The following is a 144,179-nucleotide window of genomic DNA, read 5'->3' on the forward strand; positions in this document are numbered from 1 at the left end:
TTGCTGTCTTTTGGGATATTGTGTGACACATTGCAAAGCCTCAGCTCAGCAACAATGGGCTTGCACACTGAAGGGGAAATAAGTTGTCTGCGTTTCGCGAGGTCTGCAAGAAAAGATGGTGTTCAAACAGGAAAATCTGTGAAACTAAGGTGGCCAATGTCTGAGGATGAGCGGTGGGAAGCTTCCCTTTCCCCATTTCCTTATTGACATTCATGTGGATGATGCCTTCTCATGTAGGCTCACAGGGACGAGGTAACCGAATTGGAACCTGCTCCCATTCCAAGACATTTTTCTTCCATATATGGCAAGTGGCAAGTGGAGCATGTAGCTTTTCCGATATAAAGTAGTTCTCCAGTCCTGATTTTTAGGTGGTCATGGACAGACCCTTCTCTTTCTACGTGGGGTCTGCTCTGTTTACTTTGCAGGGGATACTGGGTCGATGCTGTTGACTGAGGAACCAGTGCTATTGATGTTGCTTTATGCAAAGTGGGACTACCACTAGCGTGTGTGTGTTTTCAGACCATTTTTGGAAAAGACAGTACAGTGGTGCACCGGAGTGCTTGCTACCTGTGCACAGTCCTTGCACTAGACAATTGCACAGGTTTGTCAATATCTGTACCCTCGTCTTCTGTCTACTGGTTTCCCACGTCATCTGTTGTATCATCAAAGTAGAGGTGTCTGAGTCTCGATCTTGCATCAGAGGATGGAGCATACATCAGAGGTGGGGAATTTTCAGCAATCACCCATTCTTTCTCTTCTCTGGAGTTCTGTCTTTGTGTTGAGATGATATCAAATCTTCTCCTTCTTGCACTCGGCTAGCAGCGGATCACCTTCTTCCTCCGCACCATCAGCTCCATCCTCTGATCCCTGATGCATGTGAAAAAGCACTACATGCACAACTGCATTTCTTCCCAATGCACTGGATTCTTTTAAGACAGGTAGCCCTGTTCTTTGCAGAGAGGAGATCTGCGGGTGCTGATTGACTGGCATGACAAGCGCAGGTATAAAACTCCAAAGAGATATATCCCCCCCCCCAATGATCACCCCTTGTCCTACATCATTTGGGCACCGCAGTAGATTTGGACATGTTAATTTAATTCACCACTTCCCTTCAGAAAATGCATGTGAGGTCATCAGAGTTTTGGCCTTCTCTGAGCCGTACTAAATGGATGTGAGAGTCTTAGTGCTTTAATCTTCTCCAAAACCTAGAAGATACATTTAGGGTTCTCAGTATCTTTGGCCTTATCCTACACCTAGTAAATGCACATGGGACTGTCAATGCTTTCACCATATCCTATGTCTAGAAATTGCATATGTGGTTCTTAGTGCTTTGACCTTCTTCTCTGCGTACTAAGTGCACGTGGGGTTCTAAGTGCTTTGGCCTTCTAGAGCAACTAAATGCACATCGAGTTCTCAGTGAAGCAGCCCTCTCCTCCACCTACAGAATGCACATGGGGTTTCAGTACTTTGGCCTTCTTCTCTGCCAACAAAATGCACACAGGTTTTTCAGTGATTTGGTCTGCTTCTCTACCGCCTAAAAGCACATGAGTTTTTCAGTGCTTCAGCATTCTTTTCCACCTACAAAATGTACATGGGGTTCTCATGTGTTTTGGCCTTCTCTTCTGCCTACTAAATTCAGACGTCGGTGTCAGTAATTTGGCCTTCTCCTCAACCTACTAAAAGCATGGGCGGTTCTCAGTGCTTTGGCCTACGCCTCCACCTACTAAATGTACAAGTAGTTCTCAGTGCTTTGGCCTTTTCTACTGTGTAGAAAATGCATATTGGGTTCTCATAGCATTGGCCTTCTCCTACACATACAAAATGTGTCTGGGTTCTAGGCGCTTTGGTCTTTATCTCCGCCTTCTAAAATGCACATGAGATTGAAGGTGTTTTGACCTTTTCCTAAGCTTATTAAATGCACTTGGGATTTTAGTGAGTGTTTTGCCCTTCTCCTCTGCCTATTAACTGCATGTGGGGTTGTCAATGCTTAGGACTTCTTCACCTACTAAATGCATGTGGGGTTTCCAGTGCTTTGGCCTTCTTATATGTCTAATAAATTCACCTGGGGTCTCAGTGCTTGAGACTTCTCATCTGCTAGTAAATGCATGTGGAGTTCTGTGCTTTGGCCATCCCCTAAGCTTAGTAAATGTGCATGGGGTTCTCAGTGCTTTGACCTTCTCCTCCACCTACTAAATTAATGTTGAGTTCTCAGTGCTTTGCCCTTCTCCAATTCCAAGAATTGCATATGGGTTCTCAAGGTTTTGCTTTTTCTTGTGCTTAGTAAATGCGTGTGGTGCTCGCATAACAGTCTTTGTTCCTCAATGAACAGTACATACATAAGTTACACCACGCAGCCAATGCAGTAGTGCAAATAGCCATTTTCTCATGCCAGGAAGACTAAACCGGTGGTCGTGTTGTTTATTTAAATAATTGTAGCCTCCCCACAATTCGCACTTAGGTTAATCGATTTCAGGGAGTTCTGCAATTGGTGCAATGGAATTGTAGAGGTCTGGATGGCTTTTGGCAGATGGATGTTCACATTATGTTGCTGTTGGGAGCAGCGGTGAGGCAAGCAGACGGATTCTTGTGTGTAGCATCTGTGGCAGTGATTCAGGTCATGGTCCACCTGCCAGCAGAGGGACTTTCTGTCCAAGATGATTATCATGTGTCTTCCCATTTCGTGTTATGAAGTTGTTTCCTGTCCATCCTGCTCTGTGGCTCACCAGGGAAACTGTTGAGTCAAGATCCTGACGGCAACGGGTCTCCTTCAACAGACACAAACTGTGCCTGCCAAAAGGTCCTTTTTCTGATAGGGAATATGTCCATAGAGTGGCTGATATCTCCCAGCCCAGTAATCAAGAACAGTGTGACCCTGAAGACTTGTGGGTGGAGTTACAGGAGGGAAGTATCCACTGAACACTTTAGGGTTCCTTTTCTACGCCTCGCACATGTCATGCTCAAGGCAGCTAATGTTTGCCTTTGTGTGCTAACAGGCCCCACTGTGCAATTTTCATAATTTGTAATGCAAAGTACAAAAAGTACGAGTAAATTGCAGCAAAATAGGCTCTACACATGCCTTTTGCAAAACACAGTGCAATTCGAGTAAATTCTGCCTGCCATTTACACATAGCATGCAGCGTTTACAATGGATTCCAATTGAGTCTGCCTGCTTTTTCCTGCTTTAAAAACAAGTGGATTCCAAATGAATCCATAGCATGTATGCCAGTATGAAAATATAATGCTGGCGTACATGCTTGCGTACTTGTATGGCACAGAGGAATGCGGAGATTGAATCGTAAATTACAATCATGGCCCCTCTCCGCCATACAAATCAATGAAGATATGGCGAATTTGTGAAATGCATGCATACAATTTGTATGAATGCATTTCACGCTGTACCGCCAGGAGCATGAAGCCTCGCCTGGTGTTGAAAGCCAGAGACAAAGTCCTTGACAGCTGTGGTGCCACAGCTCCTATCGCCATGAGGGTTTGAAGTTTGTCTAGCACAAATTCAGAGGTCTCCAAGAAAGTCCTATTACAGGGGGTCATTACAACCCATGCGCTAATTGCGCCAACTTTACCACCATGGTGTAAACTATGTTTACACCATGGTGGATGGCGGATTTACCGCCCCATTCCAAGGTGAGTGGGGCAGTAAATCCCCATTTCCCATTTTCCCTTCCCCATTCCCATTTTTGCCCCATAGGGCATAATGGGAGTGGGGAAGGCGCTAATTACGCCACCGTAAATTACGGTGGCGTAATTAGCATCATGGCAGGTTAACGCCATGGATTTTAACGGCTGCTAAAAGCAGCCGTTAAAATCAGAATGGGCGTTAAGGGTTAACGACGGCGTTAACCCTTAACGCCTGGGTCGTAATGAGGCCCACAGAGACTTCTGAATCCTCAAGGTACTGCCTCAAGGTGCTCATTCCAATTACATTCAAGTTAGGACCAAGAGTTTGCAGCAACCCAATCCTTGCGAACGATAATAATTATGCAGGGCAATATCATGTTGTTGCATTTTGCATGGAAATTCTAAGTTATTCACCTTAAGCATCTAGCATGCATGTCGATCCAGAAGGGAGAAAAATATGGGCCCTGAGAGAAAGAGTGAGAAATACAGAGACAGAAATGGTCATACTAGAAAATGGCCACTTCTGTATGGATGGCCCCTTTATACATTCAGGCTTTGAAAAATGAAGATTCCAAGAGCTTTTCCTCTCCAAAATATTGCAGTAAAGTAATATTTTAAGCAAGGGGTAGAGAAATGTGGTATGGGCGGAAGGGTATAAAATGTAATAGGTGAAGCAAAGTCAAATCAAATATCAAAAGAAGACACCAGTGGGGTATTCCACAATACGTAGGTGAAGGGAGCATGCCCCAGACAGTAGAAATCCTACTACTTGCTTCACAGAAAATTGTTATACCTGACCCATTATGGCCCAGAGAGATTCGATTTCAAAGCGTTCTGCCAAATCTATTGGATTCATCCTGTTCTTTCGCTTATCTATGGATGCCCATATCAAACAACTGGAAAAACTGCCCAACTACCATCTCATCCAGTTGAAGAAAGCCAAATTCTTACTGACACCTAATGACGTCTGATCCATCATACAAGCGTTAGCTGTATGCTGTATTTATTTTGCCAATGCCATTTTAGCTGGTCTGTCAACACCCAGTGTGGTTCCTCTGTAGGCGGTCTTACCCTTTGCTTTGTGTCTAACCACATAGACGATAACATTTGACCACATCTCCCTGAATCACGAAGATCTTTATTGGAGAACTTGGAACATGGACTACATTTCCAAATCACAGTGCATCCCGATAAAGCTCTGTTTGCCGCAGATTAAATCTAGCAAATGAGCTTCACTTTTCAGGGGATTAAGGAGCCCCAGAAATTAATCTTTGCATAATTTCACACACATGTAGCTTCAAATCAATCATTCGAGGGTGCTGCAGCAACTGTCAGAACCACAGAGAGATCCTTATGGATGCAATGGAATCCCGTGCTACACTCAAAATAAACCAAGATGGCGGCTTTTTTGTTCCGTTTTTTGAGTTCAAATGCATCAGTCTAGTTTTTTCCAAGATGGTGGCCACCACCTACCCGAATCTATTTAGTGCCTTCAGAACTTCGGGTATTTGCGTCGCTACTTTGCTCCCTTGTGTGCTATTTCGCTACGCTCTCTGAACTACCTCTTTTACCCTTCCAACCTTTGCCTTCTCTGTATTATTTACTTCTTACCTCCTCGCAGTCCAGCCACTCTGAGCTTACCTTGCCTTCCTTCTCCTTCCACAGCTGTTAGCCGGTGCCTTCCAGTTCCTGTCCGGCTTTCTCCCTTCCTTGTTGCTGCCTTCAGCCGCTTCAGAATTCTACTCACGGAAGGATTTCCATCTTACCTTCAGCTTCGTGTATACAGTCTTTGGATACAGCCGCGGCATCTCTATGACGGGTTTTCTTCCCCTGAGGGTTTCCCGTGGATGCCGCCCTCTGGTCACTGAGAGCCCAATCATTGGTCTCTTTCGTGACTTGGGGGAGACACACCTATTTCTTCGAACGAAATTCAGCAACCTCAACCTCGTGTGAAGCTACGTGAGTAAAACTTCAAGATACTATCTGTTAGTGTGATAGCAACATTTTGGAACAACCTATCAAAATATACTCCTACCTTTTCCCCTATTCCAACTCTCACATTCTGACCCCTGTGTATCTCCAGTGCCACTACTCTATCTCTTCTACTATCTTTCCTGTAGATACTTAATTTATCACCTGAACTATCTCTTCTTTTTGGTTGCAGATGGAACATGTTGATATTTCTGGGTCTTCTCTGCTGCAGAAAACATATTATTACACAAGAAATTGTGCAACTTTAAGCAATCAGCCAGTGCTTTAGAGTCATATATATATATAATTCTCTCAGAATGTCTGAGCATTGGGATCTGAGCATGTGCACAAACATGCTTATCCTCAGATTCAGCTAAAATGCTGCCTGTTGAAAGTTAACTTTGACTCTTGCTCAGGGCCAGATATTATGGCACTTTGAATCAGTATATTTGGTTCAATGTTATTAACATTTTAATGATAGGGTGAGTGCTGTGAAAAATTAAATGAGCTTGATGCCTACTGTGTACTATGTACTTAATAATTCAAGAAAACAGCCCTTTTATTAGAGACATATTTGCCAAATAAAAAGATGTTTGTCTTTTTTATGTCCCTAAAATTCTTGTTAATTTTATGCAAAGCAGACTGGAACCCTCAATGGTGCCATTTGTTCCCTTGCCATTTATTTCAAAAGAGTACAATGGAAGTGTACTAGATTGTCTTTCTTAGAATGATTATCTTCAATCAGAAAATGTGTATGGTTATTCTGAGGTTTCATAATATTCTCTACTCAGAAATCCAATTGTAACGTTCTTCTTATGACTACAAAATATTGTTAAAGATATCATTAGAAATAAACATTGTATCATTTGAATAAGAGCCAGTTTACAAGGTAATTCAAGTTAAATTATTTCATTTTTATAGCTACGTTTGTCAAAAAACAGAACACCACTCTTTCTCAAGATCACCGCCTTTTCCTTTCTGGTCACAGCTTTTCAGCAAAGGCTGGGGGAGCTCTAAGAAATGTGCACCCGACTTTGCAATTCTCCCCCATATAGAAAGAGACAGCAGCAGCAAAGAGTAAGATGAAGAGGGGCTGATCCATGGAATTCTTTGCGCCGAAAACAGGGATTTGTGTGCCATTCTGCCCGCAAATCCCTGTTTAACAAATGGGGATTTGCGGACAGAATGGCGCACAAATCCCTGTTTTCGGCACAAATAATTCCATGAATCAGCCCCAGAGAGAGAGAGAGAAAGAGGTCTGGAGAAAGCGCTGAGAGAAGTAAGAAAAAGAGTGAGCTATATCAGCATCAGATACGCCAGGTCCAGCTATATATATAATGCAGCGGCAGCGACCTAGCCGAGTCGAGGGGATTACAAAATTGGTCTGTCATAATAAAACCCATGTTATCTAACACATCTCGGTAGCCTTTTCGGGTAAGCAGTTTGCAAGACAGAGCAACCTGTTAAGACATGGTGTGGGGTTTCTACTATGGTGTTGCAAAGCCTGCAGATTCTTTTGTCAACGGGTAGGTTCAACCTACTTCCCATGTACTGCAAAGTCAGGAGAATATTGAGGCAAAGGTAATTTATAACCCTCCTTATTTCCCATCGCACAACTTAGTAAGATAAGAGCAAGGAGTTCTAAGTGAGAGGTTGTGTTAAATGTACTTGCTGTAACCTTTTCTTTCCTCTGCAAGTTATTTACGGTCTAGACGTTATCCCAATATAGTGACCTTTTTATTAAGATCACCCCCCAGCTTTAGGTAGTGACTGCATTTGATTCTCATTATCGAGAATATTATCAAAATGGCAGACAACAGTTTCCCTTAAAGCACTAAGAAAGCCATTCATGTAAGAGGCCTAAAACGTGTTGCCAATAGTCCAATTAAGGTATGATCTTCAGGAGAACAAGCTGGTTGTATAACCTACACTGTTGGATTAACCAACGATATCTAATCGAATGAACACCTAACCCACCTCTACAGGGACTGATTAAGGAACCCCTAAGATAGAGCACAAAAACGTTCCTTGCGCCTGTTCTAACCAATCCACATATCGCTCTGGCAATCATTCTAGGCCATTCAATAATCCAGGTGCTTTGCTGGAATAATACATGGTCAACATTCCTTTGATATTGTTACCACCCTTAGAGGCAATACATATCTGAATTACAACCCAATTTTTCAAATTTTTTGAGAAAATATGGTCTTCATAAAATGATTTAGCAGGGGAAGATTGTATAGGGGACCTACGTGCACATAACTGTCGACGATTTTCAAAATATGCTGATCCAAAGTCCACACAAATTGACCTTGCTTGGTACGTTTATTGCCCTGAATCAAAAGTTTTGTTTTGGTTTTATTTATTTATGGTAAATTGGTTCAGCGTTGAACATGTGGATGGAGCAGTAATAGAACGTTGAAGACCTACAGGGATCCAATACATTAAAACAGTGTCATCTGCGTAAAGTAGACATGGCACTAATTCTTTTCCTGTACAAGGAGGAAAGTTACGCACCAATCCAAAGGAACTGTCAATGTCTGAAATATAGAGATTGAAAAGCAGGGGTGCCAAAGCACACTGTTTCAATCCCTGATTGGTTTCAACCTGCTGAGAAAGAACTCCCTTAGAACTGTCAATTTAGTGTCTGTATGGAGAGCCTGGATAAAAAGCCATATCAAACAGGGTCCAAGCCCCAGGTTCTGAGCGTGTGCCATAGCAGAGGACGCGAAACTGAATCAAAGGCTTTAGAAAAAGCTATAAAGTTTAACTATATTTGCCCATTAGGTTGCTCAGTAATCTCCTCAGCAAGATAGCGTAGAGCAGAAAGATTATTAATTGTGCTAAAACCCTTCCTAAAACCAGTCTGCCACATATTAAGGATGTGTTTTCCAGCAGCCTACTGTGAAAGTTGCTTCAAAAGCAATGATGTAAATATTTCAGAACTAGAATCAAGCATGCCAAGAAGCCTATAGTTAGAGGGTTCCTATCTACCACTTCTCTTAAAACCAGAACCAATATGGATTCCCTCCAATTATTAGGTATCAAGCCACTTGGAATAATACAATGAAATAGTTATCTTAATCCGGACGCCCAGAATTCAGTGTTTGCCTTCAGGACAACATTGGCCATGAAATCAAGGCCGGGGGCCCTGAAAGACTTTAATTTCAGAATCAAAGTAATGATGTCATCAGTATCCCAGTTACATATAGAGCCTGCATGGTGAGTGTTAGTGGAGGGATTCATTTTCTGCAAAGAATTATACCAGCATAGTACGCAGAGACGTTCGTCTCCAAGCCACTAACATTAGAAGAATGTTGCCTGTAATATGTCCAACATTTCCTGGTGTCATACGTCTTTAAAAGTCCAAAAATGAACTTCCAAAGGCCATTGTGCTTGTCATGACTGTGCCATCTCAATCAATTTGTATACGTGGTGCTTAGGACAGCAAGAGATTTGACCGGTTATTCCAGAAACAGCATTTTCAGCAACAAAATGGCCGCCACCACACAGACCAGCATAAAGAAACATGGACATTACATAACGTAACAATCAGCAAAGGACTGACATGTTTCCGCTCAGAGACGAGGTCTTGTAACCAGCTAGGCACGCAAGTCCCAGCAATTAGCACGCAATAATTGCTTTAGAAAAAGATGCCACAATATCTTTCAAGACTCAAGCTATGCTTTCTACATCCAGACAGAAAGGGAGTCATCCCTCAATTGAATTGGGTACTCCTGGGAAGGAGACTAAGGGCCTGATTCACGGAGCATTTTGTAATGGGATTGCATCATTATAAAATGGAATACATAAACACAGAATTAAACATGTGAATTAGGCCATAAGAGAGTGCAAAAATCTATAGATGATCTGTTTGATGATGCTCTGGAGTTGAAACCCCTACTTCAGACAATCGGGCAAATACAGTCAACTTTACAAGGTCTGCAAGGTGGAGTCCAGAATCAAGGGCTTACGACCCCCATCATAGCCCAATATTGACCATACTAGCTAGGGCTGATGGCAGTTGTAGTGCAACATATTTGGAGATCCAAAGCTTGCAGACCCTAGGGGAAAAGCTGCATGCTGGGATGGCACTGTTCTCAGGATACAGTTTCTATCCAACGGCTTGCAAACCAGGGGAAACTAGCCATACATTCCTGTTAATTCTTGGCATTTCGACTGTGATCACAAACAGCACTTCTAAAGAGTTGTTATTGTTTTACACATGTGTTTTTGATGCAGTTGAGACCAACTCCCCTGAAAAGAGGGGGACCGAGAGCCCTAACACTACTGCTGGTTGTTAATCCATTTTCGATGATTGCTGGCCTGTTTTGTTTCTGGGTTATGAGCAGCGGGGTTGCTATGGAAATAGCCCAGTTGCACAGTGCAAGCATACATTTTGGGCTGAATGCAGATACCATTTTAATTCACATGAGGCGCTGCAAGGCTCAGAAGTGATGCTTAAATGAATTGGAGACTTTTCAACAATGAAAATGATTCCTGGAAGGCGCAAAGCTACCCTGGCAACTGGTCATCTCGGGTACATCAAAAGGGAACTCTAGCAGGCATGTCATAGTGGCCAACATTTTAATTAATCCTAGAAATGTAGGTATAGAATATCTTGGCGCAGCTGCTGGTAGACCGTAGATTGCAAGGGTGTGTGTCAATTCCAAAAAGGAAAACTTGATGTTGTTTCTATTAAAGTAACTCACCACATTATGCTGTTCCCTTAATGCAATTCAGAAATGAGTTACTGAGAACCCCTGATTTATTCCTGGTGGTTAAGGAGGACATTTGAGTAACTTCTTTGTGGGTCAAATTGTCCCCTTCAGTTATAAGTCAAGGGCTCATCAGAGTTGCTCATATAACTTATTTGTGAATTTGATCTGCGGTGTTTAACACTGATTTAGAGAATCAGTGCCTTTGTGCGTCACGACAAAAATCAGTGCATTTTGATGCACTTTGTGGTGGTGGGCTTTAAACATACATGTAGATGCTTTTTGGATGTAGCGTCAGCTAGTATCCTCATTTTACACTGTCAAAATATGCACTCAGGGGTTTGATGTCCACTGATGTCACATCACCATGTGCACACCCCCTCACTTTTCCCAATCGTTGCGGTACTGGGCCTGATTTACAAATCACATTGAATAGCGCTGTGTGGATCAAGCATATTATGTTTCTAGATTTTCTGCAATGCAAGTTCAAATTTGCTTGTGACATTACACTTCTCCTGGAGAACAATATGTTACTTAAAATTAGACCATCATTAAAAAAAAAGCAGTGATTTAGGGAGCCGACAAAGGTGAAAAAAAACACTTGTTACAGTGATTTGCTTGAAAGAAAACATGTAAGTGTACTTTTTTTTTCATTTAGTGGTTTCCTGCTTACCCCTTGTTGAGTAGTTGCATTTCCATTGTGTGGACCAAATTATCTGGGCTACCTTGCATGGAGTGCGCATACCATAGATCGCGTCACATCGGTTGCGTCTCAACGCGACGCTTCAAATTATCTGGGCAACCTTGCATGGACTACGTATACCGTAGATCGAGTCACATCGGTTGCGTCTCAAGGCGGCGCTTCAAATTATCTGGGCAACCTTGCATGGACTACGTATACCGTAGATCGCGTCACATCGGTTGCGTCTCAACGCGGCGCTTCAAATTATCTGGGCAACCTTGCATGGACTACGTATACCGTAGATCGCGTCACATCGGTTGCGTCTCAACGCGGCGCTTCAAATTATCTGGGCAACCTTGCATGGACTACGTATACCGTAGATCGCGTCACATCAGTTGTGTCTCAACGCGGCTCCAGGCACTTCTGCAAGCATGTTAGAGCCTGTTCCAAAGCATGGCGATGGTATGCAAATCTCATCTCTCGGGGGAGGAAATGCTTCTCTTTAATTTACTTTCTATGGTAATGTAGTGCCAGGGATATGGAAATGTATTTCTTGAGTAGAAAGCGCTTTACCTCGTGCTAGTATTTTACGTTTCCCTCATGCTATTATTTTACGTTGAAAAGATGCTTGAATTATTAATTTGAATGCCATTGTAATGTATGTTACCATGAATATTATTATTATTTTGCATTTGTCTCTAATTGCCAAAATACCGCAGGCACCGCATTATACATACAAGGCAACGAAGGTCTCCTGACCCAGCGTAATCCATGCTTGATCTATTGCTAGCCACTAAATGGATTTTTCTGCACAATACCAATGTTTTAAATCATATGAACACTGCATGCTGAGGCATTTGACACAGAGACTGGTTTACTTTGATTTACATATATATTTGGCATTTTCTATTCTCTTTATTCCTTCCCTTCTTTCAATTTTCCTTTCCCACATCTTTTCTTTCTTTCTATCCTTATTTTGCCAATTCTTAACCATTTGTGACAGATTGAAGAAAACATATTTATTTCCTTATTTCTGCATTTTAATCTAATTATTGTGGCATGAAAGGTCCCGGGAGCCGAAATGGCAAAATAAATTACACGACTCGAAAGCAGCTTGTTCAAAGGCCTGATTCACTAAATCGTTTTTCAAAGGGCAACCACAATTGAAAAGCACTTTATTCCCTCTGTGAATCAGGTAGGTCCAGTTATTTCATGTCTGCTCGATAAATATCTGCAGTAAAATAAGCATAAGTCTGCGCCTGGTGACACCGCTTCACGGTGCTGGGTATTTATGTTGCTGTGATCTGCCTTTTTACGAACAGATTGGGATATTGATCCTCATTACAGGTCGGGTGGTCCGGAAATAACAGTGGCGGTAAACCCGCCTCCACTGTTTATTCCAGACCGCCCGATCCCGAGTCCTGCAGGCGGGAGATGGCGTTCCCGCCAGGTCTGACCTGGCGGGTTTTCCACCGCCCGCCTGCAGGCGGACGAGGAAACACCGGCACCATCACGAGATGGTGCCGGTGTTTCCATGATCCCCATTCCCATAGGACTCAATGGGAATGGGGATTTACACCATTCCGCTTCCGGAATTCTCGGGACACCCGGGTTGTAATGCCCCGGTAATTCCGGTAATCACGGAGGCGGAATGGTAATACGAGTCCGGCGGTAACCAGCCGTTTTTACCGCCTCGGTTACCGCCGGACTCATAATGAGGCCCATTGTCTTCAGAAAAGATAGCTGTTGGGAATGACACTTTTCTTATTTTACGTGGAGCTCAGCAACAGACACTGAGTGGCTGATTCTGAACTTGTTATAACAAATGTGTGGAAATACGACATTCTCCCCTCCAGTTTCCAGCACCATCATTCCGTGGTGGGTGGAAATATTGGAGGGGAGATGTCGTGCTTTCCATCAGCAAAAGCTACTAAAAACACACGTTGTGGCGGAAACATGTGCTCATTGACATTGGGAGCATTTCTTGATAGACTGCCACTTTTCTAGTTCAAGAAAGTTTTCTAAAACTTTCCATAAACTAGAAAAGTGGTTTTGCAGTTTAAGAAATGCATTGTTTGTAAAGGGAAAAAGTGTGCAGTGTAGTTTAACGACACCCCACAGGTACCGTATTTGTGCTTCTTTTTTTTTTTCGTGATCAAGCAGTGCTGCTGGGATGGGAATCCCCTCCATGTGGCTGGCCTGCTAAAGTGGGCAGTCGGGTAGTACTCGCCCCACCTGGCAAGATACATATTCTTCCATTGTGGCCCCACCCTCATCGGCTAGATAACTGAGGACAGACCAGTTTTCCTCATTTGTGGCATCAAAAAGGCACAGTTTATTTTACACATTTCACACTATCACTCAAAACCAAACAGTATAAACCTCAATACATTATTACAATTCTCAGAGGATCGGCAGCACCTCTCTGTTGGCACCTTCCTTGGCACTCCCCTTTTCACCTTTCTCGGTTCATTCATTCATTTACAGTCATCTCTCTTTTACTTACCCATTCCTTTCCAGCACACTTAGGGCACCAATCCCCGAACCTCCCAGAACCTCTCTACCTGGTTGAAACACATTGGCCGGCGCAGCTGATGGGCTGCAGGGAGTGCCGTTTCTTTTCCACCAGCCCAAGCTGGAAGCTGACGACCACGGGGGTGGGGGTGCACCTCCTCTTTATACCGTGCTGCCTCCTCGCCGTGTTAGACTACCGGGGGGCCAGTGACCTGTGGTCCTTTTAAACCTCCCTCAGGAGGTTGGTTTAGGCACTGCTCGATAGCCTGAGTTACCGTCTGCCACAAAAAACAGAATCATTAGATAACCTGCAAAGAAAATTACATGTTTTAACGCTAAACCTGCGGCAGGGGGAGCCGCCAAGCAAAAAGGCTGTTCCCCCTGCCCAGGTACCATATATAGGGCCATATTGTAGGGCCCCACTTCCCTTTCCTGCCTGTGCCTCACTACTAAGGCAGCAGGTGGGGCGGGGGTGAGGGGCTTGGCCCCTCCGCCCTGTTATGCCTTGGCACTTCCTGCCCCTTTGGGGTAGCGCCATGTGCATTCCTCATGGTTGCTAGGGCGTTTGTTAAGCCGTAAATCGGCCTCATGCAGAAGCGAAGGCTTTCATGTCCCTGCACCAATCTTTCCCTGTCAGAATATGGTTCATGCAAGAAAGCAAGGTGTTGTTCTGGCTTGGAACAACACATTTCTATTTTTACATGGACCTCTGAATCAGGCCCTGGGAGCATGCTAATTGAAGGGTCCTCACATGGCATTCTCGTCAATGCCCAGCTGAATGCACGATTCCGAGACTTGGAATTTACAGGGCCATGAAGAAATAATGGCATTCTCGCGTGCATTGATCCGGCCGCTGGGATATTGGAGATCGATCGCAGCAGCAAGGCAGGCCATGGATTCCTTGCCGGAAAGTATCTGCGCCATTTTGACATTTCTATCATTAGGCGCCTACGGAGTTTGCTTGAACAGAGCTTCAGCATGAATTCCCCAAGAAAAGCAACATATAGTTAAGTATTTTTTTAAGTTGTCCCTTCGCAAAAGTTTGCTTGTTTATTTGTCCATTTTTGCGCCGCATCTTCTTGTCAGTTGTTCATTTTATTTTTGGGACTAAATAAGCTTAAAAAATTCTCAATTGTTTATTGCATGGCTTTGTGAGTGTCCGAAAAGTGCATTGCAAGAAAGAGATTCAAAATGTCATTCTGCCATGTGCCGCAGAGCAATTTGCTGTTTTGAGGGGGGAAGCTGCCATCAGGGCTCCAGGTTTTATATTGAACACGGTTAAAAGGCATCTCTTTATACGTGCAAGGGATAACATACCAGGAGCTCAATCTGTATACATATTTTTTAAAGTCTTTCACAAATAGCCTTATAATAATAATAACATTCCTTATTTTCAGGATACCCGTACAAAACTCACTTGAATACAGTGAATGTAAATGGCAGCGACTTATATTGTCAATGGTTATTGAGAAAACCTTGTGGGTATAAGTCTTTTGAGAAATGGTGTTGGAAACTCCTGCTTTAGTCCCTATGTTTTGCTCTTTATCACCTTGATACAAAACAAACAGCATTGGACTTTGTGTTGGGTAAGAAGAGCACTGGGATCGCTAATGTACAAGCTATGAGGCAAATAATGTGAAAAGTAGGATGAGCAGGTGAAGCATTCCAGACAATGAGATCAAAGGCAATCCATTATGGCAAAGCTTATTTTAACCATGTTGATTAAGATTTTCAGGACACATGAGCTTCGCTAACTACACATTGGGCCTCATTACGAAGTTGGAGGTAGCCATGCCCTTAATAAGGGCATGGCTACCCCCAAACTCGGGTCCGGCTCTGGGTCCCGCGAAAGGGGAATTGGAGAGCCCGCTAGTTTCCCTTTTGCAGGACCCGGTGCCGGTACGTCCCCATTCCCATTTGAGCCCCCATAGGGCTCAATGGGAAGGTAGAAGATGGTAGCAGCAGTACCGTTCATGACGGTACGGTTGCTACCATCCTGTTCTGCTCACGGGTTTCGCCCTGCACGCCTGGTCTGAGCATGCGTGCAGAGCGGCACCCGCAAGCAGAACTCAAAATGTGGCGGCATGGTAACAACGGTGCCGGTAGCACTACCGTGCCATTGTTGCCTTACTGCCACAGATGTAGTGATGCCCATTGTATTTACTTACCCTCCCCCCTCTCCCTTCTTCTGTCTAATGTGCCTCGTTTTGTTTGGTACACGTCTCGCCTTCTGGAGCACACGGTTTCACTCTAGTAACACTAGCGATAACTTCCAACAGATCTGAAGTGCATGAGAGTGCAGGGTCTGTTTTTAGTGTGCAATCACAATAGGTGAAATGGATATCACTGAACAGTAATGATTAACTTATTTTAATAATATAGTATAAGATGGTGAACACATATCTGTACTGTTTTACTGATATTCCTGTTTGACATGCTATTGGATGTTCACTACTAGAAGGAAAGGGGGGTGGAATTCATCAGTGATGTGTAGCTTTGTTTAAGTCACCTTGTGTTGGGTGGATCTGCTCCGACGTGGGCTTGAAGCCTACTGGGCCTTCAGACCCACATCTTAGTGATGACGCCCAATGAGGCTGACACTTGTCTGGGGTTGCTTGTAGTCTTGTTATCTTGTGCAGAAGGGATGTGACTGTGACCAAGAAATTCAAGCTGGACTGCCCATTTTGATTTGGGATTAAGCCCAATCTTCAAATGGTCTTTCCCAATGCTGTAAAGGCTTGACAGGCTGAAGAACGATGGTCTGGAGGGTTGCCACTAGCCACTAGCAGAGGTTAAGATTACTTCAAAACCTTCTAGCCATCACCTCTTGTGTTTTGCTTAAGTCAACCCACGTGGGACGGGTATGCCCAGACATGGGTTCCAAGCTTGTTGGGCCTAGAGACCCAAGTTACACCTCACTGATGATGCCCAATGCGGTGGAAACATGTCTGGGGAAGCTTGTGATTTTGTGCAGAAGGGATGTCAACAAGTAGTTTGGGCGATTTTCTGGAAGGATGCCCAGAGGAATGCCAGAGGCTAATTACAAACCTTCCAGCCATCACCTCTTTTGTTTTCATATTTGTTTTTTTGGCAAAACACAGATTGAGCTCCAGATGAGACCTACCTTCTGCATGTAAACCACCTGCTCTGACCTGTATGCTGAACCCTACACTGGTGTTCTGTGCCGCAACATCCCCCTGACAATTCACTGAGGGCCCAGCTTCAGAGACAGCCCAAACGACACCAGAGGTTGGGGAGTGAGACCAAATGTCTGATCGCAAGGTGGGTCTAGGCGAGACCCTTGCTCTAGCGCCTGATTCCCCGCACCATTCACATCAGGAATTTAGAGCAGTCCAGAAACGTAGCTACGCTGCAGCCAGGGTTCATAAGGAGGCAACCATAGAAGGGCAAGCTCTGTCCCTCCCAACAGAAGTAGTGGAACGTCAAAGCAACCTCCAGAGCGGGCGCTTTTCACTAAGAATAATGGCATCTGGAGATTAGTTTCCCCACACACTGGAAGGAGTGTCACATCAGAAGTGTGACCCGGGTGTAAACTGCTCCCTTAAGGATAAGAGGTGTTAAGGACGGGGAAGTTGTAACTCCCTATCAAATGCAGGAATTCCATAAGAATGGAGAGACAGGGCATGATGAGCAAAACCTAGAACATGAACATAAGCCCTGGAACAATGGGAGCCAGACCTTGATCAAATCAACAATCTGTAGGGAGAACTGTTGTTCTCCCGGGAGTAATGGAGGACTTCCTGATGCAATGGGAAGTCCCTTGGCCATGGAGAAGTCCCTTCATTTAGTAAAATGGCAGCCCTGGCATACTTGGGTATCGCCTCTGACATATTCTACCGGCCTAGCACATTTGAGCATCACAACTGGTCTATTAATTAGCCATACCCTCTTGATTTAAAAACTGTGGCGGGCTATCACATTTAGAAGTAACATGCAGTTACTATTAGCCCAATGGGATATATCAGCAAAAGCAGATAGACTTTCGCAAGACCATGTCAGGGTCACACTCGGAATAATTGTAAATAGCACTCATGTATATTGTCAGTATCCAGCCTCATAATGGCAGCAGACTATCATATCATGGCAGCCCATATGATCATATGATAGGTAATTTATAACGTGCTTAATACCCAGAGGTTTCTAAGCCTGGACCTGCGGTTCGAACCTGAGTTGCTCCATGTCGTCTTGCTTCCAAGGCGAGCACATTGCCCCTGAGCTATCCTCCCGAGCCCAGCTGATGATATTATACTTTCTGGCACAACAAATAATTGATGGGCATGACATACCCTAGCAGCTTTTACAAACGAGAACAGGATTTTGTTGGTCATTTTTTTCTAACTCACAATGGACTTCATTACAAGTTTGCTGGTCCGGTAACTACGGTACTGGCAAGCTTGCCGGTACCGTAGTTACCTGACCAGCAATCTACAAGTTCTGCTCGTGGGTTGGACCTGGCGGGCGTACCAGCACCCGCGAGCAGACGCTGCCGGTAGCACCGGCACCATTCCAAATGGTGCTGGTGCTACCGGCCTCCCCATTCCCATTGAGCCCTATCCGGAATGGGAATGGGGAGTAAACGTTTCCGGCCCTTGGCAATGGTAAAATACAGGGTTCGCCAGGGTTGTAAAGGCCCTGTATTTCCCCATTGCCAGGGGCCGGAACAATTTGCAGGTTCGGCGGCGGCCTGCCGGTTTTACCATACAGGATGGGCTGACTCACTCGCTGCAACCTCTCTGTCCGATATGGAGGTGATGTGAAGCATTTTCTTTTTACATCTGGCCATCCACTGCTGCTATGATGGGTTCATGGAGATTCACACTTCCAGGATGGCATCCAAGGCGGGTGTATTATACATCTAAACAGTAAGTCAGCAATGGGTTAAGTCCAAAAAGAGTAACAAATATGTTCCTGACCTAAATAAAAAACTTTAATGGAGCCACCGCTGCCAGCTCCGGTTCAGGGAAGGCTCAGCGGGGAGATGGCAGCTCCCATTCAGAGAGGTCTGCGGTTCAATTTTCTTACTCGCTGCAACCTCTCTGTCCGATATGGAGGTGATGTGAAGCATTTTCTTTTTACATCTGGCCATCCACTGCTGCTATGATGGGTTCATGGAGATTCACACTTCCAGGATGGCATCCAAGGCGGGTGTATTATACATCTAAACAGTAAGTCAGCAATGGGTTAAGTCCAAAAAGAGTAACAAATATGTTCCTGACCTAAATAAAAAACTTTAATGGAGCCACCGCTGCCAGCTCCGGTTCAGGGAAGGCTCAGCGGGGAGATGGCAGCTCCCATTCAGAGAGGTCTGCAGTTCAATTTATGAAATTGGCTTGAAAAGTGCAGCTTCGCTGACAGCTTTCACGCAGGCTTCTCAACTCCCAAATCATGAGCGCTGTGAATGAAAATAATCTCTGCAGAACACAACACAGACACCTGCCAAGTTTCATTTTACTGGAGTCTCCGGCAAGTCGAGGTCATTTGTCTGCTCTCTCGGTTCCTAGCAGCCTTCAGCAAGACCCTGCCTCTCAGCTCTGCTCCCAGAATCGGCCCCGGGTGTGACATTTTGGAAAGATTACTATGGCTTGGCGCTGGGTTAGGTTGTGTCAGCTGGATTGTCCTGGCCTAGAGAGGCAGCTGCCACGATGCTTGCTGTATGTTGATATTTGCAATACATGTTTGAAGAACCAAAACACAAAAAATGGGGGGACAACTCAGATTTGGTCATGCATGCAATATTTAAATCAAAATGCACCTGCTCAGGGTCTGTTCGATACCAAATCCTGAAACTTGAAATTGTTAACGAATATAGATAAGCGCCCTAATTATGTATCAGTTTTAAATATCTATACAGTGATAAATCAATCAAGTACCGGAGCACTGACATGTTGGAATCGATGATACCAGGAATATCAGCCAGTATAAAACAAGCATCGACATAGCCAATAGTTCTGCTCTGGCATATAGGTACTGCATAAGTATTGTGACCTAGAACAAGTACATTAGAGTCGATTATGGATGTGCGTGGAGGCTTTGCTAGGTGGTGCAACTCAGAATTGTGTATCTCCTCTGAAATACACCCAATGAGTGTATCTGAGTGTGTGTGTCTGTGTAGAGAAGGAGTCAAGTACCCTCACCAAAAGCTCTGCCCCCATGTTGCCTATATGTTGGTAGCCGGAAATGTCAACGCATGCAGTACCAGTAAGAATGCCTGTACCGCAAAGAATTATTGAAACTAGGTATCCACTGAGAAAACCTTGTATGCATTCACGAAGGTATGATGGCCTTCTGTGCAAAGTCCCGGAAGAAGTGTGAGAATGAGTGAGGAAGAAGACTGGTGAAGTCATGCGGAGCAGAGCTGACGCACCCAGAAAAGATGCACGAGGCAAAAGAACATAAACATTCTATAAGATCTGAAGAGGAGATGCCAACGACGAACAACATTTCTGGCTAGAAATGAAGATGCTCATACTACAGAAATGCTGAGAATATGCAAAATCAGTTTACACTTGTACAGATGCAGTAACGCAAGTAGACAAAGTGATCTTAAGGCTGGCTACGTATTGAATAGTTTGTGGCAATGCGCCAATGTATATACATAGGAATGTATAGAATCTGGATGTTGCATGATGCACTTTAGCAAGGCTTGAAACCCTGTGATTGGAAAGGGTTTTCAGTGTGGCACAGTTGGAAAATAACTGATGGCGGAGGAGAAATACAAGAAAGGCTTGGCTGGCCCAGCACCAAGATGTCGAGGCCACCATGAGCCCGGTTGTCCATCCAGTAGTTACATGAACGTGGGAAAGAAACAAACTTCTGTTTGAGGTGGAATGGAAAAGCACTGATGGTATCAAGAGTTCATCATTTAATATTATTAAATGCAGCAAAGAGCTTGAAAACTTGGTCTCTAGTCACATGGTCAGATCAAAATAGATATTGGGTCAAGCTACACCGAAAACAAGAACATACTCCCTTTTATTCTCAGGCACAGAGAGCTTCTGCAAGGCCAGGTTCAAATCCTTAATTGACTGGCAGACTGCAAGAGTGATGATAGATGTTGGGTTAATTGGGAGGGGAGGCATGATCACGCCGACCCTCACTGCACCTGGAGTGGTAGCCTGCGTGCTGCTAGCGTGTGGAATTTTCCAGAAGGGCATAAGGGTGCCAAACCAATTGTAGAGGTCCACGTATCAAAGAGCCCTATAGTTTGTGTAATCAATAAAGTCCTGAGTATCAGTATGACAAGGAAGTTGACTTGCACTTGGGATGGTCTTAGTTGCCCACCTGACTGCAGAGACCCAATCACTTTCCCCGTCAGTATGGAACATACATTTAGATGTTCCTTGTACTATCACATTCCTAAGTAGGTTTTAGTAGTAGTATGACATCACTAATGATGAGTTTTGACTATAAAGGTTGTGTTTTCTATAACATGTGTTGAGAGAAATCTAGCGAACGTCCGTTGATGTCCGTTGTAACTCCCTGTTTTAGATAATTGCAAATAAAACAGCACCAGGTTTTGCCAACTTCCTGAGTCAGTTTGATTATTGATGTTTGAGTAAATATCTGCATCCCCATCCATCTCTAAGTATTGCTACCTCGTCTTAAAGGGCCCTAGGTCTGTGGGTTCACATGGTAGCAGAGCATGGTTCAAGATCCGTCGACCCAGTAGGCTTTTAGGGTCTCAGAAATGTCGGATGTCCTCAGCCAGTTAGCTGGAGTACTGCAAGCCTGCCTGTGGATAGCGGCCAACAAGATCTTGCAAGACAAACGAAGCAGGTGGGACATGTCAGCTGAGTAGACCGAAGGGTAAGGTGGTAACAGAGGGTTGGTTGGGTATTTGAGTTAATGACGAAGAGCGTCAAGTGAAGATATATTGGCGAGGAGTGATCCATAAGATAAGCCCAGAATCATATGTCCAGGGACGTCTAGAAGTAGTTGTTTTAAAGTCCAAGTTGATATATATAAAGGCTACAAACAGATAGATCTGTTCAAGAAAACAATTCACACTCCGATCGGTAGCCACGAGAAGCGTTGGCAGAAATATATGTGGGGCCGGCCAGTCTGTCTGTTCGTATAATATATTTGTTGTACGTGTTAAAGGAATGATGAAATGTCGAAGAGCGACACCTAATAGATTGTGGTAAAAGGCTGAGAGTAGATTATTTATTTAGTTGATAAAGATATTGACTGAACAGGTAAACTGAAGTAAAGAGAGACATAAAGGTTTGGAGCTGCGACCATTGGTGAATGCTCATATTGTATTATTTTTCTGAAAAATATCTCTGTGTAAAATAATGGTAAGTATTGACAATCGATTACGACTAGTCATGATGGAAGATGTTACTCCAGTCATGCACCTGTGCAAACAGCTGGCAAAACACGCACCCAAGTTTAAACAGTATAGTGCAGAATGGGTTAAAGGCAGAGCAGATAAAATGTTCATGTCATGGCCACGAGGGGATCATTGTCAAAAGCAATTTGGCAACACATGACCACATACCTGCACGCTGTGTACACGCAAAAGAAGTTAGAAAAAAGGTTAGCTAGCCTAGAGCTTTGGGAAAAGTACCAGGAGGAACGGGAAGACCCGCCTCCTGAAGACTGGATGTTTAATCATTGTAAAGAGGGAGGTGCTGAGCCTTTTGATCTCCCTACCGTGCCTGAAATAAGTGGCTATAGAACAAAAGATGAAGGACTGTTTCCATTAAGGGAGCTTAAAGCAGCGGCAGGATACAGTAACCCAATGCATGGGCCACCTCCGTATAGTAGTGACGAGAGTCCAGAAAAAACTCCAGAAAGCGATGTGATCTCTAAAGTCTTCCGGGCCAAAGAGAGGAGTGAACGACCAAGTATGACTCTAGATATAGAACGAGAAATAAAGAGATGGAAGATAGGAAAGGATAAAGCTAACAGGATAGCGCTCATACATAACAAATGGATGGGCGGTCAAATATTGCTCAAGCTTGATGGCAAGAGCATCAAGGAAGTACGGCAAGGGGAAGATCCAGATGAGCAAGATAGAAAAAGACAGGGAACAAGAGAAATGATTGAAAGAGGATGAGGCTAAACGAAAGAGTAGACAAAGACGAGAACAAATGTAACAGGAAGAGCAGTTAAGAAAGGAAGTAAGAACGGAAGAGCAAAGAAAATATGACAATATGCAAAGGGCAATTGAAGAATGAGACAGGCCAGAAAAAAAAAGAGAAGAAGAGGAGGAACAGAAATTAAGAGATAAAAGAATACAAAGATGAAGCGATGACGAGATGTATAGGGTAAATGAAAGAAGGGAAGCGAAAAGACAGGAAAAGGAAAGGATTAGGGAGGAAGCAAAGAAACAAAGAGAATGTGATGAGGAAATGGAACGAAAGAGAAGGCAGAGGGCACTCAATCGCATTGAGAAAGAGCTAATGGAACCAAATCCAGTAGTGGCATGGGAGGACATGGAGGCGTTCCTCCCATCACAAGAACCTATGCCAGGACACTCTCAAACAAATCTAGAGGAGGATTTTGAGATGGGAAACATTGGAGACAGAATCAAAAAGGCTTATCAAGAGATGAGGGCAAAAGGTGAATCTAGAAATAAAGGAAAAGACGATTGATCTGAAAGTGTCCAGTCATGAGGCAGAGAGGTGGGGCCTGTTTAGCCTCGAGCATAGAGCCTTGTCTTTTGACAGGCTGACTCTAAACAGAGACGAGAAAGAGGACTGTCATACTAGTTGGGGGACAGGATAGAAGACAGGGAAACCTTCTGTGGGGAGGAGGGAGCTGGTGCATGTGGTCCCAAGGGATGTTTTCAGACAGGAAGTGAGATGGTCAAATTTGGAACTGCCTAAAGAAACGGCCTCCAGAGTCCATGGCACAACCAGAGAGAACGAAAAGGCGACCTCTTGGTGGGGGGAATCGCCACCATATGTGAGCAGGCTGAGGTCATTACCAGGAAGAAAGTGATCAGGAACCATTGTCCCTGCTATGAACAGGCAGACAATGAAAGATATTTGTGATTTTGGGATTTCACAGTTTCCCTTGTTAGAAAAGGGAAGGGTTAGACCACAGTATATCCCATGGCCCTAGGTGGATAAGGATAACCTAAGATGCGTGCTTCGAGTACTGGGAAATGGATCGAAGAATTAGAAAAAATGACAGGAGGAAACACTTTAGTTATAGGGGGCATTTAGGGTCTTCTAGCAGCTATCCTTGGGGAGAGAGCTGACAACATTTGGATGAGAGCAGGATACGCAAGTGTCACAGCACAGAACACAGCGCATGATGGGGCGCCATTTAATAATTGTAGAGTGGCAGTCTGGAAAGCGTTTAGAGTACAATATCCTGATACGTCAGATATGGGCGCTGTAAAGGCACGTAAGATCCAGGAAGGCGAGGATCTGCTTGCTTACATTCCGAATGTTCAAGAGCAGTGGTCTTTGGAAACCCGAGAGTCGTGGGGGAAATCGATACCTGAATGTTATCATATTTTGTGTCAGGGATTTCCAGATCAGGTACAAAGACAGCTCAAGAAGCTGGTGGGTATGGAGGCAAAGCCATGGCCAGAAATACAGCTGACCATTGCGTATCATTGCTGATTGTTACAGGAGACAAATCAAAAGAGAGAAGATGTTAGGGAGATTGGGGAAGCTACGTTAGTACAAAAGAAGCTGTCAAAGTATGCTATAGAACGGGTGATACTGACTAGTGGAGAAGGGGCAGGATCAGAGCAGACAACAGGTATGCCACATGCAAATAACCAACAGCCGCCAGATCAAGGCGGGAATGGATTTATGCCGAGAGGCAGGTGAGGCTTCCGCAGAAGAGCAGGCTTTCAGAATAACCGAGGTGGTTTTCAGAACATGCAGAATGATAATCAAGGCATGCAAGGAGGGCAGGATAGGAGACCCCCTCCTGTATGTTGGACATGTGGAATGGCAGGGCACATCGTGTGAACATGTGGGAGCCAAGGGTATGTGCAGAATGGGAAAATTTCAAGAGGGGGGGACAGCTTATCCACCAGCATATAGCCCACAAAGTAGGGACAGATTCGCCCAAGATCAGACTGTGTATCAAGCACAAGTGCAGCAAATACAACATGCTTTGCTACCACAGCAAGCACCATTGAAACCGCCATAAGGGCAGTCACAGCATGCGCCCATGCAAATACAACAGAGCGCAAACACAGCACAGCTATTGACTCCAAGAATAGGGGATGTCACTGTCGTGGGAGGGAATCTTTTTACAGGTACGGGAATAAGTCTATACCCACAATAGGACAGCTCACAGGGTGTCTTGATGTGTTCAGTACTATTAGTGATGCCCAATCCTCAAGGGCAACCGAGGGTTGACGTTAGCATAGGAGACAAATCTTTTTCTTTTTTTTTAGACACAGGGGCAACTCGCTCATGTATATGAGAGGTAACATTTTTGTTATCAGGAAATGCCACGAAGGCTCAGGGATTCTATGGAGTTACAAGTAGAGTTCCTTTAATTGAGAAATTGTCAGTCTCTGTAGGAGAATATGATATGTCTGTCCTATTGTTGTATTCAAGGCAGACACCAGTTAATATACTGATCCGAGATTTGATGACGAAGTTAAACATGACGATTTCTTTTACTGATGAAGGCATAGTGTGTTCAATGCCAGGAATACGTGTGGGCAAATTTATCATGGCATTTACTGGGCAAATAGCTCTGCGAGAAATGCCGTTAGAGCCCGAAGTCTTTAATTATAGATTACGCATTTTGTTAACGTAGCTACCCGGTATAATGGGCAAGATTATGAGAATACCTGATGAATTTCTGTTCAGGCCACAGATACCCATGGACGAAGAGGGGAGACAGGTTTTTCCCTTGGAATTGCAGGAAGCCATAGTGTGAGGAGAATTGGGATAGAGGCAGGCCATGGAGAACAGTGATTGCTATTGGGGAAGGATGTAAATTGACTGACGTCACTGATGAGGATATGTTTAAAGAAGACCCGTCAGATGATGAAGTAGTGTTCGCGATGAGCATTACATATTGGATAAGGACAGAAACACGAGAGGTTCCACAGAAAATGATGATAGTGAGGAAGTGTCCTGCATTTTTTGACGAAGATATGGAAAAAGTGACGATTTCTTTATGGACTACGGGCCCCTATGATGTAGGCCTGTTAAAAGGAGTGGGAGAAGTTAAGATTAAACTGAAGCCTGGAGCAATTTTACCTCGAGCAAGGCAGTATCCTCTCCCCCCTACTTTTTCTGTGCACTTACTCTATCAGAATTGTCCCTGACCTAGTATGATAGTAACAAATGTTTGTCTCCTCCCCCTTTACTTGTTATCCCCACTCCCCCTCCAGCACTATCTGAAATGTCGTCAGGCCTAGTACGACATTTCAGATAGTTTTGTTCCTCTCCCCCCTCTCTCCTCCACTCTCCCTCACCTTGTGCATTTCTAAGGCTGTACCAGAAATGTCATCAGGCCTAGTACGGTAGTTACCTGTCTGTTGCCATTTCCTTCCTATCTGTGTCTTAGCGCTTGAAATGTCGCTACGCCGAGTGCGATAGTTAATTTCACATTCTTGTTGTTCATGGGCTGTAAGAATGTTTTGTATTTTCCCTTGTTCTCTCCCTTGTCATGAAGCGCTTTGAAACACATTGTGTATAAGTGCTATATAAATAAACGATCATACCATATCATGTCTCGAGAGGCAGACAAGGGCATTTTCAAGACTATGGGGGTCATTTCGAGTTTGGAGGCAGCCATGGTGCTATTATCACCATGGCTGCCTCCAAACTGGGGTCCGGGTCCGGGTAGTCGGAATGGGGATTTACCGGGACATTCTGACTTATACGGACCCGGTAAGTCCCCATTCCGAACACCATTCCCCATTCCCATTTGAGCCCGCATAGGGCTCAATGGGAATGGGGAAGGAGCTAATAACGGGCCCACAAATAGCGGGCCTGTTATTAACTCCAATGTCTCTTAATGGGTCCCGCTAAGGGCGGCTGGTTGAACCAGCCGTTCCTGATGGGACTCGCTAAGGGACTTCAGAATGTGGTGGTAGGGGGTTAACGGCACCGGAATCCTTACCGGTGCCATTAACCCCCTACCGCCATACTCGTAATGACCCCCTATATCAGCCATGATCGATCAAGGCATCTTAGTGATATCAGAGTCACCATGTAATACCGCAGTGTACCCTATCAAAAAATCAAATGGGGGTTGTGGCGTTTAATTCAAGATATGAGGCTGATTAACCAGATTGTAGGGGCAGAATTTCCTCTGGTTCCTAATCCTTCACGCCTTGAAACACTTGTATATAGTAGCATTATAAATGTCACATCATATCATATCATACTATGTAGTATCCCGGTTGAGGAGCGATGTTTCAGAGTGATTGACTTGAAACATGCATTTTTCTCAATCCTGTTGCATAAAGATTCCCAAGATCTTACATCATTTAGGTTTCATCACACTAAGATGAAAAGTACACGTTTGCCCCAAGGGTATTGTGAGTCACCATTGATTTTCAATAGGGTCCTGCAGATGGACCTAAGCAATATTTATTTGCCAAGTGTTGTGCTGCAACAAGTAGATGATATTTTGGTCTGTAGCACATCAGAAGAAGAGTGCAGACGAGACTCAATTCAGCTAATGATTATCCTAGCAGAAAAAGGATATAAAGTGGACAAAGAGAAATTGTAGTACTGCCAAGAAGAGGTGTTGTACATAGGTCAGTTAATCTCACATTAAGGAAAGAAAGTTACACCTGAAAGAGCTGAGGCGATTTTGAAAACATCAAAACTGCACACGATAAAGCAAATGCAACAGTTTTCAGGACTGTGTAATTATAGGAGAGCAAGGGTATTTGATTATAGTTTATACATGAGACCATGGTTGCAGGCCCTGAAAAAGGCACAGGGGAATCAGGAAAAAATGTAATGGACTGAGGAAATGGAGGAGGGGTTTGATGAATTAAAAAAGGCAATATGCACAGCTCAAGTTTGAGGAATTCCCAATTATTCTGAGGAGTTCTTTTTATTCTCGCACACGAATGGGACAGTAATGACAGCAGTACTCACGCAGAGAACTACAACGGGGTACAAACCTGTTAGGCAGAATTATATGCAGCACCCTTTGGGAACACCACACACAACAAGTGACAGTACAAATTCACCTTTGGTACAAGCCTGTACTACACTGTTAAAGGGGTAGCAGTAGCGGAGCAGCCAGACTTATCTCAAGAGTAAGTGAGCAGTATCAGATAGTTACACAAAGAACAGCAATTACTATGATTCAGGCAAACACTGACTCAAGGTTTTCAAGTAAAAGAATATACATTTATTTCACTCTTCAGTTGTATAACATTACACCATTATAAGCAGTTTAAAAATCACACTCTCAATACACCACACCACTTCCCTTAAATTCCAGAAAAGTTAAGCTCACAAAATGAAGTGGGAGCAAAATGGCACTCCAGCAATTTAAAAGGGAGGGAAAGGCAAAGTTAATAGAAATTGAACCACACCAACAGGTAAGTACTCAGGGCAATAGAACAAGAGGAACTACAGTGATAGAATCAGGTAGAAAAGGCTTAGGGCCAAAGTCAATAGGACAAAAGTCTTTTGCTCAAGATCACACAGTTCAGGGTAGTTTGCGGTAATGTTCGTGCCACGGATTTCGGACGAGGTTGGGTGGTAGAAAAGTTAGTTAAAAAAGAAGAGAAGGACAAGCCCTCGGATTGGAGAAAGATTTCACACACTTTCCCCGCGGCTGAACGAAACAAGCAACCGGGTATGCACAGTACCTTAAAACGGAGACGAAGCTGTAGCTGAGGCAGACGTTCTTGGTAGTTCCTGCAGGCTCATAGTTCCTGAAGCGACTGTCGGACTAACACGAAGTAGGAAGACTGGAGGGTCCTGCAATACCCAGGGAAGAAACCAGCAGCAGAGCAAAGCAACAAATAAAAAGTGCGCTACTTAAAACCCAAGCAGGGTCGGATCTTCCTGGCTATCTGGCCCACAGTAGCTCTGTACAGCAAGTTCGACCAGAGGAGGGGCCCTGGCTTGCAGTTTGAGCAAATTGATTGGTCCCACCAGTGCAAGGGAAGACGTTTCCTAGAGGATCTTCTCTGCCGGCGGATTCTGATGATTCGGACCTGCAGCAGGGCTTCACCGGGTGGTTCATTCATTGAAGGGGTCCTCTTCTGTCAGCTCCTCATTGGTTCTTGTGTTCCAGTGGCGACTTTGCCTTTCCAGTCCCAGAGACCTGCTTTTTATGCAGTTTTGCCCCATTCATACAGCCTGGCTGTCTATCACACAGCAGGGTGGCTGTCCTGGCGAGGCCAGTCCCCTTAGCCAATCAGACAAGAGTGCGACTTGGGTTACCAAGAGAACCCATGGCAGGGTTCGGAAGACCCCTCCCTCACATCCTGCCTACCCAGACTTTCAGGCGCCTTAAGGAGGGCTTCAGTGAAGAAGCCCGCGAAAAGACAGTGAACAAAGGAATCAACCCCAGTTTGGCGTGCAGAGAAGAACATGAGAAAGATTTTAACAAGACGAAACGGCGACTAAACCCAGCCGGAGCTGAAATAAATGTATTTGGTTAAGCAGGTTTATGTTTGAGGCTAATATAATAGCCTAAAACAATAGCATGGTTATATAAGAAAATCGCAGTAGAAAAGTTAGGGTAGTTACCACTGCCACCAGCCAAGTCTTAATGTAAAGGGAGCGAAAAACTTCCGGAAAAGACACAGACAAAAAGGGATATAATTTAACCCTTTCCAATACTCCATGTAAAATGGGGTGTACTGGGTCTGTAGTTTAAAGAGACTACATAAAGTTAATCACAACTTTACATGTTTCTGGGAGACACTAGTCAGTCCCAGAAAAATGGAGTCAGAGGGAAGTCTAAAAGACAACCCTGTGTTACTGCACTGAAGGTGCTGTGTACCAAACACATAAATGGTGCTCATAGAGTAGGTGAGGCTCCAGAGCTCAAGATCACACAAATGGTAAAAACACACACGGCAAAACACATGTAAGAGTGGGAAAAAGACTCACACTCTTACCAGGTGAAAAAAAAAAATCCTAGAAATCCAGCAAAGCTGCTGAGGGACTCATTATGTAAGGGAAATTAGCCATTTATGAGAATTCTCCCTGACAAAACCCTTAGCATATTACAGTGGAATTTTGGTCCCAGTAATGAGGGGTCACTTCCCTTGTGAACAATCATTGGCTGCATCTGCATTCGCTATTGAGAAGTCTGCCAGCATAGTGATTTGGTGTTCCATGACATTATTTGTTGAGCATGCTTTATTTATTTGCTGTCTTGGAGAAACTCAAGGGTACACTGACATCTCAAAGAGCTTCTGCTTCCGTGGTGGTTATATCGAATCCAGTGATTAAAATAGTTAGGTGTAAAATGGTGAACCCTCCCACGTTTGTAGCTGAACCACTGGCAGAGGATGAACAAGTGCACGGTTGCTCAAATTATGAAGAATGTTATGGCGAGATCCCGAGAGTAAAGGAAAATGCTCTAATAGCTAGGGAGATTCTTTTTATTGATGATTCCTCAAGGATCGATCAAACTGTTGGAGAAAGGCATTCAGACTCAGCTGTGGTAACACACAGAGCTAATGGGGAATTTGAGGTAGTAGCAAGTAAAAGACTACCGCCTCATTTTTCAGCACAAGTTGCAGAATTGGTGGTGCTTATTGTTGCGCTTGAGAATCATGCAGACCAAGAAGTAACAGTGTACAGTGACTCCACCTATGTGACGTCAACCGTACACAGGGTTAGCATGTTGGAAAAGGACGGGTTACCTCCGAGCGGGATGGCACTCCAGTGCAACACGCCACCTTATTGGATAGGCTTATTAAAGCACTACAACTTCCAGTAGCCATCAAAATTGTTAGGTGTGCAGCGCACACTAAGAGAACAGACTTTATTTTACATGGAAACCAAGCCGCAGAACGATGAGGCCAAACAAGTGTATTTTTCTGATATTTTTAATTTTGATATGCCTGATGTGAAAGAGAAAATGGTTGTGATGATGGTTGTGAATGAAAGCCTTAATCACTTATCACAAGCACAGTTAATGAAATTTCAAGGTGGAGCTCCACAGGAAGAGAAAGAACTGTGGACGAGGAGGGGGTGTTCTTTATCCCCTTCCGATGCATTGTGGTGACAAGACAGCACTGGTAAACCAGTGATGACTGTAGCCTTATTAAGGGTGACACTAGAACAGCTACACTAGCCTGTGCATTTCACTAGGGAAAGCCTTGCAGGAACCATTGCAAAGGATTGGTTCGTACCGAACCTGTTAGAACATGTTGCTTTTTATGTAGTAAATTGCATTATATGTGAAAGGTTTACTGCTGGGCACATGCTGTGAACAGTCAGAAGTGTAATTCCTTGACCAAATGGTCCTTTTCAGCATTTACATATTGATTATGTTGACATGCTGCAAATCTGTAATGGATATAGGTATATGATAGTGGTAGTGTGCCCCTCCTCAAGGTGAATTGAGGCTGGTCGAGGCACACACCCTGATGACACTTGCGCTGTGAAGTTCTTAGTCTGAGGCATATTTCCTAGATGGGGAGTATGTGAGGTGCTGAGGCCAGATAGTGGCACCCATTTTGTGAATGAAGTATTTGAGCAAACTAGTTTGTTGCTTGGCATTAAACACAAGTTTTCTTCTGCTTATCAGCGCAAGTGAACAGATTATTTGAGAGACTCAACGGTCTGTTCGAAGAGTGAATAGCTAAGTTGAAATTAACACTGAAAAAGGGGTGCCTGCACTTCTTGCACCTTGCATTATATGCATTGAGAAATCAGCCCAGCTCTAACCACCACCTCACACCCAACAGGTTAGTCACAGGGAGGTGAATGCGAATGCCTCTAACTCCTCTGTCGAGGACTAGGAGTGATGCCCAGAAAACTGCAGAATTGTTAGGAGAGGAGCTGCATGCGTACTTAACATGTATGACGGCCAGTATCTCTGTCATTTCAGATCAAGTCAAGCGGATGGGTGTCGGTCTCAGAACACAGATGAAGACCATACAGCAAACGGATCTAAAGAACTATGTTTACAAAAAAGATTTGCTGGAGATAAGGCTTTAATCAGAAATTTCACACGAAAGTGGCAGGAGCCCCGTTACAGCAGCCACATTACTCTATCAGCAGTCAAGGTCCTGGGGAGAAGAGCTTGGATACACCAAGGAGATCTGAAAGTCTATGCTGGCGCGGCAGACATACCCCCAATCCATTCGGATGCAAGTCAAGGAGAACAATTTCAGCATGTGCAGACTCGATTGATGACGAGGAAGAAGGATGTAAGACTGGCCAGTAGACAGATGAAAGTGTGCATTTGGAACGTGGCCCCCCTGAGACACACTTTGAAGCTGCTAAGCAAGAAGTGAAAAAGCTATTGTTCTTGAGCCACTGGAGTTTGCTGACATTGGACTGTGTAGTGCAGAAGTAAAACAAAACAGCCAGATTTTGACTTTTCGACGTCTGGCAGAGGGAGCAGTGCCCCGATTCATTTCTCACTGAGTTTATTTTTGGAAGTGCCTTTGGTACTAACAGATGTTGATATACACAGACTACTTCTTGCTGTCTTCATATTTTTACTCAGAGCTTACTCAGCTCATGTTGGGAGGAGCACTGACATACCTGCTTTTGTCCAGGATACTAAGAATGGCCCGACTATTAGACGTTTATTGACAGCAATTATAATGCAGATATGACTATTGCTTGAACATCTTTCCGATACACAGATTGTCCTGTCTAACGATGATGCCCAAAAACTACTTGCTATGATCTTTTACTATTTGCTTCAAGTTTATCCTTATCTTGTTTGGTGAGACACCAACATTTTTGTGTTTATGAGAGATCCTATAAACCGTCCAGCAATCAGCTAGTTACTTGTGGACATTCGACAACTACTGGAGCATTTGACGAGTTTGCCTGAATAAAACAAGTTTTTTCTTCCTTACATGTAGTTACAGGCAAACATGTGGTCCATAGAGCATACTGCAGGTCCAGAAAGTAAGCAGTCAACGACGTGTGGAAAGACGCCGATGGTGGAGCCTCATGTATTGGTGCATAATATATGCCTGTTTTACATTTATCATTGTTTTTTTGATTCTGCTAATCCACACTGTGTATTTCATTGGTCCCAGGAAAGCAGTGGTTCCTCTGATCCTTCCCACTCCAGTCACTTTGGCAGAACTAGTCATTGTGAGAAAATCAAGGCCTTATGATTGTCTCTACTCCAGTAGCTCATGTGGAGGCACCTGGTTCTGTGGCAATTGCCCCTAGAAATCTGTATGCAGGAAGGACTCTTCTAGATATTCTTACTGAGCGCCTGATACAGATTCTTAGAGAGAGAGAGAAAGAAAGAGACCTAATAGCAGTACAATGGAGAATGATTATGAATTGAATCATTATTTAGACAGTACAGTACATTTGGGGAACAACATGTAGTACCAGAACATGAAAGCGGTAGGAAAGAGAACTTCTGAGGAGGATTGCTATGTATGTGCACTCCTGCCTTATGCTATGGGAAAGTCTAAAATATTCATAGCTATTGAAATAGTTGTTCAGATGGCTCATTGCCTTACTCACCTTGCACTTTGCCATACAAGAGGTCAATTCCATGGTCGAACGGCATCCTTGATATGGGTGACAGAATAGACAGGACCAGATGAAGATGATTATGTGCAAGAAATAAAGACAAGTGCGAGAGCACACACCAGAAATCATGTGATAAGATATGAACAGCCTGGTATGAAGGGAGGAGGAATCAGACGAGAAGTAAACAGAAGACTCAACTGTCAAGGGAAGACTGAAGAAGAAATTTGAAGCTGCAATGAAAGAGGCTAGATGCAGATCTGGGGTACAGTGCTTTCTCCAGATGGATGGGAAGAAGGTGTAGTCAGGGCAGAGCTGTGGCAGTAACTGGTCATCGCAAACCAGTCATCGAACAAGTAGAAAATGAATCCAAACCTCTGTGGCTGAGGCTTGCAAAACTTCTAACGTGGGTCAAAGACAAAGTTGGTCCATTGCAGATAGTGCCTCTAGCTAGTGCAGAGCTATATTTCAGAAACAATGACAGGAGAAAAGTTGGAGAGAATCAAAAGTGCGAACAAATCTTTGATGTACCAGGAATGAAGGACGGGACAGTAGTGATAATGGGTCACTATAGGGCCTGTGGATCCAGAGCTTACATGAAGCTGCCCAGAGATTGGAGAGAACTATGTTCTAAAGTGATTGTTCATGTTCCAGCGTTGGTGATTCCTAAAAGTGACTTGAACATTGGTGACTTTCCAAAAGCAGATGCTCACCTGAGGAAGAAGAGATCTGTTGTGCTCTTGAATCAAATGAAGAGAGAGAACTATTTTTCAGCCAAATCGATAGAAGCTATTGATGCCATTCCATATGAACACAGATAGTTTAGTCAGACTTCATCAATATTCACGACAACCTTCATGCCCAGGATCCAGCTGATGACGAATGCCAAATGGTTACAGATTACCAGATTGGAACTTCTGCAGATAATCATCACCCCCATAAAGGGATTCAATGCTATCAAGGAGGAGCTGAGAGCCATAAGACTGATGACACTTCAGAACAGATATGTCCTGGACATGATCACAGCTATGGATGGAGGAGTTTGTGCCAAAATTGTAGAATCATGTTGCACGTTCATACCTTCTCACGATGAAGAGAATGGCACCTTGACAGAGGCCATAACAATGCTGACAAACCTACATGTTAAAATGGAAGACATAGTGGAAGACATTGGTGATGACATCTGGTTTGGATCAATCTTCTCATGGGTTCCACAATGGATGGTCAATATTTTCAAACTCCTGGGAGCCTTGTTGGTGAGGATCATGTTTGGATTTTGTGTGATCAGGATAATAATCACACAATGCAAGAAGACTGCAAAGAAAGCAGTAGGAATTAAGATTGTGATTAATGTCAAAACAGGATTTGAACCTAAAGAGCTGACAGATGAAGAAATAAAAGACTACGTCAAGGCCAGCATCCATGCACCTGAGGGAACAAGGTTCCTGTATCCAAAGAACCATAAGAAGTATGGGGTAGATGGATATACTGCAGTCCCAATGGACAATGCATGCTTATGACCTGGAGTGTTGTGCATGTGAAATTAGCAGGATGCCTGAAAGGAGTGATAAAGAGATGGGCCCCAAAGAAGCATTTCTTCAGACGAGGATATCTTGATATGAAGACTGATGAGAGAGTGGTCGATGAATCACCCAAAGGGGGGAGTGTAGAGAAGGAGTCAAGTACCCCCACCAAAAGCTCTGCCCCCATGTTGCCTATATGTTGGGATTCGGAAATTGTGACACATGCAGTATCAGTGAGAATGCCTGTACCGCAAAGAATTCTTGAAACAATGTATCCACTGAAAAAAACGTATATGCATTCACGAAGATATGATGGCCTTCTGGAACGAGTCCTGGAAGAAGTGTGAGAATGAATGAGAAAGAAAACTGTTGATGTTATGTTGAGCAGAGCTGACACACCCAAAAGAAATTCACACAGCAAAAGAACATAAACATTCTATAAGATCTGACGAGGAGATGCCAAGGATGAGCAACATTTCGAGCTTGAAATGAAGATGCTCATGCCACAGAAATGCTGAAGAAAATGCAAAATCAGTTTACACTTGTACAGATGCAGTAACGCAAGTAGACAAAGTAATCTTAAGGCTGGCTACGTATTGAATAGTTTGTGGCAATGCGCCAATGTATATACATAGGAATGTGGTAGCCTGTGTGCTGCTAGCGTGTGGAATATTCCAGAAGGGTACAAGGGTGCCAAACCAATTTTAGAGGGTCTCGTATCAAGGAGCCCTATAGTTTGTGTAACCAAATAAAAGTGTTGAGTATCAGTATGACACGGAAGATGACTTGCACTTGGGATGGGCTTAGTTGCCCTCCTGACAGTAGAGACCCAATCACTTCCCCTGTCAGTATGGAACGTATACTTAGATGTTTGTTGTAAGCCTCTCACATCCCCAAGTAGGGTTTGTAGTTTGCCACGTAGTGTGACATTGCTAAAGACGAGTTTTGACTATAAAAGTTGTGTTTTTTATAACGTTTTGAGATAAATCGAGCGAACATCTGTTGATGTCCGTTGTAACTCCCTGTTTTAGATAATTGCAAAAAAACAACACCAAGTTTTGCCAACTTCTGAGTCGGTTTGATTATTGATGTTTGAGTAAATTTTGCATCCCCATCCATCTCTATGTATTGATTCCTCATTTTAAAGGGCCCTAGGTCTATGAGTTCATCTGCATGAATGAATGTCTCATTCAGCCACAATATACCTAAACGTGCTGCCAAAATTCCGTCTTCGGGCGGTGTAGCGGAGGGGGATCTGCACCCTCTCTCTACGGACGCCTTCCCACTCCAAGTCCCAGTTATAGTCCTACGTTTGGCATTTAAGGAAATGGACGTAAGGCCCTTTATGGATATTGACACTGATGCTAAGTCTTGTTCTTACATGTTGCGGCACCCACACACATGGGGCCTCATTACGAGTTGGGCGCAAAGGGATACCGGCACCGGTAAGGACACCGTTGCCGGTAATCATTTTGCACCCTATTCCGAGTTCCCTTAGTGGGTCCCTTCCAGGCATTAAGGACGGGACTCGTTAAGGGACTTAAGAGCTAATAACGGTACCGCAATTTGCAGTAACGTTATTAGCGCCTTCCCATTGAGCCCTATGGGGGCTCAAATGGGAATGGGGAATGGCTTTTTCAATGGGGACTTACCGGTCCCGCAAAGGTCAGAATAAACCGGTAAGTCCCCATTGAACGAGGGCGGACTCGGTACCGGTATTGGAGGTAGGCATGGCGCTAATAGCGCCATGATTACCTCCAAACTCGGAATGAGGCCCATGCCTTTGAAAACCATCCAAGTTTCTGGTACCATGGCTGACTCGAAAATGCAGAATAAGAAAATGACGACCTTCTTTTTGCCTAGCGCTGATGAGGTGGTGCCTACAGCGAAATGCCTGGAGACGCAATTGTCCGCCTCACATTCTTGCCTGGGTTCCAAGATGATTGGAGAAATATCCAATTGTATCATGTTGTACAAATCAAGGAATGCAGCCCCGGGCATGACTATCTTTACCATAGCAAGGGAGGAAGTGGTCATTAATGAGCTATCATTGAATGTGACAGATTGGACGGCTATTCCTCCTGACAGAATAGATAGCATCAATGGCTTGATAGATATCCACAACTATAATAAGGATTTGATAATAATAATAATAATAATAATAATGATGAGTAAGAGCCTATTGTGCACACCGTTCCAACTGGTTCTTAATTCAACGCTTTCTGAGGATTGGGAGTCTCCCCTAGAGCTACGTCTAAGTCTATAAGCAATTCCCCTATCATGGGTATCGACCCACAAGAGATAGACTCCTGCATGACTCGTTGGTACGCCTCCTAACTGATGTGAGGGCGGAGTGTGTCACGATTAAAGAAACGATTGCTTCACACACTGGAACATTGCACTCTATCAAGACTGTCTGTGACCGTATTCTAATGTTGCTACTATTATATCTGAAACCATTCATGAGAATTCCAATTTGGGTCCAAACATTACAAAGAATGATCATGTGTTAAATTGTGAAGCCCAGGCCCACCCCTACTACATACATAATATCGATGGGCCATTAGAACAAGCGGAACAGGCGGTCATAATAACTTCTGACGCTGAAGAGTGCACCACTCAAGACATCCTGCTTGCATCAAACAAGACTAATCACACAAAAAAGAATAAAGGGAACAGAGGCTTATTGCTGCTACAATCGCAAGAAAGGGAAAAAAGATTAAAGGAATAGAAAACAGATCAGTGGAGGACTTACGCATCAATGGGGTTCTACTCCCATTCGGATTACAAACGAAATAGGGCTGTATGATGTGATAAGCCATAAATCTAATGTTAAAAATACTAAGCATAATTCAAACGTGTCCCCGCATACTACTGATTGGAACAGGGGTGGGGCTCAGCGGGGGCCGAACGAAAGACACAGTGATATCCGAATCTATTTCCCCAAACCTGGGCAGCACAAGACATCTAACCATGTGAGGAAGGAGAAGTCTAGAAAGCTGTCAAGTAATTCTGAATACTTGCAAGACATTGGGCCTCATTACGAGGTAGGAAGTAGCCATGGTGCTACTAGCACCATGGCTACGCCCTTATCGTATTCCGGGTCCGGCTTCTCGGAATAGGGACATACCGGGCCATTCCAACCATGGAGGACCCGGTAAGTCCCCATTCTGAGAACCATTCCCCATTCGCATTCATGCCCCCATAGGGCTCAATGGGAATGGGGATGGAGTTAATAACGGGCCCTCTAATAGCGGGCCGTTATTAGCTCCCTGGTCCCTTAGCGGCTCCCGCTAAGGGTGCCTGGTAAACCAGGCACCCATAGCAGGACCCACTAAGGGACCTCGTATTGCGGCAGTAAGGGGTTAACAGCAATGGCACCCTTACCGTTGCTGTTAACCCCTTACCGCCGACCTCGTAATGAGGCCCATTGAAGTCCTGGTCTGGTCAGAACCGTTAATTATCAAGGAAAGAGCCATGCGTAATACATGTACGACTAGCATTGATGGAAATAATGTACTTCATCCACACACAGATATTATAATGCGTGATAATAAAAGCACATCAGGAACAAAACACTCTCGCGCTCTAAAGATCTAAAGCATGCCTTGCCTATGTAGCCATTTTTACCTCAGCCATTAACGGATCTTCGAGCTACTATGGAAAATCATACCGCTAAGATGTCTTTCAAATGAGGATATTAAACGTGTAGATATGTTAGAATGTGAAAGATTTGCAACTTCATTTGTATACTTAAACCACACACGAGGCAATGGCTTTAACCAAATCCTATGAGACTGAATTAGGGCGCTTAAGGTATAGTTGTGCTGTCATTCATTCACTCCATGCAGCTTAGACCATCTGGCACAGGACCCATGTCACATCCTTGTGGACCATCAAACACTTTGGACTCTAGGTTTAGTGGGGATCGGAATGCAGAGCAAGCAAGAAACAGTTGCAGTAATAACAGAAGCATTAGAATGGATGAGAGCCCGGGCAACTGGCAGATAAAACCATCCGCAACAGCGAATGCTAAACTACCAGTAAACTTTACTATTCACGCATTCAAAGATGGGAAGAGATTGGTGCGCACCATGGGACAGGATGAGGATATGCCAGATGGTAAGGTGAATGATTGGGACTGGCCCCCACAGGTGCCGCAGGCCAGTATCATGCAACGCCTCCAATAGTTTTACAAGGTTTCTATCGTGGAATGCGAGCAGGGAATTCCCATTTTTTTTTTTACTTAGAAGGGCTAATTGCAAACACATCCAAGTTCGGCATCGCTGCGCTACAGGAAACATGGCTCACTTTTATATTTGAAATTGCAGCTAAACACACTATTCAAAATATTCAAGTAAAAAGACCAAAATGTAGGCCTAGAAGGGATTTAATGATCAGGGTCAAGGCCATACATCATGTCACGAACGTAGCGTGTCTATCTCAAAACCTTTTAGCGGGTATAATCAGGCCACTAATCAATTGCGGGCAAGTGTGTACCTTCCGATTATTAATATATATGATTTACTAAATATGCTTATACAAATTAAGAACATTATAAAGCCTCACTATTCGTATACCGGCTATAGTGATATGCAGAGATTGTAATGTGAAAATTCCAAAAGACATTGGCATCATTACATTTGCCAGTATTCCAACTGTAAATCCACAGGAATACCGGCAAAGAGAATTTGTGTTACTGGCACTTGGTCTGCCAGAATTACCGGCAGATTCCAAGTGCCGATAAGGGTGGTAAATTCCCATTCCATGGAGGGTGTTTCTGCAGTTACTGGAGGTAAATACATAACCCCTACCGGCAAAGTTGTAGTTGGCTGGTCTGGTAAAAGTGCTGGTAAACGTTATTACCGGCACTTTTACCACATACCGGCCAACTTGTAACGAGGCCCAATATTTGCACAGACGTTACTAATTGGAGTCGGTTATGCAAACGAGTAACAAAAAGGGACTAATTTGGGCAATATTCTTATATCCCCTTTATATCCCCTTAGTCTCCACTATGCTAAATGGAAATTACCAGTGTTCAGGCAGTGACTCCTGGACATGGTGATATTGCACAGACATGAGAGTGGCCATTTTCCGTTTGTCGCTATGCAACTGGTGGAGGAGAATGAATTATTGATGCCCTTGAAGGGGCAGATGCGTGTAAATAATGCTGGAAATTGTCTTAGATGGACCCCTAACAATCTTGATAAGGCAAACTCTTTCATTAATAGCATAACGGGTGGCCCTAATCTTTTAATGATTTTGGCAACTGGAGTGTTACACCCAAGGAGGTTGATCTGTCACCTATTAGGCAATTTGAATCATTCCTTGTTGAGGTTGTCTCCCACATTAAAGCTAGTAATAAGAGCACCCATATCGGGGTCAGCGGTATGAATGCAACTCACCTGCACCATAACTACAAAGAGATAAGTCCCAGGAAAAACAAGCATTGACAATGCCAACAGTTTGGGCTTCTGTGGGCATCTAATAGAGGAGCCGGCAAAATGCTGTATACTTTATACACATGGGGGGTCATTACGACCCCGGCGCTAAGTGGTTAACAGCGCCGTAAAAGGATGCAGCGCCGTTAACCACTTAGCGCCTAATTACGAGGTCCCTTTGCGGGACCCGACCTAAACGGCTGGTGTAGACCAGCCGTTAAAGTAGGGACCCACAAAGGGACCTTGGTGCTAATTACGGTACCGCAATTTGCGGTACCGTAATTGGCGCCTTCCCCATTCCCATTATGCCCTATGGGGCAAAAATGGGAATGGGGAAGGGCCATGGGGAAATGGGGAAATACCGCCCCACTATCCTTGGAATGGGGCGGTATTTCCCCATTTCACCATGGCGGACACGTTACGATACCGGCACCAACCGTGGTGCTAATAGCTCCATGGTTTAGCGCCAGTATCGTAATGAGGGCCATGGTCAATCAATGGGTGGGCAAATACCCAAACACCTACAGCTCTGTGTCATCTCCATGATACGGTACTCACACAAGCCGAAGAGATTCAACAAAATTCAACAAAGCGGAAGCGCCCGCAACTTCAATTAATCAGTTCTGGGCTCTGCTTGGCTGCAAGATAAGTGAGCAACCAAAAGAGTGTTTGCCGCTGTGCCTGAAAGAACAACATAGGTTTCAGCTGTGCGCTACTAAAACTAAAAAAAATACCATGAAATTTGATTATCCGAATTCTGGTCAATCACAGATGGATGAAATCCTGATTCCACCTCAATGGGATTCAAACATGGGACATATAGATTTCATTCTGTGCTCAGTCCGCAGAATTCGCTCAACCCAGCTATCTAGCCTAGTTAGCAAAGCCAACATTTTTCCCTCGCCTCTAACCTGCCTCTGTCCCTCAATTCCTCTGCCTCCACTCTAGCACTTCACCCATCATGGCTACATCCTAAGCGCATCTAGCCGTACTGCCTACCTGCACTTAAAAATGTCCAATGTTGGTTGTCCTTAATCTTTATATGTCCACTTATCGGGGTGCAGCCTTGGAGCAGCAGCAAAGGTGCATACATAGTGTAAGGCATGCCTGTCCTGGTGTTAATTGGGTTGGACATGAGCCTAAAATGCTGGCAAGCATCCAGATTGGCCAGGGCTGCCTGCTGACTGGAACAAAAGCTACCCTGAGATCCTGAGTGTTCTCCTGCCAAGGAGAAAACAAGATGCGTGTAACTCTTGCTTTTAGAGTGTGCCTTCCAGGCAAGCGCTACACCAGACACCACTTCTGCACAACAAGCCAATAAGATTGGGGGAATGGAGAGGCAATGGGAGATGCAAAGGTTAATGCAGGTAACTGGCATAAAGCCTATCTTCATCACAGAATGGCCAAGTAACCACCTTTGGTTGACCAGGAAACACTTTTTGGGAGCTGAGCCTGGCATTCTTTTCTACTGTCCTGTGGAGGGTATTGGAGGAGAGTTTAAATCACCTGTGTCTTTAGGTGTAGACAAAACAAGAGTTCAATCGCATGTCTTCGTCGGGTTTTCAGAGTCATCTGGGGGTGAAGGTGACACACCTTGCTCACCGGGTGGCGAGAGAAAGATGAACATTTAAGCTCTATTATGTTTCAATCAAGGAGGTGACTAATCAATCATACACAAAATCAAGCATAATTTGCAAACATGAGCCGGGGGCTGACGTGTCCTACCTGCAATACTCACCAGCTCAGCTGCACCTTGCATCTCTGTTATGTCGTCCATGTGCTTCAGAACAGGTGAAAAGCCGCCCTAGCTGTCATACTCGCTTGCTGAGAGAAGGGGAGCTGAGAAAAAGGGAGCCAACCAGCAAGGTCAAAATTGCCCTAAACCAACAGAAATGCTTGCTTACGATTTCTCAAGCAAGTGGAATGTTTAAATGATAGTTCCGAAGCAGTAAGAAGGCACTTCTACAAGCAGTTAATTTATTCTGGAAGCATTGACACTGATTTTCCCATCGATTTGTTTTCAAATCAGGCCCATTATGTTTACTAACAGATAGCATTGACGCACAGTTTTGTTTTGGTGTGTCTTTATAACTTGATTGAAAAGCTGCATAACGCATAGAAGATTTTTTTCAGGCTGAAATAATTTTGCATTCATTCATATACTTGTATTCTTTTGTTCCAGATATGGAAAACAAAGCTACTGTCATACTATTTCTGGTTCACATATGTATTTATATATTTGTCAGTTCAGTTTACAATGTGATTTGTGTACAAAATCCCGAGAACACACAGTGGACAGTGCTCAAAATCCATGAACACTGTCTTCCATGTGTTCACTGGATTTTGCTTGACTTTGGGTTTCTTGTTTCCCGCTGGAGGCATGCGCCACGTTGCTGGCAGCAAGGAGCTAGAGATCTGAAGTGGGCGCAAAATCATGTGAACACATAGATAACATTGATCACGTGAGCACTGTCCTCTGTGTGTTTGTGAGATTTTGCTTCACTTTGGATTTCTAGCTTCCCACTGTCAGCAACGCGGTGCATGCCCGCAGCAGGGAACTAGAAATCCTGAATGAGAGAAAAATCCCACAAACACACAGTGCTCACATCGGAGAGGATCTCAGGGATACCCTGAGATCCTCCTGGACATGAGCACTGTGGAGTTTCCTGTCTTATTGCAAGTTTCTTATTTGAACACCTTGCAGTTGGTTTTAAAGCGGCAGGGAAGGAAAACAACGGAAGGGGAATGCATCGAAGGACAAAAATATAGGTTGGATGAGCCAGACAATTTATGTGTAAAGCGCAGCACAACAAGTCGGATTGCGAGACCATCTGGGGCAAGCATCCGTCTCCATGACCCTTTTAAGCTAACAGAGGCAATCATTCAGCCAGTAAGGGTTTTAGCACAACATGACATGTATCACAACATTGCTGGTTTTGTGTTGCAAGACATTGATACTTATTAAAACTGATTTAAAAAGGATGAGCAACAGCCATAGCTAAATAAAAAAAAACAAGGACATGAAAAGCAGAATGACAGAAATAATTACTTCTGTCAAAGGTACTGTAAATTAGTTTAGCTATTTGAAAAAAGATTATACTCACATGATTCAATGTATCATTTTATTTGGAAGATGCATGGTATTTTTCCCATTCAAAGATGGCCGATAGGTTCGGCTTGTTTCCAGAGAGCTTCCTTAGAGAAAGTCATCCAAGATGGCTGCCTCCATGGAAGAGCTCAAAGAGCTCAAAGAGTTCCGAGATGGGCAGGGAATGGAAAGGATTAAATATTCTAACAACTGTGTATCCCTCCTCAAATGTCATCTCAGTTGGAAAAACATTACAGACCCTCGTTCAAAGGCTATATTTGAAGCTCTTATTTTAAAGCTCTTATTTTAATTACAATAGTTTTGGTGTACAGGTAGCGCTTTTAGCGCCACCTAATAGCCCAAACTAAAAACTTAGATGAGAGTTGCGTGTACTTAGGTTTTCCCTGGGGGCACCCGCAGAGTATGTGAAATCAGTTAGACTCATTTGTGTGGAGTACCAGAGGTGGATTAGATCTTACTTACAGTTAAAAGAACGCAAACAATGACATGCTCTGGTAGTTTGTGCACCAAACAGAAATGACGGGTCATTCTGGAGTATAGTTAATGGCTCTCAGTCCTGATCTAATAAGGTTTTCACAGTTTCAAAAGAGGACTGGGAGAGGTATATTACTAAATCTCTGAACAAGGCTACATGCTTTTTTGTATTGATAATGTGTTACAGTCAAATATATGACTTTTCACATATACACAAAAGAAGAAAGATAAAAAAACATTGAAAAAGGCCAGGGGTCGAAGTGAGCGGGAGCGGTTGGGAGCAGTGCTCCTCTACTTTTATTTTTTAAGTTTTACTGTTCCTATACTTTTACTTTCAAAAGAGGCAGTTCTGGGATGATTTAGTTCTACAATTAAAGTGTAGGAAGAAGTTGAAACTTGCACTTCAGTGCACTGCACTGAACATTCCCTTAAACAGCAGGTGTGTTTGTTTGGCGGTTTGGACTGCACGTGGGAGGGGGCGTGGCGATGGGGTGTGTAGAAAGCAGGGAGGGTCATGGGATGGGGGCAGACCAGCAGGGAACATAGTTCCACCACTTATTTGTTTACACTTCAACCACTGAAAAAGTCATACATTAAATACAGTGCATTTACCTAACCAATCCTCCGGTCAGCAACACAAACAATTCAACAATCTCAAAAACGTCCATGTAATCACGGCCTCTACACGTCTGCATGGCGTTATACACACAGTTGGCAAGATGCCCTGAATATTATAAAAATGATCAATACCTCAAGAGCGCTGGGCCTTGGTGGTCTGTGCAATTTGCTGCTCAAAAATAAATCCTTCTATGTGGGCCTGTATCCTGCATGATTTGTTTGGTTCTATAAATAGATCTAGCAAATTGCCAAACACTTCGAGGTGGAGCATAATTGGTCCCATCTATAAAAAGGGCTCCCACTCTGAGCCTGGGAACTATTGTATCCTTGCCATGCTTGAGGCCGCTGCGACAATCCTCGCTCGTATTTTGCTATGAGAACTCCAAACATGGATCGCGCAAAATTATATTCCACCAGTCAATCGGACAGGATTTCACAAAGGCACCTGTAACATGGATAATGTGAGGTCTTCAAACTACCATTGTACAGCAAGGATGGGAAATAAGGAACCAAACAACCTTGGTTGCATTTATAGACTTCAGTGCCGCGTTTGACACCATCATCAGAGAGCGTCTCTGGAAGAAATTCACATTGATGTAATTTATGATATCAGGATGAGCTTGGAGGTGACTGCATTACATGAGACATTCATTTTTTTTATTTCTCATTAATTGATTTAAAATAAAATCTAATGTAATGTTTCAATTATGATAGATGTTTGTATTTATTCCGTTTTTATGTGTGAGGTTATTTTTTTGTATGTAATGTATTAAAAGTCATTTTTGACTGACTAAAAGAAATACATTTAAAATAAAGAAATGTACCTAATTATTCTAGGTTTCTTGTTAATGTGATCCACGCAAGCGCTACCCAGAGAAATGTCTCTGAGCATGGTTTCTGTTACAAGGCTACATGGAGCGACCTTTAAAGCAACTCCCGATTATTATCATGATGTAGACAGTGTGAAGAAAAAAAGAACTTGCTGCAGGTTCATCATCCAAACTGTGATTTAAAATGTTGAAGCCTCTATTGGTGAGTAGGGGGCTCTTGTTTTTTTCAATGTTTTTTTCTCGAAAATGTTAAACGATAAAAGTAATTGAAATGTTTACTTTTTAAGTTTTAGGGGGATCCCACCCAACCCCCTCTCTCCTATTGTTTTGTACCTATTCCCAACCCCCTTACCCCTCATATGCCCGCCCCCATATATTTTTGAATGAGTATTTTTGTAAAAACATTTTGAACAAAAGCCCATCGAAAAAATGACCATCGATTTAACAACGTTGTACCCTTGATCATAACAGACCTCTCGAGATTAAAATATATCATCAAGGGAAGTATACTCGGGTTTTATTTTTCATTGTTGAAATAATATTACATTTCATATTGTTCCCTGTTAGATGGTTGGAAATATTTTTAAAGCCTACAAATCCTAAAGAAGCATTTCAAAATGGACATAGAAATGAAAATAAATTTGAACGTGAAATGACAGGAGATTCATCTTTTAGCGTTTTATAATAAAGTTGCAACAAGAAGAAGGTGGAAAATACTTGCTTTGCCTGATAACTCCACCAAAATGTGAAGATTGGATTTGTGTTGAAATGTTTGTTGATAAAAACATATACTTTGCGTATCTCGAGGGTCTAACTGTGTGAAGCAAAACCAACTTTTGTTCCCAACATTGACCTATTCCATGTCCATTTTAGGTACCAAAGAACTGCAATAATTCGTTCTCTCTAGTGAATCCATATTATATGGCTTTAAGTTGGTTTATCCAAATAGGTGTTCTTCTTGTTGGTTTTAAAATTCTGTGACTTCTTCTTTAACAGTCTTTGATTTAGTCAATACAGTGCGTCCCATTGTTGGTATCTTTTGTACGTTCTGTCACCCAGTATACTTAGAGGCTATTTTCTATCACTGTGCATCAATGCTCGTTGATATCGTAAATCCTCAATGTTTTAGCACAATGGGGAGACGGGCATCTTAGAAACGTCGGGGCTATAAAAACTGTACCCATGTTCTTTCATATAAAAGGAGACCAGTGCCAGATGATTTGATTCAATGAAGACCTCCAGTAAACAATGTGTCAATGTGATGGAGGGATCTAGTATGAGAATTGGCAGGAGATGAGTCATGGATTTCTTTAGAGTGGACCAGCAATAGAGAATTCCAGAATTCACTTGCAGGCAGCATTGTGACAATGGTTGTGGCATCATTGCAGCTCCAGAGTAATGTGGCCAGGCCGTAAATGGAGTTGGGTGTCACACTTAAAAATAGCAATCTCTATAGATATATCTGACGACTGTTACTGGTTTCCTGAGCTGTATTCTCTCCATCTACCAAGACTTACCAGCTGCAGTGTGTCTGATTTGAGTGCCATCCCACTCAACATTTGGACATGCTGCATACATGAGGATGGTCTCAAGTTGTATAAGATATCAATCTATTCAACATAAAATACATGGATCTTGTGAAAAAAAACAAAGCCTAAAGTACATGCCTGCCAGGTTTAGAGCATGGGCAGGTCAGGCATGTGTGATTGCATGTAAGAAGGGCCTCTGATTTGGATTACTCTGTGGGTAAATCATAGGGTCTTGAATGTTAGGTGAGGTGTAATAAGGTACCGGTGATCCTGTTTCGGGACCTGAGTGGCATTGTCATAAGGTTTCATGGTGAAAATGTGCATGGCAACCCTTCCTAGAAAAATGTAAGCAAGGCTGAGTAAGAATGAGGGAGGCCAACATAAAAGGAACTAGTTTGGTCCATGCAAGAAAGGGTGAAGAGTGGGAGATACATTTTTTTTTAATAAAGTATTTTTTATTGTTATTATTGTATTATAACAATCACAAAGAACAAAAACAAATCAACATAAGGACTATCATGGTCATTCTTGATCAACAAAGGCAATACACATATCAGCAGTTGTCAAAAGTCTTCCTTAGTATATATATTAGCGTGTAGTACATAGTACCCGAGTAGAAACACGTAATGAACTGTCGTGACAAGGTGGTTAATTTCTTTTTTTTAGAGTTTATCTAAATGCACATCTACATTTTAAACTGGCTTGTCAGTATGGATGGAGGAGGCCAGGATGCTGGTTGATGAGCACCTATTGGAAGCATCTCCACTTTGTCTTCTTCAAATGCTAGTTAAGGTGTCCCACAAGCTGTACGCCAATATCAGTCATGCGTCACTTTGAGAAATGAGAGCAGAATAAAATATCAATTTTGAGGTTATGTTGGTATTGAAATGATATTTTGCCTCCCATCGCAGTATTTTAATGTGTGTTGGCCTACGCCAAGTTGTCTAAAATATCATGTAAATAGACTCCGCGGCAAGGTCTTGACCTTAACGAAAAACTGTGTAAGTCGCCATCTTGGATTTAGCCGCCATTTTAGGTTCTCTTGTAATGTGGAAGTCACCCTGAACATCAAAATGGAGGCCGAATGACATTCTGAGTGAGATTCTGGCCGTTGTGACCTCCGCACACATGAATAAATAATATGCCTGCAGGCCACTTGTCGGGGTCGCGAACTGAGACCTTGTCCTATCCCTGACCTATGTGTAAATGTGCAACTACATCGGCCAAACTGATCAAATTGCATAAATTAAAGGATTGACCTGGCAAGGAACCCTAGGCCTGGTCCTAAGAATGGTTAACCCGTGAGGGGGTTGGCCAGGGCTGGATAAAGAGTATAAAAACACAAGTATTCCAATGTACGGTCTCTCTACTAATGCATCAAACCTTCGTTGAAGTTCGTTACGTTATTCTGAGAGCCGAATAGCTATCCGTTTGTCAATTGACTTTTTGGTAACTGTTGTAGCTTTTAAATAAAGCACTTTGTATGTTCTTTGTAACCTGTGTTGGTGTGTTTCCTTTGGGCTTCCCGGCCTCATATCAATTTCTTTGTTTTCACAGTTGGCGCCCGAATAGGGACCCTCAAGATTGATGCCGGATCATTGAAGGCTGACGCAGACTATCGAACCGGGATCGGATGGTGTGATTCTGCGGGCCCGACCGATCGAGACGCGATACCTCGGCAGCACTGCATGATCCGATCCTTGGACGATAGTCGTGTGGTCTGACACGGCATCTTGACGAGGGTCCATTTTTGAGGCGGGCAGATTTGTCGAAACCACCAAACACAAGGTAAAATTCGTTAGGTAAGTTCTTTGATAAACCGTACGGTCCTCCTTAGGTTTGGTCAGGTGCAGTCGTGACCTGGCTCTTAATTTAACCCTGACAATTTGAATTTGGCGTATTGTATCTGCAGACACAATTATTGACCAGGTAACACCAATTTTTTGTGAAATGCCTGGGAAATTGTCTAGCTGCTTTAGGGCTCTGTTCCTCAGCGATCGACAATCTTTGGAATTTAGCCGCCCGGCACCACAGGAGGCGTCGTCGGCATGTACTATGTACTGTAAGTATGGCATTGGTAGTATAGTATTTAATGATATTTGGCACAGACAGACCAGACATGCCTCCGAATTTCAGTGGCCAATCAATGGTAGTTTTGAGATCCCCTGTATTGAATACTTAGAATCAATCTTGCTAAAAAAGAAGGCTAGACCTGCAGCCTTTGATGTTTTACAGAATTAGAAAAAAGAAGCGTTACAGCAGCTTTAAAGTAGGGACAAACATGCACGCCGTCATGAAACAAACGCCGAAAAAGCGTTGTTATATGATAAAGAAAAACATTCAGAATCAGTTAAAAATATGGATAGGGCGTTTTCACTTGGAATCCAGAAAATTTACCCCTCTAGAGATTTCCATGTTTCCGAGGAATTTATTGAGAAATTGTTAAACGAACGCAGGCCTGATGCCTCTGCGCCACCTCCGTATGTTCCTATTTTGGGCGCTCTGCCCATTCCTGCTGTTGTTCCTGCCGTTATCCCTGTTCCCCCTGTACAACCTATTGTTCCTAGTCCCATAGTTGTTGTTCCCCCACCTATCGCACCGCCCCTTCCTTCTGCACCGATAGTTGCACCTTTATTAAATTTACCTACACCTCCGCTCCCGAGTGGCCCCGTATCGATTGAAGTTGATCCAGGTGCAGGATCAAAGATCGTCACTCGTAATACTGTTTCTGCAGATAAGAAACAGGAATTGTTTGCATGGGCTAAGCATTGTATGGAGAAAGGTGATCAAGTTAATGTTTTTTCCACATTATCTAATTTGAATAGTTTTCCCGAGAAAAATGTTTCTATCGAAGGTTTGGGGACTCATTTATGTGTGATGTGGGGTAGATTACAAAATTCGGATCTTCCACAAGGAGTGAGAGATCTGAATGCTTTGGCACTTTCGAGGGACACAGAGCAGAATGTATATGGGCATGTTGAAAAATTGTTTGAGTTTAGGAAAGACTTTGAAAAGTCACGAGATGAGGACAACGAAGACGATAGAATATATGTACAGAAATGGTTCCTTCCGTGCCATAGATCGGCACCTGAGGAAATACGAATTTGTAGCAGAGATGCGGTTCAATGGATCTCGGATTCATCGATTACGCCAGATGAAGTATATGACACGTATAGTCAGTATACAGTAGAAATGCAAAGAAAGGTAATTCAGGTAATGGTACAGCACCTGCAAGAAGAATGTGTAAGAAAGAAGGTTAGTTGCCCCATAGAATTATTGGGGATTTGTAAAAGGGCTTTTTCGCCCGATACTTCTTCAGCTGCCTTAGCGCTCGACCTGGCTCTGTTGCTTAGTAAGCGGCCGGAGGTACCTATATCTCAGTTGCCTATGAGAGAGGTTCCTCCGACCTTTGTCCCAAAAGTTGAGATCCCCGCCATCGCTGGGACTGGTGCCCCCGCTGTGGATATCCCTGCACATTATGTATCACAATTCGTTCACGTCCCGTTTTCACGACAGGAAGTGAATACTATTAGACAATCAGTTCCCGATATCAGGAAAAACCCAACAGGGTTTTACAAAGAAATAGAGCCCGTCTTGCAGTCTTCTGTGTTCACCTTGAGTGATATTGACTTGCTATTTCCTGTACTCTTACCCGTAGATGTATGGAAACAGGTTCGGACAGTAGACGATGTGCCAGGGTTGGGAGATACGTCGGCTAATATGATTGGGATTGATGGGGAAAGACCAGCCGGTGAGAAACCACCACAGGTAATACTTACTTTGCCTGATAGAATTGTCGCAAAATTAAAAACTATAATTGCAGAGAAAAGAATTATTTGGGACTAGCTTACGGCCTGTGTCCAAGGAAAAACTGAAGGCGCCACCAAATTTTTTAATAGATTCGAGCAGGTATTTTCTGACTTCAGTGGACAGGATTTAGGGACAGAGTCTGGGAAAAGGTTGTTCGTGGACAAATTTGTACGTGGATTGTTGCCTGACATCCAGTCACAGATTATGTCCTCTGAGAGCGCTTGGCAGGCAAAATCTCAATCTGAGGTTTTGCACATGGCTCAGTATTATGAGAACCGTGTTAATAATGAGAAGGACAAAATTGAAAAGAGGAAAGGAGATTTGAAAACCAAAGTATTATTACAGCAAATTGTTAGAAACCCCAGAGGAGGCACGACACAGACCAGAGGTCAGTATGTCCCAAAAGGAAATGCTCCTTTGGGTCCTGTGAATATTAATCAATGTGCTTATTGCCGCCAGGAAGGTCATTGGCGAGCACAGTGCCCCGTCCTTCGCCAAAGGTCAAACAGTGTGTTTGGGAGTATGGGTAGACGACCTAGGGGCCGCCCTGGAGCAGGGGGCCCTGATAGAGGTCAGTTTTTACAAGATCCTCAGCAACCTTTTTCACGGGAAAATCAGACCTCGAGTGTGGACTCGAGGAACATATTTGATCACCCTTCTGCTGCTTACCTTTCTGAAGAGCTTCCTTCTGATGAGGCTCTATTCCATTAGGATTGCTCGAAGCAGGGTTTGGAACCTTCACCTATTCCCGTCAATCAGAAAGGCCCCTACGTTGAATTATTAGTAGGGAATAGGAAACACCAGTTTTTGATAGACACTGGAGCGCAGAAGTGCTCCATTGATCATTCTCGGGTTCCAAACATTCCACTGTCAGGGCAAACAAATGTTTCCATAGGGTTTTCTGGTATACCAACTATCTGTCCGGTTTCTGCACCAGTGTCTGTTTCTTTGGGTCCTTTTACGGACCATTGCCCTTTTCTTCTCACTTGAAACTGTGGAGAAAATGTGCTGGGGTTGAATTTGTTAAAGAAATTGAATGCAGTAATTCATTGTTCTTCTGATGGAGTACGGCTTGCGGTTTCACCACAGCAACTTCCTAATTCTCAGTTCCTGATTCGACCTTTACCTCCTGAGTTTAGCATTGTCCCGGAATGTTTATGGGCGGTAGACGACAATGATGTCGGGGTATTACAGATTGAGCCCGTTAAAATAGTTCGGAAACATGGAGTGAAACTACCACGCATTTCGCAGTATAAAATATCAGTTGAGGGCGAGCGTGCTTTGAAATGCATTGTCTCCGATTTTGTGCATCGTGGGGTGATCGAGGAGATTACAGGTAGTCTGTGTAACAGCCCGATGTTGCCTGTATATAAGAAAGGCGACAATGCAATTCCATACCGGTTCATAATTGATCTTCGTGCTATTAACAGAGTCGTCGCCCCACAATTTCCAATTGTGCCTGATGTGACGACGATATTGACAATGATCCCTGCTACGGCTACGCACTTCAGCGTTGTGGATTTAAAAAACACTTTCTTTAGCATTCCTATACATGAGGAAAGTAGATATCTGTTTGCGTTTACCTTGGGGGGACGCTCATTTACATTTACCAGGGCACCTCAAGGGTATACTGAAAGTCCTAGCATTTATAGTAGAGCTTTGAAAGAGCAGCTCGACACCCTTGAATTGCCACCTACTTGTACGCTGCTTCAATATGTTGGCGATTTGATTTTGGCTGCAGACTCTGAGAGTGCTTGTAAAGAAGGCACTGTACTGTTGCTTGTTCATTTAGCCAAAAATGGTCATAAAGCTTTGCTCAAAAAATTTCAATATTGTTGTCAGGAGGTCGCCTATTTAGGCTACCTCCTGTCAAAGGAGGGGAGAAGATTGACACCTGAAAGAATAAAACACATTTCTGGCATGTCTGTTCCAAATACACAGAAGGAAGTCAGAGCCTTAATAGGTATGGCTTCTTACTGTAGGTTGTGGATCCCGAACTTTTCGCTAGTGATAAAACCGATGTTGGCTTTGACGAAGAAGGGCATTTCTCTGCCACTGCCATGGAAATCGGAACATCAACGATCATTTGAGCTTCTCAAAACCGCGTTATGCTCTGCACCGGTTCTGGGTACTCCAAATTATGACAAGGCCTTTGTGTTGTTTGTGCATGAATGTGATGGATGTGCTTTGGCTGTGTTAACACAGGAACACGGAGGGAAGAATAGGCCGTGTGGCTACTACTCCTCCGCCCTTGATCCTGTCGCATGCGCTTTGCCAAGATGTTTGCCCGCTGTCGCTGCTGCTGCCGCGTCTGTAAAACAGAGTGAGGGAATGGTCCTAAGCCATGATTTGATTTTAATGGTACCTCACGCTGTTGATATTCTATTGAACAAAACCCAAACGCAACACCTCACCTCTGCGCGGTTAACAAGGTATGAATTAATTCTGTTTGCCCCTCACATCCAAATTAAGAGGTGTTGTGTTCTTAATCCGGCTGAACTCTTACCTTTCCCGCAAAACACTGTTTGCGGTGACGAAGAATTACATGACTGCCTGTATACCACTGAACAAGAAATGAAGGGCAGGATATATCTCATAGATACTCCTTTGGATAATGCAGAAGGGGAGCTGTTTTGTGATGGCTCCTGCTTCAAACTTTCAGATGGTACATCTACAGCTGCTTATGCAGTTACTACATTGAGCAAAGTTGTTGAAACTAAGAGAATTTTGCATAACTCCGCGCAGGCCGCAGAGATTATAGCGTTGACCCGAGCTTATGAACTCTCCCAAGGGCGTATAGTAAATATATATACTGATAGCCAGTACGCATTTGGGGTGGCTCACAACTTTGGAAGGCTCTGGTCGGAAAGAGGGTTCCTGACCTCACATGGGACCAAGATTCAGCATGGCCCCTTGATAGTGCAATTACTCTCGACACTCTCACTCCCTAAACAGTTAGCGATCATGAAATGTGCAGCACATCGTAAGGTCATAGATGATGTGGGCAAAGGGAACGCTTTTGCGGACTTGATAGCCAGACAAACGGCCACAGACCTTAGCACGGACATGTATGCCTTGAGGGAAACGAGAGATGCTTATATAATGGGTGAAGGTATTGGGTCTGTGCGAGATATTCAAACTGATGCCACAATAGAAGAATCTAAAAGGTGGGCTGAAGGAATGGGGAAACTGGATGATGAAGAGTGTTGGGTGGATACATCCGAAGGAAAATGGTTGCTCCCTGATTCATATGTATTTGCAATGGTTACGATGGCACACGGTCCTACACATGTGTGTGCCCAGCAGATCACGAAAATGTTAGAACAAGTTTGGGTGAATAATAAGATTCTGGAGACTGCGAAGAGGCATGTCCAGAACTGTATGATCTGCTTACAGCACAATGTGGGTAAGGGTACAGTAACTCCAGGGGGAAGCTTTGGGCCCCCTTCTGTTCCCTTCGAGGTCATTCACTTTGATTTTATTGAGATGGAACGATGTAATAATCTGAAATATGTTCTTGTAATTATTTGTGCCTTCAGTAAATGGGTCGAGGCTTTCCCCGTTAAAGATGCTACCGCCATGACTACTGCAAAGATTATGGTAAAAGAATTCTTTCATCGATTTGGGCTCCCGAGGGTAATTTGATTGGATAATGGTCCCCACTTTATTGCAGCAGTAATTCTGCAGATATGCACAGCCTTACGTATTGAAAAACGATTTCACTCAGCTAGACATCCTCAAAGTGCTGGGTTGGTGGAAAGACACAATGGTATCTTAAAGAATAAGTTTGTGAAAACATGTGCCGATACCAAACTGAAATGGCCAGATGCCTTACCTATTGTATTATTAGCTATGCGTACCACACCTCAGATCAAGACTGGGCTTTCTCCATTTGAGGTAGTGATGGGGAGACCTGCTAACATTTGGGGTCTCCCAAAACCTAAAGCCCCGAGAGAGGTGGAAAATGTATTGCTTGTAGACTACTGTAACCAGTTAACTAAAAACCTGTATTTCATTTATCACCAGGTGCACTCAACTTTACCTGTACTGTTCACGGGCCCAGGACACGATATACAGCCTGGAAGTTGGGTCCTAGTGAAGGCATACGAGAGATCTTCCTGTCTCGCGCCTCGCTGGCGGAGACCCTACCAGGTGTTATTGGTCACCAGGACAGCAGTGCGGGTGGCTGGAAAGAAGCACTGGATCCACGCGACGCATGTCAAGAAACTTCCTCACCCGACGCCACACATTACAGAAGAAGCATAACCCCTCGCTGATGCTACAGTCTCTGATCTTGGAGTAGCGAACAGCGCTGTGAGTGCGTCGGAGAATTTCTCTGAGCCCGAGGAGCTTGGGGAACAGTCCATTTCGTCTCCGCACTCTCTTGAAGAATCACTTCCGGAAAACACTGTTTCAAGCTCTGCGACTTCCGTCGCCTCCGATACGTCGCTTCCCTCAGGAAGTGACGATACCTTATTTCCGGATCAGACAATCTTGGGTACCACCAGGTACAACCTTCGACGAAGGAAATAGAACTACGGCACAGGTTTTTCCGTGCATCTGGAAAAAGGAAGTGATTGGAAGTTTTCTTTTGTATAAGAAAGTTCTGTTGAACAAAAGGGATTCTGCTGGCTAGGGTTGGGAAGGACTAAGAAATCGCGCGACCGTAGCGTCGCCAGCAACGAACATTGGGGTCGTTGATTGAGGAACTACGATGCCTACCACCTCCACTGCTGCTCCCTGCACTGGACTTGTGAATAAGGGGGTGACCAACTTGGACAATGAACAATGTGCTTGGGCCCGGAAAACGTACTGCTGTGTTTTGATAATGATAATTGTTATTTTTGCAACTACTGCTGTAGGACTTTGGTATTTTGAAGAAATCTATCCTCTGAAACCTTTACTACTGACCGAGATTGTACCAACTGTTTTGACTCCCTCTGAACACCTTCACACTCTGTCCCCTAGAGACTCCCAACATAGACAAAAGTATCATAATAGCACTCTAATGATAGTGATGAATGCAACTCATGCCATTTTTAATAAGAGTAATTGTTGGATTTGTACTCATTTACCGCAACATGGGAACAAGGGACTGGGATGGTATATACATCCTTTACCTTTAACGACTGCTTGCTATGCCTCTCTTAGAGCTCTATTCTTTGGCCGATGGAATGATAGCATCTCAGGGAACTTTGATGGAACTAATCTGAATGATTTCGAGAAACGTGAATTAACTCCCCTGGGATGCTCGCTTTTTGCAAATAGAAGTAAACCTAATGTCGCTTCTATTAGGCCGTCTGATAAACTATCTCTTCCTTTTCAAACTCTAATTTCCTTTAAAATGGCTCCGATAGGCAATAAGGACGCCGTACCTCCTTCGTATTCTATAAATCATAGCCCTGACTCGGTCCACTTTTGTGTACAAAGAAATGGCACCCGGCCAATGGGAGATTTTGAAGGTTGTAAGAACATTGTAAATTTGACTGGAGAAAACAGGCCTCTGTATGTAGGGGGGCCTGTTTATTTTGTTTGTGGTAGTTTAGCATTTCCCTGGTTACCCAAGGATTGGCAGGGAGCCTGTTATTTAGGAATATTGTTACCCGGGGTATTTGTAGCTAGTACATTGGAGGTTTCTAAGGCTCGCCCACGGCGAGACAAGAACGGAGATACCCCTGGGCAAGTATTGGGAGATATAGCGAAATCAGTTGTGCCCTTTTGGGGAAAAATAACAAACTTTGAGAACATTAGGGGATTAGCAAGGGTACTGGCGAGAACGATCAACCGGACCACGGACATACTCTACAATATGACCCTAGAGCAAAAAGCAATAAGATTGGTAGCACTCCAAAATCGGATGGCATTAGATGTCATTCTGGCAGAACGAGGTGGAGTATGCAAATTAGTGGGGTCCGCTTGCTGTGTTTTCGTACCAGATTCCTCGCTGACAATTTTTAAAGCAATACAGAACTTGCATACTCTTAGTTCTGAAGTACATATCCCTGTAGGAGATTGGAATCTTAGCACCTGGTTCTGGGATTCTTTACGATCTTGGGGTTGGAAGGTGCTTTCTGTTATTCTGGTTATTTTGGGGATCCTGCTATTCCTTTGTTGCTGTTTTCAATGTCTTCTGAGTATATGTGGAATGCTAGGGGGATGTTGTGCCCAAGCAGTGAGCACAATAGGGCATAAAATATATGCCCCAGATACAGCATCTAAAGAGTTTGTGTTACAAGAGGTTCTGATGAATGACCTAATGGCTATAGATATTACAGACAATGATTCTTGATTTATGGATGACAACACATGGAGATATTTGCAAAAGTATTAGAAATGATGTTAGCACTTGGCATAGGCCAAAAGGAGGGTCTGTTGGAATTGAAATGATATTTTGCTTCCCATCGCAGTATTTTAATGTGTGTTGGCCTACGCCAAGTTGTCTAAAATATCATGTAAATATACTCCGCGGCAAGGTCTTGACCTTAATGAAAAACTGTGTATGTCGCCATCTTGGATTTAGCCGCCATTTTAGGTTCTCTTGTAATGTGGAAGTCACCCTGAACATCAAAATGGAGGCCGAATGACATTCTGAGTGAGATTCTGGCCGTTGTGACCTCAGCACACATGAATAAATAATATTCCTGCAGGCCACTTGTCGGAGTCGTGAACTGAGACCTTGTCCTATCCCTGACCTATGTGTAAATGTACAACTATATCGGCAAAACTGATAAAATTGCATAAATTAAAGGATTGACCTGGCAAGGAACTCTAGGCCTGGTCCTAAGAATGGTTAACCCGCGAGGGGGTTGGCCAGGGCTGGATAAAGAGTATAAAATCACAAGTATTCCAATGTACGGTCTCTCTACTAATGCATCGAACCTTCGTTGAAGTTCGTTACGTTACTCTGAGAGCCCAATAGCTATCCGTTTGTCAATTGACTTTTTGGTAACTGTTGTAGCTTTTAAATAAAGCACTTTGTATGTTCTTTGTAACCTGTGTTGGTGTGTTTCATTTGGGCTTCCCGGCCTTATATCAATTTCTTTGTTTTCACAGTTGGTGCTGATTGGGCATTTTCATAGTGCACAACAACTTGGGTGTGCTTTTTCCTTAAATGGATTATGGTGAATGCTTACGGCTATGAACATTTTGACAAAAAAGGACAGAATGCCAAATATAATAAATCACATTTACTAATATCATGTCGGAAAGTGTGGACAATTCCCTCTGATTTTTTCAGATGCTTGATATTGTCTTTCAGGTATCAGAGCAAGTGGCATTTATCAATCTCATACAATTAGGCTCAATCCAAAAAGGAGAAATCATATTCCACAAAATCTACAGAAAATTACGTTTGTCATCTGTCTCAAACTACAATAGTATAAGGGTAGCCTTTTATTTTCTTTGGCATTGCACCTTGCATGCAGGACAACAGTAGCGGGAGCTGCTTCCTGGCCACGTGGTTGCATTTTATATTGGCCTCACCCCCATCTCAGCCAAACCCAAATAAACACCTGATTCTCATCACTCAGACTGCGACAACATAGTTCCTACCAAGTTCCTATCAAGAGTGGCCAGGATGTAAATAGTAGAGGCAAGGACAGCACAAATAGGTTTAAGCAGGATTCTATGAATCGTGTCTGATAATACCTCCTTGTGATTGGTTCATGTGGTTAGTGTTAAAATAGAAAGAAAAAAAGGAACAAATGAAAAAAAGGACAGTGACAGGATGTTTACGAAAATTGAGTGCATGTGACTTAAAAACAGAATCTCGATATATCTGCTGTAACCTCATTAAGCACCCATTCCAACATTTGCTCACTTGTAGCATAGTCATGGTAACAAGTTATATATATATATATATATATATATTCAGTAAAAAAACTTTGTTAAAGGGATGTTATGGTTAAGTTGTGCTACTAAAAACCTATGAAATTCAGTGAAAAAACTTTGTTAAAGGGACGGTATGGTTCAAAGTAAAACCGAAAAACCCCTGAAATTCGGCAGTTATGGTAACAAAAGCAACCATAACTCGCGCCACCGTGCACTGCTAACACTAACACCCAGGACATCAAAGATGACATCACAAATGTCATTGATGACATCACTGATGACATCACATGGCTGGGTCTCCCTTTTTATCCTTTACTGACATATCGAAGCCACATAGTTTTCTTCAGTAACAGTCAGGAAGTAAAAATTGAAAAGGTACTATATTTGTAGACTTAGGGTCAAGTCACATCATATGAAACATATACATAGCGGAAGACACAGGCTTCAAAGAGAGCAATCCTTTCTGTGCATGAAGATAATCATTATGGTTATCAGCACTTTCTTATAGTTTTATTTGTATTACTCTACCTTCCCTGTATATGCTCATTTGTGTATACATTATACTCACTCTCCTTTCCTTTGGGTGCAGTCACATCATGTGATACACATACATATGGTAAGTAGCAGCTTTGAAACAGAGCAATAGTTTCTCTGTATAAAGACAATCAGTTAGGTTATGAACTCTTTCTGCTACTACTTCTGCTTTTTTGTTTACTTCACTGTCCCTGTATATACTCATATCTGTATGTGTTGTTGTCTCTTTGTGTTTTGTCTGTAATAATTATGTATTAAGTGGGTTTTATATCTACTTATTACATGTTTCACAGTACGCAAAACTCTAATAAGAAAGCAGTTATCATTTCAGTATTCAACATGGCAAGATTATGAATATGGCACCTTCATCATGTATGCTGCACACACTGCCTATGTTTCTGCATGAGTAGCTTAGTATACTGGATAGAACTTCATAATAGAATGCTATTTATATCAATGCATTGCTTAATGCACTAATTAGCTCTTGATATTTATCCCAATGATCCTTGACAGTTTTTGGTCAGCATTATAAGAATCCCTTGTACAGAGTTTTTATGAAAAGTAAATGCACATGTGATGTCATCAGTGATGTCATCAATGACATTTGTGATGTCATCTTTGATGTCCTGGGTGTTAGTGTTAGCAGTGCACGGTGGCGCGAGTTATGGTTGCTTATGTTAACATAACTGCCGAATTTCAGGGATTTTTCGGTTTTACTTTGAACCATAACGTCCCTTTAACAAAGTTTTTTTACTGAATTTCATAGGTTTTTAGTAGCACAACTTAACCATAATATCCCTGACTTCATATACATGTAACATAGAACATACTAACCCCCTCGTAGTGAATTTCATGTCCGCGGACTAACGCCATGTCCGCGGACATATCGAAAATCTGAGCGTGGTGAATGTAAATTTAAATAGTGTGCCCCATTTCCCCTTTGAAGTTGGCTCTGAAAAGAGACGTTTTTTTTTTTTTTACAGATGCTTGACAGACACCTGTTATTTTGTATTTTTTTTCTTTTTTTTTCTTACTTTACTCCTAAAATCTTCACATAACCTTCTCCAAAACAACCCTTACATTCCAAAATAGAAAGGCATTTCCCGTAAAAGATAAAGAAATGCCATCTTCTTTAAAATTAACAGCATTACTGGCATCAATATTCTCATTATTACAAAAGAACATACCAACTCTAAGCATGATGGCACACATGCCTCGGTTGATGACACACCTACCCATGTTTTGCTGAGGACAAAAAACTGAACTATTGTCCCATATTGCCCTAGGTAGTAATCCAGAAAAAATTACTTTCGCATTTGGAAGGATCTTCATTACGGCTTGAACCAAGTGTTCCAAATCAGCCAACAAAGTAGGGGCACTGACGTTGCCCAAATGGAAAGCGCCATAGTGCAAAACTACCACATGCGGACTGTTCATCGTGACTATATCCTCACAAACTTGTACAATTCCCTGTACATTGCAATCAGGCACAGTGCTCCATACCACCTCCACTCCTTTCACATCAAAGTTCTTTGCAACATGCCTGCATTGAGCGTGCTGTTGTAAACCATACACAAACATATCTCCAAACACCCTGACTTTCTCTACTTCTGTCATCTTCACCACACACAGTCTCTTTCAACACAAATCCACAACCTCGACATCTGATTGGCTGATCCGTACAGTCTTCTTTCCATGTTGGATTTCCTGGAAAAACCCGGATGTAGCACGCCCTGTCCACGAACAGCCGCGTTGTCCGCGGACGGCGTCCACTTTACTCTCTATGCCATTCCCTCATTGCATACAGCTAAGCAATCACACAATACGAATAACGTCCTCAGAACACCACCATTTTGTGAATTTTTGAACATTTATGGACAATTATCATTTCATTATTCAACATATTAACATTACAAATATTATACTTTCATCTTGTACTCTGCACACAATGCTATGTTTCTCCATTAGTAGCTCAGTATACTAGATAGAATCCCATAATACAATGCTATTTATATCAATGCATCGTTCAAAGCACTAATAACGGTATGATATTTATTGCAATATCCTTGACACTTTTTTCGCAACATTATAATAAAAATCCCTAGTACACATATTCCATGAAAAGTACATACACATGTGATGTCATCAGTGATTTCATCAATGACATTTGCGATGTCATCTTTATGTCCTGGGTGTTAGTCTTAGCAGTGCACGGTGGTGGCATGAGTTATTTTTCATAGCTTACCATAACTTGCGATTTTCAGGGGTGTTTCGGCTGTACTTAGAACCAAAACATCCCTTAAATAAACTTTTTTTAACATCACGCAAACAATATACAAACATGGCGTGCAAAAACCAACTTCTACAGATGGCTTTACACAGAATGTTGCAAAGAATGTATGCTTGTTCACAGTGAAGGTCAGCTGCTTCCATTTTTTTCTCTGGCCCTGGAGAGGCTCACGAAGCGGACTATAAGGTTGTATTGTGTTCTGACCTTGACAGACAGAGATTGTGATGAAAGACTTCTCTTGAAGGAGTGTTGCTAAAACGTAAGAGAAGTTAAAGATGAGATTTCTGAAATGAAACCACTTTTATATATTATATCACTATGCGAAGGATGGTTCGCACATGCAAAGTCGTATTTTGGGACTGCACCATTCATAGACAATGGAAATTGCAATTGTACTGTAAGTAACCCTTTAGATTATTTTATACCAAATATAATTACAATAGCGTAGCATTAAAGACCGCTCAAGTTGAACTTGTTCGTTGAAAGTGGCATAATGTTTTCTACCGCGCACTATCACCGCCGAATTGATCCCCTGTCGTTTAGAGGGCTCTGAAAAAGGCAGACGACACAGGGTGGGTTAATAGAAATAATTTAACCGGTCTATAGGCAGTCAAGCGCTCTACTCGCTGTGCCACTTCACTGTAGCCTGTCAAGTGGCACAGCGAGTACAACGCTCGCTTTGACATCCGTGCACAGCTTGCTAACGCAAGTTTGAATCCCTGCAAGGCCAAACTCAGCCTTTCATCCTTCCGTGGTCGATAAATGAGCACCACACACCGTGGTTAATAATAAGCACCGCTTAGATAACTCAAGGTTCTTAGCGCTATATGAATGGGAAAATATTATTATTTTATTATTAACATACTCCATTGCACTCTCTTCGATAGCAAATAGTTTCACGCCCTAATAAATAAAATGATGATTTTTAATGAAGATCGGCTGGTGAGACTAATTTATGTTTTTTAAAACAGGTATGTGGCCCCATTTTGCCTTTGTCACGATTTACAGACTCCAGCAGATGGGGTCTTATACTGCCAGGTGCAGGTCCAAATATGCAACTTCATGACCCTCACCATTTTATGGGACAATCGCCAAGGACCAATATGCCCTTACGCAGTACTAGCGGCTACAAACAACATACCAACCAATAGGGTGGTCTAATGGCTCGTTGTTGGTGCAACCTTCCGATTATCAGAGCGACCATTTACTGCTTTTATCATAAACCAACAGCCTATCTACCGCAAAGGAACAACGCGTGGCTCCAACTAAACTTTTGCTGATCGACAGCAGAGACAATAGCAAATCGCTGAATATTCACTAAACATTTCATGTGAAATAAATGTACTTTACCAAATGTACAATCCTGCTGTTTACTTTTAAACCACAGTTTCATATTCGGAATTGTGGCCCACTGAGTTGTAAGCTGATCTAACACCCTCTGTACCGCAAAGGAACATCGCGTGCCTCAACATGAACTTTTGCGGATCGACAACAAAGACAAATGCAAATTGCTGAATATTCTCTAAACATTTGATGTCAAATAAATGTACTTTACAAAATTTAAAATCTTGCTGTTTGTTTTTAAATCACTGTTTCATATTCCGAATTGTGGCGTGCTGTGTTGTGACATAATATGTGTTGTCTTCCGGGTTCTGTGTAAAGTCACTTAGGACTGCAGAGAATTGGGCGCGTTTGATGACGCACCCTGTAACGTCACGGAGAGAGGCGGGGAATATGAATGCTTTGATATTATCAGGCTTAGGGGCGGGAGATATGATTTAGTGTCGCAAAAGCAAGTCAGCCAGGTCAATAGAGCCAGTCATAGGATTATCACATAATGTCGGTGCACACCAGCCCGATTTATCATTTCTTTAGTGGACAAAAAGTCGGTGGACGCCCATAGGAAATTGTACTATCAGCGGACAAAAGAAGTGGTCTTAAAACACTTTCACCCTGACAACAAACAATACAAACAACGTTCTCAGAACACCCCCATTTTGTGTAATTGCAACCATTTCGGGACACCGCGAGTGTTCTTAGAACACATTCAACTAGACAGATTACAATACGGACAGCGTCCTGAGGACACCCCCAGTTTGTGTAAATAGGAACAATTAAGTACACCGCAAGTGTTCATAGCTCATTTTTACCTTCCCTGCAAACAAAAATGACACATACTCCGTCCTCTAAACACCCCACCATTTAGTTTATTTACAAAATGTCAGAACAGCCCTGTTCTCCGCGGACAAATCGAACGCAACAAAAATGTCTAGCACATAAAAAAACAAAACATTGACCCTATCTCATACTCCGCACCCTCCCCAAACACTCTTACACACCAACACACGGCACTAAATACAATGTTTTATCCATGTTTCACCGCGCTGTACGCGGTCAACGGCGAATACAAGATGGCGGGCGCCACAGAAAATCTGACGCGCTCCACGCCCCTCGCCGTCCAATCAGCAAACACGTTGCATGTCCGCGGACATGACGCAAGGCCATGGGCCAATCGGGGTGCTGTCCGCGGAGCGAACAGGGAAGTCCGTCCGCGAAGCGAACACAGATATCACTAATTTTTGTTGCCTTACATTTTGGTCATTTTTAAAAATACTACTGGACGGATTTACACCAAATTTGCAAAAGCACACTTTCAGGACCAGGCCGCCGCTCCTGCCGCAAATTTGGTGTAAATCCGTCCAGCGGTTCGGGCTGTAGCTGTGCGCAAAGTTTTTTCCCATTCAGTCTATGGGAAAAAAAAAAGTTTTGGGACCCCCCTATAACTTTCCCCCCCTGGACGAATCCTCACCAAACGTTGCAAAGAAATTCAGAGTGGGCCATATACTTTTTTTGCAAAGTTTGGTGAGGATTCGTCCAGGGGGAGCGAAGTTATAAGCCGCCCAAAAAGTGCTCTTCCTATGGAAACAGCAACTTAACCATAACTACACAGCCACTACCGTGGCTGTGTAATATATATATATATATATATATACCCAAACAAAAAACAAACCCACCAACAGGCAGGCGAACCGCACTCCGGGTCGAGGGATGCCACAAGTATCAAACAAATGATCAAGAAAAAATAACTAGGAACATGTTCATTTGCAAACACAGCATGCAGTGGGCACATTGGACAAAGTTATGCGGTTTACGCTCTCAGGGCGCTTGATCACACAAAGGCAGCGGCAGAACAATCACAGTTAAAAAGCAAGCTCAGTCCCTCTACCATGTTGATGTCATCATGTAATGGTATAATCAGTCAATGCATCAACACGGCGGACATCTTGTAGCATACACCAAACATGGGGGAAAGTCAGTAATCAGTGTGACCTCAACAGTACACTCTGGTTGGACATAGAATAAGTTGTAAAATCACAATTGAAACACATAGAGAGGGTACAACAATTAATAATCGGAGCATATTAATAGAAGACACACACAAATGGTAAATGTAATATGAAAGTATTCCTGTCAACACGGGAATAAATCAATGGATATAAAAACGCAAGGCGAGCAGCATACAACAGCTTCTCGTTGATAGAGCTGATAAAGTGCAAGTGCATATAAATTCAATATTCCAGACCAAAATGACAAAGCAACCCGCATGCGTGCAGCCAATTGTGCCCTAAGAGACATTAAGCAGGATATCCGATTGGCAGCAACTTATTTGCTGACACAATGGTCAGCAAAGAGCTACATACCTTGTGGTGCAAAATGGAAGGACATCCTTTAAAGTCCTAAAGCAAAATATAAACTGCATATGCAACACAGAATGCAATGGCAAACCAACTAGTTGCTGTCAATTCCTGTCAGTGGTGCACATAAGGCTGATGGAAAAAAAAGAGTGAGTGCACCTCAAAAACTATTCCTATCCGCGTGCCAATGAAGCAGCTGATGTGGAATGTTAATAAGCCCAGCAATGACCGCTTCCAAAGGAAAAAGCTGATAAATATGTATAGTGGCGAAGTGCCATGTCTTACCTTGGGGACCGACGGTGAGCTAGGTGGTAAAAGGGTCAAAGGCCGCCCCCATCTGATGGATGTTGGACCAGGAAAGGGTATACAAAGTCCCTAGACCACCCCAACAAGGTCCCTGCACTAAGGTAGGGGGCAGTCACAGGAGTACTTATCAACACAGCACACCACTCCAACAGAACTTCATGATTAGAATGGGGGCCATCGGAGCAGCGCTTCCCACCCTACTTCTCCTACAGACTCAATTACCTAGGGTGACGACCCTGGAACACTGATACCCATTCCGCTCCTAGAGAACCCCATGACTACCAAGGGGGCGGTCACAAGAGCAATTACACTCACACATCTCCTATAAACACCCTGCAAGTGAGGGGGGGGTGTACCTTTGAGGATGTCCCTGCCAGTCATGTTGACGCCCATAGAGAACGGTTCCAGCTGCCTTAGCAGACCCAAAGACTAAGCGTAGGAAATAGAGCTTTTCCCTTCAAGAGAATGAACTGACAACACTTTAAAGCTAGAAGCAAGCAATGACATATATTGTTTTGTCTTCGAAACTGATGCAGAGAGAAACATTTCTCATTATAAGTTTTACTCACACTGAGCAGGGACGCCCCATGGATACAAACCTATGCACACATGGAAACTGGCTTGCATTGTACTTGAGAATCGAAAAATGAACACAGTGCGTACCTCTGGTCCGGTGAATGTCGCAGGATTTACAAGAATTGAAATTGTCCCAAATGTACCAGACAACTTTCCAGGCTTACGATATGTTTGTTCAACTTCAAATCGGCATGCTGGGCATGAGCAAGGGAATTTCGTAGACGAGGGACTGGAGGCCAGTTCTAAAATCCAAAATGGTGGCTGGCACTCATACCCAGCCTTAGGGGAGGGTGGGTGGGGCTGCCGCCTGGGTGCCACGCCCCCCCAGGGCACCATTAGCCCCCGCCACGCAATCTCGTGGGAGTCTTTCAAGGGCTCCCCCAGCTGGCATAGTGGGAGAAGGCGCGACAGGCACCCCTTTGTTATTAAAAGCGCCCGTGGCAGCGGAGCGCATTTAATCACAATAGGGTGCTTGCTGATGCTTTGCATCAGCACCCTAGTCACATCATGACCTCCACGCTCCGATGCGGGAACAAGGCGGTTTGCATTGGAATAGGGCATTCATACACCCTATTCCAGTGATTAAACCCCTGCGAGGCGCCGGAGCAAGTGCGTAAAAAGAAAAGTGGCATATCCTTCCCCCATCCCGCCTCCGCCCCACCCCATGTTGACCAAGGGTGCATGGGAACGGGCGGCGTCAATTCGCCCAGGGTGCTTCTGCCCCTCAGGCCGGCCCTGCTGGAACTAAAAAAAAGCTTAGTGCAACCGCATTTCAGACCACTGGACTCTAAGCACCTTATCCAATCACAAAACAGGCCGTCCCAAAGAGCCCATGTGCAATCCATACACCGAGGCACAACCCAAGGGAAGGGGAGATCCCCCTATAAAGAGCAGCCAGTTCAGTCTGGCAGTGTGGGGCTTTGGAGGCGTGAGTTAGGGTTGAAGAAACAGAGTGCTGAGAAATTTGAAGGAGGGGTGACACCATTTGGAGGGGTTAAAATTGTGGAGGGTGTTGGTGAAGTATTATCAGGAGTAAAGAAGGATATAAGGAGGGTGGAGATGAATAGAGGCAATACCAAAAGGATTGGAAGATGGAGGAAAGCGAAATGACGAGGTGATGTGACATCACTTGAAGTGGTGGGAGATGAACCGATACGCCTACTAGTAAGAAAGATCAGGGAGGCTACAGTAGACCAAGTCAGTGCTGGGCTGACTTCAGAGGTGTTCCACGATGGTGCCACATCACTAAGAGTCAGTGCCCCGCCAGGGTTGAAGAGTCACAGTGACCAGGATCCTGGAGAAGGATGGTGGTTGAAGGGACCAAGTCGCTCCCAGCACAGACGAGATGCAGACCAAAGGACACCCCCTCTGGATAAAGTCTATGTCAGCCCAGCCTTTGAAACTTGACTGAAACTGGGATGTCCAGACCAAGTCAGGTCTTTCTGCAGAGCAGAGGGCTCGAGACCCCAATATAACTGCATGACAAAAGAACAGGGTGATCACATAGCCTGTGAATTAGTGCGCAGCCCAAGAACCGTGTAAGGCTTTTTCTCTCTTTTGGACTCAGCGGCAAGTTTTCCATTGGACTTCCTCAAAGAGACTATTGCTGATCTCGTTTGCGTTCCCTTTGCCCTGCTTAGAAGAGAAGGGGTGGGGGATATTTGCCCATGCTTAATAGAAGCATCTTTTAGGTATTTGCTTCACAAGAGCACATAAAACCCATTCCCATTACTCACTCCTATCCGAACCAGCACATGTATGTTTACTTTCCATGACAAGACTCCTATCACACCTCCTTCCCTTGTCTTGTGTTGTGTTGTGTACCGACTCTGCCTACTAGAGGTGTGCCCTTTGATGTGACTCACTTTAAAGTTGGCATGGAACGTGACGCGGAGTTTGAGTTAACACGTAAAACAGCAGCGCCCTCACTGTGCTCCTCCTGTTTGTTGTGATGGAACACTAGACAAGTCATTCTGATTAGAGTAAAACAAGCAAATGAATTAACTGCAGGCCTACCACCCATATTATACATTACTGTATCCCCAGTGGATAGCGCTTTAGGGGGATTCTGCACTGCCTAACATTTTGGGTCTAGGACCAGACTTATGTTTTAGCGCCAGAGGGGTATAAGGTCTCCTTATAGGGCATTTCACTACTTCGTGAGTGTCAGTAAGGGTGCACCTGAGGATAATTGGAGCCGCGGTGGGGGCATTGGCCCCCTCTGCCCCTCCCTTCCTCTCCCAGGGCTGCATCTACTCCACAGTAATCCATAAGAGCCTAGCCAGGCCACATCCAGGCCTCTTTAGGATAGTCTGTCAATTGCACCAGCATGGTGGATCAGTCAAAACCAAAGGAGGCAACAGGGAACATGATGGCTTTTTCAGATGCCCCCACCCTGTGACAGTACAGGAGAAGGGCAACAGGCCTCAGCGGGGAGGGGATATTCATGAGCTGTCTGTCACCAACAGGCTGCATATTTTGCTTTTCGTTCACACCGGCTTTGCATAGGTATCATCTCTCCAAATGCGTTCTATCCGACTTCTTAATTACTTTCATGCAAAGCAGGCTCAGAGCAGTGGAACGAATTGAATTTTCACTGCAAACCGGTTGCCTACCCACTCTTGCTTCAGATCCAGTGCTGGAAATGGAAATGACTAACTGTGGGATCCCACTAGCCACGTGCGGCGGTGGCGGGGATCAGGTGATCGCGAGGTTGGGAGGGCGGGGTTGTAGGGAACTCATGAGAGTTTTCTCAGACCCCCACCCTGCATAAATAAACATTTACATTTCTGGAGATTAATACATTATTAAAGAAAGATGGAGCCTTTCCTGTACCGTTGCAAGCAAATTAGAAAACGTGCACATCTTTACAGAGCTGTACTTGAATATTTTCTACATGGTACAGTCCTATCAGGTATATATAAACAAGTTATACAGCCAGACCTTTCATTATTCTAGTGGGTAAATTCCCCTACTTCGGTCCTGATGCTCCAAGTTCGAATCCCGGTCCCGGAGATGTGGAGACATTTTTTGCCGGATATCAGATCCTGGAAAAACCGGTGCAATGACCAGCACTGGATCCAGCGGGTTATTTTAGCTTGCCAAAAAAGAGAAGAAACAGAACGCTGAATTCACTCCCATTCCTGGGCGCCTACTTTTATTAGCTGTTAGGTGCAGGGCATGCTGGTTGGCGTTTGCGTGCGTTGCGCGCGCAGGGAATTTCCAGAAATACCGGGCGCGAGGCACTTCAGGATGAATCACTCTGACTAATGAGCCTTCATTGATTAGCTGCTCTTATGCCTAAGCATGTAGCCAACAGCTGAGACCGCGGCGGCAGGGCACCTGTGACAGACCTCGGCTGGCAGGCCTTGTGATGGGCCACCACCCCGAAATGGAGGCATCCGTCGCCATCTCGTGATAACGATTCCTCCGCGTGCAAAGGCTGGCGGGCTATTCAGCTTCTGCAAGCAGTAGGCCGCTGGCTTTGCATCAGAGAGAGGAAAGGCGGTACAGTCCCCTCCAAGCTTGGAGTTATTGGGCCTATTTAACAGCACGTTCTCCAATGAGGTTTTGCCATTATAAAACGCTTCTTTGAATTAGGCCCATTTGGGTTCTCGGTGATTTTGTAGCTTTAAAAAAAATCTAGCCATGTAATTTTAAATAAACATGACAAATTGGTAGCTGCTCTCTGCATCACTGGGGGTGAGGATGGGGAAAACAACCTCTCAATTCCTCAAAACATTTCAAATATTGGCTTAGCCAAAGCAATATTGCATTAGATGGTGTCAGATATAAAAGACCAAGCGCATCACGTGTCGTTCTAAGTTCACAAACGTTAGGGGAGTGCACTTAGATGACCGTTCCCTAGGTTCCCCTGTGCCCCCCATCCATGGGCATATGCACCGACCCTCTTCGAGGTGCCCTTTCCAGCCGTTTCTTCTTTGCAAACGCTCAGTCCAATTCTCCTGAACATGTCATGTCTCCGGCCAGCTAGAGGTCAGTGCTGAGACACCCCAGGAAACCCCATTAGGACACCTGTTTAACCTTTCCTGTCACCTTCTCCAAAGATAGGGTTCCCTATTCCCATCATGCCTCGTGTTAGACATTCTCCCTCCCTCCCCCACCCCCAGAACATGTTCCTATTAAAGACAGCCGAACCCCCTGCTGGCTGATGAATAATAATACCTAATTAAATAGCACTTCCTGCTAGAATCCTTCCCGCTGCAAATACAGGTGTTACTAGTCCCAATTTGATAACACCCACTATATCGACTGTGAAAAGATAAAGGGCTGAGTCGGCCCTTCTGAGAGTCAAACACGGGATTGCAGTTGCCACACGAATCCCTGGAGTGAGTGCTTAACCTGCTTCACTAGGGACGTATGCAGTGGTCTCGGATACGCCTTCATGCATTGTGTGAGCCTCACCCTTCTACCACGCAAAATGTCCTAGTCCCCTTGTTCACTTCTTTCCTTCTTGATACCTGGTAGAGTAGCTCAGCAAGTTGAATGCTTACTGCTGACATCAGTTGGTGATATGCAGATTGCAGGTTCAAATCCCAGTCTTGCCAACTCAGCTTTGCATCCTTCTGAGGTCAACAAATGAGTACCAACTTCGGTTGGGTAATTATGTATAGCGCTTTGGTGAAAGCGCTATATACTTTTGTTTTTGTATATATAGCCGCGGGTTCTCGAGCTCGTTCCCCTGCTCTTTTAACAGTAGTCATTTGTTTTCAGAACATGTCCAGCCCCTCAGCATAGACAGTCTACGGGTTTTGCAAGCTGGGTCTTCTTCCAGAGGTGAACAAAGGTTCCATCCATGGAATGGTGGGGCTATGCTCACTTCAGGAGGTGTCCATGGAATGTATCCGCTGGAATGCTCTCCTGATATCCTGAAATGTGCAGGGTCTTATTCTCGGCGGTGGTGACAGCTCGTACAAGCACAAACTAGCCTAGAGAAGGCTTACATGCAGAGTCACATACTGGTAGGTGCTGAGTGGGTAAGGCTCACCCAAGAGCAGCACTGTGTGGGCATGTACAGATGTTAATGTCGCTGCAGGGGGCCCAACTACGTTAGCTTCAGGTCCCACTCATTAGACAATCATGGCTACGCCTCTGCTTACACGGAAAGAGTGGGTACAGCGGGATACTGGCCCCTCCATCATCCCCTCTCAGCTCCTGCTTCTCCCATTCCTCCCTCACCCGCCCTTCCCGCCCCCCCACACTACTTGATCACCTTCTCTAATGCCAATGGGGTTTCAAAGGTGTGCAGCTCCCAAAGAAGTCCTACAGCTGTTTGGTCATCTCTGGCCACGGTGTCCCATGGCCTGGGCTCCATTGTTATGTCTGTCTTGGGAGGCGCCTGCACAGCAAGCTTGCTCCCTTCACAGGGAAATGGTGGCCATGGAGCTCTCTGCTCTCCAGGTCACTCTCCTTGCACACCGAGTCCACATGTGAGAGCTCCAGGTTGATAAATAGATCGAGGAAAACCCTCGTACAGTTCCTAATCCAGCCCCTCCTCTCCCGGGTCAAACGACTGAGAAGCAGGTTAGAGGTAGGAGCCCAGACTTGCGGATAAACAGAAGTCCTCATGGTCGCTAGGAGGAGGTCGTAGTGGCAAGTAAGGGACCGAAAAATGACCCCCAAGAGTTGGCAGGACATGAAAATGAGGTTAGCCCAGGGAAAGCCTGACCCATGCTCACCCAGTCTCGCTCTCGCAACTCCAGCTGCTTGTATACACCCAACAAGAACAGAACCGCATGTATCTCCCTGAATCTGACATGCTCCAAAGCCAGCTAAGTCGGTTGGTGGTATGTGGTGGCACCGTCAGTGGTGAGCGTGCTCGCGAACCACAGAAACGGATATCTGAATGTCTGGTATGTCCGCTGGCGCTTTCTTCTGACTCTTCATCTGGCATCTTGATCGGCACCTCTCATCTCCAACCACAAAGCAACAGTGTCCCATAAAGGGCGGGGCTTATATACTTCTCTGCACACCTGCCATTCACTTACATACAGCCACTGCGAACACCTTGAGCCAGGGAGTTAGGCAGAAGACAGCACGCCACATCACGTGAGTGACCACGCGCGTGTGCGTGTTTGCTAACTGTCCCTACACCTGCATGATAAGCCTGTGCAGAGGCATGTTAGCTAACTGGCTAGGAAACTAGCATCCGAGGCGAGCAGCAAGGCACAGAACAGCATAGAGGCATTGCCTTACCTGAAGAAATACCCGAACTGGCAACGTCCTGGGCCTGTCCCGCACCGTCCACTGGCCTTGTGAAGAAACGCGGCAGGGCCCGGCCCATGCACAGGCTCGGTGGCTGAGAATTAAGTGGACAGGATTCGTGGCCAGTGACAAGGCCAGTCAGCATGGCGCAATCCGAATGAGCGGGTACTCGCACGTCACCCCCCTTCTACAGACAGACTCTGAAGTGTGTGCATTCAATGTCATTTTGTGTTTCAAAATAGGACATGAAATTAAGGTAACGCGTAAGCTTAGGTGAGAGGGTCACTGGCGAAAGCGTACTTCTGAGATATTACGCCAGCAAGATACCACTTACCTGGATTCCGGCAGTTAATAAATTGCACGATGTAGCCAGGCAAATGCTCGTAAATCAATGAGTCGATTGCTTTACGGAAATGGGGCCGAGGGATGGGGGTTGTGAATAGTGATGGGACTTAACAATACTTTATGACAGTTAATCAATAAGTTAAACAAAGCGAGAATCGAAGTGTACAAGGAACAACCGATAGCAGGCACGTGTGCGGGGTGGCCTCACAGTGGCACCTGCTGCAGAGGTTTTGAATTGTTTTGGTCACCCTAGAACAGTGGTATTCAAGCATTTTCATACCCAGCCCCCCTCCCCAAATCTATCCCCCAGTTAAAATATTGTTGCTGGGCCCCCCAACTAGAAGTTGCCCCCCCCCCCTCCTCCCCCAGGCGTCTCAAAGGGTATTCCGATGGGTTTATTATAGCCCCCAGTGTTTTTTAGAAGAAACTTTGGCCTAGTGCTAATACTGTGCAATTTTGCACTTGCACTGGTGCAACATTTCTGTAATCTGCCCCCTGGTGGTCACTATTGGCATTCAGCAGCTGGCCTGTCAGTCTTACAGAAACACAAGCAAATGAAAACGAAGAACACATCTTCCTAAAATCCTGTACAGAAATATGTCGACCAATGTCTAAATCCCCAGGAGCCGAGGAGGCGGGGGCGAAGGGAGTCATCACACCACATCAGCAGGCAGGCAGTGGCATAATGCATTTTCTAAACGGGAATTTCCTGATTAGAACCAACTGACAAGGTGAATAAACAGGGCGCTCTAAAATAGGCCTGTCCACAATAACTTCCCGTGCAAGCGCGCGCCGGACGTAATTCAGATGGGCAAAGAGTCTAATCAGCGCCTGGCCCCTGGCCGAGGGCAACACCATCCGTCAAAGGTAGCAGCCGCCCGGGGCTGGGCTGCTGAACTCCGCAGCTCCGGCTGGAGTGGCGCAGCAGGCACTCTCTGTGAGCTTCAGTGTGAGGTGCGCAATACCGCAGCACCTGCCGCTCAGGTTAACCTCCCGCCTCGTCTGATGGGATGGCAAGTACTGCTCGCTTGGAAGCATCCAGGTGAGGGGTGACGAGGGATTAAACCGCATTGAGCGGCAATGTGAACGCCACGCAACACAGTTACCACAACTGCCAGGACTTTAATATGGTATTAAGGCAGCCTTTCATTCGAAGAATAGGTCAAGATGAACATTGATGGAAAGTAAAATATTGCAATGCATGACCAGAGCCAGCCGGTGTGTCTACCTCTTATGCGCGAGTCAGTGGCCTGCACGGCCCATTGTGGCCGGTCTATAATCTTCACCCCAGTGCCCCAAGGAGCGGTGCACAGCGGTGCACGCGGGGGCAGAGTGTTCCATGTCGTGTATAAGAGAAGGACAGGGAGGTCACCAAGTAAAGGGTTCATTTGTCGGTTGGGTCATGGTGCAGGGTCTCTCAGGCCAGGTTTAAAAGTGCAAGCAAGCTCCACCCTCATTAGGGAAAAATCGTCCTCCTCATGGGACATGAATAGGGCTCAGTCAAAGAGGGGCCAGGTGGGACCAGAGGTGGGCGCGTCCTCTTTCGCTTCTAGTGCCAAGGTGGTCCACCAGACTCTGGGGCTCCTTTGTGGGCGCTCGATAATACAGACTTGTTACAGGCTGATTAACAGAATTGGAGATTTTCAGACTGACGTTACCCCTTCTTCTATATCTAATGGTCAGCCCCTCCAAATTCCCAAATGTTAAAAAATAACCCAAAAAAACGAAGCACTTGGGGCGTGAGGAGTTGGACTTGGATGTTGGGCTGTCTTTTCCGCACTGCTGGTTGGAGTGCATTCTTTTGAGTCTCCCCAAATATTTCCAAATCAATGACTCCTCGCAACCTCCTTCTAGCATTCAGCTTCCAAGGAAGCCTACACAAAGGAGGGGAGATTGCAGAGGGTTCTACCCCTTCAGACTCAGTTCTTCTGGATCGTTTAGGAGAACCATACGTTGATCTCCTTAGCATCCAGCACCCGAGGTCGGTGGAATGGCTGTGTTGGTAGATCTGCCTCTGTAGTGTAGTACATGGTTCCATGCAAAATGTCCTCTGTATGAAGAACACACATAAAAAAAAGACCGATTTATTTTGGTCGATTTTGTGCGGCCCTCAAAATGCCAAAACAGCACATGCCTGGGGGGGTTCTTTGAATTCGACCCCCCCTTTCCTCCTTGCCATCCCGCTCTACCCACACATACACACAAACACGCAAGCACGCAACCAGTTACATGTCCCCCGCCCTCCCTCTTCACAAACATTCCTTTTCACACACACAGACACACACACAGACACTAACTCACTCCACCGGGCCTGTCAGCCCCTGCGTGCCATTGTTTGGGCTAGCGGTCTTTCTAAATTGGTCATTTCTTTAATCGATTATAAGTAATGGACTTTTTCACTGAGTATGATATAATAGGTTATTTATAAGGCGCTTAATACCCAGAGGTTTCTAAGCCCGGACTTGGGGATAAAATCTGTGTTGCTCCGTGCCCTCTTGCTTCCAAGGTGAGCACTTTGCCTCTGAGCTATCCTCCCGAGACCGGTGCACACAACATGCCCAGACTCTATGACTTTGGAAATGTGTTTTTGTCTCGAGGTTTGCCACAGGTTACAGCATCATCCCTTTAGGGTTTTTTTTTTACTGTTGTAGAAGTTTTTAGGAACTAAAAACAATAAATAAATAAATATTTGAATCATTTTAAAAGTTTCATATTGAGTTCTAGCGGGGAATTATGATATGAAAACAGGCCTTCTGAATCAGTGAAAGTAATAGTAGGAGTCTTTTCTGGAGTGCGGAGCTATAGAGCAGCTCACTGTCCCACACCCTAATGCATGGCTCATTGTCGGTACCTAGACAACCTACGGCCCTCTGTAATATGAAGAACGTGCAGAGCGAACCACACTTGCAGTGAGTGAATTCTTCAACTTTGCATAGCTATTTTAGTAGGCAATAATTACAATTGGCACTACAAAATGAATTGTTATAACTGCAAAATAAATTGTAAAGGAAACTACACAAATGAAGAAGAAATGGCGCTGTATACAGGCCATTATTGGAAAAGCAGTGAGTGTGATTGGCAGGACAGAGGCCTATTTGCAGATGTCGGACAGTTACCATTAGTCAAATTGGAGTGATAAACGGATACATGCTTCTATTATAACGCGCTTAATACTGGAGACCAGTATTTAAGCGCGGGACCAGGATTCGATCCTGTGTACAAGACAAATACGTTGTCCCTGAGCTATCCTTCCGTCCCTCCGGTATCCGTCAAGTGAAGATTTCTGTTAGTCATTAGTCAAATAGCAGTGATCGATCAGGGCGGAGCTGTATTAGCTGTCATTTCCCATTAGACCAATATCAGTGAGAGTCACATCAGGAATTAGATGGCTTCACAGGGCTCTGCCACTTCTCGATAGGCAAATACAAATGATAGCCAGATTTGGACGGAGCTGTGTTCGCAAAGGGCTGTCAGTTCCAATTAGTAGCAGTGATGCTCCGATCCGCCGGATTTGGAGAGTGCTGCTGTTCTCATTAGTCAAATATAACAGGGATAGATCAGGACAGAGCTGTATCTGGAAAGCGCGGACAGATTCCATTAATCGAAGAAATGTAAAAGCCAGACCAGGAGATTGCAGCGTTGGGTCAACTTGCGTTATTTGAATAGAAGTGGCAGTTGGGAAATGACTGAAGTATGTCACCAGAGCGTTATTAGGTCCTGTGACTGGATTGCTGGATTGTGCAATGCACTGCAGATCAGACTTTCTATGCACTACCAGCACATTGCTGAGTCAGCTTCCTGGAAATATAAGGAATATGTACATTTTCACTATAGGGTATGCATTAACGTGAGACCCATTCAGGGCAATTTAACAGCACACCCCAAATCACCTGTTTAGGATTGTTATGTGGGCGTGGGAACCCCCAGGTTGCTGGGTGCCAAGCACAGAAATCTGACCCACACTCTGGGACAAGAAACACATTGGGCCTCATTACGACCTCGGCGGTAGCCATGCCGCTATTGGCGGCATGGCTGCCGCCGAAATCGCGTCCGGGTCCGGTTTCCCAGAATGAGGAATTACCAGGCCATTCTGAGTTCGTAGGGCCCGGTAATTCCTCCTTCTAGGAACCCGGACCATCCCCATTCCCATTTCAGCCCCAGTAGGGCTGAATGGGAATGGGCGAGGGAGCAAACAACGGGCCGATTACGAGCGGCTCGTTGTTTGGTCCCTCCTCCCCTGGTGAAACCAGACGTGCAGAGCGGGAACCGCGAGGGGACCTCGTAATCAGGCGGGACGGGGTTGACGGCGCCAGCACCTTTGCCGGCGCCATTAACCCCGTCCCGCCTGGGTTATAATGAGGCTCATTGTTTTGGAAAAAATATTGTCTGGTGGTTTTAAACTCTTATACTATATAGAACATTTACAAAGACCTCAACCACAGAAACAGTCAAACGAAATGCCATCTGCCTGTTTAAATCTAGGTAAGTAAAATTAACAAGCAACGTAAATTGCAAATAACATATGTTTTGAACACCCCACTATGGTATATGTTATTTCAAGTAAGAATAAATATAAATTAGCATTCGGAATGATTGTATTATCTGATACCCTTACAGATTTCAAAATGACATGTTCCAGCGTTCATGAAGGCAGTCTGTGCACGTTCAGAATAAGTACACTTAATGTTAAAGGTATTTGTACTGTGCACCTTCACCACCGGAGTATTCCCCAGGTGCTCTGGCGGATCTGAAAAGGGTGCATGGGGGGGGATAGAAGGGTGTAGTGGGAATAGGAAAGTGACGTTTTTGATGTCCTGTTGGCAGCTCCAGTTCTGTTTGCACCGTTTGCTGAGCTTAAGTGCGGTTTACGGGTCAGTGTGATTTCCCTGTATGCTGTTGTGCCGAGTTATGTGTTGTTCGTCTGTTGTTGCAATGTGGTGAGGTACGTGCAGATTGCTGTGCAGAGAAATGGTTGTGTGCGTTTCTGTGTGAGAAGTGTATGCGAAAAGTTGAGGTTTAAGAGTTGGGTTAGCAGGGGTTTTTTTCCATTTTTTTTTCTCTTGCCTCTTTAACTTTGCGTTTCTGTGCTCAACATCTTTGATTATTCTGTGTGTTTGTTGTATTTTGTCTGCCTGGTTGGCAGGCACGTTGAGGAGTGGCAGTTTTCCTCTGTGTTGTTCTAACGGTATGTGTCTCTGGCTGATGCAAGCGTGTTCACCGCCCTGGGTTGACAGTGTTTGGGTTAGAGGGTTCTGGTCACTCCCTGCCCATCCTGTGTGGGGTCTTTATCTACCTAGGTTTCCTCTGCGGACTAGCTGCATGTGGAAATGGGTGGTTGGGGTGTCCCCTCTTGCCCTCCGGTTATGCACGATTAAGTTACGGGTCATGGGTTAGTTCTTGGGATTCTTGTTTCCCGCAGGGTCTATGCTTCCTTATCGTTCTCTTCGGGTGTTGGAGCATAGAGCCACTTTTTTGAATGGTTTTCTGAATTCCAGATGATCCCCTGTTGTGCATATGCTTTTTGGTAGACCCTTCCAGGTTATTGCTGCCAGATGAGAGAAAGATGATCCTCTGACTTTTCTTTTATTATATGGTTTTGGTTCTTAGCAAATGTCGCAGCTTGATCTGAGTGGTCTTGTCGGATGGTAGACAGTTATTTTCTCAGTTAGGCACTCTGCTCCTTGGCCCTGGATTGCTCGGTGCATCAAGTGAAAATTGAACCTCGGTAAGTCACTGAAATCACATGCATTAGAAAATTTCACATTGTAAAATGTAGCACTTAACTACAATTAGATGTATGTATTTTGGTAAAAAGCACATTAATTGCGGTTCTGTTACATGATTTTCTAGACAACCAGGGGCGGCTGGCCTATGCGGGAGGCATGGGTGAAGCACTACCAAAAAGCCACCATCACCATGTCTGTGAGTGGTAGGGGTATCTTGCATCAATCACGGACATGGTGGATGCACTGTAAATGTACAGTGAGGAGTGCTCTGACGAGCCAGCCACACTGCACATGCCCACTGCAGTTTCGGCTCTGGGCACCAATGGGTGCCTGCAGGTGTTAAACTGAATGCACCCCTGAGGCATAGATCATTCTTGATCCAGCTCCTATCCTGTCTCTCATATCGGCTGGGGTTGGGTCAGAATTTGCTGGCCCTCCTCAGACTGGTGAGAGATGAGACAGGGGTGTGCTGTTTTGTCGTCATGAGTTGTGGAAGGCTGGGGGATGGGATCTGGTTTCCAGTCCTGTTTCAACTTGCCCTCACCATGTGACCAGGGTGTTGCCCAGAGAAAAACAAAAGAGGTGATGGTTGGACAGTTTAGAATAAATCTTAACCTCCGGCATTGCTCTGGGCAACCCTCCAGACCATCGTTCTTCACCTGCCAAGCCATTACAAAAGGGGAAAGACCATATGCAAATCAGGACTGGTCGCACCCTCAAAGGGGTAGTCCAGCCCAAACCGCTAGGTCACATCCCTTCTGCAAGAGACCACAAGCATCCCCAGGCATGTTTCAGCCTGTTGGGCATCATCAGTGAGAAGTAGCTTTTAGTCTCTAGGCCCAGCAGGCATGGTACCCACGTCTGGGCATACCTGTCTCACTTAGGGTGACAATTGCAAAACAAAAGAGGTGATGGTTGAAAGGTTTAGAATAAATCTTAACCTCTGGCATTGCTCTGGGCGAGCCTCCAGGCCATTGTTATTTGCCTGCATTTACAAAAGGGGAAAGACCGCATGCAAATCAGGCTTGCCCTCCCCCCTCAAAGGGGGTGTCCAGCCCGAACTGCTACGACACATCCCTTCTGCACAAGACCACAAGCATCCCCAGACATGTTTCAGCCTTGTTGGGCATCATCAGTGAGGAGTAGCTTGGGTCTCTAGGCTCAGTAGGCATGGGACCCCCTCTGGGCATACCCGTCCCTCTCGGGGTGACAATAGCAAAACAAAAGAGGTGATGGTTGAAAGGTTTAGAATACATTTTCCCCTCTGGCATCGCTCTGGGAAACCCTCCATACCATCGTTCTTCACCTGCCAAGCCATTACAAAAGGGGAAAGACTGCATACAAATCAGGCTTGGTCCCACCCCCAAAGAGGTAGTCCAGCCCGAACTGCTAGGCCACATCCCTTCTGCACGAGACCACAAGCATCCCCAGACATGTTTCAACCTTGTTTGGCATCATCAGTGAGGAGTGGCTTGGGTCTCTAGGCCCAGCAGGCACGGGACCCACATCTGGCCATACCCATCCCACTCGGGGTGACAATAGCAAAACAAAACAGGTGATGGTTGGAAGGTTTAGAATACATCTCAACCTCTGGCCTTGCTCTGGGCAATCCTCCAGACCATCCTTTTTCGCCTGCCAAGCCAAACTTGAGCGTGAGAGCTGCAGGAGGACCTGCCAAGCATGTGCTAGAACGTTCAGCAGAAGTCAGAGAAGCAGGCCAAATTAGCAGATGTCGCAGAAGCACTGGCGTCTCTTGAGTGACTTTGGTAAGTAAAGTGACGACCCTATTGCCCTCCAATTCTCAAACAATAATATATCTGCTCTTTTTTTGTCTCTTTCTGATAAGCCAATCTAGCCAGCCAGCCACACCATCCACAGCTTAGTCACCCAGCCTCATTGAATCTATTCACTTTTCTTGAAATTAGCAGAGCGTGACCCGTCATAAGTTTGAGTGCTCTATGTAAGGCAGGGTGCAGAAGTTTGTAAATGGGCCAGCACTCCATTTCCCTGTTTGGTCTTGTACAGATAAGGCAATGCTCCTCAGAGGTCAGTGCAGACTAATGCACCACAGAAAAGCCTCCTCCACCCCGTCCTTCTTCGTCTATCCCAGCCCCACTGTAATGTGAGCAGCAGTGCCGGCTTGTGACTTTCAGAGTCTTCCTTTTCGCACGATACTTATCGCTTTATACTGCAGTGGCATTGTCCATGTCCCCCACCAAGCACTTGCAAGGTCTGAGGATCCGTGACCTGGCTGGCTGGCTGAAGGAGCAGTGTGACTGAGCCATTACTGCACCCATCTACCAACCTTGTGAAATGCACAAATAAATGGCTTCTGGGTAGAATGAGGGGAGAGCAAAGGAATTTGTCAGGGAATGGGTGCATGGGTGTTTTTCTGTATGTCCATGCTTTGCAATCAAGTAAACAAAGCCCTTGGTAAAACTAAAACATTGGAAACTGTATTCAATTTCCCTGATGGCAGCTTGTTTGACACGCACAACACCCATCTGATCATTGATAATAGCAGGCCCCATGCCTTTGTAAAAGAATGTCGAGAATTCAGAATGATTAAAAGCCGGGGCCAGGACCATGCGTGTCAAGACTGGTGGGAGGCGGGTCAAAGGGAGCAACTGCCTCTTAGTTCGGTGACAATTGACAGGAAGCTCACTTTACCCCAATAGAAATATTTTGAGATTTCAGTTTCCATGTGCCAGTGTCAATGGTGCTGGATGTGGGACTATTGTCGTCTCAGTCATATTATTCGATTATGAGCAGGAGTGGAGATCCACATCTAATTTGGCTTCTTTGAAACTTGATTGAAGAGTCCGAAAGCAGAAAACTGCAAAGGTAGCACAGCGGGTTGAGTGAATGTTGCCGAGATGTTATTTGTTTTGGTCTGCCTGTAGAACCTATGTTTTTTTTTCTCATTTCCTTCTGAAGCAAATTTACTGTTAAATTTAGGTTTCAACCGGGGGAGGGCTTAGGCTCAGAGTCACAGCAGGAGAACATTAACAGTTGGCTTTCATGGCTGTGACTAGCAGAGAAGCTTCTTTGGAGGATAGTAATTAGCAGGACCGTTTCCCCCTTGTTCCCAGGTGTTCAGGAAGTCATGATCATTTAGGTACTGAAAAGAGAGGGTGAGAAGGGCATCTAAAAAAAAAATAGCCGGAGCGGCAGCGCAGTCGTCCAGCACATGCACACCAGGAGCACGCTGTAAAATATATAGCTTCTCATAGCACGTACGTGAATTTAGAGTGTGCATGTTTTGGAGTTGAAAGATGCACTGTTTAAAGCACAGGTTACTGATTTAGAAGCTTCGTACACCCTGTGTGAACCACGGCGCTCCATGTTCGTGGGAAATAGCATTAGGAAAATCAGAGTGTAAGTAAATATCATGGGCAAAACAGACATCCCTGGAAAAAATCGGGATAACCAATGATGGTGGAGGCAGAGAATCTGGAATGAAAGGTAACTCACTGGGATTGCATGATCTTTCTATTCATGAGTTTGAATTCCATTGGAGAAACTCAGGTTCTGCATATTCTATGGTCTATCAACAAGGACCAAGGGGCTATGTATTGCCCTATGGCTGTACCTGGGGTTATCACATAGCGTGTTCATATGGCACAGCCTGTTATTACAGCAAAATGCTGAATTATATATAGCGCAGGAATAAGCACGCGTTATTGTTTATTGTTTAACAATAGAAGCAGTTGAGATAGGTGATGGAGATGTCTCGGGAGGATAGGTCAGCGGCAATGTGCTCTCCTTGGAAGCACTCGATCCCAGGGTCTGCGCTTAGGAACCTCTGGGTATTAAGCGCGTTATAAATAACCTATAATATGATAATAATATCATGTGCCCACCGGGACAGCAGCATGCACGCCTGCTCTCCATTTACTCTGCCTCTCAATCGTGCCTTTCACATATGTTGCGCTGCCCCTGTGTCTGCAAACTAATCCCACTTTGCTGCGTATGTTAGTTATGTGTGGTTCTGCGCCATGGCTAAAATTATAGTCAAAGACCGGTGTATAGGATCAAACAGTTTGTTTATGTTGGATTAGATCAAAGTTCTGTAAGGTCCTTCATTGCAGTTCTAGATTGTGCGTGGTTCTGTCTCAAATTGCCTGAGCCAACATTAACCCAATGGTTGCACGTGCTAATGTTTCACCCTGGTATGGGCTTTGTCAAGGCGTGGCAATGTTTGAATGCAACATTAGAAACAAAATTCCCGTTCAAAACCACAGGTGATTGTGGGTTAGTAGCATTTTGCATGACATTTCATTAGTTATCTCAATTAGCATTTACTACGCTTTTTCTTGCATTAGTCGTGCGTTAGTATTGATTCTTGCATTAGTGACTTCATATGCATTACACAAAGGTATGTTTAACATGTAGATTTGGGCCACTGCCCGTCTTTTGTGTGTTCCTGTGGGGGTAGAAACACAGGAGAAAGGAGGAAAGGAATGAAGAGGAATGTTAGGGGCGTTAGGAGATAGTTGCTGTTTGTTAACATAAGATTATAATGTGAAGACCAAGCAATCATCCCGCCAGCCAAGTTACGCATTGTGACAGTGTCCGGAGTTCTCAGTGAGCACCGCCATCTTAGGGTCGGCATTTTCCTAAGATGGCGGTGCTCATTGACAACAGCAGAGCGCCGCCATCCGGATCCTTGAGAAAGGAACTGTCTTAACAAGGTAATAGTGCATTAGGCACCTACTTACTAGGTGCAAATGTGAAGTAATGCATCAAGCACTACCGGGCCAATTCACTAAATGTTGCTGTCCTCCATACAGGAGAAAATTAATTTTTGTACACGAAAGTGAAATACAAGGAAAGAAGTTATACGCAGAATCTAGCCTGACACCATTGCAAACACAACATTTTCCTCAAGGTAACTTTTACTTAGATAGACACCCCAGCACATAGTTTGTCACTCAGCATTAATAATTCATGGCAACTTATTTACATGACCCTATGAATTTGCTAATTTTCCCACACACCGATCAATTGCCAGTGCAACTAAGAGTACTTGCAGTGGACATAAGGACCAACATACACTATGGTGTACATATGAGCTCTTAAGCTAATAGTACAACCGCCTGCCTCCCACCGGCTTTTTACTTTATTATCATAGTAGGTAAATAACAGGGCACCTCCTCTTAGAAGACTTATGTTACCTACTTGCGCTTGCACATCCAAGTATGTCATGAGGACTGACCAAACCTAATGCCCAGCCACAATGGGTCACAATGTTGCAATCAGAACTGGAACACACCATTGCTAATAGAGCCATATTATTGCGCACCAGCAAAAAACCACCACCTACTTAAATCTACCAACACTGCGCACTTCGGACACTGCCAGGCAATTTACACCTCATGCGTAAATTGCCTGGCGGGATGATTGCTTGGTTTTACCAATCCATTACAGTAAGGATTGCCTGTATTCCCTTCTCCCCGATCCATGGCAGCCATCTGTTTTTGTATTTTTTCACGAGTTGAGCAGCGATTACCACGCCGTATTTCAACTTGAGAAAAATACACTATTAGAATGCCAGTACAACATGCCAGGGTACTAAAAGCAATGTAACCCTTGGGGGGGCATTATCAGTCAGGTAATACCCTGGGACTTACGTTAAAGCCCTCACTGCATTTGGGCTTGTAATGGACGACCTGGGGCATTACCTGACTGGTAATGCCCCCGTCCGCAGATATATTGCTTAATAGTTTGAGTTTTTTGCCTGTTTATATAGTAGTTTTGACAAGTAACTGAAAGTGAGGGGAGAAAAGAAAGAAGAATAAGTATTTTAGAAATTATTTTGAAAAGCGTCTCAACCAATCAAAATGGTCAGAATGCTGTTGATAACAGCAGTTAATTACAGCCATCTGAAGCTTCAGAAAAGATAGTCCATATTAAACTGAAGCAACGGCTCCTCTTGGTCAGCTTTCCAGCAGACCCTATCTCCTCACACTGCTAATGGCAGGCTCAAAAAACAAAAGGGAGAAGAAATGATGAAGGATGAGAAGAAGCAGTGAAGTCTTCAAAGAGTTATGGGACAGGCAAATAACATCAATGCTATGGTGGGTTTCAAGCATGAAGCAAACCCTTATACCTAAAGTGTAAGAGTAAATGAGCCCATTTCAGCTAACAAGCCACACTTGCCTTAGCACAACCTCCTAGCCATCCCTGGAAGTTCTCCCCCATTTCGTTAGGGATCATAAGTGGGGTATAGTCTGACATCTTTGTTATTCGAACATTGAGGTATGTTTAGCAAACACCAACAATGATATGGTGTGTTTAAAAATGCATGAGATAAGCCCTTCTCCCTGAAATCGGAGAGTAGAATAGGAGTCAAGAGCTGTCTGATTTGGGATGCTAAAGCTATGCATATAATAGCACTGACCTATGAAACACGAGTGTCTGGGGTAGAATGCATGCTTTAAGGTAAATTGCATATCATTTCGCAGGGCCTTTGAACATCTGGCGAACTTGCCGGGATTGCTAGTGGGTCACGTGTTTCTTGTCAGCTGAAATGGCCTAGTCTATTTTCACATTTCCGGACAAAGTGAACACATTTTCGTGCATGTCTGAGGCCTATGCTTGCCTGTTTCATTTCCCAGCTTGTCAAACTCCTCACATCCCCCTGCTCTCCCACTTCACTGAGAGCTGTCTCTACTGGAGGCGAGCAAAGAGCTCTGGGTATGAGTGCTTTGTTAAAAAAAAAAAAGCCCTGCAGGGGAAATAAGCAGAAAACTCTCAGAAAGGTACACACGCATGCCGTGCTGTGTTCGTGTTCACTCTCCCTTTTGTTTTGCCCTTAATCCCATGCAGGAGGTTTCTTGAAGAATACACAGGTTTCTTTCTACCTGCTCTTGTGCCCATTCAGGGGAGTGATAATAGGCAGGAGGTGCACATTTGAGACGGTGCCACTTGTGCTTAATGTTTTAGCCTCTTTTCATAAATTCTAGAGGTGATAGCACATTTTTAACATCTTTGTTTATTTATTTACTTATTAATTTATAGTCTTTATAAAGCGCAAACTAGACAAACAAGTTCATCAGAGTGCTGTACAGATAATCTCAAAAACATTTCCCAACAATAAAATACAATTGCCTAATATACAATAATCAACCATTTTAAAAACATTTTCTAAAACCACAATGCCAATTAAAAGTCTCCCTAAAATCTGAAATAGCATACTCAAAACGGATGATTGCAGATAAAAATGAATCAGGAAAAATGCCTGGTAAAAGCTGTTTTCCAAATATATGTCAACTTTGGGAGATGTAATTATTACTTGGATTAATTGCCCTTCAGCAACCTACCGCCCTTGTCTTTGCCTGTTCCCATAACAGGGTGGACTATTATTCTGCGATAATGACCACTCTTATGATCTTTCTAGCTAAATTATTAATTCTGACAGATGCTATGGCAATGATCTAGATAATAACTCACTGATGTGAGATAAAGGACTTGTACTCACTAATTACAGAAAAGTGTGCTCCGTTTGATGTTTTGTAGTAGTAGTCAGGTGCCATTCTGTTAGGGAGAATTCTCATTTCTGTGCTAATTCCCATCAACCTTAGAGATCCCCAGCTCTTTTGCTGGAATTGCGGACTTTTTAATTTTCACCCTGGAGAGAGTGAGACCTTTTTCTCACTCTCTCGTGTATTTTGATCTGATTTGGATTATCTGTATCCTTTGCTTTTGGAGTCTGACAAACCCAATAGGCATCTACTTTTTATATGTTGACACAAAGCACCTTCAGCGAAGTGTCACAGAGAAATCCTTGAGATTTCTCTGAAGGTTAAAAATACCTTTTCTTGTGAGCACTACTCTTCCCAAGAATAGTAAAGTTAAATATACTTTACTTATCTTTTCTCTTTGTAGATCCAGCACACCCCATCTTATGGGGAGTGCTGGGGGGTTACTTAGTAGCCCCTTTTTCTACTTACTCATGTAACATTGTTTATGTTACTCTCACTACTTTAAATGGCTTGTGGCAGCGGTTTCATTTTCCTACCATTGTGCTTTCCTACCTCAGGCTGAATCCTTAGCTGCAGCATAGCACCCATGGGTGACCATTGTGTTAAAATGGCCCTGGTCTTCTTTTTTCACCATTTCTTGTTTGTAAGGTCTTTCTTGGGTTTTACTCTGCGCACCAAATCAGGTTTAAGCCCTTTGTTCCTTTTGCCTTCGGTGGGCTTCAATACTGAAACCCACCTCTGGCTCCAATGCATCTGGCAGGGCAGGAAGTGAGGGAGGTGCCTGAAACTCCCCTGTCCTTAGTCTCCTTGGTTACCTGAACATACCCAGTGCTAATTGGCTGACTGACAGCCACTCTGCTGTATGAGTGATAGCTAGGCTGTGCATGAATGGGAGAAACCTGCATAAAAGACGAGGCTTCTTGGACTGAAGACAGAGTCAGCCACTGGACGAAACATCAGATGAAGGAATCATGAAGAGAAGCTTGCTGCATCCCCCTGGACCGTTGAACTGCTCAGTGAAGACCTGCTGCGGTGCTGAAACTCCTTTTCCAAATCAAAAGAGAAGCTCCGGAAAGGACATCTTCCCTTGGGTTAGTGGGACCAACTTACCCCAAGACGAACTTTGCTGGAAGACCTTCTCCAACTGGCTCTACTTCTTTGCTGCTGCTGGAACTGAGTGCCAGGGGGTCGAAAAATCCTTAGTCGAGTGCAACGTCTGTAAACTGGACAAAAGCTAAATGAGTCTCCTGGGGACCCTCTCAAAGCAGGATAACACAAGGTCGAGTCACCTCGCCAGAGGGCTGGACTCAAGGAGTGAAGGAATCCCAACCGTTGTCCAAGATCCGTGGTGGTGCTGTTTACCGCGCGCTGAAACCGCGGAGTGCCGCTGAATTGAAAAGAGCCCATAGCTGCCACCAACCTCCGGACTGCTTTGCAGGAGTCCTCCAGACGTCCTCCCTCTTCTCCCCATGACTGAGGCCCAGGAACGCAGGATCTACAACACTGCAACCAAGACAAAAGCCAGCTGGATCCACTTCTTCTAACATAAGGTACTGTTCTGTCTAAGGGGTACTTAGCTCTTTGTCTCTAGCTTGCTCTTCTCAGTTGAAACTTGCAGTAGCTCGGTTTCTAGAGTTGATCTTAGCGCTAACTTTCACAAGTATAACAGCTTGTGACCCAACAGTGGTTTTCTACAACAAACTCTAACTTTGTGCAATAATCTTTGTTATCTAAGAAGTGCCTCAGCTCCATAGACTTTGCTCCAATTGACTTTGGTGGACCTGGCTCCCTACATACTCTTATAGTCCATTGACTTTGATTCTAACTGTCCCTCATGGGTGATACATTGGTTTATAACTAATATTGCTGGGAAAGGTTTTATCTAGACTTCATTGGGAGATTTTAAAAGTGCTCACAGGCTCTGAGAACCTGTGAACCTTTTTTGCTCCCCTTAACCTTTCATTTTTACCAATCTCAGAATTTATAAAGTGCAAAAGTGATATATAAATGTGATTACTGACCTAGTTAGTGAAGTCACCTCAGGGTGTGGGAAGTGTGTATGAAGCATCTCTAAAGAATTTCTACTTGTTTTGCCTTGATTCTGAGAAAGTTTTTCGAAGTGTATTTTTATTATTGCACATTGCCCCTTTTAAAGAATGCTTATTTAAAACTAACATTAAATAAATAATTTACTAGAAAACCTTGAGTGTGTCGATTGGATACTTGTACTTGTGGATGTCGAAGCTACAACTCTACAGATCGCATTTACCCCTGAGATAAGTCTTGTTGCTCAGTCACATTTCCAACTTGTGTAGTACACACCCATACCAATAGGTGGGTTGCCTAATACCAAGAGGACAAGGGTGGTGTAGTCTCCCACAGGGTTACTACTCCAATTCTTGCCTAACACATGTCATCGCACCTTGGCATTCTTTTTGAAGACAACCTTAGCATGGCACCTAATTTACAGGGCAGAACTAACATGAAGGGGATAAGGCACAAAACGGAGAGCAAACACAGTGGCACACGACGAGAAGAATGCAGCTGTGAGAAAATACCAATCAGGTGGTCGAGTTGTCAGCATGCACCAATTTTGAAGATCTCGCAGTTTTCTACCAAATTGGCTTTCACTTCTCACACCACCCAATAGTTCCTTCTCATACATTTACTCTTGGATGACTTTGAGACTTTGGTGACTGAATTTCCCTCCACAAGATACATTTTCTTTGGGCAGAGGTTGTTATAGTTCATTTTCATACCTGAGAGTCGATTTCCAATCATCCAGAGCCTTTTTAAACCGCAAGACATTCAGTCAGAGAAGAAGTTTGCAACTCAGCCTTTCTTTAAATCAAACACACATGTGTTACAATATGGGACTTGACTCTGTTCAACGCCAACCTTTGTTTCTGCCAACTACAACATTCTGTCAACTTGTTATGATACATATGTCTTAGTTTGCAAACATGGAGCGTCGCTTCACACACATGTATTTCATTTCCCTATAGTAGTAAGTAATTGATGGATCGGAAGGCTCAGTTTCCCATTATGAATCTTATTATGCAATTGTTCTCCCACCATACCAAGGAATTTAGGACTAATTTTACCAAAATGCAGTGTGTCTTTATGCAAATTCCCTCTCAGTATACTATGGGAATCAGGATTCTTTTTCCCAGCATACCATCTTTCCTTATTCAAATGTCCCGTAAATATACTTTGGGACTGAGGCATCACTTCCCAAAATGGATTGTTTTTGTTATGCAAATGTCCTTACAATACATTATGGGATATTTGACATTTCTCCCCAACATACCGCCTTCCATTATGCAAAAGTCCATTGGACATGCTTTGGGATTTAGAACTCCACTTCCCGACATGGATCATTTTGTTAAGCATATGTCCTTCCAATGCACTGTGGATTTCAATGATAGCTGTCAAGGTGCTTTAGCTAGGCTCTCTTCCAGTCAGATGAGTCACCTTTTCTTGACTTCAATTGTTTCTTATAATACATCATGGATATCAATGACACCTGTCAAGGTTTTTATGTTTGGCTCCTGAATCAGCATCAGTTAGCTATACTCTGTGATTTCAATTCCTTCTTTTAATGTGTTCTGGTTCCCAATGATATCTGTGAAGATGCTTCAGTTGGTCTCCTCCAGCTGGACCAGTCAGCATTACTGCACGACTCCTTCCATCTGCTTGCTCAGCGATGCTCACTCTCTTTCATCCTGGAGGTGTTTGATGGTCTACAAGTTCCTTTCTCTGGCCTGCGATTAACTTTTCACTGTTTTCCCCATAATTTGTATCATCCAATTAGGTCCTTCAGTTTTCCAACCTGGATGAGGAGTTATTCTCCTTCTGCTTTTGCGACTAGTCTACTTGTTTGGTGGACCAATCACAGAAGGCTTGACTCCCACATAGACTCCTTGGTTTAGGGTGGTTTGACCACTTTCCTCTCCCTTGCTATAGACTGGTTCAGTATCCCTATATCCCTGTGATTCAAGTATATGGTGGGATTCCTCCATTTCTTTCCCTTTCAAGCTCCCAGATCAATACATCAAGGATCTGCCATTGTTATTCAATATGGTTTCTTACGCCCAAGGTGCTAGAAGTACCTGGGTTCCAAGATGTTAGAAGACTACTCCTCTGTGCCACTTTATTCAATCATCCTTTGCCCACCACTGAAGTCACGCCATCACAGAGGTAGGTAACAGGCTTTGGAAGAAAGCTGCTGTAGACAGGCTTTGGGCATAATTCATTACATATAGGCCGATTCATGGAATAATTAGCACGGCGCAAGTGGGCAAAAACGTGCGATTCGCAGTGGAATAGCGAAAATCGCAGTGCAAGTGCGAAAATCGCACGAAAAGCAGCGCACGTCGATTCATGGAAGGCCGTGCGCGAGAAAACCAGCGGATGTGCGATAAAAAAGTGCGCGGCGCACGTTGGCGCACAGGCCATCTAACAGCGTGCGCCAGGTCACAGCGAAAATCGCACAGGCCACAGCGAAATTCGCACATAGCGCGGCGCACGCAACAAAAGTAGGCGGAACACGGGCGTAACACTCGGAATGGGGAACAACTTGCCAAAACGTGGGCGTCACGGGGGAAGTACAGGGCACAAGTGCGCGGAACGCCCACACGCTCGCCTACAACACGTATTCATGGAATAGAATAGGGGAAAAAAGCGCACGCTCAAACCAGCGCACAGGCACAAACACGACCGCCACAAGAAAGCAGGCGGTAGCGTCTCTGCGGCTGTAAGAAATGTGCGCCAAAATGTGCGCCAACAAATAGCACCTATATACTGCCATGATGAATGTCCCATACTGTGGCCCTCCAGGAAAAATGACGTGCAAAGGGGTACCCACAAACACGGACACCCGCTGACAAAAAATACGTGTGCGTGTATACCGGGGTGCGCGGGAAGTCTCACACGCGATTTCAGCAGGGTACATGCATCACAGGGGTTCGCGTGAAGTCATTCACGCGATCGGGCCTGGGGGAGCGGGCTACGTGTATTTCAGGGGTTCGCGTGAAGTTTCTCACGCGATCGGGCCTGGGGGAGCGTGCTACGTGTATTTCAGGGGTTCGCGTGAAGTTTCACACGCGATCAGGCCTGGGGGAGCGGGCTACGTGTATTACAGGGGTACGCGTGAAGTTCCTCACGCGATCGGGCCTGGGGGAGCGGGCTACGTGTATTCCAGGGGTGCGTGAGAAGTTCCACACGCAAATAGCCTGGGCGCGTGTATTTCAGGGGTGCGCGGGAAGTTCCACACGCGAATAGCCTGGGCGCGTGTATTTCAGGGGTGCGCGTGAAGTCATCCACGCGATCGGGCCTGGGGGAGCGGGCTACGTGTATTTCAGGGGTTCGCGTGAAGTTTCTCACGCGATCGGGCCTGGGTGAGCGTGCTACGTGTATTTCAGGGGTTCGCGTGAACTTTCACACGCGATCGGGCCTGGGGGAGCGAGCTACGTGTATTTCAGGGGTGCGCGGGAAGTTCCACACGCGAATAGCCTGTGCGCGTGTATTTCAGGGGTGCGCGGGAAGTTTTACACGCGAATAGCCTGGGCGCGTGTATTTCAGGGGTGCGCGGGAAGTTCCACACGCGAATAGCCTGGGCGCCTGTATTTGAGGGGTGCGTGGGAAGTTCCACACGCAAATAGCCTGGGCGCGTGTATTTCAGGGGTGCGCGGGAAGTTCCACACGCGAATAGCCTGGGCGCGTGTATTTCAGGGGTGCGCGTGAAGTCATTCACGCGATCGGGCCTGGGGGAGCGGGCTATGTGTATTTCAGGGGTTCGCGTGAAGTTTCTCACGCGATCGGGCCTGGGTGAGCGTGCTACGTGTATTTCAGGGGTTCGCGTGAACTTTCACACGCGATCAGGCCTGGGGGAGCAGGCTACGTGTATTTCAGGGGTGCGCGGGAAGTTCCACACGCGAATAGCCTGTGCGCGTGTATTTCAGGGGTGCGCGGGAAGTTTTACACGCGAATATCCTGGGCGCGTGTATTTCAGGGGTGCGCGGGAAGTTCCACACGCGAATAGCCTGTGCGCGTGTATTTCTGGGGTGCGCGGGAAGTTTTACACGCGATTTCTGCACGGTACGTGTATTTCAGGGGTGCTGGGGAGTCCCACATGTGATTTGACAGTGTGGGTCCTCCCAGGTGTACCCTGTACACCCTCCACGGCCCCTGCAGGCAGCCCACACCACAGAGGACTACCCTGCATCCCTGGTCATGTCCCGCAGGCAGCCCACCGAACATGGGCATGCCCCCCAGCAAAGGCACATGTCTCCTTGAACTAATGAACACCAACTCATGTCCCCTTGCACCCCCACCCCCAGCACTGTGGGGCACCTGCCAGCAGGCCCCCACCCATGTCCAACTCATGTCCCCCACCACCCCCACCCCCCAGCACTGTGGGGCACCTGCCAGCAGGCCCCCACCCATGTCCAACTCATGTCCCCCACCACCCCCACCCCCCAGCACTGTGGGGCACCTGCCAGCAGGCCCCCACCCATGTCCAACTCATGTCTCCCACCACCCCCACCCACCAGCCACCAGGGTCACCCTCCACCAGGCCCCCACCCATGTCTCCCACCACCCCCACACCCAGCCACCAGGGTCACCCTCCACCAGGCCCCCACTCATGTCTCCCACCACCCCCACACACCAGCAGTGCAGGGGCACCCTCCACCAGGCCCCCACTCATGTCTCCCACCACCCCCACACCCCAGCAGTGCAGGGGCAGCCTCGACCAGGCCCCCACTCATGTCTCCCACCACCCCCACACCACAGCAGTGCAGGGGCAGCCTCCACCAGGCCCCCACTCATGTCACCCACCACCCCCACCCCCCAGCCACCAGGGTCACCCTCCACCAGGCCCCCACCCATGTCTCCCACCACCCCCACCCCCCAGCCACCAGGGTCACCCTCCACCAGGCCCCCACTCATGTCACCCACCACCCCCACCCCCCAGCCACCAGGGTCATCCTCCACCAGGCCCCCACTCATGTCACCCACCACCCCCACCCCCCAGCCACCAGGGTCACCCTCCACCAGGCCCCCACTCATGTCTCCCACCACCCCCCACCCCCCAGCAGTGCAGGGGCACCCTCCACCAGGCCCCCACTCATGTCACCCACCACCCCCACCCCCCAGCCACCAGGGTCACCCTCCACCAGGCCCCCACTCATGTCTCCCACCACCTCCACCCCCCAGCCACCAGGGTCACCCTCCACCAGGCCCCCACTCATGTCACCCACCACCCCCACCCCCCAGCCACCAGGGTCACCCTCCACCAGGCCCCCACTCATGTCACCCACCACCCCCACCCCCCAGCCACCAGGGTCACCCTCCACCAGGCCCCCACTCATGTCACCCACCACCCCCACCCCCCAGCCACCAGGGTCACCCTCCACCAGGCCCCCACTCATGTCTCCCACCACCCCCACACCCCAGCAGTGCAGGGGCAGCCTCCACCAGGCCCCCACTCATGTCACCCACCACCCCCACCCCCCAGCCACCAGGGTCACCCTCCACCAGGCCCCCACTCATGTCACCCACCACCCCCACCCCTCAGCCACCAGGGTCACCCCCCACCAGGCCCCCACCCATGTCTCCCACCACCCCCACCCCCCAGCCACCAGGGTCACCCTCCACCAGGCCCCCACTCATGTCTCCCACCACCCCCCACCCCCCAGCAGTGCAGGGGCACCCTCCACCAGGCCCCCACTCATGTCACCCACCACCCCCACCCCCCAGCCACCAGGGTCACCCTCCACCAGGCCCCCACTCATGTCTCCCACCACCCCCCACACCCCAGCAGTGCAGGGGCACCCTCCACCAGGCCCCCACTCATGTCTCCCACCACCCCCACACCCCAGCAGTGCAGGGGCAGCCTCCACCAGGCCCCCACTCATGTCTCCCACCACCCCCACACCCCAGCAGTGCAGGGGCAGCCTCCACCAGGCCCCCACTCATGTCACCCACCACCCCCACCCCCCAGCCACCAGGGTCACCCTCCACCAGGCCCCACCCATGTCTCCCACCACCCCCACCCCCAGCCACCAGGGTCACCCTCCACCAGGCCCCCACTCATGTCACCCACCACCCCCACCCCCCAGCCACCAGGGTCATCCTCCACCGGGCCCCCACTCATGTCACCCACCACCCCCACCCCCCAGCCACCAGGGTCACCCTCCACCAGGCCCCCACTCATGTCTCCCACCACCCCCCACTCCCCAGCAGTGCAGGGGCACCCTCCACCAGGCCCCCACTCATGTCACCCACCACCCCCACCCCCCAGCCACCAGGGTCACCCTCCACCAGGCCCCCACTCATGTCTCCCACCACCCCCACCCCCCAGCAGTGCAGGGGCAGCCTCCACCAGGCCCCCACTCATGTCACCCACCACCCCCACCCCCCAGCCACCAGGGTCACCCTTTACCAGGCCCCCACTCATGTCACCCACCACCCCACCCCCCAGCCACCAGGGTCACCCTCCACCAGGCCCCCACTCATGTCTCCCACCACCCCCACACCCCAGCAGTGCAGGGGCAGCCTCCACCAGGCCCCCACTCATGTCACCCACCACCCCCACCCCCCAGCCACCAGGGTCACCCTCCACCAGGCCCCCACTCATGTCACCCACCACCCCCACCCCCCAGCCACCAGGGTCACCCCCCACCAGGCCCCCACCCATGTCTCCCACCACCCCCACCCCCCAGCCACCAGGGTCACCCTCCACCAGGCCCCCACTCATGTCTCCCACCACCCCCCACACCCCAGCAGTGCAGGGGCACCCTCCACCAGGCCCCCACTCATGTCACCCACCACCCCCACCCCCCAGCCACCAGGGTCACCCTCCACCAGGCCCCCACTCATGTCACCCACCACCCCCACCCCCCAGCCACCAGGGTCACCCCCCACCAGGCCCCCACCCATGTCTCCCACCACCCCCACCCCCCAGCCACCAGGGTCACCCTCCACCAGGCCCCCACTCATGTCTCCTACCACCCCCCACACCCCAGCAGTGCAGGGGCACCCTCCACCAGGCCCCCACTCATGTCACCCACCACCCCCACCCCCCAGCCACCAGGGTCACCCTCCACCAGGCCCCCACTCATGTCTCCCACCACCCCCCACACCCCAGCAGTGCAGGGGCACCCTCCACCAGGCACCCACACATGTCCCCCTGCCCCCAGGTCCTGACGATACTCAATCATGGCAGTAATGGCCAGCATACCCAGCACAAACACCCAGGCAAGGATTGCATCCACCCACATAGTGAATGCAATTACATGATACAACCCCAATGGCAAGTCTGTAAATGAACACATGTCCGTCACACACACATACACAATGGGTGCAAGTGAATGTCAAAACCCATATCATGACATGTATGAAACCAATGAGAAAATACCACAAGTGAAAGTTAAAAAAACATGTATTAAAGATGAAAAATAAGTAAAAAAAATCAAACATACAACAATGGGGATAACAAAATAAATGGTCCATGTTCGAGAACAAATGTAAAAATAAAAAAAACAAAATAATCCAAAAACAAATGTTGTCCAAAGCAAAATCATGTGGAAGTAAATTAATGAAAAACCATTTCCTCATGGAGAACACAATAATTAATAAAAAAAAATTTTCTTCAAAAAGCAAACTATATACACGAAAATTCCAGGGTCCATGAGCCCAACACCATAAATGAAACCTACTACTACCTAATGAAAATAATATATACAAAAAAGTGGCCATTGTCCGAGCGGTCCAAAAATACAAAAATTAATAAAGGAAACCTAACACTAACTAACTAAATAACTATATACAAAGGCAGCGGGCAAGTCCTGCGGCTCACTCGGTGATGTTGCTGGCCAGGGCATCATCGAACTCCATGTCGATGTCCTGGAGGCGGGACTCTGTCCTGGCCCCGAGGTCTCGCAGGGATAACCCCATGTCCAGCTCAAACTCCCTGCGAGCTTCCTCGAGGCACTCAGCCCGCCTCAACGCCCGACGCATGGAGAACTCCGCCCTGACCATGGTGAGCCGCTCCTCTTCCGCCCTCTGCCGCTCCGCACCTATCCGCTGGACCAACTGCTCCCACACGTAAGACACCACCATCCCAGGGTTGCCCTGCCCTCCGGCCGATGCCTGCCCCTCTGATCTTGAAGGCCCCGAGCCATGATGCCTCCCACGTCGAGCCTGCTGCTGCCTCCGACGCCACTGCCTCTGCCAGCACGACGGCATCCAGGCTGATGGAAACCACCGATGCCGTCGTGCACGTGCCCTGCCCGATGATGCTGTCACATCTTCCATCTGCTGGGGTCCAGTTGCTGTGTTGTCCACCCCTGCTGGACCTCCGACTCCCAACTGTGGCAGGGATGGGATCCCCACCGAGCTGGCTGCATTGGTCGGGGCAGGTCCACAGGGGGCCCTGGTGGCATCTGGGCCGGAAGACGGCAAGGAGAACGACTGGTGTATAGCCTGCACAGAGGAGGAGAGGGCCGCCAGATTGGACAACACATGCAGGAAACCCCCGAACATGGCCGATCCCAATTGGGCCACGTCGGCACGGTGCACTTTGTGATGACGTGCGTCCTCCTCCCGGGAAGCACGCACGGCATCACGAATCACAGCCGTGCGCATCGCAACCCCAATCAGGACCTTCTCCACACGGCCAGGGGTTCCCACGTCCGCAGGTGGAGTGGAGTCAGGTGACATGGACATCCCCTCTACCTGCGGACGGGCCTGGGACGGGGCATCCCTGCTGGTGCATGGTGGTGCACTCACAGGGTCAGGGACAGCGACATGCACAGGCCCCTCCACGGTGACCTGTGCTGCCTCCTGCCCCTGGCCCTGGACTGCACCACTTGCACCAGCAGGGATGCCCCCACCAGGCCCCATGTGTGCCCCAGTGGCGGCCTCCTCCTCCTCTGTGCAAACCACCAACCTGGATGGCTCCTCACCGTCTCCCACCGTAGCAGGCCCCTGTGGGGGCTCACCCACCCCTTCCGCTGCAGCCGTGGGGGCATCCCCGCCGCCTTGCTCCACAGCGCCGTCTCCGCCCTCTTCTTCACTAGCCGCTGCGTAGAGGGAGACAAAGAACACAAGCATCAGGGCACTATACTTTTATACCATCCTAGCCAGACACCTCAACCAAACAAGGAAAGCAAAGTGCATCTGCAGACCATTCCAATCCACCATGTGCAGAAACTTGACCTTGACCATCCTAGCTACAATCATGACATTTGCTACCCTCAGCTCTCGCCCCCCTACTGATAGAAACCTAAGACTCAGGGCAAGGCTACCTTGTATCTACGAACCTAAAAGAAACAGTACGGACAATACTGCTCGACTCCCATCTTCACAGACACACATGGATAAGCAAACCCTGGTTACAACACCTCTAATTCCAATCCTAACTCCTACTCACCCCCACCAAAAGACACGTCAGAGTCAAAACAAACACACAAAAAGCTTCGTAAGTCATCCTATACCTAACAACACCTTAACTCTTACTGGATCCCTTATTAATGCCAGATCCATGGTAGCACATGCAATTGAAATTGCTGACATTCTGAACAACAGTAACATTGACTTCCTTGCTGTAACAGAAACATGGCTCCATGAGGCAGCAGGACCCTCACTGATGTTAGCCATACCTGACAACTACCAGATCTACAGAGTAGACAGACCCTATGCCAAAGGTGGTGGCCTAGCAATCATCGCGAAAACCACCTTGCCTATCCGACTCACCACCTCACACCCTTGCGCCTCCTGCGAAATACTATCAGCAAAATTGCAACTCTCCAACAACCGCACGCTAACCATTCACCGGATCTACAGGCCCCCAGGTCCCCTGGGAACCTTTGAAGATGACCTTACTACCCTCATAGCGAACAATACCCAAAAGGCGCATTCGCAAATGTTGCTGATGGGCGACTTCAACATTGGCTTCAACGAACCAGGCAATAAAAATGCCATTTCTATAACAGCTATCCTAAACGACCAAGGCCTTACCCAAAAAATTCTCTCTCCCACACATGCTAAAGGCAGAACCCTTGACTGGGTCTCAGAACTTAACTGCAACATAGTCATCACCTCCATTACCCCTCAACCATGGACTGACCACTCTCTAATAAATTTCACTGCCACACTTGACCTCCCCAGCCCTAAGACTATCAAAATGATACCACCACTCCCCACAAGAAATAAAAAAGATATTACGACAGAAAAACTTATCCCCCTCCTCCTCCCTACTATTAACGATCTGAAGGACAACACCGACCCAGACACACTAGTAGACACCTTTAACAAAGCTATGTCCCACGCACTAGACACTATTGCACCTGCAAAACTACGTAAAGCGAAGCAAGAAGCCCACCTTAACTCCTGGTTCACCCCCCACCTTAAGGACCTTAGAAAGCAGAAACGAAAACTCCAAACTATCTGGCGCAATTCGCCCACTAACGACAACAAAGCCAAGTTAACCCAAATTACAAAACATTACAAGTCTGAAATCATCAACACCAAAAGAAATGTATTCAATGACAGAATTACCAAAGCCAAATCGAATACTAAAGAACTATTTACCATACTCCGTGAAATGGAATCCCCTATCCAACCTTCTGACACGGCCCCTAAGGACAAGATATGGTGCACGAATATTCAGAATGCCCTAGCTAACAAAATTTCCACCCTCCAACTTAAAATAAAGAACAAAAAAGATGCCCTCTCTCTTACTGACCAACAACTGCCTCCAGTAACCAAACCGACCACTATCCCCCCTTTTAGCTTTAAACCGATCTCCATCATCGACACTGAAAAGGCCATCCTCTCACTGAAGCCCTCTAACTGCAAGGGTGACAGCTGCCCAGCGCAAATAATAAAGGACGCTGCCAGAGACTTAGCCCCTTTCATCTCTAAGCTCATTAACTCATCCTTCAAATCCAACACAGTGCCAGCCAACTTAAAAGAATCCTGGGTCCTCCCCCTTCTCAAAAAACAAACCCTTGATCCCTCTATCCCGACGAACTATAGGCCCATCACCACAGTGCCCTTCCTACTAAAAATAATCGACAGAGTAGCCTATATCCAAATCCAAGAGTACCTAGAAGTCTATCATCTACTAGGCTCACGCCAATCGGGCTTCCGCCCGCTCCATGGTACGGAAACTGCCCTGATAGACCTCAAAACCAAAATTGAGGAACTCAAGGACAATGGGAAAACAGCGCTGCTACTTTTACTGGACTTGTCAGCAGCTTTTGATTTGGTGGACCATGCGGTCCTATGCAACCACCTCAAGCTGGCTGCCAACTTCACAGGAGACGCCATAGCTTGGGTCCAATCCTTTCTAGCCAACCGGACTATGAGAGTGTTCTCCGCCTCTACCTGTGCTGACCCCATCCAAATCACATGCGGAGTCCCACAGGGCTCCTGTGTCTCACCCACAATGTACAATATCTTCACCAAGCCATTGTTTGACAAGTTGGACAATCTGGGTGTCTCCTACACTAATTACGCAGATGACACCCAGATCCTCATACCCCTTTCGGGTAACTACGAAGTGGACCTGGCTCTGGTGAACAAAATCTACATCCTCATTCAAGCATGGATGGCCACACATGGCCTCTGTCTGAACGACGATAAAACCGAAATCCTGCTCCTCGGTTCAGACCACAAACTATCCAAACTTACCCCGGACTACACCTCATTTAACATTGATAATAATACTATTAAGGCTATGCGTGAGGTCAAAACGCTGGGCTTTTACCTTGACTCAGCTCTCACCCTCAAAAAGCAAGTGAATTCCCTTGCCTCCTCTACTACCTACACATGCAAACTCATCCGTGCCGCCAGACCCTTCCTGTCCAGTGCCAGCGGCCTCACCCTAGCCAATGCCCTTGTCATGTCCAGACTTGACTACTGCAACGCCTTATACTCAGGTGCCAACAAGTCGGTCACCGACAAACTCCAGAGACTGCAAAATAATGCTCTGAGAGCAGCTCTGAACATCCCACGTAGAGAACATATTTCCAAACATCGGATTGAAGCCCACTGGCTAAAGATAAAGGACAGAATCCTTCTTAAAACTATCTCCCTCACGTCCAAATGCCTCAACAATCAAGCACCCCACTACCTAGCGGAAAGAATCAACTGGAGACCTTCCAACCGACTGACGAGATCTGCCAATACTTTCCTTCTGGAAGTCCCCAGATTCAAACTCACCACAGCGGGCGGTGCAAGTTTCCCAGTTAGAGCTGCTCAATCATGGAACACACTCCCACCAGACCTTAGATGCCCTTTACCTTACACGAGCTTCAGATCCTACGCTCGCAAATGGCTGCACAACAACGACATGCAACGTCCTTCACCCTAGTGGTAACAGCACAAACCTGCTATAACTGCTCTCATTGCGCTTAACTGGATATTCTATATGCATTGTATCACCTACTGTAACCAACCACCGTTTTTTTTTTCTGTAATAGCCTATGTCAGGCTGTGTAACTAAGCTTCGAGTCATCTTGTATTGCTGCGCCCAAATGCCCTCAGGCTAGGAGCGCATTACCAAATAAATAAACAAACAAACAAACTGTACAATGGTCCCCTAGACAGGAAGCAATAGCAGATGAGCACCACTGTCAAAGTACACTTCCATCATGTCCCTCCACAACACATGGGTCAGTCCAGGCAAAACACACACAGTAACAGGCATGGTGCATGCCATGGACATTTCCATGCATGTCCAATGGACTCTTGAAACATTCAATGATATGTAACTCACATGCATCATGGCTCATGCCTATCACATGCACACACTTCACCTCAGTCACATCCATCTGGCCCCAAACACACCAAACACAGCGGTTACAAGGGTAATTTGGCTGCTTCACTGAATCTGTGCATTGTCACACACATGTGTCATGCATCCATGGCATGCACAAGTCACAGACACGCAGGTCAGGCACACAGACATGGCTACCATATATGTACCTGGCATCAGCACCCATCCCTCACCCCCACCCATGTCCAGGTACAGAGACTGGCATGCTCTCATGTTCAAAATCTGCATAGGGCTCCCCATGCGGCATTTGAACACATGCAACAACCATGTGGGTCACACATCACTGGTCGCACATGCATTACCATGATGTCCCTGCACACATACATGCATACATGGCCTATGGCACACATACAGGCAAGTATCATAGAACCAGCACACCGCAACATGCCCTGTCTCACACAGTAATGCTTGGACACTTACCGCTCAACTCCAGACGGGCCTCCCTCTCAAGGATCTGGGCGTGGAGCGCTGGGCGTACGCGTTCCAGGACCCTCATCTGGATGGAACTCATGCGGCCCCGGCCCCCCTCCACGAGGCGCCGGCCCTTCACAAGGGTCCTGGACCTCAAGTCCTCCCAGCGCTTCTTGATCTTCAGGACGTTGCGGGTTGCCACCCCCTCCGCATTGATGGCAACCACACAGTCGGCCCAGATCCTCTCCCGTCCTTCCTTGCTGGCGCGGGACGATCCAAAGAGGGCATCATACTGCCCCAGGACATGCTCCACCAGGACACCAACTTCGTTGTCAGTGAAGCTGGTGCCCCTCTGCCCCTCTGGCCTGGGGTTGCCACTGGTGCCAGATGTGGAAGTGCCCGACATGGCAACCCCAGAGGCAGGTGTGGGTGGGCAACTGGGTCCTGGGGCTGGGCTGTGGAGCGATGTAATCCCAGTCGGGAGTCTTCAGTTCCAGCAGGGGTGGACACAGCAACTGGACCCCTGCAGATGGCTGATGTGCAGGCACCAAATGGCAGGGCACGGTGGCAGCAGGCAGGCAGGCAGCAGCAGATGGCACGTGGGAGGCTGCTCGGGGCACTGGGGGGCAGTAACTCGGCCTTCTGGGCAGGAGCGTGGTCTTCCATGTGTTTTCGCATGGCCAGCTTGATACGGAGTGATTTGGCACGTGAAAATCCTGCACGTCAGCGTGAAATCCGAGGAAAGGCCCTTAGCGCGTAAGCGCGTCAGCACGCATACGCAATTCTATTGGACCAGAGTCCCTCAGCGCGTAAGCGCGTCTGTGACGTGACCCGCACGGGTGTTCCCCACTCAGCACGTGATGACGGAGCACACGTGGAAATACTGCACGTCAGAGTGTCATCGCGTGTAATTGGACAAAAGTGCGCGTACACGCGATTTGCCTATGTACATGTATTTCATGGGTGCGCGGCCACTTACACACGCAAGTACGTCAGCGAACCTGTATCCCGTGGTGCGTGTGAATTTCCACACGCTATTGGACTGTGAACTGGATTCCAGGGGTGCGCGGGTCACACGCTCGCCTAGAACACGCGCAAAGCATAAATTTGCAGACTTTAACAATAACAAGCTCAGACGCCAGGATGAACAAACCGTTCCTAGCAGCAGTGGCAGTGGGCTACCAAAGGAGGAGGAGGGGGATAGTCAGGGCCAGAATATTCACACCCAGAACCAGCCTTTTCGGGATGCCTGATGACCAGGTGTATGGGAGGTACAGGTTTCCACCACACATTATACTGGACCTGGTGAGTGAGTGGGAGGATGACCTCACATCACCCACCCTGTGCTCCCAAGCACTCAGCCCCCTGGAGAAGGTCCTCAATGTACTGCACTTCTTAGCCACTGGATCATTTCAGCGGACAAGTGCCATAGTGGGTGGGGTGTCACAGGCCACCCAGTCACGCTGCCTACACCAGGTCTTGAACATCATCACTGCACGCCCATCAGTCCGCAGGCACATATACCTGCCCAGAACACCTGCAGAAAGGCATGCTGCCGCCCTGGATTTTTACGCTGTGGCACGATTCCCCAAAGTGCTAGGTGCCATCGACTGCACCCATGTGGCTCTACGTCCCCCCAGGGCATCTGAGCACATCTATAGGAACCGCAAGCACTGGCATTCCATCAACGTGCAGGTAGCATGTAATGCCAAGGGAATCATCACCTCAGTATATGCCAACTATCCCGGCTCCACCCACGACAGCTTCATTTACCGAATGTCCACCCTAAGCCGGGACCTAGAAGCTGGGCGGCATGGCGATACATGGCTGCTTGGTGAGTATGTATGCCACTGCACATGCATGCATGTTGGATACTGAGCAAGGTCACAACCCCACCAATGATACCAATCACCACCTCCACAGGGGACAGTGCCTACCCTCTCAGCCCCCACATGATGACGCCAATTCGGAACCCCACCACGCCACCCGAGGTAAGATATAACACAGCCCACATTACAACCAGGGGCATAGTGGAGCGCACATTCGGAGTGCTAAAGTCACGCTTTCGCTCCCTTGACCGTTCTGGCGGGCAGCTGTTATACGCTCCCCCAGTAGTGTGCAGGATCATAGTGGCAGCATGTGTCCTGCACAACGTTGCAACACGCCGGGGCCTGGCCGTGGACATGGTGGTGGCCCCACATCCCCAACCACATGCACAGCCGCTGCGCATGGGAGGGGAAAGGGCACGGGGGGAGGCAGCCCGTACACAGCTAGTGGCTAATTACTTCACATAGAAATCACACCCCTGTGGAGTGCACACTGCCCTGGCACATTCCATCTGACAATCAATGATGACTCAACCTGACACTGATCCTGAATGTCTGGAGAATGAACCGTGAATACCATATCAGCCTGAGATTGTTCACCTGGAAGTGTCACAATGTGTGCATCCCTACCCACACAGACACCACCAATGCAGTTTTGTGAAGTTACACATTGAAGCAGCTAAAATGAATACCCACTTGCAAAATGCAACAAGAGGACAGTGCCATGTCAGCCAACCCAACCCCAGCACCGCCACACGACACACCGTGCCATGTCATGCTAATTGCAGGTAAACAAAGTAATCCCCACAACATGACATCAGTCTCACTATGTACAGTGTCCCTATTAGAAACCTGCAACACCTGAAATGCTCACAGCAATGCCGGACCAACAACATACTTGAGCACGTACTACCATTAACATGACATCACAAATGTTACATATTAGTAGTCTCACCACCTGGAAATGCCTGCACTCCCACCACTACCAACTGTGCAGTGTTGGCGCCATGTAGAGTTGTAGGTGCACTGCTGCCAACATGGACCCCATCTCCAGACTAGAGGTCCTTGTGTAGACATGAGGAAGGGACCTGCAAATTGGGAGGTAGACACAGAAGAAGAGTTACACATCAATGCAACATGCAGTGTACAACACAACAGCAATATGCACTAGGAATGTATACACAGTATTGACTACAGACTGCCCACACAGCTCATGGGAGTCCAACGTCACTGTGTAATTCACTGTCACTTGGGCACACCCTTTGCAAGCCCATGGAAACGGGAAGCAGGAGGGGTGTGTGTGACTCAAACCCAAGCATCTGAACCAAATACATTACAAGCCTGCATGTGCCCAGCCACAATGCAGCGTATGCCCACAGGAACCACGGAAGCCAACAAATCGTCCCAAAAAAATTGGGAATAAAAGAAATGAAAATAAAAATAAAAATAAGAAACAATCAAAAATGGCCATTGATGGGCCCGGGGGGGGGTTGGGGAGGCCACCCAGGAGGTCCGAGGACAGGATGCACACCAGAACCCACCTGCGTGGATCCTGGGAAGATAAAACACCTCCATGGGCTCATGGCCCACACGGCTACCCTATTGTGGGAGTATCACTGCTGTCGCTATTATCACCCTGTGCAGCTGCATCCGGAGGTGGTTGCACTATGGGAGGCAGCCCACGCAAGGCCCTAGTCTGCTCCTCCATGGCTGTAAGCATGCGGGTGTGGTAGGTCTGGTTCTGGAGGATGAGTGTGCGGAGGTCCCCATGCAACAACTCACGGGATGCCCGGACCTCCGCCCTCGTTGCCTGCATCTCAGCTGAGAGCGTACGGGTGAGACGCTCCAGCTGCTGTTCTGTCCTTTGGTGTGTTGAAGCCTCAAGCTCAACAAGAGTCGTCCTGAGGTGAAGGAGCTCCTGCCTCAGGGCTTCCCTGTGGCCCTGGGACTCAATGGAGATGGCCTCCTGCAGAGTCGCCAGTGCCGCCCGCCTGTCCCTGTTGGACCCCAACATGTCCTCCCTGTGTGACTGGCAGATGGAGTCGGTTGCCTGCTCTAGTCGCTCCATCAGCCTTTCTGGGGGGACAATGGAAGTGGCCACCCTATCCATGGCCTGAGCCATCATCTCGGATGATGCAGCCTGTTGGGTTGCCATACCATAAATGGATTTCTCCCATGCGGTATTGCCGGGTGGCGTACGGCCACCACATCGGCGGGCACCACACCTGTCTGGGGCAAGGCGAACTGCGCCTTGCTGTGCCGGCACTGCCTGAGGCTGCAGGACTGCATTCCCCCTCTGATCTGCTGGCCCAGGAACAGGATCAGATGTCGCGGAGTGTGACCCTGCATCCGTAACCACCGAAGGCGTAGCTGCCAACACTGACATCCCCATGGAGGGTTCTGACCCTGGTGCAGGTGGGTGAGACAGAACAGAATCCCTCCCTGGAACACTCACCTGCGACGGCACGTAGGTCTCATCCGAATCAACACCTGAGTACAGCTCGGGGGAGGTGCAGCCAGAGACACCCTTGAGAGCACGACCTGCAGCACTTGTGGGTTCTCCCCCACCACCACACCACGTCCCTCACTGGTGGTTGGTCGGCCCTCGGACCCCTCCTGGGTCTGCACCATCTCCACAACCCCAGCAGTATCAGGTGCGTCTTCCCCTGCAAAGACATGAAAACAAAGAAATGGAAACAGGCATTAGCACCATGGCACACAATGAGGGCTGAGAAGCAAGAGAACCAGTACTTGATTGACACATGTCCCACATGACTAAAACCCTCCCATGCATGCACCCTCACTGCATATGAAGTGCAGGCAAGTGGCAAACACTGATGACACCAAGATGGAAGATGAACACATTTTCTGCATGCTGCCTGGCAGTGGCATCACACATTGGCCTGTGATTGCCAGGTGAAACACACATGCCATCACACAGATGGCATGTACCATTGCTATTGAGTGAAGATGGAGAGGAGGGCAGCACCTATTCATTCAGTCCAGTTCCCGCATGTAATCGCTTTTCTAATTCTAACAGGTCAGATTTTTCACCTGGAGCTGCCATTCTGAAATGGTCCAATTGCACAGGGACATGTGTGTACAAATGATATCCAGGTAACAAAGTCACTCCACTTTACCATACCCATGTCAGACATGTGACTAGTGGACAGCGACATGCCTAGTGAAAGTGGTGGAATGCAAACAAACTGACTGAATGAACAGTGAAAAATAAGCAACTATGTTGACACTTCAAGGGCAACTGGCGTGCAGTTGGGCTAGATGTCTACTGTTGGCAGAAGGGATACTGCTATGGCCAAATGCAGCTGCGCAGGAAGGATTGCATGAAGCACATGGCTGACCCATACGACTCAGGCGCACACACTCTCACCTGGCACACAAACAGAAGCCCTCACACACACACCATGCACATGGATGACACACACATGCATGTGCACTCACCGGACAATGCCTCGTAATCAGCCAGATCTCCCACGCCTTGGATCTGTTCCTCCGTGACGTAGGTCCCAGCGACTGACTCATGTGGAGTGAGTTCCATGTCTACTACTGGAGACCCACCTCCAGTCACTAGAGTTGCGGCATGACTTGAGGCCAGCTTACTCTTTGCCCTGCGCTTTAGGTCATTCCAGCGCTTATAGCAATCATTGGCTGTGCGCCTCACGATTCCAAGGGCACTTACGATGTCCGCAACGGTCTGCCAGTGTGCCTGGCATTGTGCAGGTGTGGTCTTGGATCCTGCAACAATGACCATCTCGTTGTCATGTCCGGACACATACTCGACAAGTGCATTCAGTTCGTCATCCGTGAAGCTGGGCTTCCTGGATGGGCCGGACTGTGTAGCCGTGTCTGGGGCATCAGCCAGTGCCGGACGAGCACTCTTCCTCTTCCGCTTGGAAGGTGGTGGTGATCCTGAGTGTCCTGCGCCACTCTGGACACTAGGGGCAGGAGCCCTGGTGGACTCTGTATCAGGAGTGTGGGATTGCACACTCAGCATGGGAGTTGGTGCAGGCATTGGCTCTAGTGTGATGGTGTCAGGGGGAATGTCAGCAGCATGGACTAGGACCGACACTGTCCTGGCTGGGTGTGTGAGGGCTGGGGTGGATGGAGCCGCAGCTGCCCCTGCAGCCTCTCCGCCCTGCCTCCTTGGTGCAGCAGATGACCTTGCTGGCCCAGATGCACGTGGCATGGTGACATCAACGTGCACCAGCGCACGTGTCATAGGCCTGCTGACCTGGAAGTCAGCCATGGAGTCAGCCAGATCTGGTGCCACAATGGGCTGGTCCAACAAGGGCTGAGCATGGATGGTGTCAGCCACATCAGCCTCAACGGGAGGGGGGGGGGGATTATGGGTGCCCTTGACTGGTCCTCCACACATGGGGGGACAGGCTCACCCTGCAAGTAACGACCACGTCCCCTACCGGATCCACCACGGCCACCACTTGTGGCTCTTCCACCTTTGCCACCCTTACGGAATCCTCGCCTCCCAGCCATGGCACTGATGTAAATGTGCGTATGGGAGTGGTTGGAAACTATTGTCCTGGGCAATAGGGGGTCAAAGGGGTTGGGTACCAGATGGTAATTGTACCCTAGTGCTCTTGCAAGGCTGATTGTAACCCCTGGGGAAAGATGACGGGTCACGCTACGCACAGGAGCCCCAAAAAAGGGAGATGACGTGCACGCAACCCCTCCTAGACCACGTGTGCAGAAAGAAAAACCTGCACTACGCTGTGGCACCCAGTAACACAAGAATGAACGTATGCGTGTCACACGCAGCCTAGAATGACCTCTGAAGGGGTAGGCTACACACGGGGCAAGCACAGATGTTAGATACGTGCGTGACTCACCGTCTGCCTGGTAAACGAGCGTGTAAAAGGAGCACGTTTGGTTGGCAACACCCCCGCCAAAAGAAGATTTGTACGCTGTCTGAGGAGACAGGACAACAGTAGAAGGGAACACTGTTTGAGGGAACAGGCCCAGGTAAACCAGTAAAAGCGAAAAAAGAGAAAAAGCTGTCAGAGGTAACAGGGAATACGAACTTGAAACGCTGTGAAGTAAATCGCGTGTGAAACGACAAGAAGTACAGAATTCACCCACTCGCTCTCCACGAAAAGCACGTACAAGGAAAACGTGTTCTACACGTACCTTTTATACAGGGCCACACGTCCAGCGTCACTTACGCGGCGTGTACGTGCTAGGGCCATTTCCACCAATTACACGCTTTGTCACTTCTGCGTGTAGGGACATTTCCTCCAATTACACGCTTTGTCACTTCTGCGTGTAGGGCCATTTCCACCAATTACACGCTTTGTCACTTCTGCGTGTAGGGCCATTTCCACCAATCACACGCAATGAGACTCTGACGTGCAGTCTTTCCACGTGTGCTCTGTCATCACGTGCTGTGTGGGAAACACCCGTGCGGGTCACGTCACAGACGCGCTTACGCGCTGAGGGCCTTTGGTCCAATAGAATCGCGTATGCGTGCTGACGCGCTTACGCGCTAAGGGCCTTTCCTCGATTTTCACGCTGACGTGCAGGATTTTCACGTGCCAAATCACTCCGTACCAAGCTGGCCACGCGTAAGCACACGGAAGACCACGCTCCTGCCCAGAAGGCTGAACTACTGCCCCCCAGAGCCCCGAGCACGCTCCCACCTACCATCTGCTGCTGCCTGACTGCCTGCTGCCCACGTGCACTGCCATTTGCTGCCTGCACATCAGCCAGGGGTGCTGTTGCTGTGACCACCCCTGCTGGAACCGAAGACTCCCGACTGGAATTCCATCGCTCCACAGCCCAGCCCCAGGACCCAGTTGCCCACCCACTCCTGCCTCTGGGGTTGTCATGTCGGGGCAAACACCATCTGTGACCACTGATAACCCCCGGCCAGAGAGGCAGAGGGGCACCAGCTTCAGTGCCACCGAAGTTGGTGTCCTGGTGGAGCAAGTCCTGGGACAGTATGATGCCCTCTTCGGAAGTTCCCGCGCCGACAAGGAAGGACGGACTCGGATCTGGACTGACATCGTGACTGCCATCAACGCGGAGGGGGTGGCAGTCCGGGACTTACAACATGTCAGGAAGCGCTGGGAGGACTTCAGGTCCAGGACCCTGAACAAGGCCCGGCGCCTCTTGAAGGCAGCGGATGCCAAGGGGCGCCGGGGCCACTTGTCGGAAGAACAGATGGGGGTCCTGGAACGCATATCCCCAGCGCTCCATGTCCAGGTCCTGGAGAAGCAGACCCGTCTGGAGTCGAGCGGTGAGTGTACATGCATCCTGATTGTGAGCAGTGCGTGTGGTGATTATTCGGTATTGTGCAGGTTGCACATCTGTTTGTATGGGGTCGAGTATGGGTGGGGGTGTACATGGCCGTGGGGCTGACACATGCGAGGGCTGTAATGTGTGAGACATGGATGGTGCTTGTGTGTGTAGGCTTGCATGGCAAATGCAGTTGTGCGTGCACACATGTTTGTATGTATGTGTATGTAAGTAGACATGTCCGTGATGTCACGCATGTATGTTGTTTTGGGCTGCATGTATGAGCACTGTGTACATGTGCATGTGTGTGTATTTGACAAGGGTGCAACAGTGATGCAACATGGATGCATGTGACTGCGGTATGTGTAAGCCTGATTGGCAGATGTGACATGGATGCCCGTCTGAACAGTGCGACACTTGGCAGAGGTGTACACATGCATGCAAGTGTGGTGGTGTGTGTACATGTGTGGTGCACTTCCTGTGTTGCATGTGATGTCTGGGTCACCTTTGGCTGCTCATGCTGTTGTATGTGTATGGATGGTGGTGGCAGTTGCGATATGGCTGTGGTATGGCTCATGTGTGCGAGTTGCAATGACATGTGTGTTGGGGATTGTGATGACATGTCTGAGGTTTGCCAATGCCACTCATGTGCAACTGTCATGTGTGTATGTGTCCATTGTACAGTGCCCTGATGCCTGTGTTTTGTTTCTCCCTGTCTGCAGCGTCAACTGATGAAGAGGGCGGAGAAGGTGCTGTGGAGCACAGCGGCGGGGATCCGACCGCCAGCCGGAGACGCAAGGCCCGGCTCCCCTCCCGTGTTGTCATCTCGTCGGGGAGTGAGGAGTCCGGTGCCGCGTCCCAGGCCGCAGCTGCCGGGGGGAGGTCCAAGAGGCGGAGGTTGGAGTTGGACTCCTCGGCAGCAGAAGGGGCAGCTGGGACCCCACAGGGCCCAACAGGGGAAGATGGCACGGAGTCATCCAGGTTGGTGGGGGGTCTGGTGGAGGAGGAGGCCGTGCAAGCACCAGAGACGTGGTCTGGAGGTGGGGATCCCACTGGTGCTAGTGGTGCAGTCCAGGACCAGGGACAGGAGGCAGCACAGGCCGCCGCGGAGGTGCCTGTGTGCAATCCTGTCCCCGATCCTGTCCCTGCATCATCTTGCCCCAGCAGGGATGCCTACGTCCAGACCCGTTTCCAGGCAGGGGATGAGCTGACGTCAACTGGCCTTCCTCTGCCTGCGGACGTGGCTATCCAGGTCCGGGTTGAGCCTGTCCTGGCTGGTGTGGCGTTGCGTCAACGGGCCATGCGAGGTGACCTGCAGTCTTTTCATGGAGAGACTGCACGTCATCTCGAATGGCTCGTTGACCACGTCAGCCTGCTGGGACAGGTGACCCAGACCGGATTCCTCTGTCTGATGGGGCTTGTTCCGACCCCCTCCTCAACTGGACCCCCTACGCGCCAGTCGTCCTCTGTGCCATCTTCCCACCCATCAGTCACCTGGGTGCCCTGTGGAGCTACCTCTGACAGTGCGGCCAGGCTGGTGGAGGAGGCATCCCTGCCACAGTCGGGAGTCGGACGTCCAGCAGGGGTGGCCACATCAACAACTGCACCCCAGCCGGCGGAGGATGTGCAGGCAGCAGGAGGCAGTGCACGGGCAGAGGCAGAGCAGCAGCAGCAACATGGTGGGAGCCATGAAGGCTCGGGGCCTTCGACATCGGAGGGGCAGGCATCGGCCGGAGGGCAGGAGGACCCAGGACAGAGAGTGTCTTCCGTGTGGCAGCGGTTGGGCCACGCCATAGGTGCGGAGCGGCGGCGGGCGGAAGAGGCGCGGCTCACAATGGTCAGGGCGGAGAACTCCATGCGGAGGGCCCTGAGGCGGGCCGAGTGCCTCGAGGCAATCCGCAGGGGGTTGGAGGAGGACACGGCGTCGTCCCTGCGGACCCTCGGGGCCATGGAACTGGACCGCCTCCGGGACATCGAACAGGAGTTCGATGATGCCCTGGCCCGGAACACCACGGAGTGAGCCGCTGGACTTGCCCGCCGCCTTTGTATATAGTTCTTTAGTTTTAGGTTTCCTTTGTTTTTTCTTATGATTTGGAGTCGACGGACACTGCTCCACTTTTTGTATATAGTTGATATTTAGGTAGGTTTTTTAGGAGGTTTCCTTAGTTCAGTTGTGATGATGGACCCTTGTTATTTTTGTACATAGTTCTTTGTTGCATGGAGAGTTTTTACATTTCACTTTGGACAACATTTTTTGGATTTGATTTTCTACTTTTGTGTTTTTATGCGGACATGCAGCTTATTTTTTCACATTTACATTGTAGTTATTTTTCTTTCTTTACCATTCATATTTTTGTCCAATACATTTTTTTTTCCATTGTTCACTGTGTGGTTTCATCTCATTGGTTTCATGCATGTCATGTTGTGTGTTTTCCCATTCAATTGGAAAATATGTGTGTGACGGACATGGGTTCATTTGCTTCATGAACATTGGGGGTGTAACATGTGTTTTCATTTCCATGTGGGTGAATGGGTTACTTGGTAGGGCTTTTTGGCTGTGGAGGCTGACCATTACGCACATGATTGGGGATTGTGAGGACCTGGTGGGGGCTGCACATGGTGGCAGGGGGGTGGGGGTGGTGGGAGACATGAGTGGGGGCCTGGTGGAGGGTGACCCTGCACTGCTGGGGGGTGGGGGTGGTGGGAGACATGAGTGGGGGCCTGGTGGGGGCTGCCCATGGTGGCAGGGGGGTGGGGGTGGTGGGAGACATGAGTGGGGGCCTGGTGGAGGCTGCCCCTGCACTGCCGGGGGGTGGGGGTGCAGGGGGACATGAGTGGGGGCCTGGTGGAGGTTGACCCTGCACTGCTGGGGGGTGGGGGTAGTGGGAGACATGAGTGGGGGCCTGGTGGGGGCTGCCCATGGTGGCAGGGGGGTGGGGGTGGTGGGAGACATGAGTGGGGACCTGGTGGAGGGTGCCCCTGCACTGCCGGGGGGTGGGGGTGGTGGGAGACATGGGTGGGGGCCTGGTGGAGGGTGCCCCTGCACTGCTGGGGGCTGGGGGGTGGTGGGAGACATGGGTGGGGGCCTGGTGGAGGGTGCCCCTGCACTGCTGGGGGGTGGGGGTGCAGGGGGACATGAGTGGGGGCCTGGTGGAGGCTGCCCCTGCACTGCTGGGGGGTGGGGGTGGTGGGAGACATGGGTGGGGGCCTGGTGGAGGGTGCCCCTGCACTGCTGGGGGGTGGGGGTGGTGGGAGACATGGGTGGGTGCCTGGTGGAGGGTGACCCTGCACTGCTGGGGGGTGGGGGTGCAGGGGGACATGAGTGGGGGCCTGGTGGAGGTTGACCCTGCACTGCTGGGGGGTGGGGGTGGTGGGAGACATGAGTGGGGGCCTGGTGGGGGCTGCCCATGGTGGCAGGGGGGTGGGGGTGGTGGGAGACATGAGTGGGGGCCTGGTGGAGGCTGCCCCTGCACTGCCAGGGGGTGGGGGTGCAGGGGGACATGAGTGGGGGCCTGGTGGAGGTTGACCCTGCACTGCTGGGGGGTGGGGGTGGTGGGAGACATGAGTGGGGGCCTGGTGGGGGCTGCCCATGGTGGCAGGGGGGTGGGGGTGGTGGGAGACATGAGTGGGGGCCTGGTGGAGGGTGACCCTGCACTGCTGGGGGGTGGGGGTGGTGGGAGACATGAGTGGGGGCCTGGTGGGGGCTGCCCATGGTGGCAGGGGGGTGGGGGTGGTGGGAGACATGAGTGGGGGCCTGGTGGAGGCTGCCCCTGCACTGCCGGGGGGTGGGGGTGCAGGGGGACATGAGTGGGGGCCTGGTGGAGGTTGACCCTGCACTGCTGGGGGGTGGGGGTGGTGGGAGACATGAGTGGGGGCCTGGTGGGGGCTGCCCATGGTGGCAGGGGGGTGGGGGTAGTGGGAGACATGAGTGGGGACCTGGTGGAGGGTGCCCCTGCACTGCTGGGGGTGGGGGTGGTGGAAGACATGGGTGGGGGCCTGGTGGAGGGTGCCCCTGCACTGCTGGGGGGTGGGGGTGGTGGGAGACATGGGTGGGGGCCTGGTGGAGGGTGCCCCTGCACTGCTGGGGGGTGGGGGTGGTGGGAGACATGGGTGGGGGCCTGGTGGAGGGTGCCCCTGCACTGCTGGGGGGTGGGGGTGGTGGGAGACATGGGTGGGTGCCTGGTGGAGGGTGACCCTGCACTGCTGGGGAGTGGGGGTGGTGGGAGACATGAGTGGGGGCCTGGTGGGGGCTGCCCATGGTGGCAGGGGGGTGGGGGTGGTGGGAGACATGAGTGGGGGCCTGGTGGAGGCTGCCCCTGCACTGCCGGGGGGTGGGGGTGCAGGGGGACATGAGTGGGGGCCTGGTGGAGGTTGACCCTGCACTGCTGGGGGGTGGGGGTGGTGGGAGACATGAGTGGGGGCCTGGTGGGGGCTGCCCATGGTGGCAGGGGGGTGGGGGTGGTGGGAGACATGAGTGGGGACCTGGTGGAGGGTGCCCCTGCACTGCCGGGGGGTGGGGGTGGTGGGAGACATGGGTGGGGGCCTGGTGGAGGGTGCCCCTGCACTGCTGGGGGCTGGGGGGTGGTGGGAGACATGGGTGGGGGCCTGGTGGAGGGTGCCCCTGCACTGCTGGGGGGTGGGGGTGCAGGGGGACATGAGTGGGGGCCTGGTGGAGGCTGCCCCTGCACTGCTGGGGGGTGGGGGTGGTGGGAGACATGGGTGGGGGCCTGGTGGAGGGTGCCCCTGCACTGCTGGGGGGTGGGGGTGGTGGGAGACATGGGTGGGTGCCTGGTGGAGGGTGACCCTGCACTGCTGGGGGGTGGGGGTGCAGGGGGACATGAGTGGGGGCCTGGTGGAGGTTGACCCTGCACTGCTGGGGGGTGGGGGTGGTGGGAGACCTGAGTGGGGGCCTGGTGGGGGCTGCCCATGGTGGCAGGGGGGTGGGGGTGGTGGGAGACATGAGTGGGGGCCTGGTGGAGGCTGCCCCTGCACTGCTGGGGGGTGGGGGTGGTGGGAGACATGAGTGGGGGCCTGGTGGGGGCTGCCCATGGTGGCAGGGGGGTGGGGGTGGTGGGAGACATGAGTGGGGGCCTGGTGGAGGGTGACCCTGCACTGCTGGGGGGTGGGGGTGGTGGGAGACATGAGTGGGGGCCTGGTGGGGGCTGCCCATGGTGGCAGGGCGGTGGGGGTGGTGGGAGACATGAGTGGGGGCCTGGTGGAGGCTGCCCCTGCACTGCCGGGGGGTGGGGGTGCAGGGGGACATGAGTGGGGGCCTGGTGGAGGTTGACCCTGCACTGCTGGGGGGTGGGGGTGGTGGGAGACATGAGTGGGGGCCTGGTGGGGGCTGCCCATGGTGGCAGGGGGGTGGGGGTAGTGGGAGACATGAGTGGGGACCTGGTGGAGGGTGCCCCTGCACTGCCGGGGGTGGGGGTGGTGGAAGACATGGGTGGGGGCCTGGTGGAGGGTGCCCCTGCACTGCTGGGGGGTGGGGGTGGTGGGAGACATGGGTGGGGGCCTGGTGGAGGGTGCCCCTGCACTGCTGGGGGGTGGGGGTGGTGGGAGACATGGGTGGGGGCCTGGTGGAGGGTGCCCCTGCACTGCTGGGGGGTGGGGGTGGTGGGAGACATGGGTGGGTGCCTGGTGGAGGGTGACCCTGCACTGCTGGGGAGTGGGGGTGGTGGGAGACATGAGTGGGGGCCTGGTGGGGGCTGCCCATGGTGGCAGGGGGGTGGGGGTGGTGGGAGACATGAGTGGGGGCCTGGTGGAGGCTGCCCCTGCACTGCCGGGGGGTGGGGGTGCAGGGGGACATGAGTGGGGGCCTGGTGGAGGTTGACCCTGCACTGCTGGGGGGTGGGGGTGGTGGGAGACATGAGTGGGGGCCTGGTGGGGGCTGCCCATGGTGGCAGGGGGGTGGGTGTGGTGGGAGACATGAGTGGGGGCCTGGTGGAGGGTGCCCCTGCACTGCCGGGGGGTGGGGGTGGTGGGAGACATGGGTGGGGGCCTGGTGGAGGGTGCCCCTGCACTGCTGGGGGGTGGGGGTGGTGGGAGACATGGGTGGGGGCCTGGTGGAGGGTGCCCCTGCACTGCTGGGGGGTGGGGGTGCAGGGGGACATGAGTGGGGGCCTGGTGGAGGTTGACCCTGCACTGCTGGGGGGTGGGGGTGGTGGGAGACATGAGTGGGGGCCTGGTGGGGGCTGCCCATGGTGGCAGGGGGGTGGGGGTGGTGGGAGACATGGGTGGTGGCCTGGTGGAGGCTGCCCCTGCACTGCCGGGGGGTGGGGGTGCAGGGGGACATGAGTGGGGGCCTGGTGGAGGTTGACCCTGCACTGCTGGGGGGTGGGGGTGGTGGGAGACATGAGTGGGGGCCTGGTGGGGGCTGTCCATGGTGGCAGGGGGGTGGGGGTGGTGGGAGACATGAGTGGGGGCCTGGTGGAGGCTGCCCCTGCACTGCCGGGGGGTGGGGGTGGTGGGAGACATGGGTGGGGGCCTGGTGGAGGGTGCCCCTGCACTGCTGGGGGGTGGGGGTGGTGGGAGACATGGGTGGGGGCCTGGTGGAGGGTGCCCCTGCACTGCTGGGGGGTGGGGGTGCAGGGGGACATGAGTGGGGGCCTGGTGGAGGTTGACCCTGCACTGCTGGGGGGTGGGGGTGGTGGGAGACATGAGTGGGGGCCTGGTGGGGGCTGCCCATGGTGGCAGGGGGGTGGGGGTGGTGGGAGACATGAGTGGGGGCCTGGTGGAGGGTGACCCTGGATGCTGGGGTGTGGGGGTGCAGGGGGACATGAGTGGGGGCCTGGTGGAGGTTGACCCTGCACTGCTGGGGGGTGGGGGTGGTGGGAGACATGAGTGGGGGCCTGGTGGGGGCTGCCCATGGTGGCAGGGGGGTGGGGGTGGTGGGAGACATGAGTGGGGGCCTGATGGAGGCTGCCCCTGCACTGCCGGGGGGTGGGGGTGCAGGGGGACATGAGTGGGGGCCTGGTAGAGGCTGCCCCTGCACTGCCGGGGGGTGGGGGTGGTGGGAGACATGGGTGGGGGCCTGGTGGGGGCTGCCCATGGTGGCAGGGGGGTGGGGGTGGTAAGAGACATGAGTGGGGGCCTGGTGGAGGCTGCCCCTGCACTGCTGGGGGCTGGGGGTGGTGGGAGACATGGGTGGGGGCCTGGTGGAGGGTGCCCCTGCACTGCTGGGGGGTGGGGGTGGTGGGAGACATGGGTGGGTGCCTGGTGGAGGGTGACCCTACACTGCTGGGGGGTGGGGGTGGTGGGAGACATGAGTGGGGGCCTGGTGGGGGCTGCCCCTGCACTGCTTGGGGGTGGGGGTGCAGGGGGACATGAGCAGGTGTGCAGGGTAGTCCCCTGTTTTGTAGGCTGCCTGCAGGGGCCGTGGAGGGTGTACAGGGAACACCTGTGAGGACCCACCCAGCCTAATTGCGTGTGATAATTCCCGCACACCCCTGTAATACACGTACCTGGCCAAATCGCATGTGAGAATTCCTGCGCACCCCTGTAATACACGTACCCAGCCGAATCGCGTGTAGAACTTCCCGTGTACCCCTGTAATACACGTACCCAGCCAAATCGCGTGTGATAATTCCCACGTACCCCTGTAATACACGTACCCTGGCCAATCGCGTGTAGAACTTCCCACGCACCCCTGTAATACACGTACCAAGCCAAATTGCGTCTGATAATTCCCGCGCACCCCTGTAATACACGTACCTGGCCAAATCGCATGTGAGAATTCCCGCGCACCCCTGTAATACACGTACCCAGCCGAATCGCGTGTAGAACTTCCCGTGTACCCCTGTAATACACGTACCCAGCCAAATCGTGTGTGATAATTCCCACGTACCCCTGTAATACACGTACCCTGGCCAATCGCGTGTAGAACTTCCCACGCACCCCTGTAATACACGTACCAAGCCAAATCGCGTCTGATAATTCCTGCGCACCCCTGTAATACACGTACCTGGCCAAATCGCATGTGAGAATTCCCGCGCACCCCTGTAATACACGTACCCAGCCGAATCGCGTGTAGAACTTCCCGTGTACCCCTGTAATACACCTACCCAGCCAAATCGCGTGTGATAATTCCCGCGCACCCCTGTAATACACGTACCCAGCCAAATGGCGTGTGATAATTCCTGCGTACCCCTGTGATACACGTGCCCTGGCTAACCGCGTGTAAAACTTCACGCGTACCCCTGTAATACACGTACCCTGGCTAATCGCGTGTATAACTTCACGCGTACCCCTGATATGCACGTTACCCGCTTTGCGTTACTTGTTTGGCAGCCCTGTGGACTGGTCCAGGGTTAGCGCTGCCCTTTGCGATGATTTAGCGATTTTGATGGCTTTTCCTTGCGCGAGGGCGTTCTTGGGGGCGTTACTGGCGCTGCTGCAGGGTCGCTGCGATACTCTGCGCCACGGCTGGTTTGGGAGCCTAAAATCCATGAATACGCTGTGCGCGGAAATCGATTTTAGCGCACGTGCCTGGCGCAGACAATCGCACGCGGACACTCTGCGCCAGCCGCTTGCGACACTTTTCTGCGAAATTCTATGAATTACCCTGTTAATGTGCATTATATTACCTCTATGAGAAAATGTTTGGTAAATCAAAGGGAAAAAGCAGAAATTAAATATTAATATTTTGGAAAGGAGGGTAAAAAAAAGTTTCTTTTCTCATTTCTTGCAGTGCATGCTTCCAAAAGTATGTGCTTTATGTGGTACTTTTATAACAAAACTAAGAAAGTTCTTCTTAGGATGGTAGAGAGAATTCGTATTCAATCATCCTTTGCCCACCACTGAAGTCACACCATCACAGAGGTAGGTAACAGGCTTTGGAAGAAAGCTGCTGTAGACAGGCTTTGGGCATAATTCATTACATAATATGCATTATATTACCTCTATGAGAAAATGTTTGGTAAGTCAAAGGGAAAAAGCAGAAATTAAATATTGATATTTTGGAAAGGAGGGTAAAGAAAAGTTTCTTTTCTCATTTCTTGCAGTGCATGCTTCCAAAAGTATATGCTTTAAGTGGTACTTTTATAACAAAACTAAGAAAGTTCTTCTTAGGATGGTAGCGAGAATTCAAATCGTTTGCATGAATAAAATCCATAAATACAAATGTAGTGGAACTGAAAATGAAGATAGGCATCTTAAAACAAATTAAAGAGAACTGAAAAATAGATTGATAAGCTCTGAATTATGAGAAGAGAGGACATTTTAAAATTGATGATCAATCATTTGAAGATTTTGATGTTCTAAAAAATATATCATGTTACTCATTTAATTAAAAGGTTGGTTGTGTTATTGAAAATACATTTTTTTTTGTTATTGGAAAGACGTTTTTCTTTTTATATGTTCGTTTTTAGAAATGTTAGTTTATGTTTGGTTAGAAAACAATGGGCCTCATTCCGAGTACGGCGCTAACCAATGGCGCTATTAACGCCTTGGTTGACGCCGTACCCGGACCAGCAGCGCCTTGGTGGATGGCGGAATTACCGCCCCATTCCAAAGTTGGCGGGGCGGTAATTCCCCATTCACCAAGGCTCTTCCCCATTCCCAAATGAGCCCCCATAGGGCTCAATGGGAATGGGGAAGATGCAAATAACGGTGACCGTTCATTACGGTCACCGTTATTGGCTTGGAGGCCCCTTTGCGCCCTCGACTTTAACACCTGCTCAAAGCAGGCGTTAAGGACGAGGGCGCAAAGGGAACTCGGAGTATGGCGGTAAGGGATCACCGCCACCGGTCTCGTTACCGGTGGCCGCTATCCCTTACCGCCATACTCGGAATGAGGCCCAATAACATGTAATGGTTTGAAGGAAAATTGTACCAGTGGGTGCATCATTTTGGGATGTGTAGTGAATACTGTGAGTTTAGACTCTTTGAGAAGAAGTACTGTGCCTGGGTATGGTCGCAGATTATATTGAGCTATCATTTTGACAACATACGGAAGTGAAGTATTTTGAGGAAGAAAGATAGTTTGATTTCTCGGAAGAAAATAAAGATATATGGTGTTGTTTGTGTGAGTATGTATATAAACCTGATGTGGGTTTCCTATGACTCATGTGTTAATTGTATTGCTGAAGGTTTGAGATCATCTTCCATTTTCACTGAGTCTATTGTATCTCTACTGCAACACTATTAATTAGTTCATAATGTCTTCCAGTATAAAAACATATTCTTAAAAAATATTTTGATAACCATTTATCACATTTTATTGGACTATACCTCTCCTGTGGATAAGAACAACCTATATAAAGTGATCTATGTAAAGTACTAGATCATATTATAATACATAGCATGCAATATTGTACAGGACACATACACCTTATTGATCCAAAACTCACAACTATTTATGAATTGCAACATTCTAAAAATCCCCATCTTGTAATGAAAAACTACTACTAACTTTTAGGAATAATTGTATTAACAGTACATCTACACTGTTGCATATACTGCACACTGTTAACTTTGCTTTTTATTCGTTCAGGACATTACATCTCTGCTGTTGTACACACTTAAAACAGATGGATTTCCTTTCTGTTCTGTATAATGAAAGGGTATGTTCTATGACCCCAACGTAGGCATAGAAATAGTAGTAGCAGCAGTAATAGAAGTAAAAGTAGTAGAAGAGGTCATTTTCAAGGCAATGGGCCTTATTACGAGTTTGGAGGTAGCCATGCCGTCATTACCGGCATGGCTACCTTCAAACTCATGTCCCGGTCCCAGAAAAAGGGAATTACCGGGCCATTCTGACTTTTACGGGCCCGGTAATTCCCATTTTCGGGACCCAGGCCCGGTACGTCCCCATTCCCATTTGAGCACCCATTGGGCTCAATGGGAATGGGAGGATGCTAACAACGGACCCGTTAATGACGGGTCCGCTGTAAGCATCCTGGTCTGCTCGCAGGTGCCGGTATGCACGTCCGGCCAGACCAGATGTGCATACCGCCACCCAGGAGCAAACTCGTAATGTGGCAGCCCGGTATGAACGGTGCCGGTACCTTACCGGCAGCGTTCATACCTCGGCCGCCAGGGTCGTAATGAGGCCCAATGTGTTGGAGGGAATGTATTCAGAGTATGGTTAACCACTTAACCATGGCAAACATTCCTGCTAGGGACATTAGGGTCCACATTCTTAGCAGAGAAGTGATTAATATGCACTATGTGTGGGGTATTTGTTCAAGACATGCATTTACAACTCTGTGGGAGTAGCTATTGTGCCATGTGGGTGCTGCATGAAGAAGTAGCGTAAACAATACATTTGTGTCTGTCATGTTACAATTGAAAAGTTAAGTGAAAAGTTAATATAAGATGTACACGGGTGTATTTTTAATTTGAAACCAAATAGGTTGTCATTAGTGGGACAGACATTTTGTTTTAAAAGGAAACAACTAACTAGAGATATAGGCCAATTACTTATTGGATGTTTGCCAGTAAAATAACATTTCCTTTATTTATGAATGTGGAATCCATCGCAATGAAATACATGGGGTTTCTCAAAATGTGTGCTATTGTTGTAAATGTATTATGACAGGCAGGTGCAGCAATATACATGATACACCAGGCTTTGTCTATTTGTGGGAAACTGTGGGATCTCATCCACTGACGCTGCGGTCTGACAACAGAGTGCCCAATTCTAGACTATGGGAATAGTGTCAATGGATTAACAAACAAGAAAATCCATGTTTTAGCCCAGGTTATCAACAGAGACAAGAAATATAAGCATCACATTCTGCTTTCAATATAAGAATCTTTTGAGAAAGTGGTAGCGCTTGATGCCACTTCATCTCACGGAATCCATGTCATCCTATGGTCACAATTTTAAAGCCAATATTATAGTAAATCATATGATGTGTAGGCGCCATCAACCAAGTCACTAATGAATATCCAACAATCCATGGATGCTATGCTTTGGAGTCCATCCTGAATGACATCGCGGTGAGAGAGTGACATTGATTAAAGAAGTTTGGAAAGTGTTCCACTGGGTTCACAATAAGACGGCATGTTATTGGTAAATTGGACATTTGGACTCATGGAAATACAATAATAGGTAAAATGTGGACTTCAGTGCTTGTGAACAGCTGATCTGTTCACAAATATCCATATGGGGGTCTTTTTCCCAGCAGTGCAAATTGACCAGTGGGAACACCTACTTTTCACTTCCATGCACTTGGGTCTCTGCTCGGAAATGTTCATCATTTGACGTACAAAGTGCAAAACAAACATTTTAAACCTGGCACATTCAGGTTAACACTTTGTACTGGATAAAAGAAACACGGCCTCCAGCAAGTTCCCATTCAGGGTTCATACACAAAGGATCCCCATGGAATCTGCCGGCTTTAATAAACTGCTTACAACGAGCAGATCACATTTGAATCCAGTGCTTTTTTTCCCAGCAATCAAATCTCATACTGACGTAAAACAAAAAAACCTTTGCCTCCTGCAAAAATAATACATTTTCCTGGATTGTATCAAAAAGATGCTAAGAAGGGCATAACACTTTTACACCTGTCTGTAACACCTTTTACATGTTCCATGGGACAGGACAATGATCCCTTGGTTGTGTTGTTCCACAGCTGTGGTCTTTGAGAAGGTGCTACAGTGAATGCTTAGGGTTTTTGGTGAGCATCGAGCGAGCTGAGGCAGGAAATATAAATACACATTATTCATTTTAATTGCTGCCGAATATATTACGGAGAAAAAAAAGTGTTCGAAATGTGTTTCATGTGGAACGCAACGAACATTCTTGGCGGTTTTAGCTGCAAGATCTAAAGTTTGCCTTTTTGCAGTTTGTATTCTGATAGCATTGTAAAGAACATCATTCCTGTTGCAAGCTAAAGAAGAACCGAAATGTTAATTCTATCATTTATATCAGGTGCTACTTGACTGTTGCTGCCACCGAAAGACAGTTGTACCCTCCACATGGTCTGCACTGTTCACAAAACCACCGTCAGACATGGATTCTTCCCATTCCGCCTCAACTACTGTAATGGGATTTGGCTTGTTCTTTCCAAGTCCCAAATTCATGGACTTCAGCTCATGCAGCTTGTTGTGTCTTGCCTTTCCCTGTACCGTGCCCTGTATACATGGATTGCTAGGAGTGACTGACATGGAATGCTGCGTCTGAGAATGTTATGTCCTGAGTGGTTCTGTGAGTGTCACTTGGAAGATGGGGTGACTGAGAGGACGCCAGTAATTTGCCTGGTGTCCCCTAAATGTTTACCTATGCCTTGTACCTGTGACTGGAACATGAATAAAGATGTCTACACCAGTCTCAGTGTCATCTCTGGCCAAGACCTCGTTATTACATTGGCGACGAGCTGGAGGAACCTGATTGGGCTGTGCTGTGGGGACAGCACATGGAAGGGACATCAGGAGAGGGACATCCACTGCCCCCCAAACAGAGAAGATCCGCTCTTGCGGTAGGAGCGCTGCTGGGAGCAGTGCGGCCTCTGAGGCTCAGCCTTTGATGTGAGGGGCAGCGGCAGGGCTTTGGGCCTATCATGTCTGCAAGGGGGTGACAGAGATATTGCTGGGCCAAGGGCCACCTGAGTCTGCAAGGGACAGGCAGTGACATTACGGCATGTAGCAGGCAAAGACATTGATGCGGGGGGCAGAAAGAGAAATTGCAGCCAAGTGTATGTGGTCTGAAGGCACTATCTGTTGTGTTAGTGCTTCCAAGAGAGACAGGCTCAGCTACAAGGTGGAGCTGAATGCCTGAAGTGCCAGCCAAGCTCCCGTCATTGCTGCGAGGGGCAGCTGAACGAAGGCATCATTGCTGTGGAGGGGTTGCGGGGTGTAGTCGAGCTGTTGCAAGTGAGAGTGGTGCTTTTTCTGTCAAGAGTTGGTGCACTTACCTTTTGGGAAGAAGCACCATGTGTAGTCTGGTAAGAAGCCAGGAGAATATGGGTGGGTGATACTGTCAGAGCCATCCCGGGGCAGGCACCACAAGACTACTGGTAGTGTCGGAGGAGCAGCATGGTTTGTCGGTGCTGCTCTGCTAGCAGCAGATGGGCTGGAAATGCGGGTGACTGGCCAGAGGACACCAGAGCTACTCTTAGTGCAGTGAGTATGCAGGGAGTGTTTGCTGAGCTCTGTATTGCCCAGTAGCAGGATCACTAATGGTGTTGTGATGGAACATTAGGCTCTTTAATGCTCTAGACAATGGTCCATCAGCTGCCAAGGCAATGTGGCATCATCATGGGAGATGTTTAGGCATGCTCCAGAGGAAAGAACCCTAATGTGTGTTTTGATCTTCCCTATTATGGGCAGGATCTCTGGGGTGAAGAACATTTGGCCTCGATAACCCATAAGGTACTGTGGGGGCGCAGTGATGATTCTCACAAGGAAGTGTGCAGCAAGGAAAGGACCCTGGCACATTACATGTCAGAGCACGTCTCAGGACAGGAGCTCCAGATTTAGGATCAGATTAGTTGGGGGTCCTTAATGGAATACACATCTTGGGTTGTGCCGGCAGTGTGCCAGTGCCTGATTGAATTGAGGGCCAGGGAGCTCCGACTTGATTAGCTCTATTACATCATTGAAGGTACTGTACTGACTTTGCTGGTGGGTTACGCACGCTAAGTTAAATCTCAAGGGTGCAGGGGGAGGGCACCAAGATACAGGCCTCCTAGAATGTTCTTGTTATGTTATTTTGTAATGATATTCGTCTCCACTGTAGACAGTGATGTGAGGCCTGCTTAATGGTTAATTATAGACGTGGGTGTGTATTGAGCAATGGAAGTGACTGTGTGAGAGTTCTGTAGTTGGTTGTGTTTTCTGGAAGTCGTGTCCTCTGTTTAGTTTGATCTAAAGTATATTTCTACTGCAGTTTAATATGCATAGATCTTATCTGTGTTTAACCTTTTTTTCCACAGGTTGAACTTTACAATTGAAGTTAGTTAGGGTATGGACTTGCTCAGAAGTGTAGGGCAATGTGCTTGTTCAAAAGTATGTTGTCTTTAACTTTTCATGCTTACAGGTTGGACTTTCGTTAGTCAGCTTTACTGAGGGAATGTATGTGCAGAATTGAGTGCATTACTTAAGGAAATTGTTGCATTGTTGGTGCTCAGAGAAATATTTTATTCTCATGAGGTTGGAGAGCTGTCCAGGGTCGGAATGGCCCGTCGGCCGTTCGGCCCATGGCCAGGCTGAAATCATTGGAGGCATGTGAGGGGCCGGTTTGAAGCCCACGACCTGGGCAGATCTCGCGCTGGTTTGGGCTGCCTGCAGGCCCTGCCTACTCTGATCTGCTCTGCAAGATCAAGGCCTGCAGGCAGTGAGTCGGCACGAGACATTATGGCATCAGGTGAACTTTGCCACAGTGATTGTGAAGGAAGTGTTTTGTAAAAAAAAGTAACATCCTGCAACTGCTCCGGTGGTGCAGCCCTGAGACTGGTTCCGGTTGGGGAGTTGCCGCTGTGTGTGTTTCCAGGTGCCTTGGGGGCTCTGTGATGCAGCTGTAGCTGGGCACATGGGGCTCACCCTCCTCGTCGCAGCCTATAAACTCTGCAACCTGGTATCTCGCCATGGCGGATGGGGACCAGCTCACGGTGCCCCGGTACATGACTCACATGAGCCGGTGGATGTTATCCCTATCTAATGTACCTGGTGTTCCCTAAATATTTACTTATGCCTTGTACCTGAGACTGGAACATGAGTAAAGATGTTTCCTGTGTCTGCACCAGTGTCAGTGTTATCTCCGGCCAAGACTTTGTTATTACACAGCTTTTGCAGAACGCCAAAGCACACCCCAGTTTTGGACAACACCACCAAGACCTTATTGCACCAGCAATCAGAGCAAACATTGCCCCCCATTCACCAGCAAGAGGTGTACCAAGACTTAGGAATTTTCCATTCCTTATATCCTGGCAAAGGTCCTAAATTTCATTCTGAAACATTCTCCAAGCACATGCCAAATAGAATGAGCAGGCTATCAAACAAAAGATTACTGATGCCACTTAAGTCTGCTGTATGATGTACTGTGGTCATGCCTTCTCAACCCAGGTGTTGAATCTTTGGAATTAGGCAAAAAAAAACACCTGTCTGTCTGTTCTTAACATCTCATTAAACCTCCAGTTCAACTTGTGTACAAAGCAGGTGCATGTTGGTTAACATGTATCTTATGGCCTGTAATATTTGGAGTTTTGCAATAAGTAAATATATGTAGTTTGAATTTTAATGACAATGTAAACAGTAACTGTGGTCGGACATTGATGCGCAAATCGGCATTAGATGTTCGTTATGTGTATCTTTCAAACTAAAGTATAGATTTTTTTAAAATTTGTATATGGTTTACATACATTATCTTGGGCACTTGCTCAGCCCTAAAAAAACTAGAACCCAAATATTCTACGTTCAACATTGACAGCAACCTCATCACGGTCGCTAGTGAGGTTAAAACCCTGGGTTTCTACCTGGACTCAAAACTTTCCTTCAAGAAAGAGGTTAATGCAATGGCATCCGCCACAGCATGCACTTGTAAATTGATCAGAAAAGGCAGACCTTTCCAGTCTAACAACAGCTGCATTATCATGGAAAGAGCACTTATTCGATCGAAGCAGGACTACTGTAACTCTCTCTACATCGGGTCCAACAAGGAAACTATCAAGAAAATCCAGCTCCTCCAGAACAATGCTTTTAGAGCTGCACTCAGAATTTCTAGGAGAGATCATATCTCTGAAACAAGAAGATCAAACTACTGGCTATCCACGCAGGATGAAATCAAGTTAAAAGTGGCCTCTCTCACATACAAATGTCTAAACAATGTGGCTCCTTGTTATCTTACTGAGAGACTCACCAGAACAACCTTTATAAAACACCCCAGATCAGCGAACACTAACTGCCTCTTGGTCCCAAGATTTAAACTCTCCAGAGCTGGGGGACGCAGCTTCACGGTTAAGGCAGCTCAACTGTGGAATTTCTTGCCCCCTCCCCTGCGAGTAGATCAATGTTACCCACAATTCTGGCAGAACCTCTTAAATTTGCTCAAAGATTCTGACAAGTAATCCTGCCTTTGACTCCCTTCTTGCTACACCCTTGTACATAACAATGTGATACCAAAACTGTATATAGTATCTTATTTGTATCCTGACTATGTAACATTACCTTATTCTGTATCGTATACTTTGTATTATGTACATTTACATATGTAAATGTACTTTCTGTAACCAAGTAAGCTGTCTTATGCAATGCGCCCTGATACCCTCGGGTCTGGTGTGCAATACAAGTAATAAAACAAACAAACAAAGATATGAAACCTTTACAATTACATTTAATAAGAACATTTCATAGAAAAGGTACATTTCAGTGCAAGAATATAAAATTCCACAGTATCAAAAAAACAATATAAACTCAAAACATCATGCATAACAAAAAATTGCAACCACCCATATTCTGCATAAACATCTTAAATGATAAAACCAGTAATCTAGATATAAAATACAAGTGAAATAGAAACTAACCAAGGCAATTTAAAGTAGTAGAAACAATCAAATCAGGGATGCATAAAGATCTAAAGATTTAATAAAACCAGCTACCACAAGACCCTCCAAAACGTTAGAAATAGAAAGACATCTTGACCAAATGAAGTTTTCTGCCCCCAGGCGTCCTATAGTGTTGAATTTCCCCAGATAAAGAGCCCTGGAGCCTTTCAGGTCAACACAGTCTAGAAACAAATGACAGACAGTTTCAATAACCCCTGGCATATGACAGAAACGACAGAGGGTGTTAGTCTCTTTAATCAAATTTCTTCTAAACAGAACTTCTTTGGTAGGGAGAATATTCCATCTGAGTTTCAAAAGGAGGGAGCGACAGTAGCGATTGGGGAATTGTGTCATAATGATAGACAAAGTTCCTCTCTTCTTATGTTCAAATTTTAAATCACTAAGAGAGGGATATGAATGAAATGTTTCTGTTATACTATTCCAATCATAAGAGTAGAGTAGTTTCTTAACCTTATCAGGATTGGTCATAAGAGTTGAGCTATCCGTGGACAAGTCCAACAAAGTTCTATCACAAAGTTCTCTGAACTTTGAAAGGTATAGATTACGGACCAAACATACCTTGGAGAAACTAATTGTGCCTAGATCAGCATAGAGGGAATCTTCTATAGGGCAAAGCAAGGAACGGAATAGAGCCAAAACCTGCCAATGGGTTTTAGCTCCCAATGACACAAGACCCAGGTCAAACCTTAAAGCCACAGTTGGAATATTATTGGGCTGTTTTAATACCTTTCTCCAGATAATGCCCTCTAGGGAGTCCCAGAAAGTGTAGATATCCATATAGTGAAGTTCCATACCATATATTAACTTTGGGACAACCTTCCCTTCAAAATAATCTACCACTGGCTTTAGGGAAAACCTGCCATATGTTTTATCCAGCTTGATGGTCTGGGATATAAGTGGTATGGCCTTATGTCTGATAGACCCGGTGAGTTCACAAACCGAAGGTTGGGCTAAAATCGGGAAATCCAAGTAAACAATTTTTTGGGCTCTTACAATAGGTTCACCCCAATTTGCCAAACAAGTTTGTTCTCCTTTTTCCCTTAGAGAATACCATTCTACAAGTTTTGCTGCAGTTAATTTTTAACCTATTCATTGCAGCATATTGTTCAAACATATGTATTAATCTTTGTAAACTGACTTTGGTATGATCAAAAAGGAGAAAATCGTCAGCATACGCCAACCACGAGAACCTGAGTTCCCCCCGTTTGGCACTCACCAACCCTGCATCCCTGAAAAATTCCCTGGCATCTGCCAGATATAGAATAAAAAGGCAGGGAGCCAGAGAACAGCCCTGTCTCACACCTATCCGTGTTCTTATTCTTCTGGAGAGCTAACCTTCCAAGTTCAGCCGTACATGCATACCCGAGTTCTCGTACATAGCCATGATAAGTTTGAGTAGGCCTACAGAGACACCCCACTTAGATAGTTTGGCCCAGAGACGAGACCTAATAACCAAGTCAAACGCATTTGACAGGTCAATTGAGGCAACAAATAATGAACCCCCAAATTTACTCCATGCCGAATGTTGAAGAGCGGTTAGAATAAAACCATTTAGGTTGGTTGAGTGTCCGGCCCTGAACCCTGTTTGAAATTTGTCTAAAATATGGTATTTTTTAATCTACTCATTGATATGTGAGAGTAGCAAAGAGGCAAAGAGCTTTCAGTCTGCATCGATCAGTAAAATTGGTCTGTAGTTCTAAACAAGATTCCGCTGACCTCTCTTAAAGATAGGGATTATATGTGCAGTCTGCCAACTATTCGGTATAGTGCCAGTCCTTACTACATTTTGAAAAAAACATGGAAAGTAGCATGGCACATATTTCCAGGAGAGCTTTCAGTGTATTGTTCGCCAAACCATTTGGTCCTGGAACCCTTGAATTCTTAGCTTTAGCAATTAGCCTTAATACTGTCTCGTAATCAATAGTAGGCTGTCATAAGATGATATGTGCGCCCTCCCCAGTTACTGGTTCTTGAAGTCCCTTTTCCCCTTGACCGAAGAGCTCAGAGAAAAATCTACCCATTGAACCTCTGAGTTAGTATTCAGTTAATCAGTACCCAGAAAGCCCTGAGATCCCTTTTGACCAAAACACAAAGCATCAGCCCAGCATTGTTTTGGAGCAGACTGCATTATTTTGCAATACAGAAGTTTTTATATCTTTGCCATATTGATCTTATTTTAACATTTTTGTCAGACTGGTCCATATTGAGATTTCAGGTTTCTCTGAGCAGCTTCCGCACCTTAGACTTTACTTTAGCCAGCTCCTCGTCAAACCTGTGGACATGTTCTCTTTTAGAATGCCCCTTTCTCAAACTATCATAAACATTGCTATGAAGAGCTTTCAATTTATCATAGTATGGAATATTGAAGACCACTTGTTTCCATAAAAGAGAGGTATGATTCAGGGTAGACAAAAGTTGGCCATTAAAAATATTTATATTAGCAGGTGACCAACGTACCCCCGTACCTTGTCCCACAGTTCTCATGTTGCGTGGGCTTCCTGCAGGCAGTAGTTTGAATGGAAGAGAGAAATTAACAGTCAGGGTCCCATGATCACCCCAACAATTGAGGTTTACATGAACTTCGGAAGATAGAGAAAGCAGAGAATGATCTACAAAAAAATTGTTTACAGTGGAGGTTGAAAGACCCCTCCGCCAAATTGGGAGAAGTGGGCGGGTAATGTCAAAGGTTCCATTCAGACATACCAAACCCACAGATTCCAGGGAAAGGTTCCATAATCTACCCCAAGCATATTTATGACGCCTATGGCAACTATCTTGAGGCGGCCTCAACCATCAGTATGCCAATGGGCATATTGGGAATGACCGAACTCCAAAGGCCAAGGTTAGACATTGACCCAATAAGTAGGCCCCCTGACGCTCTCCCCCCCATGCTGGTTTTAGCACATTGGCAGCAGATTTCATAGCCATCAATATAGGGGGTCGAAAGCAGCCAAGTTTCCTGCAGAAAAAAACATTCAGTAAGTTTTAACATAGCGTCTGTATCTATGTTTGTAAGGAGATGTAAATTCCCCCTTGTGTTCCACAACGGGCATCTCAGTCTGCTAGAATCTACATTCTTCATCTGAGAAGCCGGACGTGTATTACCCAGATCGGTTCCACAGGGCAGAAGTAACCTGGGCCCAGTCTCAAGCAGCTCCATAGGTCCTTGCCGGGAAATGCCTCCGCTGAAGTTGAAGAATCCTTTCTGGATGATAAACCATTGTCAGATTTCCTCTTTAGTCCTCAGATCTTCCATGATTAACAGGGATTTGAGTAGGTTTCACCAATTTAATTTCAAAGCCTAATTTCCGCAGATCACCCATTTCTCCCGTTATCAGATCTAGAACCACTCTGGACTTCAAAACAATGTTACTAAGATCTGCTCGATTTTTGAGTGGAAAATAGATCCTTTCTAGGTCATAGCTGGACACCAGAGACAGTGACATAATTTGATGGAGAATATTCTAAATATTCCCTCGATTGAGGCATATAGGCATATAATCACCCCAGAGACTGATTAGTTGTAGAATCTGGAGGGGATCTTTATTTCCCAAAGTTTGTGACACGGTATCCAAAATATCCCTACTGAATTGGTTTAACGGATCATCTTGAGTTTCAGGACCCTTAGCACCCCACAATATTGTCCCCCTCTGTGTAGTATATGGGGCAGTAGGTAGTCTATCCTGGTTGCCGAATGAACCTAAATTAATAGGCCTCATTAGAGTAGAATCCAGAGTCTTAGGGACGTAAAGATCTCTCACTGTCTTAAAGTCAGTAATGGGAACTATAGATTTTCGTGTTTTGAGGTGAAAGAAACCCTAACTACAGCAGACAACAAGCAGAGTGAGTTTTAGATCTGTGTATGGCATGGTGTAGTAGAGCAGGATAGTAGTGCCTTGTAAGGCCTATTCTCACCTTCCACTGACTAACCAACTTCCCTCTAAAATCTCCTACCACATTACACAAACCCCACACAGAAGACCACCACAGTCCTAGCCGTTAGCACAAAAGCACTGACCGAGCCACGATGAAGCCATCCTCTTTAGCCCTGTCACACCCTCCCACATCAGTGGCTAACCAGACCCAAAGCACTGTAGCCTATCAGATCTTGGGCTCTTTCCTATGGATAGCATACTCCCAAGTGTTTTCCGCCAAACCCATGGAAAGCAAACTGTCACTCAGGAACCAGGAACTTCTGACCTGCACCCATCAACACTGCAGGTTTGGCATCTGCTGTTCCCACTGTCCCACAAACAGACCCCAGCCCTCATTTCTCGTACAGAGCAAAGAGCAGTGAGGCCACAACTAGTGGCAGACAGATGCTGCACAAGACCACTTGCATTACATTGGATCAAGTCAGAACCAGATGCTCATTACATTTGTTAGGGAGTCTGACAATGTCAGGAAAAAAAGCAGAGTGCAGATTGAAAAAGCAAATCACAGTAGAGACGACTCTGCCTTTCATCTTCAGAGATCAGTAAATTGGGTACCATCAGATTGGATATTGACAACACTTATTATAGCACCTAGAAGTGGAAGGAATCGGACATGAAGTGCAACATGCAAATATGATATATTAACCCTTCTTAAAAGCCCTTAGTGTGTTTAGTCGGGTTGAGCGCATTTAACAGAGGGCGCAGCCTGCTCTTGGTTGTGTGGTTCCTAAAGGAACATTTTTAGTTCTTTATTGTTTTAGCTTTTTTTTATTGATTTTTTTGACTTCTCTTATTTTTTTTTATTGCAAACTGATCAGCGGATTGTAAAATAGTACATGGAAAACACAGGTAGGTGGGAGGGTTGGTCTTCCAAAAGAAATAAAATTGGTAAAGACATACAATCCATGAAAGGGCGCACATTCTATATGGATTTCGCCCTGTTTTCTGTGTGCTTTGGAATGCCGCTCTCCAAGAAACAGAAGTGTGTTGCATTTGGGGAAATCGATACATATTTGCTGCTGTGAGTTTTCCATATTGTCTTCTCCATCTTGAAGTCCATTTCTAGGAATGGATTCTATTAGCTTAGGGCCCCAGGTTTCTGCAACCTGCGACTCTCCAGATGTTTTGAACTATAACTACCATGATTCCTCACGATGACTATACCGGCTAGGGCTGATGGGAGTTGCATTCCAAAACATCTGGAAACGAGGGTTGCAGACCCTCGGCTTAGGCAAACTCTTCGGAATACCCAGAATCCTCGAACCAAATCCGCAGGCAGAGGATATCGAGGAGACATGTGCTGAATAAACCCAGTGGCAGGTGCAGAACTGGCAGAGCTATTCCTGAGAGACCACGCCCCCCCAGATAGAATAGGGCTATCAGTCCTCCATTTCTTATTTTAAAATATGGGCTATTTGAGCGGGTTGTGAACAAGCAAGACATTTTCTCTAAACAGATGCTGAAACACGGAACCACCCAGCACCCCCTGGAGCATAGAGTGTGGCAACTCTTCCATAGGTGGCGCTCCATACACCTCAATGATACCGTATGGCAGGAACATTTAGGAAAGCCACCCACTGTGCATAACAGCCAGATTACAGAAGCTTTGCACTAGTGAATGTGCACTACTACACGTTATTTGCACCAGGGCAAATGGTGCAAATGTATGGGGCTGGTTCTCAAAGAGGTTACACTGAGAATCTCTAGGTTACAGCTGACTTGCTGGGAGTACGTCACACAGTTACTCAGTGGACCTTCCTTTGTGAATAGTATAGCCCCCATGAGGGGCACGTCAAGGGTAAGTCAGAGTTACTCACAGTAACAACCTCTATGAATAGCATAGCCCTCTTGAGGGATAAGTCATGGGTAAGTCAGAGTTCCTCATAGTAACTTGATTTGGGAATAGTATTGCCGCCCTCGAAGGGTAAGTCATGGGTAAGCAAGAGTTCCTCATAGTAACTTGATTTGGGAATAGTATTTCCCCCTCTAAGGGTAAATCAGAGTTCCTCTTAGTAACTTTTTTGGGAATAGTATTGCCCTTCAAAGGGTAAGTCATGGGCAAGTCAGAATTCCTCATATTAACTTGTTTTAGGAACAGTATTGGACTTTCGAAGGGTAACCAATGGGCAAGCCAGAATTCCTCATACTAAGTTATTTTGGGACTAGTATTGCCCTCTAAAATGGTAAGGCATGGGCAAGCCAGAGTTCCTCCCAGTAACATCATTTGGAAATAGTCTTGCCCTTCAAAGGGTAAGTTATGGGTAAGTCAGAGTTCCTCATATTAACTTGTTTTAGGAACAGTATTGGCCTCTCGAAGGGTAACCAATGGGCAAACCAGAGTTCCTCATAGTAACTTCTTTTGGGAATAGTATTGCCCCCCTCGAAGGGTAAGTCATGGGTAAGTCAGAATTCCTCATACTAAGTTATTTTGGGAATAGTATTGCCCCCTCAAATGTTAAGGCATGTGCAAGACAGAGTTCCTCATAGTACCTTCCTTTGCTAATAGCATTGCCCCCCTCGAAGGGTAAGGCATGGGTAAGTCAGAGTTACTCATACTAACTTCTTTTGGGAATAGTATTGCCCCCTCGAAGGGTAAGTCATGGGTAAGTCAGAGTTCCTCATACTAACTTCTTTTTGGAATAGTATTGCCCCCTCGAAGGGTAAGTCATGGGTAAGCCAGAGTTCCTCATAATAACCTCTTTTGGGAATAGCATTGCCTGCTCAATGGGCAAGTCAGGGTTAGGTCACAGTTAATCACAGTAACTTCCTTTGTGAACAGCAGAGCCCCCTTGAGGTGTAAGTCATCGGTAGTCATAGTTACTCATAGTAACTTATTTTGTGAATAGTATATCGCATCAAGGGGTAGGTCAGGAGCTGCACCGAGTTACACACAGAAACTTCTTTTGTGATTAGTACAGCTCCTCAAGTTGTAAGCCAAGGGTAAATTAACTTTTTTAGCAAATTGGCCCTATATTGTTTCAATGCCCTTTTGCAAAAGTGCAATATTTGCCCTGGTGGAAATGATATTTCAAATGGCACTGTACGGGTGCACTGTTCTGTGATGCGGCCCTGGCGGCATACACAACATTATCAATGATTATGCAAGTAACAGGAATTCGGAATCAACAGCAAAATAATGAACAATGTCCTAACTGCAATATGTTACTAATTGCGCTTCCAAGCACTTAACAGCGGGTTTTATTATGTTTTGGTGCACTTCGCATATTATAAAACGCATCAGTATGACGAAACAGCTTATGCTAGAACACACTGTTTCTCCGCCAGCAGACAAGGTATAATTAACACATATTTTGTTGTAAATTGCCTCTGTACAAACTGTACCCGGGCAATGCTGTTTGGGAGAAAGCGAGTAAGAGTTTTCAGTGGATATGATGTGTGTGTGAGTTTCAAAGACACAAAAAAGTAGACTGCGATTAAAATAAATATGCCACATACAAATTAGCAACACAAGATGTCGGAGGTTGCCATTGGACGCTGCAATAGCTTGCAATAGCTTGGCAGGGGACCACTGAGCTATGTGTTAATTACTGTCTGCCTGAGGGATGCAGTTTTAATACTTGAATATTTTAATACAATGAATATAACAGGCTAAAAATTAGTAATAAGATATCCTATGAAATTAGTAAATTGCCAAATGGCGCAAGAAAAAGCAGAGAGAAGACAGGAAACCGACTCAAGGGTGCATCGTGCTGCGGTGTCACGCGCCTGCTCCACGCTTCACCTTGCCAGGGTGCAGGCGCGCAAACAATAAAAGTGATAGGTCGATGACATTTTTTTATGGAAATCATCTGGTGTGCAGCAACCCTTCAGCCAAACTCATCACAGCCACCTGCCAGAGCAAACCTGCGCCTTTTTAAAAAAAATTTAAAATCTAGCTGCAGCAGACGGCATTACAAATACCTACCATTATTCATGACAGCCCAAGGCTGTATTGCCGCGTATTACTGCGGCTAATCTGCTTAAAAAATCCACTCTCTGTTCAGCCATGATAGCTAACCTGACAAGAGCTGGGAAACCTCTTCTGTTTGGGCACATCTGCCGCACAGTGATTGCTTTATTAGTCGTAGCTTCACTTGTACATGTTCAGCTCCAAGTAATTGAAGAACGCATACACAGTCCTAACTGGCGGCTGCCTATCTATATGTCACGGTGAACTGAGATAAACACAGTAGAACTGAAGACATTGATTGGTCGCCTATATCTAGATCTGTCCAGGGTCGGTGATTTTTCTTTGGAATCACAGAAGAATTTGGTATAACTTGAAGGCTTTACAGAGAATTCACCTGTTACAATCACCAGCACAACTGTCCAATTACACAGCGGTATCGTTTCACCAAAATCTAAGGGATGGTTAAAGTGATAGCACGCACACTTACTCCTCCTCCCGGTGTCACAAGAACCAACATCAGGCTACATTTTTACCACACTGGTAGGACATGGTATGACTGTGTTTTTTTAAATAAACTTTAGTGCAAAGTGGAGCCTTCAGAATATCAATAAACAATGAATAGTAGCGAGAACAGAGTCATCTATTGAAAGTAGGAAAGCTCAGAGTGTCCAATTATACCATTTGTTTTCTTGCTTACCATTTTAAAGCAGCATGGAAAACCACAAGGCCCATGATGGTATGCAGTGTTTTATAATTTTATATAGAATGAACATATATAAAATATTCCATAACAAAACATTTTATAGACAATGCATTTAGGGGTGGGGTAAAGGGTTAATTATTTTTGGGAAACGTTTGGGGTGGGTTTTTAGGGGTGTGAAACGGAGGCTAGGGGGGACCCCCTGATCCCAAAAAAGAGCATTCGATACAACATTTTTCGTCATAAAATATTCGATATATGTTCATTCTTTATAAAGTATTTCAGTATAAAGGCATGATGCATAGGATTGTTTCCTACAATCAACGTGCCCCTAACCATATAAGTCTAAGCCCCAACCTCCCATTGGTCTCTTTTCATGCTGCTATGGAAAATGAGGATTACCTTTGGTAGTGCAGATATTGTATTGGTCAATTCTGATTAAGTTGTATAGTGCACAGCATTTACGTTTGGCAACATCCTTTGGCAGCTCAGAGGTCCACCGCTGTAATGTCCTACCTTTATTGTTGTTTATTTACTAAGAGGAACAGTCCTCTGTTTATTACAGTTAATGAGTGGGCTGGGACCCACGTGGGCAAGGAGGCTGGGTTACCGCCGTGAGTTCAGTTCGCGTCTGAATAAAGTCACAGTCAGACGTGCCATCATTCTCTCCTGTTTCATTTGAATCATTTGCCTTCTGATTTATATGCATGCATGCTGCGCCGATACTTCGAACTGACCTATTGCCAACACACCATTCAACAATGGCGACGAGGTTTCCATAAAGTGGCAACGAGGTCCAAAGGTGTACCCAGCCACTGCGACGCAGGTCCAGCATTTAAGCGCCCGGATCAAAGCACCAGAGCCGCTCAGAACACACGCGGCAGGAATACAAGCCACAAGTAAGGACTTGTCAGCACACGATTGCAAATTGCAGCATTCCGCTCAGAACGCTCAGCTACCAGCATGTGTTACGCACGTCACGTATCACACGCGGTGAGAAGACACATTCATACGCGTGCGTTTAAAAGACAAAACAGAGACTTGTCAAGGCCTGAAGTCATTGCCAGCTACGTAACACGCTCCCCATAAAGCGTGCACCATAATAATTAACCCAGCATCACTTTGACTGGATCAAAAGCCCCAGTCCAATCAGCAAGCACCACCACCCTCAGGAAAATCCCAATCATGTCTGAAGACAACACAGACAGTGGAATCCTAAGCCCCCCTGCCAGCTCCACACCCCGCCAAGCCATGCACAAAGAAGACAGTGGGTCGGAGTCATTACAATTACAAGCCCTGCAGCCATTTGACATGGCTGACACCAGCAGTCTCACCCCCAGGTGGGCTAGATGGCTCAAGGAACTGCACATCTACATAGATGCGTCGGGGGTAAGGGAGGAGCGCCGGCTAAGAGGTATCCTGCTACATTCTCTGGGCCCAGTAGTGCGTGACATTGTGTTTGAAATGCCTGAATCCAATATAGATACTTTTCAAGGAATCATTGATGCACTAAATGCCTACTTCGCACCGCTGCGAAACGTTGACTATGAACGACACATCTTTCACACATTCACACAAGAAAGTGGTGAAAATATGGACAATTTTGTAATGAGGTTAAGGAAAAGAGTGAAATATTGTGACTTTGCAGATATTCAACAGATGGAGCGCTAAAATCGCAAACCATAGCCGGCTGTGCATCGCACGAGTTTAGAAATAAACTACTTCAGAAAAGCAGAATACTAGAGGAAATATTACAACTTGCACGGGCTGACTCGGCTCTCACACTACAGATGGAATCTTTAGGCAACATCAAAATTACGGAGTCAGCTTCCATGGCATCAGTATGCCCCATCAGAACATCCAGAGACCCACCTCCTGTGGAACAGAAGAAATGCTATAGGTGTGGTTTCAGATTTCCACATGTAGGGCCGTGCCCTGCCATTGGCCACAACTGTGACAAATGCGGAGGTGAAAATCACTTTCAGTCACTGTGTAGAGACATTAATTTCTTCCAACCGACAGAACCCAACAGAGACACATGGAGACAAGAACGCAACCCAAGGCGGGAAAGCTCAAGATCCCGCGTGAGGCCCTCGCCCACGGCCTCCAGACACCAGTCACAAAGTGCACCACGTGGCCAACCGCATGAAGAGAGAAAGCAGGAAGAAAGAAGAGATTACTCGAGTCACACCAGCTCCAGGCACGATTCACAAAGACGTCATTCCAGGCAAAAGATTAGATATTTAGATGACTCACCGCGCAGGAAATGTGAGTCACACTCGTCCTCATCAAACGGGGACCGGAAAAGGGGATACGTGTATGCCATCGGAAACAGCATAGCAGCAGAATACAGCCCCACCCTACTGCTACAAATAAATGGGCAGAACAAAGAATTCCTAATTGACACGGGAGCAACCATCAATGTCATAAATGACGAACCATATAAATTACTCAACCACAAGAAGACATTGAAAGAAGCAGACACATTGATGTACCCATACGGCTCGAACAAGCCACTGCACTGCCAAGGTATGTTTACGGCGCATTGTCAATACAAGGACAAGAGTCAGAAGATCAATATATATGTCATAAAAGGGGAAGAGCCTGGGGGCAGCATCCTAAATTTCAAGTCTGCAATTCAGATGGGACTCATTCAAATAATGTATCAAATTATGTCAGCTTATACCACCAGCCCGAAAGACATGATGCAGCAAATGTTCCCTGCTCTATTCACAGGTCTGGTGGGGAAACTAAAGGACAAACAAGTCAAGCTACATATCAATCCACAAATACCCCCAACGGCACAACATTATCGAGGCATACCCTTCAACATACAGAAACATGTGGAAGACGAAATCCAGTCACTATTACAGCAAGACATCATAGACATCATAGAACCAGCGTCGGGACCAACTCCATGGGTGTCTCCCATTGTGCCAGTGCCCAAGAAAGACAACAAGGACAGCATTTGCATATGCATTGACATGAGGGCCCCAAACGTGGCCATAGAGCGAGAATGACAACTCACCCCAAGAATGACTGATATGATGCATTTACTTCATGGATCCAAAGTGTTCTCAAAATTAGACTTCAATAAGGAATACCACCAGCTGGAGTTACACCCTGCCTCAAGATATAGCACCACCTTCTCAACGCATCTTGGTCTATTCAGATATAGAAGGCTCTGCTTCGGGGTATCTTTAGCTGCAGAAATATTTCAGAATGAGATACATCAGGTGATAAAACACATCCCCAACTGCCTGAACTATTCCGACGACATCTTAATATTCGGCACCACGCAAGACAGCCATGATGATACCCTGCGAAGAGTCTGCATGGCTTTGAAGAACGCCCACCTCACACTCAACGCCGACAAATGTGAAATTAGCAAATCCACTCTCAAATTCTTCTGACATATTTTCTCGACAGACGGACTGCAACCCGGCCCTGAAAAGGTTCAAGCATTGGTAGAAACGCCCACACCCACGTCAGTCACAGCAGTACGTTTGTTCCTTGGCATGGTGAGCTACTGCACACAATATATTCAATATTTTGCATCTGTGAGTACACCCCTGCGAAACATCAGGAATTCCAATGGTCACCCGCATGTGAAGAAGCTTTCCAAGAAATCAAAAGACGGATCGCCACCGCATCATGTATGGCATACTACGACCCGACCTTGACACAGAACTTACGGTAGATGCCAGCCCCGTGGGGTTTGGAGCGATTCTAGCGCAATCCAAGCGCAGAGCATTCCCAGACTCCCCAAGAAAAATCGTGTCATACGCAAGCCGCAGTCTGTCTACCACGGAATGCGCATACGCTCAACCCGAAAAGGAAAGCCTGGCAGTAGTCTGGGCGTGCGAATATTACCATTTATTCCTGTACGGGTGACCGTTCACCATAATCATGGATCACCAGGCTCTTACCACTATTTATGGCAAGCCAACAGCAAAAATGCCACCTCGCATTGCCAGGTGGGGCCTGAGGCTACAAGAGTACTCTTTCAAAATAATCCACCATCCAGACAAGGAGAACAATCTGGCAGATTTTCTGTCAAGATACCCACACCCAGCTCGTGATGAGCGGCAATCACACAAAGCAAACCAATACCTACACTATTTGGTCAGCAGTGCGTTACCCAAATCCATAACTACAGCTCAATTGCTAGAAGAGACAAGAAAACACAATCCAAGAGCCAAGACTAACGCCACCCAGGTGGAGGTCTCCAGAAACAAAGATTGAGAGAGCAAAGCCAGGAAGACAAAATATGCTGACACCAAGAGACAAGCAAGACCAAACTCAATCCAAATAGGGGACCAAGTCCTGGTATGACAAAATCAAGTCACGAAGGACACACCTGCCTTCAAACCGGATCCAATGACCGTAACTCACATTCAAGGCTCCATGATAATGGTAGCAAGCCCCCAAGGCACCATTACCAGAAATTCATCCTTCTTCAGGACATTTACAGGCACCGACACTAGTGCGACCATCACAAAAACACTGATGGATGACTCGTCAGAAATAGATTCGGAATACTGTGAAGAAGAGAGAGACGCCGACAACAGCGACAGCGATGGAGCAATCTCGAGACTGTACCCACCAACACGTAGCCCATCCAAGAGGGTCATCAGAAGGCCCACCAGGTGGATTGAGGAACTCAATTGACATTGTCATGTTTTGATTAGTGAGGGGGAGATGTAACGTCCTCCCTTTATTGTTGTTTATTTACTAAAAGGAACAGTCCTCTGTTTATTACAATTAATGAGTGGGCTGCGACCCACGTGGGCAAGGAGCGTTGTTACCGCCATGAGTTCAGTTCGCGCCTGAATAAAGTCACAGTCAGACGTGCCATCATTGTCTCCAGTTTCATTTGAATCATTTGTCTTCTGATTTATATGCATGCATGCTGCGCTGATACTTTGAGCTGACCTATTGCCAACACACCATTCAACAACCGCTGTCAGCATCCCTTTTAAGTTAAGTGAAAAGGGCTTCAAGTGCTCCTGCATGCAAAAGTGGTCTCTGTGTTCAGCATGCGGATAAAGAGAAGGAGCATCCCACTCTATGGAGCGCGAAGGCAGAGCAGGGTGTCCCCCTGTCTCTATTCAGCAAACGTCAGCTATCCCACCCAGAGTGTATTGGGGATGTCTGGGAAGAGAGAAAGGCATTGAAGTGTGTTAAAATACAAAGTCAAATAGTAAGTACCTTAGAATGTAGGTAGGCATTACTGGAATTTGCAAGGGGCGTGGTATAACTTTAAGAATAGCGCATGATAAGGGATACGTTTAGCATCCCTCAGGGTTCTGCAGTTAATTTGGTTGTAAAGGCAGAACGGCTGAGGAACACACTGGAGAACAGATAGTGTAGGAAATAAATAAATCCTGGAGAGACATATTTGCCTCTTATGTTAAGTCCTCAGTATATGAGATAGTATATGTGATAGTTCCACCTTTGCAAAAGCTTCTACCTCTTGCCCTGATGGCCTTACAGGTGGCCCACGGATAAAACAAAGAATTTGATTGACTCTAGATAGGATGAGTGCCATACTTTTCCTTTACATTCCTCTTTCTTCTCACTTTGGGGGGTCTTCAGTACACCTACAAGACCCCTAGTCAGTGAGGAGCATCAAAATTCAGCCAAAAGAGTGCACAATTCTTTATCTCTTAAACGTTGTCTGAATATTGTGACACTGAAGTATCCTGGATGACAAGGATGATATGGAGTACTTCACTGGGGAGGAAGAACCCCTGACTGTAAATTCAAAGTACAACCAGGATCATACCCCTACTAATCCTGGTCAGGTATAGTATGACAGAGGGGGGCTGCTGTGTAAACCAAGGGACTAGGATCCTCAGATTCAGCGCCCCTCCTAACATGACCAATTATGGCCAGGCAAGGATTTGTGCTAAGCTGGAAAACTCATCCAGATATGGGATGATTGTCCAAGTAACATTACCTGGCAAGGCAGGAATGATCCCAATGATGGCCTGTGACATATCCGTTTCCCTATTTTGCTTTAGCCAAGAACCTGGCAGAGGTATGGACAGTTCTCTCTTATGTTGTCAATCCAGGGTTCCTAATGAGGATGGACCCCCGATAAAGGCCTTGGATTTGGCTGACATTACCAAGACTGATGGCAGAATGGTCAATTTAGATGCTGTTAGTGGACACAAAGAGCTATTTGCTTCCTGGACGATGAAAGTATATCTGTGGTGCAGAAACACAGAAACAGTACTTTGTTGAAGGTCAACCACATGTTGGTGGGGTCTGATGTTGACTCACCCTTTTCCTAGGGATGGAGAGGATTATTTAGGGAGAGGTTTGTGAGGGACATAGTGAAGTACATCTCCACATTCATATCCTTACATAGAGACCATTCTTCAGTAAAAAGAATAGTCTATCCCCATGTATCTGCTAAGTTTGGACACACACCAGAGGCTGGCTGTGCGGCAGATTTCCATGTGGCCCATGCCCCTTACACGCAAGAGGAAGGAGATTCCATCAAAGCACAGGTGACACATCCCCTTACTTCTTCCCTGTAGAGGTGGGCGAGTTCCAGATCATTCAGAGAAACAGAGTAGGCTTTCAACAAGTTGGAAGTGAATTTGGGGACCTCAATCACACATCAGGGAAGCCACAATTAACACTTCCAAGAGAAATTGACACTCATTCTATCAGAACAAGTGCAGGAGTTTTCCGTGGTGCTCATAGGCACCCCAGTGCAGAAATCTCACAAGGGGGAATCCCTTCTCATTTCCCCAAAACATGCAATTATTTCAAAGGAAATACCATATCTCCTAGACCAATTTAGGAGAACTAAATATATGTTTAAAATATTGTCATTTCAAGATGGAAACAAAACACCTATTAGAGGAGCAGTTGGGACAAAGAAAATGGTTAGTCTGATGCACTAGGACATCTATCTAATAGTACCCATACATGTTCCCCACAGGTGTTCTTTTACAGTTTTCTTGCAATAGTTCTATTTATCAGTTTCCGCCCATTCCCTTTGGACTTTCCTCAGCACCCTAGTGTTTCATCAAACAGTGGCAGCTTTTCTCAGGTCCAAAGAACTCAGACTTCATATATCTGGATGGCATATTTATTATGACTATGGATGAGAAGGTGTGAAGGTTGCATGTGGAATGGACAGTGAGGTTACTCCAGGGAATGGCTTTTGTGATCAACTAATAGAAATCAGAATGTAAACCACCCTCGGAGATTGATGTTTTGGGATTCTGGTTGAATCGGAGAGCTCTGTCCTCAGACTACCCCTTTCTAAGATACAATTGACCAAGAAAGATTTGAGGAATTCCTTGAAATCTCCTGTGATTTCACACAGGGGATTATCCAGGAAATGATCCCTTGTTTTAAAGAGGGCGCCAGAGATTGGAGATCCTTTGCCTTCAGAGAATCCTATAATAACCAATCTGGATGACCCTATCAGCAGAGGTGGTAGATCACTTGGTGGATCACACATATAGAAGCATTCCAGATCTACACTTGGGGTCAGGTGTCATCCTGTTAGGGTGGGATGTCCAGGGCAGGTCATCCTGGACTGTAGATCCATGGTCCAAATTGGAAGCCTCAAGGTATATCAACTTTTAAGAGAAGCGAACAGACTCCTTTGAAGTCATGTCCTCCACCATACATAAGACCAATGAAAAGGATACCGAAGGGCAGCATATCCATGGGGCAGCATTTTAATCGGCAGAGTGGCCGAAATTGAAAACCATTTCAGACACAGTGAAACGTTTTTTGCAGATTTTACTTAGCTCAAACTGCCTAAAGGTAGAGGCAGGGATTCCTTCTAGTTTCTTCCAACACAGGGGCATGCTTGTGCCTTCTCCCTCACCACATAGGAGACTCCAGCAACTGGAGGATTCCCCCTCAGTTTCTTTGGAAGGATTTTGGACATTGTCTAAACACACATCATCTGTACTTCCTCGATTGGTACCCAGATCCTGATGCAGAGCGAACGGATGCATGTTTTCAAAGTTGGGATCAAGGGTTGTATTTCATTTTCTACCCTTCAGGGAGGATCCCCAGGATGTCTCTTGCAGATTCAATGTCAAAAGGCCTTTGTGGCACTGGTACGCATGCTGCAACCCTCTCAAACAGGGTACTTATTGACTTTGGAGTTATGGCAAATCTACCCTTTTCTTCTTCCATGTCTGTAGACCATATGACAAACCCCAGCAGAGAACCTCAGTCTCTGCTGATGCCTAATAGGAAAAGAGGATAGCCTCAGGTATTTTCACTTCAGCTGCAGGCTTCCCCAAGAAATCTTGGGCCTGAGCATTCCTAAGTCAAACAGTTCTGCATGGTCATCCTGGAATACCCGGTCTGTTCGATGGGGTCTGTATCCACTTTCAATAAAAGCATGAATTATTTTGATTTTGCACAAAGCTTTACCTGGAGTTTGGGTTGATATCAGTACCGGTAAGGGACCAGAGATACTGCAAATCGAGATTGCAGTGTTATTGAACTAGACCTCAACACGTTTTTCACTGTCAGCATGCTTCCCTTCACATTCCTGCAGCTGCAATACTCCCTTTAGGTCATTGGATGGTGCAATAGGCTTTGTCGGGAACTTCAAGAATCAACATGCCACCTTTTATGTTTCCTGCACCTCATTTCATTGTGAAGAGCACTGGGCAGAGTTTCAGTATCATTCTCAAACTAGAGTTATGTATCTATTTGAAAACCAGGTGACTGGTGGTTGGTGGGGTGATGATGAATGTTATGTTGCACTGTGATTGTGTGCACTGTGTGAGAGGAGCTTGGGCCTTCTGGAAGAAACTGGGTTAGAACGCTGGAAGAAACAAGCAGGCATTCTGGCCCTTGCGCTAATCGCTTGACAAAACACCTGGCAATAACCCTTTGCTGCCCTGATGCACATATTTCTCAGATGGCCATTGAGCACAGCACCTAAGCAAGTAAGAATGGGGTTTGCGGTCACTCTCAGCCTCGCTACCAACATATTGAGGATGATGAAATTAATAATACAGGGGACCTTATATCTCAAGCAACTCTGTATCTGAAGCAAAGGTTCTTGTTTCCTGTAACCCTTAGAATGTAGCTTGAGAGTAGTGTCTCCAGAGTGCCCCTTCTCTCACCTGCTAATTCCCATATCATCATGGTTGCACACCAAGTAAAATGTATCCCTTTTTGAGAGTGACAGAAACCAAAAGATAGTGACATAACGAGAGATAGAGGGTGAGAGAGAGAGCGAGTGAGAGAGAGAGAAAGAGAGAGAAAGA

This window comes from Ambystoma mexicanum, chromosome 11 (assembly GCF_040938575.1).
Source record: "Ambystoma mexicanum isolate Mex_15411 chromosome 11, UKY_AmexF1_1, whole genome shotgun sequence".
Taxonomy (NCBI): domain Eukaryota; kingdom Metazoa; phylum Chordata; class Amphibia; order Caudata; family Ambystomatidae; genus Ambystoma; species Ambystoma mexicanum.